This window comes from Megalops cyprinoides, chromosome 9 (assembly GCF_013368585.1).
Source record: "Megalops cyprinoides isolate fMegCyp1 chromosome 9, fMegCyp1.pri, whole genome shotgun sequence".
In the NCBI taxonomy this organism is placed as follows: domain Eukaryota; kingdom Metazoa; phylum Chordata; class Actinopteri; order Elopiformes; family Megalopidae; genus Megalops; species Megalops cyprinoides.
Genome location: NC_050591.1, coordinates 27,954,057 through 28,098,235, shown reverse-complemented (window position 1 = coordinate 28,098,235; position 144,179 = coordinate 27,954,057). Strand labels below are relative to the sequence as shown.

Genomic DNA, 144,179 nt, shown 5'->3' with positions numbered 1-144,179 from the left:
ACCACTTATGTATTTTCCTACATGTTTTAGATCTCTTCCTGCTCCAACATAGCTGATACAAACAATCAGTTTGTTATTAAGTAGCTTCAGGAGTTCATAACGAGTTGATCATTTGAATCAGCTGTTGGAGCAGGGAGAGATTTAAAACATGCAGGACAAGTGCTCCTCCAGGAGACCTTTGGGAAACACTGGATTAATCAATCAATCTGAGCAATATTTGCTTAAATGGTTGATTTTTCCATGTACAAATTGATAACATGGAAAACTCAATCTCACATGAATTGTCTCTCACTGGGAGTTACTCTCACTCTGTCTCTCTCTCTCTATCACTCTCAATCTGTCTCTCTCTGTAAAAGGGTAATGATAGTTATCTGTCCAGCATCACTACTTTCTTGGATATGGTGGGCTTATCAAAGTCTGAGGTGATTCCAGACCGAAAACAGATATACCGTGGGTGTTAAAGTGGAGTACATGACACATGCAGGGAAATTTTATACCAGCTCATTCCCACTGGTGTCATTTATTAAATTATTCACATTTACCAATAGATCTTATCTAGAGCAACTTACATAGGCTACAATTTTTTACATGTTGCCCATTTATACAGCTGGATATTTTACCGAGGCAGTTCTGGGTGAAGTACCTTGCCCAAGGGTACAACAGCAGTGTCCCAGTAGGGAATCAAACAAACAACCTTTCGGTGTTACGACTCATGCTCCTTACCACTAGGCTACACTGCCGCCCCCATTTATAAGATGTACCAAAATGGATGTGAATCTATTCACTTTTTGATATATAAAACAGTTTTTAATAAACTAAAACTACAAGCAATAAGCTACAAGCTAGATAGCTTGTAGAGAAGCTGGCTGACACTTCTCTCATAAATGAGCCAAAAAGAGCAAAGGTTAAAAGCATGGGTGTCAGTTTGTTTTAAAAAAGTGCTGGGGATAACGACGGGTTCGACGTGTTCACACCCAACTAAAGGCTTTCAAAAAAAAGTGGTGGGGACGAAATGGCCCACAACAAAAAGTGGTGGGGACGAAATGGCCCACAACAAAAAGTGGTGGGGACGAAATGGCCCACAACAAAAAGTGGTGGGGACATGTCCCCAGCGTAAATGACACCTATGGTTAAAAGGAACAATAATTTCTTCTAAAAACCTGACAAACAAAGGCAAGGACCCCACCCCACCCCACCCCCACCCCCACCCCCACCCCCACCCCACCCCCAGCCCAGCCCAGCCCAGCCAACAACAGGGACAAAATGAGCCTCACTCCTGTGCTCCAGCCACACCTGTATTTAATCAACCTCCAATTAATCAGGTGTGGCTTGTTAGCCAATAGGTTGGTTCCCATACAAATTACCAGTGTGTGCACACAATTAACAAATGACTAACATACAATTACCATTTAGTTTGTAGGGCAAGGTGGTGAAGGCTCTCCTTCACACAGCTAATGTATGTTTTAACCACAGATGGGATATGAATGCAAACAGCTGAAGACAATTGTTTGCCCTGAGACACCCTTATCTGATGTGCACTGCATGACAGATGCAAGCAGCATATCTCTTATTTGAGACTGGAAAGACACGTGTTGCTCATGTCTTGCGCTCCCCTGAATATCATCATCGCTGTAGTTCTGGTGAAGAGCAGCCTGCCACGCTGCATCCATGCCACACATAGCTCTGTCAGCTCTCAGAAAGATGGATAATGGCAGACAAACAACATATCACCCAGGCAGAAATCTGACAGTTCAGTTGTCAGCATGTAGTGTAAAACCCACTATACTTTTCACTGAGGTATGAAGTCAAAAAACTCACCAGCAGACCACCAACAGGTCAGATTAATTTTCTTGGTTTATATATGGTATGGAAAGCGTTGTGTTTACTCTATGCCACAATAGGTTTCGTAGCAGAGCTCATCTGCATCAATTTAGAGCAGCCATTGCACATGTCCACTGAAATTTCTATCATGAGGCTCAGCTGACACAAATGCTGCATTAATTCATCAATATGACAGTTACTGGATCTGTGCACTGTCTGTCCAGAACTAATGCCCAAAACTAAACAGGCTGTCGAGATTCAAGATTCAAGAACTTTATTTGTCACATGCACAGTTATAACAGCATACAACTTGCAGTGAAATGTACAACTGGTCCAACTCCGTTGATCAAGACACGACCTTTCCAGGTTATTTCACCTACACCCTCAGACCCCTTGGCTGTTACGGGAAAGTGGCTCACTATCACCTTGTACCTGAGGCAAATCTACTCATCTGTTCCAGCTGCCAACATTCCTGCGGCTGGGAATTGAGTTTTATTTATTACACACTGTAGAAATCTGACAGTTTGAGCAAAACAAGACAAACAAAATGCACCCACTCAATGAACCGGAAAGCTTTATTAATTCCATAGAAAAGACGTCTGTCTTGCTGGGTTGTGGGTATTTGTGGAAGTAAGTAAATCATGTTTGTGACCTGTTTTTAAAGTGGTATGTTTTTACCCTTGTTTTAAGTCTCAAGGCCAGGGACAGGAAGTAGTAAAGGAAAGACAAAGCTTTTCTGCCTCTGGTGTGATACTTCAAAAGGGGAAAAGTGAAGAGGAAGAGGAATAGGAGACAGAAACGTCTCCTAACCAGTCTCTCGTGTCAGATAACAGTAGAATTTCAGCATTGCTTGTGACCCTTCTCAGTTGTTCCGGTTTCGAAAGCTTTGAAGGCCATTGTTTAGGACAGATATAGAAGAGATGTAGATCAAAATAAAATGCTTTCTAGTGGTCTAAAGCTGAGAGCAGACCAAAATACATAACAGCCTACATTGTAGAGCCTGCAGGCATGGCCACTGTCGTGAATAACCTCCTTGGTGCTTGTGCGCATACACCTGCAGTTAAAGAAATGCTGTGATTCCCCTATAGTAATTTGCTTCTGGGAAGTTCTCAGTGACACAGGTTTACACTTTCCTTGACTCATCCTCCGCATTACAAATACAAATGCAAATCTTTCTTGATCTAGTCATGACATGCAGGTTCACCAAAGGAATCAGTGGGTCCTTCAGCCATGCCAGATTTGACACGCCTCCGTGAGCTGTGACATAGGGTGCCCTTTGTGCCATTGCTTGGCTTGTGTCACATAAACCATCCTGATGTTTTCAATAAATGTGCAGTGGTAAGTTGGGCTGATAAAATGGCAACAGTATGTATAACTAGTCTGTGAACCACGAGTTCTGCTCAGTAGCTGAGTGCTGTCCCCTCATCCAAAAATTACCAACACCTGGGCAAACTGACCATTTAAGTAAGGGTAGGCCACTAAACCCTTTCAAGATCCTGTTGTAGCAGGGGGTTCATGTGGTGTGGTAACACTGGCTTTGGATCTATGTGTCCATTGTTCACTTCACAGTGTGTAAGACTGTGAGCCACTGTGCCTCATTTGTATTTCACTAACACCAATTATTGGATTGCCAGAGTTGGCTCTTCATCCAAAGCTTAACTCACAGGGTGGAGTTCTGGCTAGATAAGACTGAATTGTATACAAATTGTAACAGTGTTGGAAAGGTAATAGGTTTGAATCCTAGATAAACAACGCCTTGGTATTGCAGTGTGGCAATAAATGCACCAGTTATGGAATGTGTGAGATGATAAATTGTGCATTCTGTAGCAACGCTGGTGTGTGGTATCTGTGCTAAACTAAATGATGCCGATGCTCAGATGAGGTGTGGGCAACCCCGATTCTGGAGTGATAGAAATGCTTCTCACTATTGTTCCACTCAAAGCTTTCATTAGACAATAGGATATTGTAGCAGAAGATATTAATATAGGGGACCGTGTGCTCAAAGAATTGATTTGCAGGACTGAGGCACTCCTTGGGCAGGATTGCCTGTCATTCTGGTATATTTCTTAGTCAGTCACTCTTCTTTATTTGTTTTGCTCTTCAGTGATTTACCCAAAGGATTAAACCACCCAATCAGTTGTGAGAATCTTTGCAGAAATCTTTAGACAGTCACGTCAATTGCTTTTTTTTTTTTTTTACTGTTTCCTCTGTCTTTCTTGGACTTTGTTCAATAAACAGAAACAGTTCCGTAAAACGGAAAAGGAGGGTTTTTAAGTGATATGGAGGTTAACACTCAGCGGATGTGAAAAAGATATGTTTAGCTAATGACTATGTCTGGAAAAGAGAATTAATTTAATCTGAGTATTTATAAAACATTGTTATGTGAAAGACAGTTCTCAAGTCACTCTTAAATGGGATACTGAAATTCTACTATCCTCTTATATTAATACATAAATCCAAAACAGTGGCTTCTTGCAAAACATAACAGATAGTATCATGTACTAGAAGTTACAGATAAATCCAAATAAAACTTTAGACAAGAAGGTACATGCATTTTGAGGACCAATACAGTAGTGCATTAATAAAAGCTTTTTCCAGCATGCAGTAGTGCTGTGCATTATTGCAAACATTCCTCGACTGAATGGAACCGTTCCAACATTTTACATGTACGACTGCAGCTCATTTGGAAACATGCCAAAACTGCCTGTCTGTGTGAAGATGTCAGAGATCACAGAATGCAGCTGTGGTCAGATATGCCTCTGAGGGGTGGATTGAGACATCTTTTATTATATGCATGTTATTATAGGCAGAACTGAGAAGCTGATAAAAACCCTAGTTTTTGCTTTAACTTTAAAACTTTAAAAACAGAGAAAACAGAAAATAGCACGTATACAAGCATGACAACATATTCTGTCAAAAACACTGGAGTGTGTCCAGTATTGCACTTTTTCCAACACTGTTACATTGGTTTTGTTGTTGACGTTTCAATTAGGATTGCTTGCCTTCCGTTTGAGAGCACCATCAAAAATGGGTGGGGCTCAGAAGCGAAGGTGGGTGTGGAGAAAGGGTTACCGTGGGAATGGAAATATCCCGTGTTTTGGTCCTGGATGTATTCCAGTGTAATCAGTTGGTGAAATCTGACGTTATATAATTCCGTTAATAAAAGAATCGTCACAGGTCACAGTGGTTCACAGAGCATGTTACAGCCAAACTGTGCAGGTTGCAACAAATAATCAAAAGAGAAAGAAGAGCAAATTAGTATTAAAAGGAATAAGATGTATTTCAGCTATGAAAAAATGAAAAACTGAATGATAATGAAATAAAATGAAAAACAAACAAATCCACTTTGCCTTTTGGGTAAATCTGATAAGTAAGCCACTCTAAAAACAAACTAAGACTAAGATCACAGCATTGTCAATTATAAACAACATAAGAAGGTAGCTACAGGCTACCATGACAAATATTAGACAGAGGAAATCAGTAGTGTTTGAGTTTCTGTTTCTAGATAAGGTGAAAAGGTATTAGCTTTTGACCTCTCTAACACAAATGAAAGCTTCATCAAGCTTCATCCAGCCAGACCCAAGACATGATCACTCAACTGGAGACCTGGAAAGACCTAGTCATGGAGTATAAGGTTAACCCAGGTAACATGTGAGGGCCAGGACATGATCACCCACCTGGAAAGCTGATATGACACCCAGCACAATCCAGGGTTAACCCAAAACACATGAAAGGATCTTTCAAGGTGCAATCACAATTCAGCAACTTGCCTTGTACATCATACAGCCACTAATAGAGGGGAAATTGAAATTACCAGCAAAGTTTTTAAATATTTCATTAGGAACAAAGGTTCTGATTCCATCCAACTACATTGTACATGTGCTTCGCTTTGATTTCACTTTTTCCACAGATCAGTGTTGTCACTTTGATGTAAACAGTCTTGCATAGGAAACCATTTACCAACACTTGATCAAATGTGCCTGTGACATTGCTGACCGATTCACCACACACAAAACACACAGAGGGAGAAAAAAGACAAAAACTCAAATTATTAAACAAACCCCTCTCCCTCCAGCTACCCATTAATCAGGTAGTGTCTAATCACGCAGGTGGGACGTATTAGCCAATGGCTGGTCAAACACAAACAAACACAAATAAGCTGTTTGAAATGAAGCTGATGGAATGCAGATCTGTTATTAGCAAGTTTGAATGGATGATTTAGACAAGGAATCTTACTAACATTTATACAATGTTGGGGGGGGGGGGGGGGCAACTGAAAGCAGTCCTTCACAGTGCTTTCTAAAGTTAAAGACAAACTCTGATGTTGTACAATTAAACTGCAGTTTCATGGAGTGATCCAATCTATTGACCAAGGTCAGTGATTGGGCAGCACATACCGAGTGTGTCAGTGGTGACGGTGTGCAGTTAAGGGGTTGCAGACATGAAGAGTGTGTAGACTTACAGTGAGCTCAGTGTGTCAGAATGGGATTTAAGACTTCCTGTCTCTTCTCTTCTCCTTGTGTACTGCTGTGTCTGGATCATGGATAAACACAATGTGACACCAGCCTTAAAGCATCCAGTGTTATGGTTTTCTGTCACACTAAATTATATCTTGATATGACCTGTAGCCTGCTCCTATGTGAAATAAGGCTCACTTCTGCCCCTTCAACCTTTGGTCTGTTTTTCTCACATTACTGTCCACTTTGTATCACACACTGCACATCAGTTTCAGTTCTTCCGCATCAGTGGAACTTGAGCTTTTTCTTATGTGAAAAAGTTCAGTTTTTTTTTTCTGTCATGCACATTGCACAATCATACTTCCCATTATTAGCAGCCCTTTTCAGTCTGTTGTCTTTTTATGTTTTGAGGATCATTGAGTGTTTTTCTTACATTCCATGTTCCATACTCCATTATCTTTTCCATACATTCTTTGATATAAAGTTTAAAGTAACTGCCAAATTTGTGTCACCAGCTTATGACAAAAGAGGAACTCCTGATGTTCATGGAGGTATAATGTTCTAGTGTGAGCTACCAATGTTGTATGAACTAGCTAAGAACTAGCTCGGAGCCAGAAGGGTTGTGAGAAAAAAAGGTTCCTGGCTGTAGTATTACACACAGGATAATCATACTTTTTTCAGTTTGATTTGCCCAGGCTCCAGGCCAATATACTGTATCTAAGTTTGACCAAGATGCAGTTTCCCCAGGCCAATCTGCTGTGGTAATGCCTCAGGCTCAGTTCACATATAGCTGGCCTTCAGCCAAGGGGAGTCAGTTGAAACATGGATGTATAGCTGTGTTTGACAGGGTTCAAGGAGAGGCCCAAAAAGCACAGGGCCTGGACACTGCTACTCTGTTCAAGGATGAAGGCGAGATTTGATACGGCAGTGAAGTACAGCAGATGTCCGCTGTGCAGATGGAGTGGGTGATTTGGGCTGCCCTGGTTAATCTGTCTGCATCTGTCTTTTCATAGGTCTCAATTCACAAGCCAGCCTCCCAGTTCTTCATAGAACTTAAAACACCTCACCTCATCTCTTACTCCAACTGGCCATCTTACTCAGAAGAGTCATTTTCCATCCATTTCCCTTTCCACGGTATTTAGCTAATTAATAAATTACACAGATATTAATCACAACCATTTAACTACCTCCCACATGTTTTCACTATACACCTATTGCCAGTGATTCATGTTTTGACCCTCTGTGTGTAGCCAGAGTGGTACTGATTTGAGCTGAGCCACTCAACATCATACATAGCAAAGAGAGATGAGGTTTAGATGTTTACTCGTAAAACTAAAGTTACCCTGTGTGATTTTGCATCCTGATTAAAAAAAAAAACTCTTTGTTTTAACTGTGCAGAGTTTTCCTTTCAATCCTTACTTTCTTAAAGGCTTCTACCGGTAGCATTTTGTGTGCTGGGCTGTTGAATGACAGTACATACTACAGTACATATGTATGTACTACTTTTAACTTGAATGTTTCTGACACTACATGTCTTAGCACTTAAACAAGTAATGGACTTTTTTAATTATCTAAAATATTATACCTGCATTTCTCACTAACGGAATTTAAGATATTTTTAATAAGTAAAAAATTCCCATGAGAGCTCCCATGCTTGTATGAAGTTTTGACTTTGTAAACAGACATGTTAGAAATTCTCTCCTGTGACGTTTGATGTTCATTCAATTGCTCTTTTCCATCTCTAGTCTTAGAATAAATTACTTTTCAGTTATGGGGTTCTTAGGTCTGGGTTCAGACCAGGGTCTGGGTTACATGGTATACAAAACTACACTAGGCTGATATAAATTTTATTGCTATTAAATATACATTAAAGGGATTGAAAGTTGAGTTTCAGGATATATTTAGTTGTTAGTAAGCATAGTATCAGAGCAAGAAAATATTTGATCTGATTTATATTCATCTTTTTGTTTTAATCTGTTGTTTAAAAGATCCAGATCTGTTTTACCCTGTTTGAATGATGATATTGGAACAGAACCTACTTCAAAGTACTATAGAGCTTCATACTGAGAAATTTGTATATTAAGGGCCAAAAAAAGTTTAAAAATGATTCCTGGTTGAATGTTGGCCCTTGGTACTATGAAATGAAGGTGTCCTTCAAAACACAGACAGACTGTAAAAGCAGTGAATTGTGAACTTAGTTGGTCATACTGGAGCAACCAAACATGAGCCAGGAGCTTCCATGTTATTTTATCACATACTGCGTTGACCTTGGTGTATGTGGCACCTCAGCCTTCATTCAAATTCTGTGACCCTTGAGTCCAGAGTCTGCAGCAGTAATGCTGAATGTTCATTCCACGCTGCCAATGGAAATACAGGTTCTCCTGCGCTGAGGCCACCCACTGTGTCTCACGTGCACCTAAATTTACATCCACACCACTTAGTAAACACAAACCCCCACTTTCTCACCCTCACGGTCTGACACCTCTGTGACCTTTACTCCCCTCTAATCAGGTTTACCTGGTTTTGCTTGTGTTCAGGTGTGTTTTATAAGCTTTTTGTGACAAACTTGAAGATTTGAGTGCTATCAGCACAGATTGGCTCATTGACGCGACCCAGAATTTAGTCAATATTGAGAGATAAGCAGCCATTTTGCAATGACACCTTTGTGACAAACTGGTCCTGCATTGTAATGGTGCTAGGAATGGGAGGTGAAGAAGAGGGAACTGTCATCATGTTATCAACGTCCTGTTTGTTTTCTGTTTTCTTCTTTGTCTAAAGATTAATGTGATCTTGTCAAGTAATGTTTTTCATTTTTAACTAGTAAGACAGGGAATTAGAACCATTTGTGTGTTAGTCCATTTGTGTGAGTCAGTGAAGACAAATGTCTTTCATCTCTCGGCCTCTGGAGAGAAATGTTCTGGAACTATGATGTTGTCATGTTTACAAAATTTTTGCAAATGAATCACATATGAATGAATGGGATTCTGTACATCCAGATGGTTATCTAGGGCTTGAATTCTTTAAAGACCAAGGGAAGTAATTAATAAATCTTTCAGTGTATTTGCCTGCAATGCTGTTTCATCTGAAATCAAAAAACTAGATTTACTAACCACTTTGAAACATAAAGTTCACTTTTCTTCACTTAAAGCTTGCTGCATCAAAAGTTTCTAAGTTTAGGAAACTGAATTTGATTAAAAACACAACAATATTCTGAAAATAATTTTAAAAATGAAAAATCTGCAAAAATACCATGATTTCATGTTGTTCGAGATAAATAACTGACTTGGCATGCAGCAAAACTTTTATATTGACATCTACATTGTTTCATTTTAAAAGTGGTTTCCAGGGTTCTTTGATGTTCCAAAATTTCAAAATGTTTATTGAAAAGCTAACATGTGACACATCAGTACAGTAATTATACATTCTTGGAATGTTAGTGAGTACACATCATTATCATGTTTACAGAACATTGCCAAGGGTCTGTAATATTATCTCCTCCACCCACCCATGCCCCCACAAAGAAAAAAAAAATGCTTTTGACGTAATTAAACAGCCAAGGCCAAGTTCCTTCCCTCAGAGAAAAACATGATATCAGATATATGCCACCTTCACAATCTTGGGACAGGAGAAACCAATCAGCAGTAGTCAGCACTGAGCTATAGAGATTAATGTTGCACTGCTTTTTTACACATGACTTGGTCACATGAAAAGATGCAAATTAAACAGCTGCACGCACATGTGCAAAGATGGTCTACATTCCCCACATCATGTCTTTTATCTCTGTCTCTCTAACACTAAGAAGATCTAAAAAACACTCAGATTTAAATCTTGGTTTAAATATATTCATATTTCAATAACTGCTCAACAAATGATTATACAATTTGAGATGTGATTTGAAACAGTGAAGCCATGATGTGGCTTCATACATTAGGAAAACACGAAGTTTGTGCTTACTACCCCTATCTGGGGGACTGCAAACCTGTTTTCATATGGAGTGTTGCTTGACTGCAGCGTGATAAAGTGTCCATATTATAGGTTATTATATTGTAGGTGCTAGCTACCTCATCAGTGGGCTCTGAATTTCATAATTTACCAATATACCAGTTAGATTAATTTTGCTTTCACATTTTCTACCACTGCCTGCTCATATTGAGCCTGGCATGGCTAACTAGCCCCCCAATGTGAGACTGTACCCTTGGGGGATAGATTGGGAATCAACGTTGTGTTGGTTTTATTGGAGGTGCAGAGCCTGGGAGTTGTGGGCCTTGGAGCACATTGTGCGCAGACCTCTGGTGGTGTGTGCCTCCGAGGCCAGCAGGTCCTGGAGAGGAGGGCTGTGAATCGCCGTGTTGCTTGGAAAGGGTTTACTTTGAAGCCTGCCTTATGGAAACGAACGAGTTTGGAAGCGGGTGGGAGTGTAACTGGTACAGGGCTGAACAGCCTGTCCTGGCAGGAGCTGGATAAGTAAGGAGAGCAGTCCGCGAGGCATCTGAGCAATTCCAGACTGGTATTACTGGTTCACCTTGGGCGTGATCTGTGTAAACATCAGCTACGAACACTGTGTGGCTCTGATAGTAGTTTGGAGCACGTCTGTCTGAGTCTGTGCACATGACTTCATGTATTTATGTTTCTGCTGGCATGTTTATGCGCAGAGCAGAGAGAGATGGGTGTTATCAGTCTGGTGATTTGCTTCCCTGAGCCTCAGCGTAAGTGGAGGAGGAGGACGAGGAGGAGGAGTGTGCCGTGGGGCTGTCTCTGCTGCATCTGCTCTTGGTCTTTGCTGTGTGCTAAACATCTGTCCTGACAGGTCACCCCTCAACTGCCTCCGCCCTGCCCGGGCCAGCCGCAACACGCCAACCGGTCAGCCATTAAAGTCCTTCCAGTCTCACCCATAGGCAGGTCTAGATCAGGGCTAATCCCCAGCCATAGCCATTTACAAACCGGAATATCTGCTTTTCCCTCACGCTCACAGGGTGATCTCACTTTATTTACTGTGGTGATGGAAATGTTTTTGATTCTGTGAATCCAGATGAATTAATGAGTGTGGATGTGGTGTGATTTATGCCTGTTCAATTTTCCTTGTTTGTTTGTTTGTTTTTCTTTCCCTCATTTTGTTGTGTTACTCAACATAGACTCCATCTTGAGTTGTGTAAACCAATACAGGGCAGAGAAGGAAATGACCCAGACAACTTTATTCTAAAAGGTGTCTCAAGAAGTTCCGTCCTGTGAAAGGGAGCTGGGGAATCATGTCACCGTCCATGATAGAGTGAGCAACCCTGTGCTTTAATTTTGAGTGACAAAATGAGTCACAGGTCTCACGCTTGTTGGAAAAGCCATTCAGCTCCACGCCCCTGATGCAAGCTGCAACACGCTGGACCCTTACTGATACTAAACCCCTCCCCCCACTGTCTCCCACACACAGAACTTGCTGTTCTTCTTTTCTTATTTGCACACAAACAAGACACCGGTAACCTTATTTTCAAAACTACCTCCATTTATGAAGGGGGGTGTCTTGCAGGCTGACAATATTCATAAAATAGCAGCATTTAATTTTCAATACATTTTTGTGTAAAAAAAAAAACAAAAACAAATCCCAGAGTGGAAAGGCCCAGAAACTGATTTGATTCTAATCCAGTTAGGAACTGGCTTCTTCTGGTTTGTTTTTGATTCATTTGTTTCTTTCCTTTGTCTTTGTTCTCAGACTAGCCACAATGAAGTGTCGGTCATCCTAAATTGATTCTGAGCAGTTCAAAATAGCGGCCTGCATTAGCATTGAATGCTTAAAGCTACGGCTGAGCCCATCCCAATTCCACCAGCATCAGAGATCAACTGCCCCTCACCCTGCCCTCTTTCCACCTTCACTCTACCCACACAGCCCTGCATCTGATCAACATGAAGATTACGGTTCCCCTAATCTACATCATTTCATGTATGTTTCATATAGCCATTTTGAATATACTTATTATCACTTCCAAAAAAATTTAGTCACATTTTGACATTTTGTGGTCAAGTTCTTATAAACAATCAGATAGTGTTTGACTGTAGTCTGACAGTTTACTTGAAATGTTTTGAAATTGGCTCATGTTAGGAAATCGGGGAACAGTGTTAGGTAATCCGTTTCCCCCACAGTTCGTTTATGGGAGGGGTGCCCAACAAAAACATCCTGATTCCTCGTTGCGCAACATTACAGTCAGTATCCCTACTTCCACCTTGGCCCCCTTTGGTTGTGTCAAGCATCGTAACAGACAGTGAACCCGGAGAATCTGGTCTAGACCTGACCTGGGATATACCTCAAGATAATTTCCTGTCCCCGGAGAGGCATCAAGGTTGAATCCAGACTGGTGAATACCCTTTTTTCAGGTGTAATGTTCCTGGAAATGAGTCATCTCCAGCAACCAACTACTTGAAACAGGGAGTGACATGTACACATGCAATATGGTTATGCTGGGTCACATGGTTTGTTTTACTGCACTGACACAACCCACAGATTTTTTTAATCAATAAGTCTTTTCAGCTGTCTGCAGTATACTTCAGATTGCTGCAATCTTGGAATATACTGTATATGGAGACGGCCTTGTGTGAGGAGGGTCAGTATGGATTGACACCTTGGTGAACAAGTTTTTTTCAGTGAGAACTACACAGAAATCAATCAAACCATTTTTGTTATAACACTGTGAAACCTTCTTTCTGCCTCAGATAAGTGTCAGGGATTTTATTACAGTGCAGTATCCTATGTCTGCCAAACCAAAGTTCACCTGCAACAAGTTACTGCCACCCTATATGTCCATACACGCATCCCATAGTGCACTTGGTTCTGGGGGCAGGTCCTTAGGCTGGTTATGGATTCCCGTGCCGGAAGAACAGAAATCAACACAACATAAATTGCACTGAGTTGGACGATCTGGCAGAAGCAAAAAAAAGTTGTGTGGAAATTGTGAAGCTGTGTAGAACACACCATTGATTTGAATGGAATGTAACTACACTTTTATAAACCCTGTTTGTAAAATTTCTCGTTTGTGAGGAATGCAATTAAGTGTCTTGCAGCTTTAGTGTGGTATTAGATCATTTCTCTCCCACTCCCACTGCGCTGTCTGTATCTTTTTGTGCCTACATGTTAGATAGCCTTATCTGTTATCTTTCTCGGTAATAAGACCTGATGTGTTCAGTGACGCTAGACAAATTCTGCTCCTTACGTCAAAGCACCTGCTGGGAAATCCAGCTCTACTAGTGTGCACATGTACAAAGGGATCTTCCCCACCTGCACTCCTGATCTCTAATTTGCCGTTTCCAATTTAGAGAATAGACTGTCTGGACCATCTGTGGACACAGGTGCTGAGAGAGGCCCAGTTTCCTGTTTCTGTTGTAGTTCATGCAAACCTGTCATCTCTGTCTCTTGCAATTTTTCTTAAGTTGTTATCATGTATTCATTTGTTTGCAGGTGTCTGTTATGAACCTTAAGATTAGCACAGTATCACAGTATGTGTCTAGACCTCAGGTTAAGCAGACATTAGAATAATTTTCAATGAAAGACCAGACTTGAAGACGCCTCAGGTAAATTGCACATGTGCAAAAATCTGAGCTATGCCAGATATCTGTGTCTGTTTGTAGATTTTGGAATGCCTCGGCTGCTAATGTCTGCTCTTCACCCAGAACCCAAGGCCTGGCTAGCGCAGCACTTTTACCCAGGCATAATGAACCGGCTTATTGCGTCTGGCTTGCCTTACAAATGGACCTCTATGTCCAGCCTGATGGAGTTGATAAACAGTGTATCCCCTGTGCAAAACGCAGGGTGGACCAGCACTGCCAAGGGGTGGGGTTTTTCCAGCAAGCTGATAGTACTCTCTGTGTGGACGGCTTCAGGCCACTTGCGTAATGAGGGGCCAGTAATTTACACGGCCCTGTTTTTGGTGACAGGAAAAAAGCGGGACGTATGTCTCACTGGTCTGTCCAGGCTGTCATTACCTTAATTCTCTCTTTCTCTTTCTGTCCCTTTCCCATTTGTATTCCCATAATATTTAGCTGGGTTTGGGGTTGAATCTTGACACCAAGCAACGAAAGGAGAGCAACAAACTCTCCTGTACCTGCACAAGAGCATGGTTAAATTTCCATGTCAGTCAGGTGTTTCTGAGCTATTTGCGAGGTCAAGGCAGCGATGGGGAGAAAGTTCCTGGGAGTGACACAGAAGCTTTGGTGGATTTGGGTTAGTATAGCCATGCTTTGTTTTTCGTAGCTGTTTAAAAGACAGCCTCTGAACATTCAGTGTCATCTCCTCCTGTGGATATGTATGATGTTTATTCTATTGATCTGTTTTTCAGTGACCATAAACATCCCTTAATGGTCCCTTTTAAAAGCTTTTTTGTTGTCTTCAGTCAGACACTCTGATTTTTAAAGGTATTGGGTGACTATTCCTACATTATAATCTGTTTTCCTTCTTCCTATTGTTATATGATTTTAAATTGAGGCCTTCTGTATATATTGCATTTTACTGTGATGCACTAATAAGGCCCTCTGATTCAGTCCAGTTATTCAGGTCATGTGATCTCTAGTCCACATGGAGGAATCGGAGTAGGAATAGGAACTCTCCCACACCCCTGGCTCCCCCACAAACTCACCAACTATTAGTCCTCCAATAAGCATTCAGAATTGGCGCTGACCCTGAAAGCTGTAATCAAGCCCCTGACCTGCTGTTCATGGGCTGTAATAAATTATTTGATGTTTTTAGAACATGTAGCTTCAATCCAAATGCACCTCTGCATAACATCACAGAAAAAAATGTTTTCATCAATAAAATAAAATTTGTCTTAGTTCCATTCAAAAGCAGCACTCCATAACCATTTATTTTGAGTGGTGTTTTAGCTAAGCATTTTGCCATGCGACCAGCAATATTCATTTTATGATCTGCGAGTAGTTTTAATGGAGCACTTGACTGTTCTAATGGGTCTCTGGCTGTGTTTGAATATTTACAACTGCACCCATTTTAGTAACCTGTAATGTCAGAATATTTTCATATAAATGATCATGTAAATGATCTTACCCCCCAAAAGGTGTTTCACATCAGGGGCTGGAGTAAGAGAATGCAGCTGCCATTGCTGAATGTGCAGATGCAGACTTGCAGGTTTAGGTTAGTTTTGTAGTTGTAGTTTTAATTTTAGTCTAGTTTAGCCAAGTTTCTTGACCCCTGAGTTTCTTGGATTCTACCTGTTGTGTTCCTTGAAGGTGCAGACATGCAAACACTGTCACTTTGTCTTTCATTTCTCTCAACCTGATATTACTTCCAGGATAAGAAATAGGAAGAAGGACATGTGAATTGAGAAAACAAAACCCTGTTACCACAACAGACACTGAATGATGTCAATATTGAGTTAGAGACCGAGAGAGGAAGAGAAACAATCCTTTATGTATCCTTGGGGAGAGGGTAATTTTTACTGTCAACATATTTTACTTGTGATTATTTATTTATATTTGTTTAGCATATGTCTGTGCACTGGGTGACTTGCAGTGTGTACACATTGCTATAATACATAATCCATTTTTAATGGAGCAATAGAGAGAGATGAACTGCCTTGCAAGGGCATGCTGTATAAACACTGAATGGCTTTTTTTTTTTGGACAAACATGTAATGGAACTATATCTAACTGCATCGTCATGCTCTGCATATTTAAGTGTACAAATTCAATTCAAAAATAGGATTCATGCTTCAAAAACAAACATCAAAATACTCCACTTAAGTATGAGACAAATATTGGAACATGCAGTCTCAGTCTAGCTCCACTCTCAGTGGTACAGATGAATGGAGCACAGTTGCTCAGCAGTGTGGTGGATGGTCAGCTGTTCTGTGTCTTCTCATTCCACAGCTGAGTGAGTGATGATTCTGCTGATAAGATAAGGCCGATTCTGAGAGGCCAGTCAGGTTTACGTGAGTGGCCCTTGCAAACCAAAACAATGAGCAGTGACGGCCACGCCTCAGGTACTCTCCACTGGTCCCAGTGTGTGTGTATCTCCCTGGATTCTGCAGGGCTTTTATTTTACAGCACTGGAGTACCTCTTTCTACAGTGGCAGGGGGTTGTTTTCTCTTCCAGCACATGGCAATGAATCTACATGGTCTCAGCTCAGGCTGTGTGACCGTCTCTGTGGTAAAGCATCTCACAACCCCAGCATCTCACAAGGCTCTCACCTTCATCCATCTGGCTCCAGCTCAAGATTTGATGCCTCTGGTTCATGGATCAATCAGTCCAACCAGTCATTTTCATTTGTAAGCCTCTTGATGTCATTACCATCAGGCCATTGTTAAACTACTTTCCAATATTAGCACTTGCTAAGCAATGAGTCACTGACAATTGGAGGCAAAATAGGAAGGACAGAGATGTACTCTGTACAGATTTTAGAACCACTTCCTTAGAGTTGTCCAGGAAGTAGGTGTGATAGGGGAAGTGAGCACACCAGTGACAGAACCTCTGGCATGTACACTGTGTCCCAATTCTCTCCTGATTTTCTCTTTTACGTGAGCATCTGGGTATTTCTTAGCCCAGTTCATAACTGTTTAAAAACGACTAACAGAATATTTTTTAAGGCACGGCTAACAACATCAAGGGTTCGTATGTGCTTGTGATCATTGTGACCTTTACCCCACTCTAAGAGTGAGTCACACGCACCTGATAGGAAGATAAGTCTGGCAGCCGTGTCTGGACACACTACCCGAGTGCGAGTTGTTTTGACGTTTTTCAAACCCCTGCTCCCCTTGGTTACCATCACAGAGGAGGAAAAGTTTGTGGTAGACTGCTGGCACTGAGCACTCCCTCTCCACAAAAAGTACAACGCATTACCCACAGCATTTCAGTTTCGGTGATCCATTCGGTGATTTCGGAGTCCATTCCTCTGCACAATCTGTTTTCACCAAGGGGAAATATGTGCTTCAGTGTACAGTTGGAAAACACCTCTTTTTCCCCCTAGGTACTTGACCTGTTTGCTTTATGTGTGTGGTCGTTAAGAAGACTATGACTTTTGTGATTTTACATTGGCTTGAAAAGATGCTCTTTGGCTGCAGATTCACACACAGAAATTAAATATACTGCAGTATCCTGAGAAATATGTTGTTTAGCCCAAGAAAATATTGCAAATACATCTAGAATATATTAATGCAGCACAGAAATATATTACAACATACCAAAATGAAAATATTGTACAATACTGTTGTAATGTGATACTGTCTCAGTCATGTTAAAATGCTGTAAAAAATGTGTATTGTATTTCATAGCCAAAGTGCCCGTATACTTCAATTTGCCGCTTGTTTGTTTGCATGGTAGACTGAACGTTGCATGACTGGAATTGTCATGTAGACTCTTTAAAAGCACTATGTGCAGAAGAAATCTAATCTGTGTGCCCTTGGACTGTTGCTGTTGCATATTTTGTATTTCCATTCCATCAGTATGCGTGTGTACCTGTGGTAATATACCTGACCTTCACTGTAGTATGTGATGCATAATCAAATTGTTTTATTGGGGGTGGGGGGGAGGTGGTCTTGTTACTTTTGTTTACTTGTGCCTAAGCAGTAACAATTAACAGCTAAGTATTAATTACACATAGGAATAATACGTATTAACAATACAGAAAAGCAGAACTTTGTTTCAAAAATATTGAATTGAGGGAATCAGGGGCTGCAAATTTAGTATGTACTGGAAGTCTGGTCTTTGCAGTCCCTGTAAGGCTATTAGTGTAGAGCTCATTGGGTGTCCTTCAAGTTGTAAGTTTTAAGTTGACCTGAAAAGGTGGTGAATTGTTGTTGGATATGAGTAACAGTGATGTTAGTATATATATGACGATTTCATATTTCATGTGCAATAGGACAGGTTTTCAAAAAGCTATGGTGGCAGGTTGTAAAACCAGTCTTGTGCCACAGGAAAGAGTCCTGGCATGGTCCAGGTCATCAGAATCTCAAACAAAAATTCTTAGAAGCAATAGAGTTGGTGATCTGCTTCCATTCTTATGGAGACCCTGTAGCAATACAGTATTTTTAGGATATCTGTTGATAAAGTAAATTTATGCTGCAATGTTACCATGTTCGCAAAAACAAGATGTGCAGGCCTCTTGAAAGTGAATTATGTTTGATTTATCTAGCCGGTGAACTGAACCTTTATTACAGATGAGTAAGTGGATGCTTGTTAACATTTGAAATTGGATAACTAAATGTTTAATAGACTATTAGTTTATATCCATATGCTTAGGGAATCACATCAATGTTCCTTTGTGCTCAAACAGCACAATACCTTTTAAAAAGTCCTTGTAAAATATTTTAAAGCTGCCTTGGCATGAGTCTTAAATTGTGCCTGGGTGTATTTCCTTATTGAATTATTACAGATTAGAAAAATATGTATAAAATGAGAGAAAACACTGATTTTACAGTGATTGCCATTAGCTGTATTACAGTGGTACAGCAGGGACAATGTGCTAAAAGATGCACCAATTCATGCATTGCGAGAGATGAAAGGACAACACTTGGCTTCAGTACTTGCACGTGGCTTTGTGGTGATGGCATTTCTATGTATAGCTTTTATGGTGGCTCTCATTGCACCCTTTCTCTCTTTACAGCTGTGTCTTTTGGCCTGTTACTAGGCTGTCACAGAATCCAGCATGAGTTTTTTTGTCCTTTTTTTTTGTGACAGATCATAATAATCTTCAGCATCATCTAGATAATGCTGTGAAAGAACTGCAAATTTTCTGCTGCAAATTGTGCAGCTCTGAAGAAGAGTGGAAACAAATCCCACATTTCATCTCAGACATCTTCAAAAATTGAGACATTGGAAAAGGGCAGATGATTCCTATTAATTAACTCATTGCCTCATTTCTTTAGTTTCATTTAAATTCCACAGGCTTTGCATGGATCGTTTTTATAATTTCAAAGTCCCAGAAAGCGATGCTTGAAGGTATTTTTCAAGTAAAAACAGTGCATGAGCCTCCTGCAGAGCCAACACATCAGTGTGCTCTTTCTCTGGGTTTCTTGGAATGGCCACTTTGCCCAAAGCCCCTACACAGGACATGTGAAAGGAAATAAACAAGGGGTCTTTTGCATTATAAATGCTTAACTCAGAAGTGCCTAGATCAAGTGTTTAAGGGCTGAGAGCTGCCAACATCCTTCATGTTTTACAGTTACCTTTCAATTACCAGCGGATTTATGCTCAAACATCCGGTGACTTCAAACAGTGATTTCAAAGATATACATTTAAATAATGTAAGTGCTGACGCAGAAGGGAAATCATCAGCCACTATAGCCCTGGGCCTGCCCATGCCTGGTTTAAATGAATGTTGCCCGCACAACACATGTTACCATAGCAACTGTGGCTCATCTCTCTGTCACATGAGTGAAACACATAGCAGGGCTCAGGTCCAAGCACCACATGAACTAGATGATACACCACAGGTGAGTCAGACCGCACCCCACACTGTCTGCTTGCACTGTACATGCAGAGAGATTTGTTCCAGCCTTTTTAAAAATGAAACCAAATGCATCTCATGTGTTGTCCTGCTCTGACTGCCTATTTCCATGAATGCATAGGAAGAAGGCATGATAGTAAATTACACAAACGCGGCTAGTGCAGAGAAGGAATCTCATGAATGCTGTTCAGAAAAAGGAACAAGCAATGCTGATGAAATCAAGGCATGTTTCACCATGTAGCAGATTTAGTTCCAATTAACCTGAAGGCCGCTCCCCGATGATTGAGTAATATCTCATAGGTTATTTGAGTTTATGGATTAGAGCAAAAAGATCATCAGCATGTATGCACCGCTCTATGCCTAGCTCACAGGGTATCAGGAGGGCTGTAGGGTGGGACACAGTGTCCAATCTGGGAGGATGCACCTCTATCTGGCACCAAAGGCCAAAACACTCCCTGTGGGAGTCTAGCCAACATCAGCAATATGTTGTTTACTCACTGCCTCCCCTACCAACAGGAGGGATCTGAAAAACACACAAGCCAATTCTCGTCCCTGGTTATTTAGATCTGTGAGTACGTCAGCTGTGGAGCAATGCCATTGCAGTCGTTACACCCCAATATTCTCTTTGAGGGGAAAAAGAAAGAGTTTGCTTTAGCTTCATGTAGAAATTTGCCTCCAAAAAGTTGCATAAACAACTTACCACTTTGCATGTAAAATGTCAACAGCAATGAGTCATGTGAGTGAGTTTTTTCTCCCGTGTGTGTGTGTGTGTGTGTGTGTGTTTCACTTGTGCTATACTCATTGTAACTGTGTCAGAGCCCGGATGTTACAAAGCTCAGCACACTTCACTGGTGAAGTAATACTAAAGGGCAAGTGTACAAAACAGCAACTGTTTGTACTGATAGCAGATTAACGGCTGCTTTATGCAAGAGGAAATGCAGTAAGCCTCATGTGCATATTCAGATCTCTAAAAAATGTGAATTTGGTTTGTCGAGTGAAGACTACACTATGCCTCTCTCCACATAAAAATTATTCCTCATAACCTCCTCATCAGTATCATTCCCCTTAATGAGGTACATTTTTAAATTAGGGTCATCCTTTTCTGATTGTGAAGCCATAATTAATGCAGCCAAAGCTATCCCAACATTATCTCTGGAAAAATAAAGTTTCAATGTTTCTTTGTACTAATGTTAGAATCATACATGTCTTTACATGTCTTTATTTTCTCTATGATTTTTCAGATATTGAAAAAAGTACACAATAACCCTTTTCTTCATAAAGTATATTTTAGTTCATAATGACTACTGTAATTCTTTATGATTCTGCTCATCAGTACTTTTAAGGCTGAACATTTCAAAAAATAAATGTTCTCAATTTGGTTTATGAAAATACAGTACAAAGCTGTACAAAGGTATATTGTTTTGCACTGCTTGTTATTATTTTGTCAATTAATCTGAGTGATGATGACTGAATTTTTATTTAAGAAGGGCAAATATAACAATAATAATGTTATAATTCAATATATCTATTGAATAAAATTAATATGAACCTCCACTGTATATAGCTAGTCACTCATCCACCATCCATTATGTCCAGGACAAACCCACAAAGGAACAAATACCTGATAATGCTTTCTTTAATGCTGATCATGCATAATGAATATGGAGGGTACTTAGCCCCTCATGACATACTCATGACTATGTCTGTCATGGTTTTCAAGGGTAAGTTTGAAGCACATTGCTTTCAACACTGCATGAAATTTTTGCCCGTTACATTTTGACTGCTTAAAATGACCTTTGCTTCTCACCAAAATATTACACTTGGGGTAGAGTGACAATAAAATATAGAAATGTAAAACACAAATTGCAAACAAAATCAGTGATCAGTGGAATATAGCTATACCACAAAAACAAGTAGTGTAACTGCTAGTTACTCACAACACCCTCTGCAATATTCAGAATAGCATGTCATTAGAACAAACAACAGCTGACTACTTGAACCGTTCCAGACATCAGCAAAAACTGCATTTGCAGCTTTTACACAGCCCCTCTGCACATCTGAATAATAACCTGAATAATACCCGCTCACTCATTTCAGATTCAGTATATCAACGTAACTGAACACACGCAAGATACTTTGGCTTTATTTTCAAAATAACTTAACAATGCAATATTTATGCATATTGCATGCCAGTGCATTGTACAGCATGTAATGTAAAATAAAGTGCCCATAATGCAAATGTTGAAACAAAAGGCTCCTTCCTGAGCAGCTAAGCAGTCCTCTGCTCCAGAAGGTATGTACAGTGCACAGAGCTCATTGGTAGTACTGCTTTACCACAGACCAGTGTCCAGAATAACATGAAACAACCCAATTAAAGCAGATTATAGGTTGGTCTTACATATTGAGTTTAATTGAACAGAATCATTGTCTGAAATTGACACAACCACAGGACATCAACTTACCATGGAACACAAAGAATTGAGATTCATTCACTTATACACAGTACACAAGTAGCTCCAGTGCTCCGATTTCATTCCAATAGTTTTTTTTTTGTTTGAAAGTGTATAACTGTCAAGGCACAATTGTTGTGCAAAATACAACTATATTCCACGTGGTGATGCAATATGACAGTTGTAAATCGACCACTGAAAAGAACCAGAATCCCATGCCATAGGGTCAAAAATATGATTGAAACTGCCACTTTGCAGATGAGAAGGAGCAGACAATGAAAATATGGGGTTTTTCCCTCTCCCTGTGGATGGAATATATATCCCACTGCTGCTCCTCTTACTGGTGTTTTGGGAGTCCACTCCTGCCCCCCAAACCTCGTAGAGGTTAGAAATTTCTTACACACACAACCATGGGTTATGTGACCTCTGTACTGTCTATCCAGAGCTGACCTCACACAGTGGACTCGTTGCTGAACATCTTAGTTTTTAGAGTCCTCAGGCTGTGGAAGGCGGAGCTGGTCTCGGACTGCAGGGCCTCAGAGAACTTGATGTCGTAGGAACGACTGACCTGGGATTTGCGCTTGATGGAGTTCTGGATAGTCTCAGAGGTAAAGTAGTAGACAATGGGGTCAAAGCAACAGTTGGACACGGCGATGCAGAGGGCAATGGGGTAGATTGTCCTGACCACAGACTCGGCCATGCAGCCCTTGAGGGCCTTGGTGCGGACCATGGCGTAGAACACCAGGTTGACGTTGTAGGGGATAAAGCAGAAGCAGAAGATGAGGAGGTGCACCACGATCATGCGCAGGATCTTGCCTTTGTTCATCCGGCCGCCCCGGTTGAGGGTGCGAGGGCGGCGCAGTGTCTGCAGGACCATGACAGAGCAGAATACGTTGAGCAGCAGCGGGATGAGGAAGCCTACCGTCTCGATGAAGACCACCACCTTGGAGAGGTGGGACTTCCACTGCTTGGGGGAGAAGTTCTCAAAGCAGTACTGGCGGGTGGAGTTCGCACTCCTGGGGAAGGTGGTCTCCAGCAGGAATCCCGTGGGCAGGCTTCCGGCCAGAACCAGCACCCACACGGCGCAGCACACAATCTTTGCGTTTCGTTTGGTGCGCACCATCCTGGACTGGAAGGGGTAAACGATGGCCAGGAAGCGGTCCACGCTGATGCAGGTGAGAAAGAGGATGCTGCCGTACATGTTGGTGTAGAAGAGCGAGGCGGACAGTTTGCAGAGCAGACTGCCAAAGGGCCAGTTCTCGTTGATGAAGTAGAAGACTCGTAATGGCAGTGTGAGGACGAAGAGCAGGTCCGACACCACCAGGTTCATCATGTAGGTGGTGGTTTCGTTGCGCAGTTTCAACGAGCAGGAAAAAATGTACATGGCTGCCACATTGGTGAGCAGCCCCACCACAAACACAATGCTAAATACAGTGCTGTACAGCATATACTTGAATCCATCATTCTTGGTGCACACCTCCTCCCCTTCAACAGTGGCATTGTATTCCATTGAAGTGACATTGGGCATGTACAAGGTGGTAGTATACATCTTCAGAGGAAATGAGGGGAAACTTGGGGTAGTTGTCAAATCCCAGATTTAGAGAAAAACTGCCCTGAATCCAGCATGTGTGACAATTGAATCAAGCAGCCAATGATTCCTGAAAAACCTCAGCATCTGTTATAAGGGATCCTTCACCATCAACTGCCATCAATGGTGACTTTTCTTGCAAAGTGACAAGCATGCAAAAGATTTTAATATTGCTGTCTTATGGGTCCTGAATCCTGTCAGGGGATAGTTCTGACTGGAAAACTCCTGCCCAGGAGATTGAAGGAAGGCTCTGGCTTCCTTCACCCCTCCCCCGTTCTCTGCCCTCCGCCTGGTCACCCCGCAGGACACCGGCCCAAAGGTTGAAGTAGGAACACTTTACTTACTCAGTCAGACTGATCTCTCTCCTTTTCCTGCTCCTTTTCTCTTTTTTTATAAGTGGAAGCCAACGAAAAGCAATATCTGTATCCACAGGGAGTGAAGCACAAACATACAGTTTAAATGAATTCCACTTTTGTAAGTTCTCCCCTTGAAGGCTTCTTATTTTCTGAATTTCGTTTGAATATAAAAGTTAGTTGCTTTTTGGCAATCCTCTTTGTGTTTGAAAATGATCCAGACGTCACAGCGCTGTCCTTTGATTATGAAGATTTGTGGCAAGGCAGTGTTGTGGCTCCCAATACGTTGGAACTCAAAAAGGCACTGTTTGTCAGAAGCTTGTCTTTCACTACCTCTCTCTCTCTCTCTTTCTCTCTCTCTAGCGCCGAGACAGGACGCGTGTTTCACTTCAGACCTCTTCACTTCACTGACAGCAGCGAGCGCCTCTCTACTTTACTTCAGGGTCTGTTTCCTGCCTCCCGTCTTCTCCGTCTCTCTCTCTCTCTCTCTCTCTCTGCCTCTGTCTCTGTAACGGCCTCGGGGGCATTGTACAGCTCACTCATTTAGAAAGAGAGGGGCTGCCGCAGCAGGGACTTGCTCCATTCGCTGCGGTGATATTGCATACAGTGTTGCTGAGAGACCTGGAGGGAGAAGTCCTTGCTCTGGCCCCTCCCATAACTTTTCTCTCACCCCACCCCTCTTTCTTTGTGTCTATTTTGTGTGATGGCATGTGCTCTGGAAAAGGGAGAGAAAGAGAGAGAGAGAGAGAGAGAAAGAGAGAGAAATAAAGAGAGAGAGTGAGGGAGCAGACTGAAGGTTAGGAAAAGGTGCTTTGGAGCTTTTGTTTAAAAAAGTTAATTTAACCCTTTTCTCTCCCCAAGAGACTTATCAAGACCTGGAGGTGGTTTTATGTTCAACAGCCTCTTTATCTTTGGGTCAGGGTGTGTGGCCAGCTGTGGCATTGTAATTTGTGAAAAAAAAAGCCATTTAGACCTTGAGGTTCTGTATAAAGAGCTAAAAACCCTATCAGTGACTGAGGGTGTGTATGTGTGTTTGATCTTTGTGCTGATTCTTTGTCAGACAGCAGACCCGCTCTTTGCATTGCCCTGCTAAATGGCAGAGCAACTACGCCCCTTAATGGAGACCGCCCCTTAGCAGTCTGTGAAGACATCAGGGCTTTTGTTATGAATGAGCTACACCAGAAAAGAGGAATTTCACCTAATAAACATAGTTGAAGTGCCTGACACCAGTGATGTTTGATTTTTGCTTTTGAGGACACAGTTGCGGCCTTGTATTTTTAATGGTTTCATAAATAATTGATAAACACAAATTAATCAAATATTAAGCAAGGGATTTTTGCCTTTTTGTTTTTTTTTTCATCTCACCACACAAAATATAGAGAAAAAGCAAAACTGAACCAAATAAGTTTCCAAAAAAACATAATACACAAAACTGAGTTCTAAAGTTGTTGCAACAGCTTCTTTAGCCTACAAAGGTTAGTGATAGACCGAAGTGTGGAAATTCTTTCTTATCACTAAACTGTGGATTCCTCCTTTCCTTTGTTGTTAAAAAGAGGGGAAAGATTCTGTGGATTTCTCACATGGCTGTCTGAAAGGACAGTGGGCTTACTGGAGGGAAAGCTCTACTGAGCACAAGCCACAGCCTGCATACAAGAAATGGTAGGGACTTATGACAAGTGTTTAGCCACTGAGGTCCCATCCATCTTAGAGTGCTCCTATCCTCCCCAGAAGAAAATATCATCCCTGAGTAATGGCTGTCCAGAGATTTTTCTGTTTGTGTACCCTTTCCACTCCATCTTTTTCTCTGCATTGCCATTACTGAAAAAACATGGTCATCCGGAAATGAAGTTACAGGCGTGGCCCCTTACTTTTTTGTCTCGGTGGCATCTTCCGTGTGGTGGATGTGTTTCAGGCTCTTGCAGACTCTTGGTTTTCTAGATTTCTAAAATTGGCAAAAATCAAATTGAGCAAATTAAACAAAGTGAACCATAGGTATAGCAGAATAAAAACGAAACAGAATAAAAGCATAGCTGCTCACATTTAGTGAGATTAGGGATTCAGTTTTGGGAGGAACTGGCTTGAAAGGGCTACTCAGAGGCCAGCGAAACAGAGGCAACATTTTTCAGTGAAACAAGACACTCTTCTGATTAAACAAACAATATGTGCTCCATACTTCTTGTGCCTCTGTTAAACTGCTACATGTGAATTCTGTCCAGTTTTACAATAGCAGGGCGAATGCCTGGGGCAAAGTGAGATCTTTTTTTGCAACAAACCTTCAGCTTACCTGGTTATTTGAACATTACTCAAGTAGTGGATTTTGTCAGAACAATCATAGGAGGTTGAGGCTGAAGAATTCTGAATTAGATGAAATAAATCATGCAAGGTCACATTGATAATGAAATGTATTGAATTTGTAATTATATGTTATATATATATATATATATGTGTGTGTGTGTGTGTGTGTGTATTTGTATGTATGCATTCACAAATGCATACACTTCACAAACCGCTACACTGAACGGTCTCATACAAGTGCACAGCCTGTAAACCCAAACATTCAGTTGGAATCCCAAGATTGTTAAACCTTTCCACAATGCCAGGAAACTGCAAAAACACCCAAGGCCAAGACAGACAGACTAACACGGAACAGGATAAAAATGTGCTTTACACTGATTGTCAAAAATCATTGCCTATGTGTATATTACATACAATCTTTTTTTTTTTGTATCCCTATATGTTAATGGAGACCAAGAGACTTTAGCATTTAGTGTTTAGAAATGTTTCTTGACATTGTCAGCGTTTCATCCAAAAAAAAAAAACTTGCAGAAAAAGGGGAACTACTATGCATTGAGCAACCTTTGTTATTATGACAGGCATAGCAACATCTCATATCTGGCTATGGATGTCATGTTTGTCTGACCTGATACTGTTCTTTACACGCCAAGCATAGACAAGACAAAAACATTGTCAAACCTGTTCTGAATTTGCCTGCTCTGCATTCTGGCTCTGATAGAACAGGTTGTCTTGTGTCAGGGAAAAGAGGTATCAACAGTACCATGTGTAAAGTTAGGTCCGCTTTGTTTATTTGGAATCCAGCATAACAAGTGCTTAGCTGCTTTTGTTCATTTGCTTTTTCCCTTTTGATCCATAAGTGTGGATGGATGGCACATGCAGATAAGAGATGCCAGTTTTACTCACAGAGAAATGTATTATTGTAGCTGTGAAAGACTTACGTATTGCACACCTTTAGGTTCATTACTGTTTATTCACCCAGAGCAATTGCAGGTGGCTGAAAAAGGTGTTAGTCATGTCTTGTAGCTAATCACAAACTGTTGTTCAGCATCTCCCTTATGTTCTTAGAAAGGCAGTTGATGGTCTGTAAATTCTTGAGACCCCTTCAGAAAGGCAATGGGGGGTGGGGGGGGTAATCTAACTCCACACATGAGAGCATGTTTGCATAACTGAAATTCCTGAACAGTTTATTAGCCCACATGTTGCATGTAGTTGGGACGGTGTGCGAACAAGAGCAGCTTCGTCTGTACAATGTGGAAGACAACGACAAGGGAAATGATTTTTTTGGTGTTAGTTACATGTGCACTTTGTGAGCTTTCTTTCAATATCCAAATACAAATTAATTGTTTCTGCACATGTGACATGTCATGTGTGTTTGGTTAGTCAGGGCCTAATAGTACAGGTCTACCCAATCAGATGGCAGTGTAGCATAATGGTTAGGAAACTGGTCTTACTTAAAGGTTAGAGGTTGGAACTTTGAGCTTGGTTAGTGATAGAGCACCTTTGAGCACACTACTTCACCAGAAGGTCTGCCTCATTAAATAATAGTCTATGAAGGATTTCAAGCTATCTGTGAAATATTTTGTGCCTGTCTGTGCCCTTGGTGTACAGTTTACTCAGTTCTGATTCCAAAATCAGAAAGCCATTAAGATTCATTGTGTCAAACCTGCTTCCCCTTCCATCTCATTCCACTTCAAGGAAATTACCAACACACGATCACACAAGTGTAGGCATAGTTACTTGGGTATAGCTCCATTTCTGTGGTTTTCGTTCACGTGCAGCGGTATAAGATTCGTGACATGCTCATGCTCAGTCAGCCATCCCTCTTTAGCCCCTTCCACACTTGATTTGATGCTAATCCCATTTATGCCAGCAGTCTTTTGGGTCAGTTTCTTGTTTCCACATTGGTCTTGCACAGTAGGGAGAGGATTCCAGTGCCGATGAAAAGAGTGAATTATATGCTCACATGCTCCATGGTTGTAAACAAAGGCACAAGGCTTTGTTTTCTTCAATCATGGCTGATGTAAAGTGTCATGACTGTCACAAGATAGAAGGGACAGGACCACTGGAATGTTAAGGGCAGGAATGTCAATGTCCAGGGTCAGCGGCCATGTTCATGTTCAACAATAACACCTCTGCAGCCATTACAGTAGGTACGTTAAGTTAAGCTCAAGACAGACAACGACCTGTGCAACCATGCATCATCATTCCTGTGCAATATTGATTGGCTGCATTGAGATATCTTAAGCGCCGCCTCTTTTGGCATCCGAAAGTACCCTACAGACAACTGCATATTGCCATACCCAGATCAGGACATGTGCTGTAAATGGCAGATCCAGGGTAATGGCATTAGAGCTTACTGTCCACATGTCAACCTTGTGTTGAATAACTGCCATAATGCAACACAGAGTACCTGAGCACAAAGACATTTGAACAGAAGCTGCCCCAATCAATTTGGGACAATGCTATATCAGACAATAATCTGTATTTGTGATTCTGTATGGTCTCACTCAACATTGGAGCATCTTTGGCCAAGTTAAGGTTTTATTTAAGGGTCAAGTTGTTTTTAAAGCATGCTGCAGGTAAAGAGGGGTCATACCTCTGCTCAGACGGGTGGTTAACAACTATGTCATCAATAGCCATTGGTAGGCTGAAACAGTTTCATAAGCATGGGAACAAAAGTGCTCTAAAGCTAGCTATAGCCGACTGTGCATGTCAAGAGCACTTACTTGTCTCATCCAGAACTGTTGCTTTTAAGAAATGATGTGAAGTCATAGGCAAATCTATTAATCTACTAATATTTTTATGTGTATAGGAAACCACTCAGTTTGCTATACAGGTTTGGCTGTGCATCAACAGAGTGAAAGGCAGAAAGTTTGCGCATACTGTAGTACTGCAGTGTGACACACTTCTCAGAATAACTCCTTACCACTGTACTACTAAACCCACATAATGAGAATGGGTTTTTCCCCCATGTTAAAAATAGCATAAGATGAAACTGTAAAAACACAGTAAAGCCACAGTTGGGTCTAATGTGTTCTTGCATGATGTTACACAGAGAGGATGCTGCAGATTCAGGGGACCCGTCACATTGTCTTGCATGGGAGTAGTATTTACTGATGACTTATGGCCTGCACAACCCTACAGGCACAGTCCTTTTTCTCCATGTGTTATACTCAACTTTACACAACATAATACTGTCATGCTTGCAAATGATACTACATAGCCACATAGTGCAGGCATTTGTTGAAACAACTATGTGATGGACTGACCATACTACTCACCCAACATTATCAGAGCATCTCTGAAAGGTCTAAATCACCTCTCCCAGAGAGAAACCTGCACTCTGGTAATATAAATACCACACAGTGTACACTGCTACCACTACAGACAGAGATATCGAACAACACTTGTTGCTTGAGCTTTTTTGTTTAATTGGAGTAAAAAGTACCCCTCCAAACTGTGAACTGGTGGTCACTTCGGTCAGATTTCTGAATGCAATTATCAAAGCTTATGTGTTGCAACTCATTAGTGCTTCTGATGGTGGTCTTTCTAAGCTCCACAGCCTGCACTCATGTACACTGTAACCTATTGTACAGTAGCTGTTCATATTTATTTTTATATACCTCATTTATTCCATCCTTTTCCATGTATGCATCCTGAACTACTGTTGTTTGTTTTATCAATATTGTTGTTTGGTATTTGTTGTTGTCACCTTGACACTGTATGAAAGCACTATGAGAGACACTGGAACCGGAGTCAATTTCTTTGTATGCGTAAAAGCTTACTTGGCCAATAAAGTCTGATTCTGAATCTTATATTGATTTCTATCCCCTCGGCTTTGCACTGAAAACTGTGTTAAGCTTAGGTCATGTAGCAGATGTGGTGAAACTATCTTGCTGTGCAACCTGTGACAAAATATTCTATTGGAGCTGTTACTTTCACATCCTGTGATGCTCACTGATTTTATCTTTGTTGCAATGCCCTGTAAGTGCTGCACAACATACACCTTGAACTGGTCTCCTTTGAATGATGTTCAAAGATTGTACTGGTAGCCACAAAATCTCATTTGCTCAGAGCTTTATGCATTATCTTATTAATATGCAAAATGGGCACAAGAAGTTCATAGCAATCCTGTCCCATAACCATAAGGTCAGTATGTCATTTCTTGATATCCAAGTGGTCCCACCAGACATGTTATGGAATAAAAAGAATTTCTGAGTTTTTTTTTTTGTGAGGATCCTGTGAGTATTATTTGGGATGTAAGTGTCAGCTGAGTTTTGGTTATGCTTAAGCTCAGATAGAATGCAGAGTTCTGCAGTGCAGTGTGTACTGCCAGTGCTCACAGAATGCATGGAATTTGAATCTTAGAGTCAAAGTTCATGTTTCCTTGCCTCTTATCGCCTTTCTTAACTTAGGTGGCATGTTTTAAATAGTTATCAAATGCCCAAGAGCACAAACACTTAAATCCTCCTCTTCTCAAGAATGAGGACACAGAGCAGTTACCCTTACTGGTGGATAATGCCAGTTATCTCTCACTGTAAGGTGCTTGGCCGTCATCAAATTAGTAGGCACTATATAAATGCAAGAGATGATGGTGTTGATGATGATGATGATGATGAATATGAGGAAGTTTGGTTCTTGCAGTGGCTCCAGACTAAGGAGTGGTGTTTAGAAGGTGTGTTATGGTGTTTCATGAATCACGCAGGAAGTGCCAGCTGCCAGGAAGCGGGGATCAGTTTCGCAACCCCACTCCTTTTTTTGCCAACAGAATCATCTGAGACTGCATTTACATAGTACCCTCTGCTTCCACTGCCTAATTTTTCTTGGCCCTCTTTACATCTCATACATTTTCTTTTCCTGCAAGTTTGTCTGTGTGCTTGATGACTGGCATGGATTGTGTAATGTGTAAGACTCTATGCTGTTCGATACAGTGGAATAATGAGCAATGATGTATTATTGAATTATTTTACAGAGAACAGTTTGGAACATTGCATAATTAAGTATGCAAATATGATCAATACTTATAATATGTCAACTTATACTTCATAAAGATCAACTTATGCTTCATAATGAAATGACAAAATGAGAACTGCCAGTCTGGCAGTTTTGACAAACAATTCTTTATTTCTTTACATTAAGGGATATTTTAGTGTTTTTTTTTTTTACATACATACAAAATGGTACATTTAAGCCACTGCAGGATGGTTTTGGTTTGTTTGTTTGGCTTTGCCCCTCAGTCCAAACTGAAAATGAAAATCAGTCCATTAACAACAGGATGGTTTGTAACAGAATTTTGATCAGCAAAGCCAGTGATATGATTCTGCAGAGTTTTTTCTTCTGCTCCCTGTGAAACCGGTCAGAGAAAGATAATCCTTTAGAGCCACTTTAATGCATGAATCTATACCCTTCCAGCACACTTCCTACCCCTCCCCCGTCTCACTCTGCCTACTTCCAAGATCCTCTTATTGCCTGTTTACAAATCAAAAGTTCCTGGTGCACCTCTCTTTGTCAGGGTGAAAGCCCCATTACACTCGCCTGACCCCATGTTGATTCAGATTCTCTTGTTAATTTGCCAAGTTTTACAAGTGTACACACACACAGAGGAACCTGTGTGTCTGGAAACAAACAACTACATCCTGTTAGCAGGCAAAATAAAAGCCATCCATTGTGTTTAAGGGACCTGTGCTTCGTACAAGATTTCTCATATGTTTGAAGCTCCTTCTGTCTTCACGGATTGTGATATAGTTCATTATACCTGTAGGTAATCTTGTCAGACTCTCGAAATTCTTTCTGCTGGCACTCAGTAGAACAAAGGGTGTGTCACCAAATTGTTGTGCATGTCTGATCGGTTGATCCACATCTGATTTGTTGTTTCACCCTGAGATTTTATGATGGTACTTTGCACTGTGATCTCCTGTTCCTGATACAATCTGTTTGGCTTTCAGTTTCTGTTGAATGGTAGTTTGCTTCTACTGATATAGCTCCAGGTCTCTAAAATGGGAATGTGACAGAGTAACTGTAAAGTGTAAATTAAACGGCAGTTTTTACATTTCCTGATGAAATGCTGACATTTTTTTTTTGCATCCAGCCAATACTGGGTGAGATCAGCACTAAAAGTAGCTGTAACTATGTACTTATTTGAAAAACAAATGATTCATTTTGATAGGTTTCAAGGCAGTAAATGTTCATGCTATCATCATTTTAGTAGACACAGTTGGCTTTAATTTATTTAGCTGTACAGTTAAATTGAAACATACAGCACGGCCAATCCCTGAATTGCTAACAAACTACTAAGTCCAGTTTGTTGTCAGGGGAAGCACATAAAATTCAAGGAGGCGAGTCATTAGGGGGCTACTGGAGGAGGAATCCAGCAGCTCTCAGGGCCAAAGCATGGGACAGCTGACAAAGCACAGTCTCTCCCTTCAGATCCATCCAGGGAGGTATGGACTCTGACAGAGTTCAGTCTGGCCATTTAGTAAACCCAAATGCAATTAATCAAAAGAACTTGATTAAAAACGGTAGACACACCAATAAGACAGCATTGAAACCCAACTGAAAGCCATTAATCTTTCACTTAGTGACCCGTGACCCTCGAGCGGATTTGTTGAACTGTACAAAAGTTCACGTGCATCTACATCAAGTAATTTCTATTGCAAACATGTTCACTATCGTATGTGCTATGTTATCTTTCAAAATACAAATTACCTCAAGCCTAAAAGATAGCCCATTTGTAATGTTATTAAGCAGTTAATTCAACAGCTCTCAGCAGATATGAGCTTATGCTGAGTAAAACAGTCCAGGAGTACAGGCAAGTTGAATCCTTTTACTTCAGGGTGACAAGTTGCCTTTTCAAGCACTGGTGCACCTGAAATTATTTTGTCATTTTTTTATTTCATTGTTGTTTATGATCAGGTTTTTCCTTTTCCATTACTAAGGGTCAGGCTTATGTGGTGAACTGGACTGATTGCCATCAGTGGAACTAGTCACAAGAATACACTGACATTAAAGGAAGAGGGCAGAATGTTTCAGTTTGCTTGTGTGTGTGTTGTTGCATCTTTGCTGACATGGCAGAGCTCTCCTTATATCAGAGCTCACTCCCTCCTCTCCCATGATCTTAGAGAGGCCCTTCACCTACCTGTTTTTATAGAGGAGGACTTTCCTGTATTAGCATATTATCTGACAAATTTACATGTCTCAAGAAGAAGAAACATGCATATATGTTTCAACCAGAAGTCATGTTTCCTCTTTTGAATTTGAATCTGCTTAGCCATTTTCATCAGAAAAGTAACCACAGCATGTTTTTTTATTTTCTTGGCTGGATTTCTCAGTGTATATGTTTTGTTTACTGACATAGTAAGTATGACAAAACAATGAATCATACTCTGCCAGGATAGGGGATTAGCTCTGCAGCATGTTGCTAATGCTGTCTGTATTTCAACAAACCAAACTGAAATTGCAGTGGGAGATTGTGTGCAAAAGCTTGCTTCCCTTTGCTTTTTGCATGAGCCATGGGCCCTGTAACATAAGTATGCACAGCTGTTCTTGAACAGATAGACAGATTGCAGATGCACATGTTAGGAAACTGCATACTTTAATGTATGCACTGTGAACCCAGCATGCTCTATATTGAAACTTCTATTCCTGCCATTGTTGAAGCTACAAGTGTTCTGATTTGCTGCCTTGCTGTGAACATTCTTGATGGGGCGTGGTCTAAAATAGAACATCTCATAATCAACTAAGGAATGGATACAGCACCGGATCCTCCTGTTACGAACAGGAACCTTCATGACAGAGAACGGAAGGAACACTGTCTGAATATCTAGTCATAACAGAACGCCAATGGCAGCAGTCTCAGTAGGACAGACCTGCAGGGAAGCTGGTTTGCAGACAAAAGTGAAATGATAAAGTGAGTCAGACCGAAACCAGTCTTCAGCTCTGCTCTATAGTCAGATTTTTGGGGTATGCAGATACATGTCACAGCTATTTGCACTGTTGGTGATTTACCTAAGCTTATGAGATGTTTAGGTATGATAACACATATTAAATGTGTCACACATATAAGGCACAATATTCAAATTACATTGACATACTGTGACATTACAGACTGTGAAATGGGCAGTTGTGTGTGTGTGTATGTGTGTGTCTAATTAAACACAGTAAAACTCCAAGCAGGTGATACACAACAAACTGAATATGCAGCATCACCTACAGAGCCTCTTGTTTTTTTTAATTTAAGTCTAAACCACACAGTACAGATTTAGCTTTGACTTAGTCTCGGTAATAATGCTTATGAGTTTGCTAGACATTTGCTAGTAGACACAACACATTATTCGTGATGCACTGGAATTCTGCACTTTAAAACCTCTGAGCACGCTAGTACGAAAATGACAAGTTTGATAACATTTGAGGTAATGATTGAGGTGATGTCACATGCCAAGATTCGAAACTCATGAGATCAGTCAACCCCTGAACAACCGATTCCATAGCCGCTTACTTGCACAGTGTGAGGGATAAATTAACTGCACACTCACATTTTCCTATGACGTTCTCATGCTCTAGGCTTAAGTGATAAGCAACTGTGATTTTATTTTAGGTCATAGGAACTGAGATCCAACCCCTTTATGCCCAATATTACAGATACTTGCCCCTAGAGTGGCCCAGGAGCTCAATGTCTCTCTCCCTCATGCCTGTCTTGACTGAAATAAAGATAACGACCCCTTGCCATCATTGTGTTCAGATTTCATGTATGTCTTACCGGTACTTCAGGTTCCTAATGTATCTAATGGAGTTCATTGAAATGCAAACAGTCATTATTACTCATAATTCACTATTACAGGATAGTTGTACAAGTTGAAACAAGCAACTCTTTGCCATCCTTCTGCAGGCTAGAGTACATTACATTGCAAGCATTTAGCAGACATTCTTACCCATGTTACCCATTTATACAGCTGGATATTTACTGAGGAAATTCTGGGTTACTTACCTTGCCCAAGGGTACAACAGCAGTGCCCATCAATAAGGAACTGAAGTAGCAACCTTTCAGTTATGAGTCCTGCTCCTTACCTGGCTGCCACACTGCCGCATCTACATCTAGAGTACCTACATTGTAGCATGATGTGCTTCCTGCTATTGGCTCACCTCAAGGCTGACAGTGGAATACAAGTTGCTAAGAGATTGTCAACTGGAGCAGCTACTGCCCTGTCCACAGGTGCTGCTTAGATAAATGCAAAGCTGATGCCATTGTGGTACCACAGAGGAACTAATGTTTCTATGGCTGAAGCTGTCGCCACGGCTGCTAATTTGGGCCTGAACTGAGGAACATTTACCCTTGTTTCAATACCAGAGTGATGGCCTACATAGTTAAGGGCCTAATAACACCAACTATGAGGTGAGGATACAGCCTGTCTGTCTTTGACTGGGGTTTGGTCAGAGGTGTGTACTACAATATAACTGGGTGCTGTGTGGTTGAATTTGCACTTGATTTCTCCTTCTCGTTTTCTCCTCCTCTTGTTGTCTTATCTCCTAACCATGCAGATGTGAAAGTGCATGTGGCCCTGGGATGGCTGGTGAAACCGCTTAACATACATGTATGTATGACCTGGTTTTCTCATAGAGGGTGAAGGCTAACATCCTGCAGTATGTTTGCCACTCCATGGTGAGACACTGCCCTCTAGAGGCCCCAGCTTACACTGCATATGCTGTTCTTACTGTGTTGGCTCATTCATTCCCTTCTCAATCACACTCCAATCACACAAAAGTAATGTTAACAGATACCTTTTTATTGACAAATGTTCTAAGATTAGTGGTACCAGACATCACCAGTGTTGGCTCAAAATAAACAAGAGCTTTGAATCATTACTGCTCTGTTGGAATTAGGGCTATTTGACACATCCATCATTTAAGAAATTTCTGTGACTACACTGAGCAAATATATCAAGCAGCTCCTGGTATAATGGCAGGGGTGGATTTAACTGAAATACAAACTGCCATTATCACCCATAATTTACTGTCACATGGTGATTTAAATGGATCATTTTCCTCAAAAGGACAACTAACTTACACAACAACTGAAAGCTATCCAACTTAATACTTATGATTCAAAGAATGTCCTTTAGTCCATTTGTCATACACCTTCATGAGGAGCCCATGGGTTTTACTTTCTGAAACTGATTGATGTAAATCTAAAATTCTCACTGCTGTTACAATATCTTTCAGTATTTGTGTTTCCAAAAAATCATCTCTAAGGTAAAGACCAGTCCCATAATGTGTGAAATGCACCTCTTTGTTATGTAATCTAAAGTTGTTTTTACGCTGAGATGAGAAATGAATCAAACTTATTTACCTAAAACTGGGTTATTCCACACAAAAGTATACTGAGAAGGAGAAAAGCTTTGTCATAGCATTTTTCACATTCACCAGAAAGTGAGGAACATGCTTTATCTTGTCTACACCTTGTATGTGGGCTTTTTTGGCCACAATCCCAAATATTTATGAGAAGTACTTTCAAGACATCTTTTCCAAATCTCCAGCCAACCCCTGGGGTGCAACAATGTGTATCCCACTGAAGAATGGTTACATGTCATCCTGTGTCATGACCCCACATCACGAGAGTGGGAGGTTCACTTACGCCTTTACAGTGTAGAGCACTGTCAAAGGTTGACACAGTAATATATCAAGTGTGGGTTAATTCAACAGCTTTGTGTAAAATGAGAAGCTACCATCACAAATATTCTGCCAACCAGATGTGAAAAACAGCTGGGGTGACTTCCTCGGACTTCCTCAGGTATGCCTTTAAGGCACATCTTCTTACATAGCTAGCATGAAACCCATTAGGAAATGTGGGTGAGTGTAACGATAAGTGCAAGTTGATTTTGCAACTTCAGGAGGCCTAGCTGTCCCTCCCTTTCCTAGCCATACATCCTGGTCATGTCCTGTCTGTTCTGGTGCCAAAGAAGTAGAAGAAGCTTCCCACAGTGGCCAGGACAGCTATATACCGTAGGAGCTATATTCACCTCTTCAGATTGCACTCTGGCTCCCACAACCAAGCATGATTCACCTGATTTGTTTGCTTTTACTGTAGGGTATTCTGTAGCCTTACTGTTGACTATGATTTAATGCACTTATGTGTGTACACACTAGTTTTCATTGCACTGGGGCCCAGAATAGCATCTGCTAAATAACAAAATGTAAATGCAATCCATTTCATAAAAATACTACAAAAATTAGCAACCAAGACCTGATTGGATCCCAGAAGGGCCTGTTTTGCTGATTGAAAAGGCGATTTCTAGTACATATAAATACACATGTACTTTGTACTTGTATGTAGCTTCATGTGTAAAGGAGCATTATGAAATTTATAATTATTGTGTTACCTGTCTTTTGACCTACTTTACAGCATATCTAACAGAAAGGCCACATTGATGCAAACCTTGCCAAAAAGGTTTTATGATCTTAGAGTAACAAGGATATATTAGATGTATACACACATACATCATACATACACGTTTAACAGACCCGTTCATTTCATAGACCCAAATCATTCATGAATATTCTTGAGGCCAGGTCTTTTTATATATATTTTTTAATTTATTTAATATTTTGAACATATTTTTGTCAAATGTATGTATACAAGCCTTGTGTATGTCACAAGCCCTGCTGCCTATCCACTGACATTATACTGGGTGTTCATGGATCGCTCACCATAGATAGCTGTAGAACACTTACTTGGTGCTCATGTTGGAAGTATTATCATTACTGTTTGATTCAGACAAATAGTCCCTTTAGGCTGCAGGTTTTTATCACATCTCAGAAAGAACTAGAGCTCCTTACTCTGGACCTGGACATTTTTCAGTGGTAACTGCAATATATCAGCAAAGGAAGGATCTCACTGGCAATATACAGATGGACCTATACTATACAACTGCAGTTGTGCTGCAAAGGAAGGGGTGAAGCTCCCCACTGAGAAAATATTGACGATTGGGCCTGTAAGTCAGTACTCTCAAACTGTGCATAAATGGTAAAGCTTTTCAAAATACCAGCGTTACTACTAAGCTTATCGTCCAGGGGTATCGGGTTTGTCATAGAGGGAGTTAACAATGTGCAACACCCTCAAAAAAGACGGACAAGAAATATAAGTCAGGAAATTACGTAGTCATACTTGATTGTATTGACGTATAGGTGCATGGCTGATGACAGGTTTGCCATTAGTGTTGTCATACACAGATAATGATAATTCATGCATATTTGCCGATATCCTGCAATAACCCTGTGACCTGTTCTAAAGAACAACAAGCTACATGCATGGAAAGTTAATCATCAACACTGAAAGGTCTGCATCACCAGCCAGTAAACATCACTTCGGATCATTATTCCGTGTCAATATGGTCTGTCTAGACCATCTCTAAACAGTTATGCTTTTAGAGACAAACCACAAAGTGGAGGAGCTCTCTATAAATTTTGTCTAAAATACAAAAAGACATAAAAACATAGTAACAGTACAATATATGCTGGGACACAGGGCTCTATGGAAACCACATATTAGTGGAAAATCCCTTTGACCTTTTCAAATATATTCTGTAAATATCCATTTAACAAAACATACAATATATAAACGCTTATAGACACATTATTCAAGGGTCGGATTAAACAGTCAGTCAAATGTCAGTAAAAAAAAAAAAAAAACACCTCTAAATGGATACTTCTCTTTTATGCCCACCATCAAACACTGACTCATAAACAATACTATATTTTGTTATTAAAATGCGTTTCTTTCTTTTCATGAATTTAAAGTCTCTAAATTCTAGAAGCTAGTCTTTTCTGGAAGGATTCAATGAAATGCGTTCCTACTTGAAAATCCTATCGTATCTCATGGCCGCCATTAACTACGTGCCGCCCTCTTAGTATTCATTGAAAATTTATCCCCTTTTTCCTGTTCTACCTACACAAGATTGGAATGTCTCCCATGATCCCAGTAATTGCCATCAAAGAAATGTTCATTATCTCATCTGTGGAGATATATTATTGTTCCATTATCAAGCCCCACGTTTCCTGAATGTGCCCACAGTACCCAGAGCAGTACATTTTGCATTTGGTGCTTTTGTTTACTTTCTTTATCAAAAGGAAGCTCCGGCTTTGTTTCTCACATAATCAGGTGACCCTAATGCCCCCTTTTAGTGATGAATTAACTTCATTCTAGCTGTCTTTCTCCTATGCTTGAGATAATACCTCATCTATGCTCTCATTGTGTGTGTGTGTGTGGCAGGGGGTAGGGCTGGAAGTCTACTAATAGGCTGAGATTTATGTCTCACTGTTTCCCCTGTTAGGAGACAGCTAAACTGAGATCAGTCTTTAAGGAACCTTGGCCTTACTCTGATGAGCTTGGTGCTGGCCCTCCACTCTGTCTCTCCTATCCGTCCATGCCTATTCCCCTTTCTCCCTCCATCTCTCTGCATCCTAGCTGCTCAGTTTTTGAAGGCTCCATAACGGCTGGCTTTGCTGATGAAGTTCTTGAGCAGGTCGTGGTCCATCTCCGCAAAGGCCTGAGTCTGGGTCACGGCTGTCAGGTGGTTGACGCAGAACTTGAAGCAGAACTCCTCCAGGTCCTACAAATGAAGATGGCGGGTCGGTCAGCACTTTCCCTGTCGAGCGATAATGAACAGTGTAGTCACACTGCCAGCAGGCATTGCCACAAGGGAAACAATGTAGTCACACTGCCTGCAGGCACTGCCACAAGTAAAACACAAGTGAAAAGTGGGAACTTCCCAGGATTGGAGCAGTGCAGTGTCTTGGTGTGGCACCATTCCAGGGACAGCAGTACTGACATCAAACAGACACAGGCAACCAGCCTGAATGAGTTCATAATGGATCAATACCAAAAAGGCTAGTCTTATGGCCTCTGAAGACACTGACGTTGAAGGGGCACTTAAATACTAACAAGTTAAATAATCCTTTTCATGAGACTCAGCTGTGTTGAAATGGACAGATCAAAAGCCTACGGTCACCGCCATTGCCTGGAATGGTAGTTTACAGTAGCTAGTGTTTGGAGAAAAAAACAGAACGGATAGTTCATGAAAATGCAGGGGAGTTTGGCCTGTTTTTTTTTTTTCCAGAGACTGTGTATAAGGTGTGTGTGGGCGGGGCTTGCCTACCCGAGCCTCGTACTTGACGGCTGCTGAGAGCAGGGTAATGGCGTTCTCCTCCGAGATGCCCCGCTTGATGGCCTCCTGGCACAGCCGCTTCAGACGAGTCTCTCGGTAGAAAGTGGCCAGGTCCAGGAGCCCTGGCGACAGAGAGGGCAATACGTGACAAAGACAAATGAGTGACAGTTGTTTCGAGATGTATTATATTCTGATGATGGCTGTACCAGCACTCACAATCATGAAAAGATTCAAGACCTGAACACCAAAGAAAACTCTTGGTTGGTCATCCGATTAGCTCATCGCTGCATGTTTTGTTTGCAATGTCAGCACACCATGTTGCAGATGTTTTACATTGTTTTCAATGCTGGTTAAAGGTTGTAAGCTCTCAGAGAGATGATTGTTCTTTAATCAATCAATAAACCCAGATTACAGGAAATGGATCCGAAGGAGAACTGGACAGCTGCCTGCACACATATGCTTCAGTACACAAAGCCAGCAAGGATGGATTCATACAGGAAACCACTGTAATACTAGATGTGCTCAACGTGAGCTTAATGTTTTAAACACCAGGGCGACAAACGCACTGTACAATTTATAGTCGCTGAGGCAGCCTTTGCACAACTGAAGCTGACTTCCTGGTTACTGGGCTAGTGTTAACAAAAGCCAGAGATTTTTTTTTCAGTGTTGGGATTGGAGTGACAGCCCTGGACCTACCGATAGCATCCTCCGGTTGCAGGTTGATGGTGTCAGTATACAGGTATTCCAGGAAAGCACGGTACACCAGGTAAGAGAACTGGTGGATCTCAATGGACTCCTCATCAGTCTCATTCAGCAGGGCCCGGAAATGCTCACACCTGTAACACACATGCATTGACTGGCAACTGGATTGTGTTCCAGTGAACAATCCTTGGGGGGTTAATATACATGAAAGATACTGGCTACATGCAATCTTTGTTTCATGCTAACTTGACTAATAAACTTTTCTGTTACAAAAACATCACATTTGGCTTTGTTTTAAAACATGCAAACGAATGTATCCACATTGTGTATGCAATTCATGTGTCATAGAGGTAACCTGTAAATTTTCCATTTGGTCATTAAATTAGAATCTTGACTGGCACTAATTACGTCCAGCAACTATTAAAAGTTAAAGGTTTTTTGCCTCCAGCCAGTCGGCCAGCTGTTCAAGAATTAGATCTCCTTCATAGGAAAGGGAACTCCTAATCTAGTCTCCGTGCTCAGATTCAATCTACTCTCAATTTCAATTGCATAATGGTTTGAGGGGGTCACAGTTTTTCTTTCAGCCAGGAAACCATCTGTTCAAGGATTAGATTTACATCACAGGAGAAGGGGCAATGACTCAAAACCCAGCCTTTGCTCTCACATTCCACGTTTACATACACTAACTTCAATCACACATTGATGTGGGGGTGGTCCCTTCCCTACCTGATTTTCAGCAGGGCCTTGTGAACATGAATACACTTCCCATCCACCAGGAACTTCAGGTCAGAGATCTCTGGGCTGTCAAACTCCTTTTTCAGGGACTGTGCCACGGTCAAGTAATCATCCCCATCTGACAGACAGAGGACAGCATCCCAAAGAGTTCAAAGAGTAGGCCCTGGAGCCCGTTTACATTCTACTGACATTATATAACGAAGAGATCATTTGAGCGGGGCTATTATATGAGTTCTCGGAAGCCTGTCTGTTCTCTACCTAGCCACCTCCACTTTTGACATTCATGAAACAAATAAACAAGTAAATGGATCAATTCTTCTCTAGCTATTTACATCAGTAACGTGTTCTGTTGTGTATGATGAGCTCTCGATGGCCTGGTTAGTGACTATTGTTGTGTTTAAGAAATCTTGCAGGATCCAGAAAACCTAGTGACAGTCTCTGTAAAATGCACCTCTCCACGACAAAGTTTAAAGTGAAACTGCATCCCTTCCTTACCAGGCATTCTCTCTTTCTATTCCTGAATACAGGTGATATGCACATGTGTACGCAGATCCCCACCCCGCTCCTACCCACAGTAAGGAGGTGCCAGGTGACAGCGGGCGTGGCGAAGCAGGCAAAGACGTCGTCGGTGCTGGCAAAGTGCGTGAGGTGGGGGGTGGCCACCGCCTGGCCTCGGCACTGACCCCACATCAGCACCTGGCCGCTCTGGGTCTTGGCTGCAGACGTGTGGCTGGTATGACAGGCAGCTACCTCCACCAATCTAATGAAGTCATGGGTAGAGAAGGAAATGGAAGGAACGAGGAACGCAGAAAATATGGTATGAATATCTTTATCAGTGTTCTCAAAATACATTGTCAGTAATGCAGACCTGTTACATACATTACACATGTAGAGTGTGGTGAGCGGAAAGTTAATGACATTCATGAAATCCTCTGCAGTCATGTGTAAAGCAGCCACAACTGTAAATTACCCCAGTCTCTGAACCCCTAGACCTACCCAGCATTACAGGGTGCTCACAAGGTATATGAGGTATGAAAACAGAAAGCAGTTTGAAAGAAGTTTGAAAAAGCATGCTCAATCAGAGACAAACAGAAGATAAAAAAAGAGTATTTGCAGAGTTTCCACTCACCAAGCTGTATCAAAACAACCCACGACACTCCCTTTTGTGTAACTACATTTTAAAGCCTTTTTTTTTTAATTTGCCATATTAAAATGTGACCACTGACACATTTCAGCACCAAATGCCTTCATCAGGGTGTGGTTCCCAAAGCATAACAGACAGATTTTATAAGACATTTGAGTCACTTTCCTTGTTAAACAACCCCATATGTCAGAGTCCTGTGGGCTGTACACTCAATGACCCTCAGTGTAAGCGAAGCGAGACATGCCTGCTAATTCTGATTGGCCAGGCAATCTCCCAGGGGAGCCTGTGCAGAGCCTCACCTCTCCTTGTCCATGCTAACGAGAACAGGCACCGCTTGGTTGCTCTTGTTGCCTGTGCCCAGCTGTCCGTAAGAGTTGGCACCCCATGCATAGAGGAATCCCTCATCCGTGAGGGCAAGCGTGTGCGCGTACCCGCAGGCGATCTGTGGAACCACAACAACAATGCTCAGTTTTAAATGTCACACATGATCGCAGCTGGGGCACCCTGTTTTTTTAATGTTAGGAACTGTAGCCATTTCCTACAAACATTGAAGTACAGTTTAAAAAGGCTTTATTACATCATCACTGACACGGTATCCTATGAGTAATGAGACTGCAGACTGAGTTTTTCACAGGGACAGAGGGCTATCGTTCTTATCGTAGGTGCACCCTCACCTGCACAATGTTGATGCCCTGTAGGGCGGCGATACGACAAGGGGTTTGCTGGTTCCCATTGTTTCCCAAGCCCAGCTGACCATTGCAATTGTAGCCCCAGCCGTATGTCTGAAAGAACGCAAGAGGAATTTGAGGTTAGTCATGTTACAAAATCAGTTTTTGGTATCCATATTCCAATTCCATGAAAGCCTCAGGGCACTTCAAGATTAATTAAATCATCTCACAAGCTACATAGTCTTCCGTTTTCTTAAACAGTGTATATTTTCATAGTCATTAAATGAAAAATAATCTATAGAGTAAATGTTTAGCTTTCATTTTTTCTCCTGTTTTCAGGAGCACATAGTTGGTCATTTGCTAAAGTAATACTGACATTAGAGAAGGATAATACACAGACCTAAGCCTTGAGTGGTCAGTGCTTTAGGCAGAGACATCATTTGTGAAATGGATCTGATAAGCATCTCTCATTTTAAACGGCCTCTCCTCTCTAATTCCCCTTTGCCATGAGCACTTTTATAGTTATTCCTCAAAGCTGATCAGTTCTGCCTAAATACAGCACACCACACTGAAATGCTCACTGCTCTGAATATCCCATCTAGCATGGAAAAGCCAGCTGTTTTGGTCACACATATGCACATTATTATAGTCTGTAACAGTCAACAACAAATATGACATTACATTATTTGTTTTGCAGACACCCTAACCCAGAGATGTACTGTATTGTTTATATTTTTAATATTACGCATTTACACAGCTAGATATTCCTCCTGATGCACTTTGGGTTAAGAAGTGTCTTTAATGGGCAGCGGGACTACTTACCTCCCCATTGTCCAGCACAGCCATGGAGCAGAGCTGGCCACAGGCGATGTTCACCACCACCTTGTTCTGCAGGCAGCTGCTGACCCGGCGAGGGGTGGGCTGGTTGGCGGTGGAGCCAGAGCCCACCTGGCCCGAGTTGTTGTACCCCCATGCATACACCTGCACAGGTACAGATGGGCCATCAGTGAGGTGTCCAGACACAGGGCCATCAGCAAGGGGATTCACTTACACAGCTTCTAAACCAGAGGTCACCTAACTGATCGTTTATGGCTGTCACGCTTGTTGAATTGTGTGATTATACCAGAATCTCACAGAGCTACTGATATTGGGGTGGGTCCATGGCCTGGTCCATGAACACTGCTAGGTATAAACCGCCAAGCAACATGACAAAAATCAGTCAGCTGGGCAATTGCACTGCTGGGTAGAAGCTGCACTGCAACACGAAAGTCATGTTATTCCTATCAGTCGCACCAGACAAATGAATAATTTCCAGCTCCCGGTGTTTTCAGGAGCCGAGGTGCGTACCTCCCCCTCGGTGGTGCGGGCGATGGTGTGATGGGACCCACAGGCCACCTCTGTCACCTTCTTGTTCAGCAGGTTGGTGGACACTTGAGCCGGGGTCAGGCCGTGGTTGGTGGTGCCATTGCCCAGCTGGCTGTAGCCATTGTGCCCCCATGCATACACCTCTCCATCTAGATAGGACAGAAGACAGAGGTGGGGGTGGGGGTGGGGAGGAGGCCGATAAGCCGCTTTTATTGGGAAGGGGAATGCCAGCCTCCCAGTGCTGGGCCTCCTTCCAGTGAACGCTTTAATAACAAACATAAGATTGTGTTTCCACTGTTTAAACACCTGGTACTTCCCAGATGGGCTGTGACTTTCAGGAATCCAACATTTGCAAATGACTTTTCCAGTGAAACTGATTGCAGGGAAAAGAAACTAATATTCAAAAAGGTGGTAATCCTGGAAATTATGGTGACTGTGTCTTTGTACCGACATTTGGCATCTGCCATCAATGTTTAATGCAGTAGAAATGGATAAGGTTAGTTTCCTGCTGCAGTTAAGAGGGAGAAAACAGGATTCCAGTGGGAAACCACACATGTCAATAAGAGAAAAAAAACATACCTTCCAAACAGCTTGACTGAAAGGGCAAAATATATTTAATTCACTGCCAAAATGCAAATGAAAAATATAGCCTGTTTGGTGCTTTGGTTGTAATTTGCATCACATTGACTCTCTGGTTAATAGTTAACAATTAGATAACTGTGAAAGCATTTGCTTCCAGCAACTCTCTCAGATCAAACAAGTCAGAGACTTGTTCCCTCAAAGCCTGAACAAGCTATGGACAAAACAATAAATCAGCAGATACAATAATGAGAACTGACAGGAGCAAGGATGGAAAGAAAGGATGAAATTCTACAAAAAGACGACATAGTACAGTATATAGATACTGTGATGTTGATACTGATATTTTCAACCAACACCATAAAAACACCATGACTCTCTACAAACTATGCTTCAATAAAAAAGGCTAATAAAAGTTAGGTGATCCTGCGTAACTCTCCTCGGTTATTATTTGTGCATGTGAGCCCCGGGGGACTCTCACCTGCTGTGGCGATGACCACGTGCGGCCCCGTGCCGTAGCTGAGAGACACAATCTTCTTCCCACAGAGCACGTCTACCCTGCGGGGCTCGATGGTGCTCTGCACGTCCCCCAGCCCCAGACAGCCGCTGCAGTTTGTTCCCAGGGCGAAGACCTGCCACAAAGACGAGAGCACGTAGCAGCCGCCATCAGTCCCTGCATGTTTTCAGACCACCGGTCACACTGTACGTAAATCACATGACACAGCCAGATCCTCTTCCCGACAGTGCTTTTCAGGTTAGCTCTGTCGACACGCTGCAGCTGCACATCCAACAGATCAGATGTGTAGATTAGTTGTGAACCCTAACCCACTTGCTGAAAGTGAAAGTGCAGACGGTGTGGATCGGTGGTTCTCCACTGGGGCAGAACCGAGTGCCATCTGATCAATGAAACTGATACCATAGGGGCCAGGCTGTTTTATACAAAAATTGAGATGGTATTTGTATTGTAATCTGGATTTGGTTCCAGCATAGTGTGAAGAAAATGGCCAAGCTTTTGTGTGTGAACTGCTTTACATCTGTTCAAATGTTTTGTATTAAACTATAGCCCTTTGGGAAGGTAATAGTTGTGTTTCCAGGAGCCCTGTGTTTCTGCTCCACAGAGACAAACAAATGGATAAGTGTGTGGACATAACACTCCAGGAAGGGGCGCTCTCTTGTGGATAACACAAGGCTTGGTCTGGAATTACAGGCCTAATTATAGCTTCACTCTATCTGCTTAGCTGTGTGTCTGGAACTTTCCGTCCCTCTGTGTGGCACATGCCTCCCAGCTTCCAGTCCCACTCCCAAACGCCACAGCACACGGTGTCTGTCTGTCTGTCTGTCCATCTGGAGCCTAATTCACTCAAAAATCAATGAATAAGTCTGTAGCAATCTTTAAGACAACTGCGCTTTCACTGTAAGCCATTTTTTAATACAGTAAAGATGTTTGTACACCTGTCCTTAGTGCAACATGGTAAACCATCTAAGTACACTACAAAATTCCTAAAAAAAGCTCCTGCCAGGTGTGAGCTTGATGGCACGTTGTTTCTGGTAAGCTCTGTAACTTACCCCATTACATTTGAGATCATATGCAAAGAACCCCTCCCACCCATGTCCACCCTCAATCTGCTATCCATGCAACCACTTTGCATTGCATCACTCCCTCCTTTACTCCAGTTCATCCCTTGCAATCCTTCTCGCTGAGCGATACCTCATCGTTGACGGTGACGTAGATGGCTTCATTCCCCGCGCTGCCAAACACACATGCCTGGCGAATCAGGCGCAGTTCCTCCGGGGGCAAGAGGGCAAATACTGGCCACTTTCCCACATCTAGCATGCTCCCAGCTGCAGGTGAAAGAGAAGGCACTTTAATTTGCCCAGCTACCCCCTGCAGGAGAAATCACCTGCCTTGGTCTTTTAGCAGAAGGTACAGCTACAAGGTTCCAAAACATCACCACTAGCAGAAGAGAGCAATTCTGTTAAAACCATAAGCCCTTGGGTTTGGTGGTTAAAAGACTTGGAGCAGAAACCATGCCTGTGAGGGATATCAGGCCTAATCCCATGCCTCTTTTTAGGACTTTCAAAAGATGTGACTTCTTTGGCTGAATTCATCTAACAGAAGCAGAGGTTACAAACTAGACCAAGTCTGCATATCAGTCTGTGCAGACTACTTTTCAAATTTCACGTCACAAAATTCTCCTCTCCATGAGGCAAGTCTCCCAATTTCCAATTTCCCAGTGAGTGAATATGTTAGTGCACTGCGATGGCCAGAGGAGAGTGATGGGTGGTTTCATTTCAAAGAAAAGTGATCAGCGGTCCAGTGGTCAGTGAAAAATCTTTCATTTTTGCCAGAGGATCCTTGCTGTTACACGCTCATCTGTTTATGAATATCCTGCCCTTTTAATTTGTGGACTGTGTGATTTTAGACACTTGGCTGGCCTTGCAAATGTTAATTCAAATATGAGTGACATTTATATTGATTGTGGTGACTTACTTAATGCTTTATTAATGACTTCATGGGGTATGTGGGGTTGACTACTACCACTACCACTACTATCACTACTATAACTACTACTAATGACAGACTTAATGTAAAAATGACCTGCATTCCAGTGATCTGGTCCACTGTGATTCACAATGTGATTAGACCAGGTTATTTATAAATGTTATCTTGTAGGGGTGGCAGTGTAACGTAATGGTAAGGAGAAGGGCTCATAACCAAGAGGCTGCTGGTTCAATTCCCTGACAGGGCACTACTGCTATACCCTTGGGCAAGGTACTACAATACCTCAGCGAATATCTAGCTGTATGAATGGATAACACGTAAAAATTGTAACCTATGTAAGTCGCTCTGGATAAGATTGTCTGCTAAATGACAATAATATAATGCTTAATAAAGTTTATGCCACTGTGTGCCTCTGAGATGACTCTTCCTTGCAATCACACGTAATAGTGTAATGACTTGCAAATTCCCTCTTACAGACTCATTTTGGGATTTGATGGCATGGCCACATGTCTTCTATTTTGTGACATCCTTAGTTCTCAAGAAGTGATGGTACAGCATGATAATGTGAAATTCCCTTATTGTGGCTCCTTGATTCATTTTCTTCTAAGCTATCATGGGTCTTTCCTATTCTGACATTAATCACCCCTACAAAAGACATTCACAGAATTAGCCACTTAGCCACAATTAGACAATACACGTGTATTAAAACACAGCTACAGCTAAAAAAAAACACCGTTAAACAAAACATAAAACGACCGATAATAATGATGATTATTATTAACAGTAGCTGTCGTAGAAGTAGTTATGCCGGTCTTACGAAAAATAAGTTATTTGTTGTATGCTTGTTCACACTGCAAAACTCGATTATCTGAACCAGCGTTTCTCAAACCTCTCCTGGAGGACCACTTGTCCTGCATGTTTTAGATCTCTCCCTGCTCCAGCACAGCTGATTCAAATTATCAGTTCGTTATGAACTCATGAAACTGCTTAATAACAAACTGATCATTTAAATCAGGTTTGTTGGAGCAGAGAGAGATCTAAAACATGCAGGACAAGGGGTACTCCAGGAGAGGTTTGAGAAACTCTGATCTAAACTGTTACACCCATAACGCTAATTTATGTGTTATAGCGTTTTCAAGTGAACAGTGTTATCCAAGCTTTATTCGATAGTCTAGACGGGACAGGGAGGGTAGGGCATTTGTTATCGACATCCGCTTAACTATTTATCATTATTATCCATCGCTCTCGGTGACATTTCACTTAGTAACCGATTGCAATTGCATCTTAATCCTTTTCGGTACATAAAATAGCGTTAATTTAGTGCAGCATCAGTGCGGATAGCATCATAGTCTACTCGTCAGTCCATCAGCCCTGTGGTTTATACTTTTTAAAATCTATAATGATCGCTAGTCTCTAAGAACTTACTTGCTACAGGGCAAAATGGCTAGCTATCTTCCAGCAATCCTCCACGAAGAATGCTGGGATGGAAACTGTGACGGAGACACTCTTCTTTAGTGTTAATGTAACAAGTCGCATCACAAACAGTGAAATTACAACCCTGCGTTAGCAAACTGGAAACGGGTTACGCAGAGTTCATGGTAAATGTATAAACACAAATAATATTGAAAAAATTACCAAGTATAGCTTGGATTCCTAGTCGTCAACGAAGCTCTTTCTCTTTCCCCGGCATTGACAATACTTCCCGTTGTTTGTGTGGCATTGTTTACTCAAAAATATAACGAAACGACATTTCTGACGCCCGCGCATCGGCTGTTATTACAGCACAAAAATATAAATATCAGCCTTATGCCTTTTCATTTACGCCTGAGGATTTCCTGACTGTCCAGGCACCACAGAAGATCGTCGAGTTCATGGATTCGGCGAGAAGATAATCCTATCCTCTTCTTCGCTCTGTTAAGCCTGTGATAGTGGTCAGCAAAGATTGTAGTGGCCAAAGTGAATCAGATGAGTGGCACTTTCTGCAGAGCTGCCTGATATGACTGATATACGAATGAAAACCAAATAAATCCTGGATTATAAAAGTAATAAGTACATAAAAAACTGGATTAAGTTTTTCTTGCCTATTCATTTTTTTTCCTTTGTGCGTGATGCTTCTTTCAAATGGCACACTGTAACACTGAACACTGTAACAAAGTGAGAATATTTGCATAATAATTTTACCCAAATAAAGAAAATTACCCTACAGACATTTCAAAGTTAACAAGGGGTACATTTGCTATATTTCTCATTACCCTGGTGGGATAAAACATGCATTTCACACATAATTCAAACTCAAGTTTTGTTCGGATAAGATAGTAACTTTAAAGGAATTCTATCCTTTAAAGTTAAGGCTTCCAAAATATGAATGTTACTTTGTTGCTCTAGATGCCTCTAAATTTGTTGAAAATAATGTGTTTGGCTGTGATTCTGCCAAAGGCCTCATGCAGTTGCTCTTCCGCAGGTATTGTGCATAGAACCTTGAAGAGGAATGCACTGCAAAGGAGTAATTGTGCAGATAAAATCAGAACAGCCATATGTAAACAAATCATTTACATACTTGCTGTTATATGTGTCTGCTAACAGTATGTAGGAACTCTGACATTTTCAGCACTTCTCCTTCTTGACATTCATGCAACTGTAGCACGTTATCCAAGATGCTCCAGTGTTCTGTTTACATTCTCTCCAATCTTATTGGGGCACCCATGTTGATCCAAAGGTTCTGGACCTCTGCTGCTTTATTAAAATGGATCTTTTCACATTGATTACAGAGGCTGCAAAGCATACAAGGGATAATGTGTACTAAGAAATGAAAGAGATAATAGTTTGTAGTATGTATTTTCATACTTTAGGTACTTTACCCGTGATGTGTGTGTGTGTGTGTGTGTGTGCACGCACACGCGTGTGTATTTATGTTTCCCTGAGAAACAGGTATAAAGGGATCTGTGTCTGGACATGCTCTGATCTTCATCTGTCATCACCTGAGCCTTTTGGAAAAGGGATTTCACAAACATACCCATTTACTGGAAAGGTTCTGTTTCCTGTATGACACTGATCCCTCTGTATAAAATCAGACAAAATTGCGCAGATTACATCAGATATAGATTCACATCAGATGGCATGCAGAAACAAAAAACCTGTATAAAGCAAAAGGAGATTGTTTATACTGATACTAGAAAAGGCAAACACTTCCACTCCAGCAGATGTACTCAGGCATGTAGTTTTTTTTGTAGGTTTTGTTTTTGGTTAATCATGTCACTTTGATTATCCAATAACTAAGTTATCTTCTATGATTAATAAGCAAGACATTTTAAGTAAGGATAACCCATTTGCAGTTGCTTCCTTTTTAACTGTGTTCACTGCTGTTCACATGATATCATTTTATGCATTTATGAATTTGTGCAACAGGAGAATACAGTTGTTTGTGGGCTTTCCCCAATGTTTCCTTCCCCTGCTCCCCCATTCTGATTTATAAATACAAAATGTCAAATCTCCTGAGGAAGCCTTCAGCAGCGGGAGCAATCTGAATGAAAAAGGGCAGTATTTTAGGGCTACCCAACCAGTGCGCAGCCACACCTTGGAGGTTGTAGTAGAGGGGTTGAGTCTATACTCACCTTACATCTCTCTTCCTCTCCTTCAGACATATTTCAGCAACCTGCTGCTGTGAGAAACAGCTTACTGGCACCACATACCCACTCACAGCTGGGAAGCCCTGTGGATTGTGTAACAGCTGCTGCCGAAACTTTTCCACTGAAGTGATCAGAAAGAAACCCAAGGGTTGATGTTCTCCCGAATATGTGAGGAAAAGGGGTAGGTAATTTTAATGAAATGCATCCTGGACCGAGTGTGTTATGTCTATTGCTCCACTTCTATTTACTATTGTGCCATTTAAACACAGGGCACAGCGTGACCAGAGCAAGTGAAGTGCAGGTGCCAGGAGGATGAGTTGTTACCACTACTGCTATTACTACTGCTACTACTACTATTTTTATTAATATTACTGCTACTACTAAGACTATATAGTACTGTGTATTTTCATTTTAGTCATCTTAGCCAACCTTTTGATTTTTAAATTTTAGTTTCATTTGTTGGGTTTATGCATAAGTTGAGCAATGGAGGATTTTAACATAAAAATGGATGTAGTATCAAACTTAAAAATCAGGATATCTGGGAAACCAGTCTGACATTACTATATTGTTTAAGTAGTTAAGCTTAACAAAAACCTCAATGCTAACATCTTTTCTGGTTTCATAACCAAAAAAAAAATAGCAGCAGACAAATCAAAATTAAATAGATGAAAGATCTCATATGATAAGTTTTAAAGTTCATCTCATAGAATTAATAGTTTTTATAAGACTGCAAATCACTAGGGTGTATAATTATTCTGTAATATTGATGTCCTAAAACAGTTATTGGTTTTGCACCTACAGTAGCACTGCTCCTGATGTTGTGTATATTTGTTAAAACAGCTCTCTTTCCATTCAATTTCTCTTTCTGTCCCTTCTACATTTGCTCTAAGTGCTCTGTAAGCCTTCATTATGGAGACATTCAGAGATCATATCATTGCAGGGGCTGCCATTGTATGCTGCAGACAGCCCTTAATACCAACTGCAGGCTTATTGTTTGGGTTGAGATTTAGATCAATGGCCACAATAAGAATGCAGAACTAAAACATGGTTTAGAGAAGTAAGACAGACAATGTTATTTATTCTGAATATGTTTTTAGCCTCATAACAGTCAGGACTATTCTCACAGTGGAGTTCAGATTAGTCTTCCCTTTTCTGTGTGCTTTTCTCTCTACCCCCATTCCTCTCTCTGACATTTCCATTACCTCTCCACTCACCTTACTTACCCTCTTGTTTTTCCCAAACAGGAGTTAAAATGAATTCTTCCTTGTGGGGACAAGACTCAGAAAATGTTACCGGCAACTGCTCCATCGATGGCTTCAAACGCAGCGTCTACCCAGCCACCTACCTGCTCACCTTCACTCTGGGTCTGATGGGCGGTGCCGTCTCCCTGTGCTCCTTCGTCAGCCTTATCAGGACGAAGGGGCGCTTAACCGCAGTCAACCTATACATGCTCAACCTCCTGGTGTCGGATCTCATGCTGGTGTGTTCCCTCCCTTTCCGCGCCGCCTACTATCTGATGGGCTCCAATTGGATTTTCGGAGATGTCACCTGCCGGGTGATATCCTTCGTCTTCTACATCAACATGTACAGCAGCATCTACTTCTTGATGGTGCTAAGCGTGATGCGCTACCTGGCCATCACCCACCCATACAAGTATGTGCAGCTCCAGAGTAGCCGGAGCTCCTGGGTCGTTTGCCTGCTGGTTTGGGTCGTGGTGTCCCTAGCGTCCACCCCTCTGCTGGGCGCTGGGAGTGTCCAAGATAGAGGCCACACCAGGTGTTTAGATCTGGCCAAAAAGAATGTGGACACTATTGTCAAAATGAACTACGCCTCCGTTTTCCTGGGCTTCGTCCTGCCCTTTGCGGTGATCTCCTTCTGCTATGTCTTTGTGGTGCACAGCTTGCTCAAGCCCAGAGAGGTGCGGGGGCCCAAGAGGCCCTGCTACAGGAAGTCCTGCGCCCTGGTGGTCATTGTCCTTGCCATCTTCTTCATCTGTTTCCTGCCCTACCATGTGGTCCGTATCCTCTTCCTCCATGCGGAGTGGCAGCTAACCAGGAATGTTTATGCGAGTTCATGCCACTACATAGAAGGTCTGCACAAAGCTGCCGTCGTCACGCTCTGCCTGGCCGTTGCAAATAGCTGCTTGGACCCCCTCCTTTTCTTCTTTGCTGGGGAGAACTTTTGGAAGTTCTGCAACAGAAAGGGTAAACTTGTACCTAAAAGCAGAAATGTGCTCAGAAAGATGGTGAACATGCCCAACACTGAACTGCAGGAACTAAAAGCCTAAAAGAGGTCGATATGCTCAGGAAATGCTGATGAAATTTTGAGGGGAAGACAAACAGTGCTCATTTGTAATGGCTTATAAAATAACCATTGACAGCATGAGGAATATGAGGCAAATAGACTGTCTTCTGTAGCAAGGATGCAGATATGAGTGCAGTATAGATGAAAACGTACTTACCTTGTCATCTTGCACCTCGGTGGCAATCTAGGAATCAAAGAAAATCAAGCTTGCAATGCACAAGTACACTGAAACCTACGCTATGGACAGGCTATAAGGATTGTTTCACAATTTATTAATATTGCCACTTAGCATTATCCTAGCTTTGCCTCTGTCAAAGCCTAAAGAGAAACACAACAGCAGTGGAAAACCTTAAGAGATTATTTTGTCTGAAGACCACTGGCACTGTCTGTGTATACTAGTTTAAGAACATGTCTATGGTAAAGGCCATAAAATGTATGTCTCTATGTACAGAATAGCTGCCTCCAGAGAATTCTGAACATGTTGGTGCATGTAGCTAACACTACTATTTTTAAATTAATAAAACATGATTAATTTGTCTTTTTAAAAAATGGCCTCATACATTATGCCACAGCAAGCATTATGACTGCACATATCATATCCTTCTACTGCTTTCAGTTATGTAAAGAAATTTAGTGCACATCTTGTACTACTTCTCCATCATATTTAATTTAAATGTATCTTCAAGTTCCACTTTTGTCATTTCCAGGGTCTGCATATCCACATTGCCCAAAATAAAAACTTTCTTTGTATTCCAATTTAAAAAGAGAAGCAAACAAAGAGAGAACTGAAAAATTATGTAGAAAGAAAACACATATTGTTCACTTGAATTCAGTTGATACTTAGTGCTCATGGTTTCCTTTTTACTCACTTTATGAGTATGTATAAAACTGTGATCCTTTCACAGTCTTTCGCATGCTTTATATTTTTGAGAATCAGCACAGTGAACTTGTTTACCAGTGTTGTCTATGCTGAGGATGATGTTGTTACACTCCCATGGATTAAACTGTTAATGGCAAGCAAAGTGACCAAATAGAATTGACCTAATAAGGGCTATAGCTGACCTTTGACATTCAGAACATTGTTGTATTTTACAGAACACCATCCTTTTTTGTATGACCTGTGCATGTTGCATTAATAAATAATCTCAGATTAACACACAATGCATGTTCTTTTCCTTAAAACAAACAAAAGCCTCAAAACCGTATGAACTTGTATGTTTGCCTTCAGTTTTTCATGTGATGAGGAAATATAGCAAACACTCTTGACATTTAAGCACAATCATATATGCACCATATGAGACATGCACAAATGGAAAACATATCGAATGAAGACACTGTAATAAAGCAGTCTTATTACTGTACACAGTATAAGAATCTAGCCAGCACACAGCATCGATAAACATGGTACCAAAGCATAAGACAAGGTGGGCAAGGTGGTATGACAAGGTTTTAATAGTCCCTGCAGTTTGAAGAAAAAATAGGTGCACAAAGGTGCCTCAGAACAGGAGGAGACTGCATATCTAAATTACCAGAATGTGTTCCTACAGGACCAAAGTATTGCGGTAAACATTCTTGCATAACGAACATTTGACACTACTTTTACGAAACATAAAACTAGCATTCCTCTCCGCATAAACTACACATATCAAACACTGATGCTGCGTATAAATTAGTCATAAAAAGAGATGTGATAATTGTCTCCTGTTCAGTATATTCTACTGGCATGAGTTTGGAATAGAGATTTACTTTTCTCCTTAAATTCACTGCAACAGGTTACTTCACCATGATGCGAGTCATCCCAGTACTATGCGAGCCTTCATTAACAGAAACAGTGGTTTACCTGAAAATGCATTGTGCTACTGCCGGGATAGGTCTCGACCAACGTGGGAAATGCACATGTTCTTCAGAGAACCATTGTGATGTGTTATTAGAGAGGAGTCGTCTAACAGCAGATAAGCCTCTAGGGACTTCAGTCAAAAACAAAGAAACAAGCTATCCACTTTTAGTTTATCCATCTCATTACATTACATTATATTCATATTCATTCACATGGTCTTACCCAGAACGACATCCAGAACAAAATAGGCTAATAGAAGTGTATTCAAGTTATCCAAGCTCTGCAGGTTTAAATGACTAATCGGGCATTGCAGTAGGCTAATTGCATCCGATTCCATCATCGATTTATATCTTATTACTTAATGTATTATTTTAATACTTGAATCAATAAACGATACCTTCCGTAGTTTCAGTTAGTTGAGACGTGATTGGTCGTCTAAGGACACGTCCCGTTCCGAAAAATGATAATTGTGCAAATCATCCACTAAGTGTCGCCAATGCCCACATCAATTTCATCTTACGGAACAACTAAGTGGACTTGCTGTCATTCCCACCGTCTTTTTGAAGTCATGAGTAAAGTTTTACTCGGCGCATTAATTGCATTCTCTGAGGTATGTGAATGTTGAACTTATGCTGAACTCACGTTCTGACGGTATTATCGATAAGTAGAACACTTTGCACTGAAATGAGCACAAAACAGTCGAGAAAGCCGCTTGTTTTGGAAATAGAAGAAATCTCAAATCGTCAAATGCTTCTAATTGCTTAATAGCGCTCGCCACCTATATTGGTCTTAGCTAACGAGCTAGCCTAATATACGTAGCCTACATAACCTGTCGGATTCAGGGGCAAGACATTCTTCCAAAGTAAAATTCTGTGTGCAATCTTATTACCACCTCTTACCACCCTTGTTACTTTCGACTACGCATAAGTACTGTTCTGCTGTCATTTCCCATGGAATGTTAGGCAAATGTATACCTGCAATTCTGAAACGATTACATTCGTCTGTTTCATCGCAGACGTGTTACGGTACACGTTACGAAATCAGTAAGCACGCGTTGATTTGGGATTCAGCATTTACGCATGCGCACCGGGCTTTGTGTACATTCTTGGACGGAAGATGATGGCGGATTTCCATATTGTTAAAGGGACCAGCACCTGTATGTGGGCAACGCGGGTTTGGGAGAAACTAGTAAGAGCCGCTGGCAATATTGCAATTTTCAAAGACGACGTCGTGTGTACATAAGATAATATGGCTTGCGACGGCAGTGACTGCGTACTTTAATAGAAGCATGTATAGCTAACCTGTCGCACATGAAAGCGTTGCATTTTGGAAAGTTAAAAATGTTGCCAGTGCAGAGCCAGGCTGATCCACCGTGCAACTGAAGGTGATTTCTTTTCAGAAATTTTATCTAGCTAGCCAGCTAGCTAGGTGCACATTCTAGGAGGAAAGCACAGAATACATCGAATCAGCTGCAACCGTGGTGAGTTGCCGTCTCGTCAGTTAGCTTGGTAGCTGTGTAGCAAGCAAACTGCATGGGCACGTAAGGCATTAGCTAGCTAGGTAAATGACTTTACCTATGTTCTTAATCATATGCAGCATGGTAGGAGCTACCAGGCTAAATCGATTCCCTGCCTGTGGCTTATTTTCATAGCGATGCCCTTATTTCATAACAGGCCTTGCTGTAAAGCGTTAAAGTAGCTATTCAATTAGCTACTTAACGTTGGCTAGGTAACGTTACCAATATTTATTGCTTTCCGAGTAGTGTTAGTCAGCTGCAACTCGTTAACAAGTGACTTCAACATACCAGTGTTTCTCACGTTATGTTAACTAGTCTGAGTCTGCATTAGCCAGCTAACACTACCTCTTACAAAACACAATTTCGCTAGCTATCTCGTGTATTCACCTATCTAACTAGAATTAACTAGGCAACCGGCTGCCTGGACACCTTATCAGTTGTATCGGTCTAGGACTCTAAGTAATACCACCTAGCCAACACGTTTATATCAACTCATGTCGACAATGACGGTTCAGGGTCCTCTTAATGAGCAGCTAGTTACTTAACTTGCTAGCCACCAAGCTTCTTTTGATCATACATGTGTTTTGCTTGTAAGGTAATGTTTGTTAGCAACCTAATGGCTGGGTTTGTTAGTTAATATAGCTTGGCAACTAAGTGGGATTAAAAATAACGGTGCCATAAAATAATTAATATTTGAGTAGCTGTCGAAAGCGAACTAAAAGATATCAAAAAACGTTACTATATGTGCAGCGAAAGCACACGCGATTAATGGAAATGGGATTCAAATGTTTTCCATTTATACTGTTTGTTTTGCATGAGTTTTTTTTAAGGATACTTAGGTAATTCAGTTTTGTCACATTTTGTCTAGTCAGACCTGACGCATTGCTCGCCTGACAATGACATAATGCAAAATCAGTAAGGCTAGCTACTTTCTCACAGTGTTGGGGAAAAACGATTTGATTACGTGTCTGGTTATGTTAGCTATGCTACCAATACCAGGTCAAAGAATCGTACACATGGTAGCATGTACTTGATTATGCTTAAACTCTAAAAATAGTCTAATATGGAAATGGTACGTGGTGCGACAGAATACGTAGCTAGGCTACATAGACTACTCTGAATCCACGACAACTTGCAGTTAATAAAATAAAGAGTACATTTCTACATTGTCATTCTTGATGCGAAATTATACACAATCTATAGGTGCATTCCTTGAGAACATAATTTTACATATCTTTTCCCACCATTGCCAATTTAGGATTTCTGGCACCTATAGTGGATTGTCCACATGACAGTCACTTACGAGAAACTCCTAACCAGGGAGTTAATATTGAACCCGTACATTTATGCCAAAGTTTCAGCAAAGTGTAAATAAGTAAGGCTTCTATCGACTTTTGAAATAGATAACAAAATCTGCTTGTCAGTATTGTACTTGTGTAAAATTCTTGTTAAAACGGCCACCCAGATTCTTCTTTGACTCATCACGCGAACGCAAGGTGTTCACAAGAAAATAATTGTGAAAAGAATAAGGATTTATTAAATGTGTGTGTTCTTCGCCTATTTACTTTGTCTTTTATTTTAATTGCAAATGTGTATAAGGTCTTGTACTATGGCAGCAGATGACTCACAACTGTTGACTACTGTCACTGGAACCACATATAGTCTTTACAGTGCTCTGGGTGCTTTTTTTTTCGCACAACTGACTGCATGTGCACTTTTTGTGGCTATTGTATTCTACTATTTGAGAAACAAAATCTGTTCAGTGTTAAGGCCCAGCTTTCAGTAAACAAGGGCATTGAAACCCATCTTTCATGACAAAATATTGTCTGTTCCTTTATTTTTGTATATGTTGTCTTTAAATTTAGAAAAACTGAATGTTATATATATGTCTGGGAAACATGGCTGTTTGTCTTGGAGAACACATGGCTCAGAACAGTGATTTGTTGATCACTTGGAGTTGGCTGTTTTTCCTTTCCTTCAAAGTTTCCCATCCTTATGCGGCACAGCCTGTGAACATGATTGAAGCAAGTACAGTTCGGGCTTGATTTTACATTCTGGTGTGTACCTGGGGAATTTGTGGATATATAGAAGACTAGTGTACCTTGAAGGCCTGTTGGACCATGTAGGCGTACATATTACGTTCTCTTGTGCTTTTCTTAATCTAAATTAATTTCACACTTAATTGTAATTTCTACGCTTTTCATTCTTGTCTTAATGGTGCTGCTAGGTAAGTGCAGAGTCTTCGGATCTGGATCAGTGTGCAACAGATTAAAATGAATGTTGTTATGAAAAAAAGTCAGTAGAATTGATGTTTGATATTAAAGCGTAAATATCGATTTCCCTTCAGTTTTGTGTTTCTGTTTTTACTTTGTTTGAATCTAAAATGTGTTTAGTTCATCTTCATTTATTTAGTACTTAATCCTACTAAGGATTTAGTATCCAGCACAGGAAGATGCCTTTCCTTGGTGAAATGCTGCTACTTTGGGAATAATGTCTACCTTGTGGCTTTCTGTTGACAATGCGGTGCACTTGAGAGCCAGCAGTGCATATTAGAATAGAGAAGTAGAAGTAGCAAGGCATAACAAGACAAAACAAGTAACAAGGCACATTTGCATTTGAAAAAACATAGGCATACGTTTTATTTTTAAAGCTCGATTTGCTTGGCTTACTCAGGTCAGCTTGCAATGTTTATGATCATTAGGCTCCCATGTTCTGTAATTTATACAGTTCAGTTTTTTTTTTTCTTTTTCTTTTTAATGGAGCCATTGTGCTAATGACCATTTCCCTATTCTGCATTTAAATGTGCAAACACCTGGATGAGAAAGCTATGTTTGTGCAGTGTTTGTTATGATTAGTCATGTGCACACAGTGATTTGCAATGCTTGTTGGCAGGACTGCGTGTAATGGCTGTAGACTCCCTAACTCTCTGTGGCTGTGCAGCATTGGATGCTGCCTGGACTGCTGCCAGCTCCAGATCAAATTTTCATCTGAGTTTCCCTGTCTGCATGAGTGAGATTAGTATAGTCTGCACTCATTCACCTTTAGTAAAGGATTGGACTCTGGCTGGAATCAGGGTGATACCCAGCAGGTGGAAATTTTCCAAATGCTTTGGCAGTGCTGATGGCTGTTAAGGTCCCAAGAGGATATGATCAAATGGAAAAGAAGCCCCCCATCAAATTCGTACCCTTAAATTACTATTTTCAGATCCTTCGTTTTAGAATTCAAGCCCTCAACTACTAATCTGGTTTCTGGGTTGTCATAGCTCTTGTCCTTAGATTAGTAATTTGTGCCCTCAATTTAATTATTTGTGTCTTTATTTATAGTCATTCAGGGTTTGTTAAGGGTTCAGTCAGGGTTTCACTTGGGAATTAAAGGGTATTCAAGGAAATTATGTAATTGAAGCTTCAATTTATCTTTCTGAGGGCACCAATTTGCATTAAATTTAGAATTAAAAATAATCATTTGAGGACAGAAACAACTGTTATTTGAAACAACTGTATTTGTGTATGTTATTTTTATATTAGCTGTGTCCTCTCAGGGGCCAAATGTGTATTAAAGACTGTATCATTTTCAAAGTCTTCACAATGAATATGCCTAAATTCAAATAGCTAGTTTACTGTTGGAGCTGTTCACGTGGCACACGTCCACATCAGTTTCCAACTAGCAGTGGTAGGCCTACATCTAAGCAAGGCCGAATCACTTTGCAGGGTTCAGTGTGGCTAAAGCATTCTTGGAAGGAGATGGTCCAGAGAATTAATGGGAGGAGGTTAAGCAAAGGAGGCAAAAGTTTGATTTCAGCCAGAAAAAATAAGGCAATTCCTTTTTTGGAAGCATATTATATCACGCTTTCAGTGTAGGCTCTGTCCCTTTGATTTATGTTAGCCAGCATGTATGTCAAACACTGTTGACAAGGAGGGCTGCTGTTCTGTTTCATTCCATTTTTATTGTATTTTTTGCATGAATATAGAATTACGAAGTAGTCTGATTATGTAGTCTGATTGTTTGGTGTGGTTCCTTGTAAGCCTCACCTTTGTATTCTCATGTATGTGTTATTTTAACTTCATATTTTGGGCATGCCAATAAATATACTAAACTAAACTGAGGGTGGTGTTGTGGTAGATGATTACTAGTAGAAGATAACTCATTGTATTTTGAATAGGATTTACCATTTTAGCTTTGGTATCTCTGATGCACTAATACTTTAATTTAGAAAATGAAATGACTATAGAGACAATTGCATTCTTTCATCATCCATGCTTCTACCATGTCATTGTGACTGCATAGTTACATTTCACTGAGGTGACAGTATAATCTTTAGTGATATGGAATACTGTGGCCAAAATGGTTATCACCCAGCTGGCACGATAGAGTTTGGGCATACTGTATGTGATCCAACTGAATGAGAGACACCACAAAGCCTCTTCAGTCTGAAATAAGAACTTCTGGGCAGTGTGGAATTGTGGATAATCGCATCTGGAACTTGAAACATGTCTGGACCCTGAGGATAAGAGGTCCTACTGTTCAGTTGAACACTGCTGCTATGGTTTAGAGCAAGACTGTCTACCTCAGGTCACCTCAGTGAAAAAGCCTCCTAGCTCTGTGCAGGTACATGAGTTCCATTATTTGCATTTCACCTCAGTTAAGTGTCATTCATGAATAGATATATGACAGAATTTACACTTTCACATGTACCTTCAGCTCCATCAATGTTGGAGTCAGTTTGAATGAGGAGGGTATGCAAATCAGAGATAAACCCCGTGTTGACAGAGTGCAGTGGAGCGCCAGCATGTCAATGTTATAGAGAGCACCTGTCTGTACAAATACAGGAAGGTAGGCTGTGCATGTTATCAGTATCCTTAACCATAATAAATGAATAAATAAGTAAATAAATATAGTAAATTAATAAATGCTTTAGGCTTTGCTAAGGCTTATCGTGTTATGAGAAAGCGAGCTGTAGCAAGACCCCTTACTCATTGTAAGGACTGACATTTCTTCTCTACCTCTGCTTCTGTAGTGTCCTTCTGTTTAACCCTGAGACAAGCTTTTTCACTTTCGTGTTTCAGAAAGTACAGCTGGGTTGTGCCAAGTTGTTAGGAATGTGTGTGCGCACATGTGCGTGTGTGCGCACATGTGCGTGTGCGCACGTGTGTGTGTGTGTGTGCACGTGTGTGTGTGTGTGCGTGCGCGTGCGTGCTCGCGTGTGCATATGTATGTATGACACCTCATTGTGTGAGTGTTCGCCAGCTTACTATTGCGCTCATGTCCTTTATTAACTGACATGAAAACTTAAGATATGTTGATTTTTATGGCTCTGCTCATTTGTATGCAAATACCCCTTATCTCAGTGTCTGATTGTTTTCTGTTTTTCTCTGATCTCTGATGCAGACCCAAAGCCAGGTGGCCAGTCATGGTCCGGGGTTTCTCTCTGTTCTCTGTATCTGTTCTCTCCGTTTCTGTCAGTGTGCAGTTGGTACCGATGAGTACATCGTCGTGGGATGAGTAACTAATGACTAGAAGCGTCTTACAGGGGATCGTGGGAAAGCTGACAGCTGTGGGGTGAGTGAGGGCAGAACACAGGAGCAGGAGGGGTATTGCAGGGCCACTAGACAAAAGGTCATTTTGCAGCCTTTCAGATTGGATTTGTGTAATTATGAAGATCCACTGACTCATCAACCCTCTTGTTTTTAGTGATACTCACTGTCATGGTTGTGGACTAGAAATTGTGCGGAAGTGTCCAGCGAGTGACTTTTTCTTCATTTTTGGAAATTTGTTGACATATTATGAATATCAAATTTTTAAATATTATGAATACCATCATCTTTTTTAAGGAACACAGGTTAGCAGTGCACTGGCAGGTGGGTGGTTGAAGTTGTAAAGTGTGAATTTGTTAGTAAGACACCCTCATCCAAGGTGATTTCTGTAGCTATTATTTTACATGTTGGTTGTTAAGTCACATTTTTGAGCTAGCTTGTAAATTGTCATGAGAAGAGAGAGGCAGTTATGTGGTTGGTCATTGATTGGTTGCATTAGTTTGCAGATGGATAAAGGTATATATGATTGCCTGAACTTAATAATGGGGTGTGGTTAAGCAGGTTCAGCTGTAGTACAGGTGGAACACTCTGTTTGGCAAGCTAGGTACTGATGAAAGTCAACACTTCATAATGACTTACTAGGGCATGTGGTATAAAGCAGCATCATGACAGAAATCAAACTAGGCAGGGTGATGGCTGAACAGGGCGAAGCTGAGCCACTGAGGAACTCTTGTGCGAACTTAACATGGCTGGTTATTCTTGAGGCTGTTTTTGTCATTTATAGCAGATGAACAGAACTGTGAAAGCATTCTGTCATATCTCAATCTGAATACTTGTATGGGCGGCAGTGTAGCCTAGTGGTTAAAGAGCAGGACTTGTAACTGAAAGGTTTCTGGTTCAGTTCCTCATGGGGCACTGCTGCTGTACCCTTGGGCAAGGTACTTAACCCACAATTACCTCGGTAAATATCCAGCTGTATAAATGGATAACATTGTAAAAGCCTGTAATTCTAAGTTGCCCTGGCTAAGAGTGTCTGCTAAATGCGAATAATAGTAATGTTTTTTACATATTACAGCACAGACCATTGGGAATTTCAGATTGCATCCGGTATCACTTGCATCATTTGATGGAACTGAATAAGTGTGGTAAATGTAGCAAGTGAAGAAATTACATAATATTTTTTTTAGTGCTTCTAAGGTCACAAAATCATAGTTTGGATCTTATTTACAACCCCCTGACCCCCCTGGGTACATAAACAGAGATGACTTATAAAGTGAATGTGGAATGAGTTTTAGAAGCTGCTCATTTTGGTATGATGAAATGTCTGTTCTCAACTCTTTGATTTTCCAGAGCTGGGGGAAGACACTTTTGCAGCAACTCGAAATGCTAAGATCCTTTTAAGTGTCTTTAAAGTGAACTTCCAGAGTTTATTTTGTAGGTCAGTTGTGACTTCTAGAAAATTTAAGTGGATTTTGAGCTCCATTCAGTGATAAAATTCTCTCAAACATCAGCCTATAATGATGTGTAGCACAGACCTTCAAACGTAGTTGTCTGGCCATTTATTCATTTTATCTCTGTCAACATGATTTTCCCTAAAAATGATTGGGGAGATATAGGTGAGAATTATACTTTGTCAGATTACTTTGCTGTTGTTATATAGTTTGAATAAAACATTTTTGAATATCATGAGAAATAATAAGTTGAGGGATTTCAACAGAATCATGCTCAAGAGTGACTGTTAGATATTGAGACACTTCTGGCTGTCTGGTCACCAACGGAACAACTGGTGGTGTTTCTAATGAAAGCCATCTTTTTGTTAGCTTCATGCGAGTTGAAATAGGATGTGGGCTTGAATTCCCCTTTTTGGTCCATGTGTGAATGAAACTTGTTTGAGCTTTCTGAATGAAGTTAAGACCACAGTTTTCAATATGGGCACTTGTTATTTTGATTTAAGAGGACCCATGTCAGGTTTGCACAATAATGCGGTATTCCAATGTGATAAAATATTTAGTATTCAAACTGGAATTTAATGCATTTTGTCTATGTGGGTGCAGTGTGAACACTACCAATAACTTATGTCAAATATAAAATGGGCAGGTAGTATTAGAATTCCGGATTTGTAGGTTTAGTTCTGGGAAGGTCAGGCCTCACAACTGAAATGAAGACCTGTTGTTCTTGGTGCTGTCTTCAGCACCGGCAGTCTCTCCTTCAGCCATTACTCTGGTCAGCAGTTAAATAGATGTTAGCTGTAATTTGAGGATAATGACACACGGTCCTCTGAGTTTCCCTCACAGTTTGCCTAGCTCTAAATTACTTAGCCTTGTTGACTTAACATTGGACTCTCATCCACTCTAATAACTTTCTCTCTTTTGCTCTTTCATGGTCTCTAAGTCCCTAAGTGAGACACTGAGACTCGTTCTGTACCAGGATGGGTTGCAGTGGTGAAGGAGCAGTGAAGGGGCGGGGGGGGGGGGGGGGGGCGGAGGGGGGAGTGTGTTCATTTGCAGGCTGGGGCAACACAGAGTTGCCAGAAGGAAAAGGAGCAGTTAACATAGCTCTCCTTCTTCTGTTGTCTGTCTGTGCAGTTGGACTGTTGCATTGCGAGTGAGAAGAAGGGGAAAGAACCATCTTAATGTGGAGATCCCTGTGAACAACAGAGATAGTATCTTCATATCTAATCTTCAGGCACTGCACACTTAAAATATGCAGGTGTGTGTCACCAAAGCCTCTCAGAACCTAACATGAGCAATTTGTTGCCAGTGGACTTTGATGGTCATTTTTATTTCAGACTGGCCCCAGCACATACAGTGAGTCAGCCTATTTAATGACAGACACCCTGCTTCATGCTGGGCTGCATGGGATGTCTTCATGTTTGACATGTAGCCCCTGAAGATGAAGGGCAGGAAAAAGAGAGCTCCCTGCCGTTGTGTCACCGGCATTAAAGAGAGATGGAGAGGTGGAGGCGATTGTGCTCCCTGTCTGGGTGACTGGAGCGTGACCTTTGGTAAAGTAGAGGAGTGTGTGGGGAGAAGCTCTCTAGTTGAGCAGACCTCATTTTCTCTGTGGACTGTGCTTTTGAGCTTCCACTCATTAACTGCTTAAAGACCTGGTATCAGAAACCGCTGCTGGAGACAATCACAAGACATTTTTGAGCCATTATTTTTGTAGTAAAAACTCTGGTTACCAGTATCCTGCAAAATAAGACAAGTGGCATAGAAAATAAGCAGTTTTGGCTTTCTCTCGGCGGCATCATGGCACACAGTACTATAAAGAAAGTGAACAATTTGACCCGCAGCAGGTATGACAGTTGAAAGGGAGAATCAGCTGGCTGGGAAAGGGCCACTGTCAGCTGGTGTTACAGAGTGTTTAATTCACTTGGCACAGAGGAGGAGTATGATCTTAACCACTGCATGATAGAGCAAGCAGTACGGCTAAGGAATAGCAAACTAATGAGCGGCTCTTGTATGTGCAGGAATGGAATTTAAAAACAGATTCTGATGATCCTGAGCTTCAGTTAATCCAGTCACAATCTCATTTGGTCATTATTTCATTATTCCCGAGTTTGCTAGATGTGCTTATCCTGGGTGACATATCTTATTTGGCTTATCTTACATATCTTACTTATTGAATAATGCGCTTTTGTACACCTGAATGTTTAAGGAATACATTCAGATTAAGTGGAGTGCAGGGATATAAAAACGCTTCACTCAGGATTTGAACCTTTAGCCGTCTGGTCACAAGTCCAGGTGCGTCATCATCAGGTGTCCTTCACAATAAGTGAAGTTATGAACCCCCTCAACCCCCTATGAGTTAATTTTTCTCCTTGCAAATGCATTCTCACTCTCCCCTGTTGTAGCATTACAGTGCCATTTCAAATGAAAGTCCTGCTTGTTGTAAGTCATTTGGTAAACCCATCATTTCAAGAGGTGACGTTTAAAACATTAAAAATCTTTTTGCATGGTGAACAGAAGTCTTGCGTTATATTAGTGCCATATTTGGTCTTTGAATTGTTACTGTTATTAGCTCTCTCTGACTAAGGATGCTATTGACTGAGCAACTACTTCATATGCTTTGTTGTGCTGATAGGGAGAACATTTGTCATGCTGATGTAGAAATCATTTAATCAGCTAAGAACCTGATGCCTGCTCTCATGATAGCATTTGGCAGTAACAATGACAAAAGCATTGACCATACGGAGGAGGAGAAGGCGGTGGAGCATTATCATTGTGACATTTTGCAGCGTTGGTTATTACAATTGAAACGGTCTTTTCCAGGAACACTAAGAGCAGGCTCATAGCAGTAATTTTTGTAATTCCAATGGTCATCATCGTAGTAATGATGATGATGACGATGACGATGATGATTTTGTGCCCTTTCGTAGGAGCCCAGAGTGCTTACTCGCTGGTGTGAATGAGGGCGTCATGGCAGACCACACCCCTTCTCTGGAGTCCAGCCAGCTGCTCAGCCCCGATCTCCCACTCATGACATCTCCTCCTCCCCCCAGCATGGTGAACGGAGATGGTCCGCAGCAGGTAACATGGGAACTCAACCTCCTCTGGCTGTCTAGCTGTCTGTCTTTCTGTCTGTCTGGCTGGCTGGATTGCTATGCCACCCGCAGTTGTCACACCCCAGAGGCAGATTATTTAATTACTTCATGGGGTTCTCCTGGTAAATGTTACATGTGTGAATGTGTAACCTGACATTAAAGACATATTATGTGATCAGAGTGTAGAATAAAGGTGAAGTGCTTTGCTGCCCTTCCTCTGGAATAATGATATACTGTAATAGTTCTAGGAAATAAATCTGAACACGGTATAATGGGAGAGAAATTTCTTTCTTTGTCATTATGTTGCTCTTTCAATATCAACTGTCATATCTTTGCCCTTCTTGGTCACAGTGCTGGCTTGATTTTGGATTGTTAGACCCTTTTGTTCCTTTTGGTATGGAGCTTCTCACTAAATCCATGCTGTTGTCTTTGGAATGAGAGTCTGAGATTGGGAATAAAACGCCATCTAGTGTGCAACATTTGTAAGTGCAGGTCGGATTCGGACTCCTCTCTCAGTGTCCTGGCTCTGTCCTGCTGATGCCATTTATCTGCGCGCAGAAGCACTGTGCCCGTGTTTACATGTGTGCATTTCTTGAAAGGATGAGCCTGGCTTCATTTTACAGAACAGTCAGGTAGGCTGTTCAGATAGCTTTGAGGCTGTAGCAAATGTTGAGCAGGGAGGAACATATCATGCTTCTTCTCAGATGCAGTGACTGGTGAGTTATGGTTCCATGGCGCTACAAAGGGATATCCGCAACAAGAATAAAGGGCATGATTTGTACAAAATTTTGTATGATAATCTAAGAACACACAGAATCCTTTTATCTTTTTTTCTTGTCCCATTGAAAGGCAGCATGTTAAATCTTAAAAAAGTGTGAAAACTTCCACAAATATCACAAAATCTCTCTGATACCAGGACCTTAGGAAAAAAAAAACATCTGTCTGGAGTTCAGTTGTGCTACAGAATATTCAGATTTCAGAGCATTTAATTCAGCCACCATTATTGGGTGGATTTGTGTAAATTATTCATATTGCACAAATGTGCATCATAAAATAAGCATTGCATTTCCAATTCTCCTGGCTCTTACACTACAGGAAGCTGAATGAATTAACGCGAATCTAAAATGTTTATAAAGAGGCCTTTGTAGGCTATTAGCTGGTGGAACGTCACACTGGGGACAACACTTTATTGCTGCTTCATGAGTGCCTTACCTTGTTTCTCCTTATAGGTTGTGTTAGTTAAGAGAAAAAGGGAACAAAAATAGGACTTAAATTTGGCAATGATTTCAATTTATTGCTTTAGCTGCTGCTAATATCTAATGCTGGCATGTCCATGCAGATGCAAACTCAGTATCATTTTGAAATAGCTTTTTTGTGGATTGTTGAACATATGTAAAACAAGTGACAAATAAATGTACATTATGACAGATCTAAATGAGTTTCACTTGCAATGTGGAGCTCTTCATGTCATATAACAGGGTGAAATTTTTACTGACATAACTGTAAAATGTTCAGCCATGGTAAGCTAAAACCTATCTCCAGAATGTGCATATCACAAGTATACAGCACGCATTTCTCTTTTATTAAAAATTTCCATTTCAAAATTGATCTACTGTTGATTTACCGTTTCCTTACCTCATCTCTTTGAGTCAGTTAGCTAACAATGGGCAAAGCCAACATAGCTGGAAGATGCATTCCATGTGGTTATTATGCAGAGAACAATAATGAGAGCAATAATCATTGTCCATTATCAACCTAATCACAGGTAGTGAGAGTAAACAAGCATTGTGATAATTATAATTATTCTGGCATGCAGGCTAGGTGAGAAAATGTGATTTAAAAAATGCTTTTTTGAAGGCCTTGTCATAGGCACTGCAGAAATGTGAAGACTGGTATAACTGGAAATGATTCCTGTAGTGATACATTTGTATATGTGTATAATTTGTAATATATGATGAAATATTACTCATGTTTGCATACTTGCATTCTGTGAAAAAAAGTAAAGAGGTGTATTGAACACATGAGTTCACATAGAGGATCTGAGGGGTAGGGAGTGGAGGTGCCAACATACAAATGTGTGAAATTATAATATTTATACTTACACTTGTAATTCTCAATAATATGAATTATAGTTCTAAAAATTATTGGCGAGGGGTGGTCATGGGTTGTATAGCCAGTTTGTGACATATCTTTCTCCAAGAGTCAAAGAGTCTTCCTTTGTGTAGTCCTTTGGGTTAGAATGAAGTTGTGCATAATAATGCAGAGCTGAAAGAATGTTTGGTATGGCCTGGGATGTGGTGTGGAGTGTATAAAGCAGCAACCTCTTCACCCTGTCTCCCTATCCTATACAGGGGTGATAAGGTAAACAGAGGCTATCGATAAGCTTTGTCTTCATTTCCCCTATTACCTCATTTCCTCTCAGTGTCTAAGTGACAGTGAGTGGCCGTGACAAGGCTCTGTGTTTGTACTGTCTCTCTTTCGGCCATCAGGTTGAAATGCATTTGCTGTCACTGTGACTGATGCTGAGAGAGACAGAGAGAGAGGAGGGGGGGGGGGGGGGGGGGGGGAGACATTGATGAGAAGAGACAGAGAGATGGACGGAAAGAGAGAACCCCTCGGAAGAGTAAGATGGGGATGGCAGTAGACTGTTCTCTTGACTTGAAGTTTGCAGGTTCAAATCCCAGCTTGAGCATTATAGCCCATAGTTCGCTAAAATGCCTTTTTAGCTACCATGACCTTTTAGTCACTTTTCATCTGCAAGTTGCTTGCATTACTTCAACAGAGCACCTGTCCACCAATGAGAGCCCACTCAGCTGTAGTATGCTGCACAACTTGAAGTGTGAAAAAATCACCATTGGCTGTGCGCGAATGTATTGGCAGATTGCATTCATCTCACGTCAGTGCTCTGAATGCAGTAGCTGTCACTGTAAGATGACTCTAATATACAATTAGCCATTCCAAAAGTTAAAGGGGACAAGACAAAAATTCATAAAATAAAAATGAACCCTCAAGGACACAACTCTTTTGCACATCAAACTACATCATATTTAAATTCATTAAGATATTCATATTTAAATAAACATACTTAAAATGTTTGGTTGGACTTATCAGGCAAGCACTAAGCAACAGATCTTTTACAGGGGACTGACAAATGATACATTCAACCAATCGCTTATTCTGAATTTAATTATTTTGGAGAACAACCAGACTTAAGTGCCTTGTTAAAGATGGAATTGATAGTATTCACTGGTGTGGAAAAAAATGAATGAGCTAGACACTATAAATGGTTTGGTTTGAGCTTAGCGCAATTACCTCATTAACACCTGAAGCAGCCGCTCGAGTCGGGAGTGCCACACCTTGCCCTTCCCAAGGGGAGGGTTGAGAAAGAGCAAGAGGAACGTAAATCACAGACACAGCCTGGAGTTTAACAAGCGAATCTCACATCAGTTACAGGCTGTTAAAGGCAGAAGGTGAGCATGTCAATGGGAAATAAAAGTGATAAAAAAGCATGAAACATTCCCGGGTCCTTTTGTGATGGGGTTTTGCGATGGATTCTACGGCAGGGCTCACCTTTCCTCCTTGCAGCATGTACTGTTTAAGTACTTGATTTTGGTTGTTAGGGGATTAATTATCTTTTTTCAGTGTCTGCACACAAAGGAAAGGGGATTATAAATACAAAGCGTTCCCTGATTCATTAGGATCCCAAAGGGAGAAGGTCATCCCAGCCTGTTAGTAAAGCAGAAATAGATGTTCTTTCACTCCAGGCCTCGAGTGTTTCATGCGGCAGCTACGCTAAGCTGAAGGAGGACTATAATCACCCTCTGCTGGTTGGAAACAGGGGCAGCCTTGAGGTTAATGATAATTTTGCTCTGCATGTGTGCGCTGCTGTATCCATATGCCAATTTGTGCATCAGCCTCCGTGTGTGCTTTGTGTGAAGTTGGGAGTTAATAATCCTAATTGGTTTGTGGTAGTGGCGGTTAGGGGGTGGGGTGGCGGAATGTGGATGTGCTGGATGGAATGAATTTGTATTCCAGAAGGACATGCTGGCACAGCACATTCGAGTACACATATTTTGTGTGTTTTAGTAAGAGTGCGTGCATGTGTGTGTGTGCGCGCACGTGTGTGTGTCTGTATGTGTGTGTGTGTGCGCGCACGTGTGTGTGTCTTTATGTGTGTGTGTGTGTGCGTGTGTGCGTGTGTGTGTGCGCATGTGTGTCTGTGTGCGTGCATGTGTGTGTGTACGCTTGTGTGCTTTTGTGTCTGTTTGTCTGAGCCTGTGCCCTTGTGCATGACGGTAGGTGTGTGAATATTGTGGCAGCTGGGTACGTGCGAGCACTGGGAGGTCCAGAGGGGGCAGTGTGGAGCGCTCTGGAGCTGACAGAGGGCTTCCCTGCTGCTGCAGGGGGGTTTGTTTCGTCCCCAACCTCAATGCGGAGAGACAAGCCAGTCTGTTCCAGGTTCTCCTGTTTTTTTCCGTCTATGGAAAGTGCAGTGCTCTGTTAGCGCTCACTCCGTTAGCTGTGTGCCAGGTGAAGCTTAGAGCCAGGTGAAACACTGACCTTGTTTAGAGACAAGCAGGCTGCGAACATCGCTGACCGTCATTGTGAGCTGAAGTGGGACACTGTGTGATTCACCTTTTCCATTCGTTTAGAGTGTTCAGCACTGGCCTGTTTGTCCAGCTGAGCTGGAAGCAGATGAATCAGTCTGTTGTTTATCAATGCTCTACCTATTAGCCCAGGTGCCCAGCTGTTTTCCCTCCGCGCTAGAACATGTTTTTCCCCTATTCTTATTTGCAGCGATCTTTCGAAAGGTATGACGCATGCCCTTCCGTGCTTTTGTTTATTTGCTTTGTTCATGCTTTCCTTGCAGGGCAATAGCATGTGGTTTGAAATAAAGACTTCTACTGTGTATGTGCATTTTATGTGTGCACCCATCTAAATGTAGAGGCTTTGTTTTAGCCCCAGCTGGCATGTGAAGGAGACTGTATGGTAAAGGCCTTCACAGTCACGTGAGTGAATTTACATTTACATTTATTCATTTGGCAGATGCTTTTATCCAAAGCGACTTACAAGTGAGGCAGAGTACAACACACGCAGAAGCGACATAAGGAGTCAGTAAATCCTAATATTCTAATATATCTTAAATCCAGTATGAACTGTGCCCCAGAGAGGGAAGAGAATGCAGGAAGGATGTGAGGGGCCAGTAGAATTGAGGAGCTGTGAATCATGTTAGGTGCTGAAAGCACACTTTGTGGCATCTGTGATACACAAGCAGGCGAATGGCCGTCAATGCACTTCCCTTCGATCGAGTCCCTGTGTAGAACCCAGTCCTGCGAGGAGGGTGGCTTCTGCTCCACTTACCTACCATGTGATGAGTTGTTCCTGAGATGCCAAAGACACACCCTGGCAGAGTCCAGATGGGTGCCGTCAGTCTGAGGGTGTGTAAGGCTTAACGCTGTGCGGAGTCACTGCCACCGTTGTAACCGTGACAGCAGCTGTGCAGACTGACATCTTAAAAGATCGTATTTAACACATTAACCCCCCCCCCCCCCCCCCCCCCCCCCGCCTTACTACTCTGCTCTGCTTCTCTTTGTTTTCTCTGTTGAACTTGCAGGGTTGCCATAGCAATGTGCCATCATACTGTGGGTGTGGGTTAAAGGAAAGGACAAGGATTATCCCATAAAGTGTTCCTGGTTACCTTTTATATGATAATATTGGCATTCGTATTTTCGCTAATATTGATTTGAATTGCTGCTGCCGTTACTGTCATCAGTATGACCACCAGCCATTAGTTTTTTCTCTATTGTGTTGTCCCTTATTCCCTTGTACTAAAATGCACCACCCCCTCCCAGCTCCCTAATCCAAGTTGATGTGGTTGAGTCCTCCTATTCTTTTTCCAGCATTTTCTAGCTTTTTCTGGGCCGCCTGATAAAAAATAAGACAAAAATTAGAAGGACTCTCAGTCTTGTACACAGCCCTGACATATTCTCTGACTTTGACTGATGCACTTGCCCAATCTTTATTGAGAAGACAGGGGGAGGGGAGCTCTGGTTTGTCTGGCGGTGCTGTTGATTTCATTGTCTCCTCTCTCCCTCCCTCCGCTGTCACCTGTTGATGGACTGTTTGTTTGCGGGCTCCAGGGCAGCTTCTCGGCGGTGTGCTGGAAGTGAGTGGCATTCGAGAGGGACAGGCATGGGCACCGAAACATGTCCGTAAGGCACGGCAAATGACCACGCCAGCTCCGAGAGGACGACAAGAGGAAGGAGGGGAGAGCGCGGTTGTTCGCTCGGCCAGTCGCATTGATCAGAGCCGTGCCCCGTGGTGGCTGTCAATGCTCACTGCTGTGCCCGTGCGAGACGCCTGTCACGAGAGACCCTCTGCCTGCAGATCGCGGCACGCACGCCAGCGCACGCAAGCTGACGTGCGCCGGTGTCACTGCGTCTGTATGCGTGTGTGTGTGTGTGTGTGTGTGTGTGTGTGTGTGTGTGTTTCAGCCAACGCTTTGTTTGGGTAGATTTATATACAGCGTATGTCGCGATGGATGTGTAAACTGCAGTTGATTTGATTAAGCAGAAAGTGGGAGGGAGGGGAAGAAAAACAGTATAATATAGAAGGGAGTGATTGTGCTGTACTGGAAGCCAGCATCGCGTTGAGCAGATGGCAACTGCTGCACAAGTGACAGGTCACGCCATGGAGACATTTTGTGTTTGTGTGTTCATGTCTGCTGCGTAGATGACAGGAGTGCTAACCACATCTTGTAAATAAATTAGAAGTGCCAGGAGAGAGTTTTTTTTTTTCTGTAGAGGAAGTGCAGGTTTTTGTTCGCCGCTTTGGCTTTTGACGCGATTTCCCCTGGCAGCATCTGAAGGGACGGCCAGCAGGGACTTTAAAGCCGCCGCTGTCGTTTGCGTGCTCTCGTCGTCACCATCGCGGTCAGCGCATTAGCACGGTTCCTTTTCCGCCGGCAGCCGGCCGCTTTCCGACGTCATGGGCGTCCCATTTCCTGGCCGTCCGGGGCGGCTGCGCCCCGTCAGTGCAGAATAAACAATTAAGAGGAACAAATTTGGAGAAACCTGATCCCTGAGTCACCGGCAGCCTGGCTCCCGGGCGGCAGGGAAATGTCAGCCTCAACAGCCGTGAGCACATTGTGGCGAGCTGATCTCCGGGGTAATAAAGCGGGCCCGGGCCACAGAAACAGCAGCAGCAGAAGCTAGCAGCTTTCTGCTAATCGCCTGCTCATATTCATCACCGGCCGAGTTGCCGGGCATCAGGCTGGCCATCTGGGGGCCCTGCCACGTGGCACTTTCAGGTGTGGTGTAGGATTTAGAGATTGCAGATGGAGGGGAAGTCTTCGCTTTTTGTAAGATCTATGTGAGAAGCAGCAGCACTCGATGGAGCACATATTTCCATGACTCTGAACAGCTATCATGTTACTGACAGATCATTACATTACATTACATTACATTATTATCATTTAGCAGACAGTCTTATCCAGAGCGACTGACATAGAGGTTACAATGTTTACGTGTTATCCATTCGTAAGGCAGGATATTTAGTGAGCCAAATGTGGGTTAAGTACTTTGCTCAGGGGTATAGCAGCAGTGCCCCAGGGGGGAATTGAACCAGCAACCTTTTGGTTATGAGCCCTGCTCCTTCCCACTATGCTACACTGCCAGCTGATCAAACCGTCTTTTCCTTGTTCCCAAATTTCATCTAAATCCATTTATTACTCTACCAGTAATCCTAAGTAGACATGACCTCTTGACTTTATTTTATCCCAATACACTACATTTTAAAGCATCATAAACATTTTTTAATACTTAGTAAGTTGATTTCCTGGTTATCGTTTCCGCAATGTTTAATACTACACACATGTAATATCGTGTCTTCTTTATGCAGTTCAGCATGTCAAGTTTGCCTTATTGTTGACAATGCTGAAAGCTGAGTAATGGGGAATGTTATGGGCATTTATAGATTCATTTTTATAAATAGAATGTGTCTGTACATTATTGTGTACACTGTGGGAAATTGAAATCTGACCTTTGGTTCGGATTGGTTGTAAAGAGATTTCCTGTAGTCATTGTTTATGACTTAGTGATGTTTTGGTGTTGGTCAAAACATGACTTTGATCTGACTGCAATGAAGGTTTTATTACAGAACTCTGACATAGCAGCAGCAGTAATGTTAGAGTGAGAATTTTCATCTCACTAAAGCATCAAGGGGCATGTTTTTTGCTTGTAGAAATGCTCAAGGAGAAACATATCTGACCAGTATAATAAGCAGCAGGTGCTAATATTTAAACTTCAATCAATTACACCTGCTGAAACCAGATTAGCTCTCCACATTAGAAAACATGTAGCCAGCCTGGTAACATAGCTTTCACCCCAGGAAGACTCACCTGACATTAAGGTGTCAGCTAAGGAGAATACTTACAATAAATGAACAAAGAAGCAGCTCCTGCTCTAGGGAGCTCTTTTTATACTTGCTCGCTATAGAAACTAGCACCATGAGAGCACATTTTACCATGAGTGCATAAGAGTACAAAATACTGAATCTTTAGACTCTTTCAGCATGGATTTGGGGAGAGGGAGAACTGTTGAATGTGGCCTCAAGTGTTCCACAACGGTTTAGCTATTCTCCCCCATCCCTTGGAATCGCTCCTTGTCCGAATGAGTTGGGCTGTGGAATCACCGTTGCTGTAGTGACAGGAAGGTGTCGGGCAGAAGCCTCTATCTGTCCTGCGCGTTAGAGGAGGGCGGTCAGTGTGTATTTATTGCTCTGATTGTCACTGCAGTCTGGAATGCTGGAATTCTGGCCGAGAGGTTGCTGTAAGTGGCTGATACGGCAGACAGCTGCCATACAAGCTCGAGCCGTCGACGTCAGAACTTTCTGAAGCTGCGAACCTCTTCGCCTTTCCCCCTCCCCTCCTTCAGCACTTAGCAAAAGCCCACAGCGCCGTCCTCGAGCAGTGTCACCCTTCTCTGTGCCATTGTTTTTTGTTTCCTTCTCCTTTGCCTTGAGCTGCGTGTGGGTTGGCGGTCACGCACGCAAACAGACATAGCATCGCTCAAGGCAGCGGTCAACACCCTGACCAGAGCAGCTATTGAACTCCAGTCACCTCTTCTCCTCTAGTATTGATCGAGGTATTAATAGAACACACACGGGGGTGTCAGCCCATGAATGGGATGGACAGAGAGAGAAAGAGAGTGAGGGAGGGAGCACCGCATAGCTGTGCACGTCAGCTGTGAAAGTGGGGAGAACCACTCGCAGCTGAGAAAAAAAAAAAAAAAAAAAAACTGAAGTGCAGATCAAAACAAAGGAGGCTCCCATACACTGGGAGCCTGATACCTCCTCTGTTTCTCTGTCTCTCTCTTCCGATTGCTCCGAACCTCATAGCTGTGAGGTTAGTCAAGAGAAGACGCACACATACACACACACACACACTCTCTCTCGCTCACAGAGAGTCACGCACAGGCAAGAAAGAAAGCGGGGGAGAAAAAAAAAATCCAGAAACGCTCTTCTCTCATGAGGAAAGGGTGATGGCTGGCTTTCTCTAGTCACCTGTCGTCCCTCTCCTCCTCACATCTCCCCCTTCCTCCATCCTGCGGAGACCAACTGCCAGCGATTAACTGTCCACCCCTGGCTGCCGACGCGGACATCGCTGTGGCTTATTTGTTGAAGGGGTTGCCGTGGAGACTGTGGCGGTGGCAGGGAGGCTGAGCTGAAGCCGGAGGCGAAGGCAGGAGAGGGAGCCGCCTGCAGCCGAGAGCGCCACTGCACCAAGCTGGAGGAGCCGGCGGACCCGCAGCTCCTCTGCCCTCGCCCCGTGGAAGTACCCCGGCCAAATCGGCCCCCCGTCCTCCTACATCCCCCCACCCGCGGCTTCTAGGCGCTCCGGGTTCCAGCCTCGGGACGGGCCCGGATGAGCCTGCCTCGCGGGTCGGGTCCCTGCGCCCCTCAGGCTTCGGGTGAAGCCAGAAAGGGTCGGTGATGGGTGTCGGGGTCACCCCCCTTGGCAAGCACATAACTGGCATCGTCTGAATGAGAGAGAGGGAGAGCGATGCGGGCGACAGTAAGTGACGACAAGGTCTTTCTCGTTCAACCGTACTGCTGTTTGTGCTATTGTTAATGTGACAGATGGCGAGGGGGGGGGGGGTCTCCTGGTGTTTTTAGGATTGAGGCTAGCAGTTGTGAAGTTCAGGTACAAAAGGTCAAGGCACAGAAGACAGTACTGAGAGAAAAGGCTTGAACAACGAAAGAGGTGGCTGTAGGCAATACAGAGAGGGTGCAAGGCGTGAGCAAGCCAAACAAAAGGAGTACGGGCAAATGCATTTACGCACACGCACACACACACACACAAGCACTCTGACACGCTCTCACACTCACATTCACACTTGTACTCGCACACCCCAGAGAGGAGCATCTTGACTTTAATTCAGTGAAACCACCCTCTGCCGCCCCCCCCTCCTCCCCCTCTACATTCTCTCTGGTTGTCTCACACACTCACACACATACGCTGCTTGTGTGAGCGCGTGCGCGCGTGGCATCTCATGAATGGAAGTCAGCGCGGAAGGGGAGACGCTGGCGGCTGAGCTGGGAGGGAGCCGCGGCTGCAGCCCAATGCTGTGGGAGCTGAGATACTACAGCGCCGAGGTAAGCCGAGGCGCACGCCGCCACGCCGGCCGCAGCGCGGCACCCGCTCCTGATCACCGCGACAAAAGAAGACAAACACCCACCGCAGACTAATACCGACGAGCCGCTCTCTCCGAGTAGCAAACGCTCTGTCTGTCTGGCACCGGGTTGAATCAATGCACTCTCTAGAGAATGATGTGGAAGATACGGAAGTGTTGAAAAGCTGTTTTTTTTGGGGTTTTTTTAAGATGTGAGCACTGTGATCAGAGCAGGAGTAGTGTCTGTTTTATTCACTTGCTACTTACTTGTAAGGCACCATCAGGCTATATTGTGTGCTCTGTGTTTGTCTGTTGTGTGTTGTTCCTAACACAGGGCATCCAGCCATGTGTGGCTTTATTCTTTATTCTTAGCTGTGATTATTGAGAAAGCATTGTAAGTGGCTTTGATGCGTCTCCTGTTCTCATAGTCATTTTAGTGCTTTGCAAAGAACGTGTTCATCTGTATGCCCAGAGTGGTCAGAGTTTTTAAGCTAAAACTGGACAAGGTACATTAAGTGTTCTGTGGGATGGCAGCTTCACCCAGACTCCTGCTGCCCTGCCTGCCAGCACCATGCTGTATTAGGGCACAGCACTGTGCCCAAAAAGCATAATTGGATTTAGCCCAGGCAGCGAGGCCAGGGGCTCTAATTAGGGCTCAGTGTGGTTGATGCAGGCCGAAATCTGCTTACCAGGAGGTTAATGCAGAGATGATAAAGAGCTAATAGATTCAGAGAGCAGTGTGCTTTAAGGCTCAGGGCGGGCAAGTGGGGCTTCTCTTTTGGGGACATTGTGCGTGACTAGGTGGTCGTGAGGGGTGGGAGAGTAACGTCTTGGCTTTGCTAATCTTCTTTTGTTTTTACCTTAAGCAGTTGAGGGGTTGGGGTGTAATAGGATTACGCGCAGCTCAGCTGAAAATTTCTCCCATGTGGTTTGTGTGCTGTGAATTTTGGATATGAAGAACTGAAGGAACTGAAATTCCTTACCTGTTCTGTCTCAGTGGTAATGATGGGTACTTGTTATAGCACCAGTCTAGACCTGTGGTTTGTGTGTCGCCAAGAGTAGTGCACAGCTGTGATGTTGAGTTGCAGTCCCTGCTGGAGTTGGTAGTGATGTTTTTGCTGTGTTGCACAAATGACTCTTATTATATTCAGTTCTTGTGCATTTCTGGAAGTGCTTTTGGGGCATCACCAGGTAACTGCAGTTCTTCATTGCTTAGTTTTCCCCATGGCTATGACTGCTCCCCCCTTAAGTGAAAGGATTTCATAAGGTGGATTTGTGGGTTGAGGCAGCTGGCTTGGTCCATAAACGTGAGGTTATGGACTGTCCTTAAATGGGATGTGAATTTGAATTATCCTCACTGGCAGGATAACTAGTTGTGATGGTATATGTACAAGGAGGTGTGTTTCTGCCCAGGATTTAGCTGTGTACCTTTTTTATCTGTATGTGTTCCTGTCTGGGGTTCAAAGGGTACATACCTTTAAGAAATGTGTCCCTGCTTTGCTGGCCTACTGTGAGGTGGATTCGAGTCCCACTCCAGACCTTTGTTTCTCTCTCCCTTTCTCTCTCTCTCTCTCTCACTGTGTCTTTGTGTCTTCTCAAGCTTTGGGCTTGTGAACAATAGCATAGAGCCACTCCATTGAGGATGGAGACAGGGGAGTCCTGTCACTGATGAGATGAGAGAGAATAAATGATACCCTTTTGCCGCTGACACAGCCGAGACATGCAGGAACTTACCCTGGCCAGACTGACAACACTTGCGTGGCTTTCCATTTCAGTACCTAGCAAACTACCTGACATAAAATAGCTGCCATTAGCTACATGTCATATGCACTTTCGAAGTATAGACTGTCTCTGTTTTATGGCAGTTTGGTTTATGACAATCTGTATTTATAACATATATAAATGGCTGCCATTAAACTGCAGTTGTGTTTTCTACACAAGAGTGGTACCCAAGGAATTTGTTGCGCTGGGCATGAGAGGGGGGCTGGGGAGTGATAACAAGAAAGGGCAAGAGAGGAAACCAGAGCACAAGAAAATGAGTCAAAGTCTGAAGGCAACATTTTCTGCCCTTTGTTTTAGTTTGCTGTGTTTTCGCTCTCTTGAGGGGAGCTAAAGACGATGTATTTATTGCATCCTTTGTTGTGTGTGTGTACGCTGCCTGCCTCGCCCTAAGAATAAATGCTGCTCTGAAAGCCAGGTTTTGCTGTTCTCTGTCCTGTCATTCCAGAGCCCTCATGCGGTGTGTGTCACAATACCAAATGTTATTCTGTATCCCCCTCTCCCATACATTGTGTGTAAGGGAGAGTAAGCTTGTGACAGTTCAGTTTTTGATGAGGTTTCCAGGAATCTATTGTGTCTTAAAAGTGGATAAGTGGATGTGTTCTATGATGAATGTAAAATTATTGTTTAAATAGTCTTGGAACATTGGAAAAATACAAACCAGGTCGGATGACAGAATACAGTGCAAAATGGGAGAAACTGTTCCTGGACCAGTGAGCATGGTATCTTGAGTACAGATCAAAGGGAGATGTGATAATGTTATATAATGCCTTTGTCAGACTACATTTAGAGTTCTGTGTCTGGGCACCACACTAAAAGTGAGTATTCATGTGAATCTGTTTTCTGCCTGTTTTCAATGAAAAAAAAAAAGCTCTGTGTGTTAAATCTGTCACTTTTGATTGATCAACATGCCTCATTCTTGTCTCTGCAGGTAATCTTGGTGCAGGTAAACCCAGGTGAAGCCTTCACAATTCGACGAGAGGATGGTCAGTTCCAGTGTATCACAGGTAAGGTCTCCATTTTTGCCTCCCTCTGAAATCTTTTGAGTTACACCCATTTATTGTGCATTAATGACCAAAATATAACCAAATACTAATATGCAGGTGTGTTGTGCCGATTACAGTTTCTGCATTTTGTCACAATTTATAGAAATCTTTTCAGTATGCAGTGAAACCTGGAATTCATGGCGTTCATCTGAATCAGAGGAGTTCAAGACAGTCTGTCACTTGACGTGAGAGATTTTGCTTGGCTGTGTTGATTGAAGCTGACAGATAATTCATAATGTAATCCAATGTAATGTAATCCAGATGTTCACAGTAGTTGCTGCACGTTGGCAATATAATCACCATAGATAGGGGGTGTTTGCTGTGTTTCTCCATTGTTTGAATAAGATGTATTACATGCATATTTTTCCTCTGATTATTTTGTCATTTACTGTGGCTCTTTTGTTTGTGAAAACACAAGGTTTTGATAACATAGCAGCTTTCTTGTATTAGTCATTAGACTTTCCGTAGACAGGGGATGGCATACGGAACAGCTGAGATTGGACGAATTACAGTTGTTGGATGCTCTTCATAACCTCTATGTAAAGTATTATTGTTCAGTGAAATGTCATTCAAACTGTTGTCATCTACACTACATTTTGTACCTCACCATAGGAGGGTGAGCAGTGATTTGATTAAAGAAAAGAAATGATATCTGTCATCTGTTTAGGCGGGCAGCTTTTCATGGATAAATTGAATTGCTCTAGTGGGCAGTGAATGAAGTCTAAGCTAGGCTTTTGTTTTGAGTGTACTGTGCGTATACTTTCTTTGCTAAAAGGCATCAAAACAAGTCATATGGGTCTGGCTACATTAGGTTTACATTTTCTATTATGGTGGTCTGGTTTTGGGGGAATTTGGGATGCTGTTTTAACGTGGTCCACTGTGGAAGTATGTAGTTTCAAGCTACATAAAGTGCAGTGATATAGAGAGGGTTACCATTTCATTTGCGCTAGAATTAGATGTGCCGCAGATACACTGTGAAAAGGAAGTACATGAAAGTGTTTGATATGAAGGTGATATTGACTAAGTAATGAAAACAGTCATTCAGCTAACAGTGTATGATTGATGATGGTATAAACTGAAAGTGAACCTTTCTCAAAAAGCTTCCATTTAATTTAATCTCAGACTGCATATTTGATCAAATGTTCTGACAAGTTCTTAAAAACTGTCTGAAGTGTCCAATGTCTAAATAGGTATAAATATCAGGGTCAGTGTGTATATTATAGGAAGTTATGCCTTCTTGTTAAAGTAAATATTCTTGTAATTAAACTTTTATTTAAAGATTTTCTTGGTACTTTTTATAGCAGGACAGGGTAGGGTCAGTTAAAATAGTAGTGCAGAGAGGGGAGAATGTCACCCATGCCTTGTCATATCATGTGAGCGGCAAGGTGCACATTCTTGGGTGCGTAGCTTTCAGGAAACCTCTGCCTGATGTCGCCAGACTCGTGGTTGGAGCTTCCAAGAACTCTCCTGGATGGCGAGACCTGGGCATTCTTCCCCTTCATGTCAAGAGTTTGGGGTCCTTTGGATGCCACTGATGTCCCTCCATCAGCTGAGCAAACTAAAAAAGGCAGGAATGTGCCTGCCGTGACCGTGTCTCTATCAGAGCAGGAAAAGCGATCTGAGAGGAACACGCGGACAAGTGTGAGTGCGACTAACTGGCTTGTCACAGAGCACACTTGTCTGTCAGTGATGCAGATGGAGGGATGACTCACTGCAAGCGCTGCAGAGATGGAAGGAGCCTTCTTTTTTTTTCCTCCACTCGACCCTTAACCTTGCATCGTGCCAGGGGCAATGAAGTGCATGGCATAGATCAGACAGAGCTCCCACGGTCTCCTTTTGCCATTCATTTTATCAGATTTATTTATGCATGTATTCATTCGTGTATTTTTAGAAACAGGAAGTGCGTAGCCACCGCATAAAATGTGCTTGACTTCATGACAGGCTGTTTATTATGAAGAGGCCATCTCAGGGGGGGGAAAAAAGAGCTTCGATTTGAGACATCTAACAAAAGGGGAGTAGAGAGGGGCTGTAGTGGGTACCGTAATCACAATGGCAATTATGTGACCTGTCACACGCGCTGTCTCCCCGGAATGGCACCCTTTATCCCGGGAATGAAGTGTTCTTTTCCTCTCGGCTTAGACAGTGACACAACTGCGCCGGTCGCCCTCGGAGATGAGCCGGTCAAGGCATACGACCCACTGCGCGTGTCTCCTCACCTCCAGCAGGGGGTGCTCTGGGACAGCCCGGGGCGGGTGTTGTGGCAGGTGCTGACACAGACACATCCCCCCCCCGATGACTCCCCTATGCAGCTGAGTCACTGATAGGATGATTTTAACAGTATTTCTCTCTCTGACTCAATCTGATTAGCAGTGACTCACGTCACATTATGTGATTCACTTCTCCACTTTGGAGGTGAGTGGTGCCCTGGGAGACCTTGTACGACGTTTTCTTGCCATCATAGTCACCGGTGATTGGCTGCGTTTCTGATAACTCTTACTGACGACATGGACTCTGATGAAATGGTGATGCAGGGGCTTGAGGGGAAAGAGGCATAGTAAAGAGAGGTGATCTGATAAATTGCAGGGGGCGAGTCTGTGTGCGCATACATGCGTGTATGTGCCTGTGTGTGGAGGTGTGATGTGGTACGCAGGTATTTTTGTGAATGAGAACAGGTATGGTTTGTAGCTACTAGGCAGTGGGCATTGCACTGAAATGCACTGTTAGTGTTACAAGGCGTGACAGTGTGCAAGTGAATAGAGGGGACAACCTTTGGCCTGCAGAGACTTAAGCAACTGACAGCAAGGTTCAAAGGGTTTCCTACTCGTCAGTAAAGACTTATATGCCCATTATATGCCCAATGGTTTGACTGGTTAAGAGGTACAAACAAATATGCATCAGAGTCAGGGAGGCTATGAACATGGATGAGATGAGACAATGAGACTAGCTGCACATAGGGAGACGTTGCCTTTGTTAGCCATAAGCTTATGGAACACTATAAATCAAAGGAACAAACAAAAATGAGTATATGAAGAAAAAAAGACCAGCTGCAGTCAGTTTTATTTCTTGTCAGGTCTATGCCGTGTGAAAGGTCTTCTCTCGTTCCTTTTTAAAATAATTGCTTATATCTTTCCTTTGTGACTGAGCCATAAACAACAACCAGAAAACCTCCCTGAAGACAGCCTGTGAGTGGGCACCCTGGACACCGACGCAGAGCCTCTGGACTTCAGAGCTGACAGCGCGGGTGTTATCATGGGGGTGGGGTGGGGGGGGGGGGGGGGGGGGGGGGGGCAGGGTGCAGGGGCTGCTGGTGTGATTGGTGTTCCAGCAGTCAGGCCATAGCTGACCGAGAGATGCACACCCGTGGCGTCAGGCACGCCTTGTGCTCTTAGCTCAGATATCACCTACAGAGGCGAGAAACATCCTACAGCAACACGAAGCACAGCAGCATCACAGATCTGACAGGGACAGCTGGGAGAACCCGTCAAACTGCCTCTACTGTTTGAAATTTTCGACGCGAGCAGCCGCGGCGCTCAAACAAGGAGTCACACTTGCGCACATGTGCAGTATAGGCAGATCCCGTAGTCGGTCACACCCACCAGGTATAGATGCGTGGAGAAGAATATAGAAGAATAAGTGGGAATTCACATTCTTAGTCGCTCTCTGATGAGAGGGGGGGTACAGAGGGCGAGTGAGGGGTGGTGCAGCAGCCATTAAAATGGAATGGGGATATTCTGCAACAGCAAGTGGAATTATCTTTCGTTAAATCATCCTCCAGCTATGATGTTGCCATTGTATAACGGCAGCCGCTGATGGACTCTGTGTTGCTGGTGACTCAGAGGGAGGGTGGTGCGGAGAGAAAGGTGCGAGTACCAGATCAGACAGCAGGAAGACGAAACAACGATCTTCAAGTTGCCGGTAGCAGGTCGAAACGGTTCAGAAATGTGAGAGAGATTCTCCCAGCCTCGATGTGTCAGAAGAAAAGACTTTTACGCTAATATATTATCATCATTATGTAACAATGTGCTTTCCTATCTCTGGTTTGCTGATTAAACCCCGAAACCTACCCTTTGGCTCATCTTCAGGGTCACTTAGCAGCCAGTGCGGTCAAACAGACGCGGTGCATTGCTGAAGGTATAATGCGCTGATGGAATGTTACGCCTTTAGCAAGTTACCACCCTGCAGTCATTTTTTTTTAAGAAGTCAAAGAAATAGGGCTGTGATTTGGAAAAAAAAAAAAAAAAACTGCCGCACTGAATCAGAGATTCACGCTGGTTTTAGTAATAGTTTAGGTTTGTAATTTGCAGTGAGTGGACGGGTCAGTACTTTCAGGTTTCACGGAAGGAAGCGTGATTCCGTAGGGGTCTTGAATTGACTCCCTCTATAATTAACCTCTGCCGGAGTCTCACTCACCATGCCAACACCCACAAACCCCCACCCTCATCCGTACATACTTCCTTACTAACAACAGGGCAGCAATTCATTCATCTCAATAATTAATACGTGGCTGACTCCAGTAACTCGGTGCCTCACACGGTGCTCTGACTGAAACTCCAGATGACATTTCCCTGCCAGCGTTCACACACTCTCAGGCTCTCTGGGCACAAGCAAGGACAGGCACAACTAAGATCTTCTCTTCTTCCTGGTTTATCAATTTATTGTTTGCTCTTAAACCAGTGTGCGCCTTGAAAATGGGTAAATCATACAAAAAGTCAATATCATGCTGTGGCGTAGTATGCTCCAGCACTATAGAAGATGCAGTCCACACGACCAGTCTCATTGTGTTCTGCTAATCAAGGCTAGCCGATTTGCCCTCCTTTCTTAATTGCTGGACATGTCTACTGTTAAAGAAAAAAAATAAGTAACACAATTTAAAAGAGAAAGCGTACAGTGCTGTCTTAGTTTTGTGTTTATGAAGCACCACTCCTTTTTATTCTGCCTGGCTTTACTTAATCCTGTAGTTTTTCATTCTGCATCTGATTTGCAGAGTTAACACAGCAGCTGCAGACAGCCTTGCTGAGAGATTTGTGATGCTTATGCTGACTGTAGAAGGGGAAATTAATAAGGGCAAAGGTCGTGAGGAAGGAAGGGACGACACCTCACTGGGCTATTTATAAGATCAATCAAATTATTATTAGTTTCGGAAGCTGCATCTTCAGCCGTTCGGGTAAGTGCAATGAAGCGGAATCCTTGAGTCATCACTCTGTACACCCAGCCAGAGGGGAAGAAAAAAAACAGGAGACATTTAGAGCGTTTCCGCCTATCTTCGTTCACATGGGATGATTTTTTGGCTGTTTGCTTGGGCTATTTTGAGAGCGCTGTAGCCTTGTTTCAGCTGTTTCAGCACACTCAGCTCTTTCCTCTGCTATTATCTTTGTACATCACTTTAAGTCTCTTGCCTTTGCCACATTGAGGCATACACTGTAGGGTCTGTTGGCCTTTCAAAGTTTGTTTTATTGGCATGCCATGTTAAAAAAGTATTGCCAAATCATTTAGCCTAACATAAAATTTTCATGAACAAAACATGCTCAAAATGTACTTCCTTTTCCACTGGGGCAATCTGAAGAACATTGTTTCCCCAATGGGAAGAGGGAGATGCTTCCCTCCTCTTTTTTACCCTTTGAGATTTTTTTGGGTTTATTTTATATTGTTAATATTTTTTCCTGTGGCTTTAAGTGACAGTGTCCATTTCTGACAGTGTTGCTCTGTGTGACAAGCTCTTCTGTTGCTGATGGCAGAGCAAGGTCAGCTGCGTAGAGCACTTACGGGTCCTGCAGAATGAGGCTGGGGGTTCCATGTTTGTTTGATCCTGGCCTTCTTCTCTCTCATGCCTCTGGCATTACCCCCCACCCCTTAAAAAAACTGCTGCTCATGTAGCCCCCTGTGTCCGTAGTGAGGATGTGGGGAGGTCTAAGTGTGGTCTGGAAGTGGCCTCTGCACACATGGCCTGGATGTCGATCTCTTTGAGCTTATTTATTGTTGATCAGATTGAGGAAACAAAGAGGATAAAAAGGCATACAGGATCTTAAAATGTGTGATTAACCCCACTTGGTCTCCTGTTCTAACCCTTTTCACGGTAATTGACAGCCTCCTAGTTGAATTTGCCGTGACCTTTGACCCATCCCCATCCCTCAGCTGACTCACCCATTATCCGTCACATCCTTAAGTCGGGTTGTTGGAGGACAGGCTTTGTAATGGGGGATTGAGCCTGGGCTGGATGGGGCGTTTATCAGCTTGTGTGCAGGGTCGCGGGCAGGAGCAGGGGGGCGTTCACTTTGTTCCCTGACGAGGGACTGTTTGTTTGTGGCTATTCTGGGTGCAGCTTGACTCGACTCCAGCTGTTAAGTAATAGCGGCTTCTCCCTGTTTGTGTACGCTTGCTTGTTCTGGAAGGCCGCTGCTCCGGCCGGCCACGTCAGCGTAGCTCTCGCTGCAGTCGGTTCACGGGGATGTGGCCTTTTGTGTCTGATCGCAGTGTTCATGCGTCAGTCTGATGATGTCAGAGTGTGGGTGTTTTCTACCCCCCCCCACCTCATCCATGGTTTATCTTGTGTGCAGGATGAATCTAAAATGCAGACACTGCCACCCTTTCGATCTCTTTCTCTCTCTCTCTCTCTCTCTCTCTCTCTCTCTCTCTTTCTCTCTCGCTCTCTCTCTCTCTAAGGAACTGTTGAATATCAAGGCATGTGTGATTCATCATTTCTCACATTAGCCTGATGCTAACATCACAGGTCTGGTGCTCATCTTTGGAGACACACCCAATGTGCAGTGCAGGGGAAGGAAAGAGGGGGGTTGTGTCTCACTATTATGGAGCATCACTCCATGCATCACCACAGGGATGTCAGTAAAAATCATAATTAAAGGTATACTTTAAATGCCTGCTGATAATCATTTCTAAGATGAATTCAGTCCCATCAATGAAACCTATTCCACTGAGTTACCCATGTGGTACTGTAACTGGTATAGAGCGTCCATGTCTTCTGTTTTTTTGAACATATGAATGAGATTCTCTGCTATGTTACGCTCTACAGTATATGTGTGGTAAAATGCTATCTGTAAAAAAAATCTTACAATATACAGAAAAATATTGTAGTCCTATAATGGTAAAATGCAGCTCTTGCCATCAAGAGTGGAGTTTCCTTTCTCCAAAGAGATGGTAACATTTAAAAAGATAGGAGAATATAGTTCATCTGGCCAGGGAGGTAAATGAATAATTGGAGTGATGCAAGATGGCTTCTACTCATATGTGGAAAAAACCTCAGAAGTCATGGCTGCACCTGTTACCAGGAAAGTGAAAAACGCACTTGTGCCTCACTTGAATATTACTGTAATCCTTAAGGACCCGCCTGCTGCTGAGCATGAATAAACCACGTAGACATTGTCTGGGAGTCCATGTATGTGATTAATGCCAATTACCTTTCCTTCGGGCTGAAGACAATCCAACAAAAACCTGCTATCACCAGTACCAAAGGGCTTTGGAAAGTGGAGTGGCTGTCGTCATCAGGGGAAATATTACTCTCCTTGGTTTCTGTTTTCCTGGAATATTTTTCCTTGTCACGGTTGTCTCTCACTGGGGATGCATGGGGTTTTTAACCTTTTCCCACCTCCCTAGATTATAGTGCTTTAAAGCGGACTTTACTAATAATGAACCCCCATAGACTCATTTGAGCTCAACAGTGCAATGTTACCACAGCTGGTTCATGTCTTATTTCAACAGTTTGTCACCATAAGTGCATAGCTCGTGGTGACAGAATTGTCTGTTTAGTTTTATTGTCATAGTTTTTCAACCTATCATTGACTTTATTTAGTTTTTCATTTAAATTGAAATTAATTTGGTCTTCTCATATTTGTTCTTTCAATTTCAAGAACTTTATTTGTCTCTGTGGTTTTTTCCATTCCCCATCTTATATACTTCTTTCTTTACTTCTGTTGCTCTCTCATCATCTTGTAGATCTGTAGATCTGGTCCTATGAGCTGCACTGTCCAAAGCTATACTTGTGTTTTGCTTAAGGGAAGGATGTGTTTCAGGCTTTCAGCAGTTTGTGCTAACATCCTGAATATCTTTGTTTCTCACTTCACTTGGAACAGAATACTAGAATGCAGAATGATAGAATGCCATGATCTCGCAGTCTATTCCTGGGGCCACTTTCAACATTTTCTGTGGAATGTCAACAAAATATAGTCCTGTTTACCCTGGGTTTCCAGTTCACCTGTCCACATTTAATATAGAAATTGTTTGTGTTTCAGGAATGATCAGATGTTTGAATACATGCACTAATAAACAACTAAAAACAGAAAATCTGAGAAGCAGACCCCAAACTCTTTATAAATTCAATACAAATACAGCTTTAATGTTCCCCTGTTTCACAGCGGCATAGTGTTCTTGAGTTTTTTTTTTTTTCTGCCATGGCACGCAGAGAAGCTCAGTCTTCTGGGTGTTCACAGTGCTGAGCTGTACAAACAGACTACCTGCGTGTCTGTTCCCTGCTGGGTGGAGTCATGAGTTTTGACCCACCTACTGCAGTGTGTGTGTCTGTGAGCGTATGTGTGGGCGTACAAGTTTCCCCATGGACACCTGCTCTGTGAACTGCCTGCATTTTTTCAATTATTCCTAACTGTCCTCTGGTCCACACGCACCATGAGCGGTAAGACTGCTGTTGAAATAAGCGGACGGTGTGTTTATTTATCAACTCTGTTTCTGGGCTTGTTTGCTGCGTCTGACGCAGGCGAAGCTGAAAGCTTGCATTTCTCCCAGACCTGCTTGTCTTGGCTCTCCACAGTGCTGCATGTGGAAGAATTTGAAAGCGAAAGTGCCAGCTCGACAGAGTAGCCGCGGTGTCAGGCTGTCAGGATTAGCAGCCTGCACAGTACAGCCCTTCATCTTGCACAGGGTTTCTGACCCCCCGTCACCAGCTTTGTCCTTTTACTTACCTTTTCAACAGTTTTTAGAAAAAAATCCCTTTGTGGTGGCACTTGCAGACGACGGGTTTGTCACCGGCGTTTCTTGCTGTTCTTACTGTTACTCTTTGATGCGGTATTTGCATAATGTCCTGTGGCTCCCTGCGGTTGTGACATTCCACCACCTCAAACATCACACTTTCCTGTGTGAATCACAAAGAGAGGCATTCAGAAACAAGTGCCACCCCATATGCAGTCTCCCCTTAATATTACATTTCAGTCATTTTAAGAGTCCTGCAAAACTGCTGTAACCTCAAAGTAGGCCATAAACAGCATATGAGACATTAGACTCCAGTTTAAGAGTGCCGCTCCCTTTATATTCTGTGTCGCTTAAATGGTGGTGCCTTTAAGTGGGTTCTTGTAGTCACTGTAATTGTATTTTCATTTGGCCCTGTAATAGCTGTAAGTGATGATTATACAATGGTAATTCCTCCTGCTGTTATAGGTCCTGCTCAGGTTCCCATGATGTCCCCAAATGGTTCAGTGCCTCCAATATATGTGCCTCCTGGATACGTTTCACAGGTAATGCCCACCTCTGCATTTCTGTCTACATTTATTCATTTGGCAGAAGCTGTTATCCAGAACCAATTACAAACAGTGCTTGTCACACACACACACACACACACACACACACACACACGTGTATATTACTTGTCCACATGTGTGCACACACAAAATCATATTCTGTCTCACGCGCACATTTCTCAGGCAGACACACACCCTCGCTGACAGACATGCATGCATCCTATCCACGCACACACAAACACACATACTCTCACACCTACAGCCCTCTCACTCACTCTCTCTGTCTCAGATCATTGAGGAGAATGGAGTGCGGCGTGTCCTGGTCTTACCTCAGCCGGAGTACCATCCAGGGGGTCACTCCCCGCTGCACGGCCCTCCCCCGCCACCCCCCCACGCCCACCTGCCGGCCTTCATCCCCCACCCGGCCATGATCCCTCCCCCGCCCCACCCCATGTACTCGGGCGTGGCAGGCGGGGCGGTGGACATGGGCTCCCAGTACATCCCCCAGTACCACGCCGCTCACCTCTTCTCAGAGCAAGGTGAGTGCACCCGCTGCATTTCACAAACGTCCTCTGGAGATTTTTAATGTGATAAAAGCAGTTCTGTAGCACATTTCAACCGCCGGTGATATTTTCAGAGCTGGCTGAACTATTCAGTTTGATCAATAGGGATAAAGTGTTAGCTCTTTCCTTCTGGTTGTCTGTAGTTGGATACTAAGTCAAACGCGAATGATCTGCACTTCGGTATGGTTTTTATTCTTTTGTCCCATGCTTTTATACTCTGTTCTACTTCAAGCTCCGCCCCTAACACCTGATATGTCTAGTATTTGATACTTATTATACCTGTAGTATTGTGATGTATTTTGGATTCTCTGTTGTAGGGACTCTTGTATCGTAGTATACTTAGCTTCTGTTAGATTGCACAAATTAACTTGTGGTAGCGCTCCAATTTCGTTATGCTCACACTCACCGTTCTGGGAGTGTTGTTAGCCTGGTCTGACGCTGTTGCTTGTTAAATTGAGTGGATACACTTATGTTCTATTGGGCTGGAAGTCGGTCTGCATAAGAGCCTCTGCTAAGTGCATGTAATGTACTGTAATGTAAGCGTGGAATATATCTCCACTGCTGCTTGTATTATGGGGTGTATTGTGAAAGTGTTTGTGTGTGTGTGTGCTCTGCTAGTTTCCACAGACTCCCATTCGCCGCACGGGCGACAGCAGCTGGTTCACAGGGACGAAAGGGCTAGTAAAACCTACGAGCGCTTGCAGAAGAAGCTGAAGGAGCGGCAGGGGGGAGGGGGCGGGGGCGGCCCGGCGAAAGACAGGCCAAACAGCCCCCCTCCCTCGCCGCAGAAGAACCACTGCAGCCCCACCACGGTGGATGTTCACAACGGTGTGGGGGGCAAGGGCGAACACGAACAGTGGCAGGCCAGCGCCGCGGGGGCGGGGAAGGACAAACAGGCGGGCAAGACGAAAGGAAGCCCGTACATAGAGACAGAACCGGAAGGTATGGATTTAACGCCAGTAGTGGCAGCATCTGGTGAAAATTTATATCGCAGTGCCCGATTTGAGTGTTGTGTCACACACAAGTGCATTAAACAGCATTTTTATTGGCTCATTAGAATTTATGGATTATGTTCATTCTCTATTCTCTGCTCTTCGGAGCTGGTTGTAGCCTGTGAGAGTGGCAAGTACTTAAAGGGAAGTCTCATTAGCAGCAGCGACTACCTGGAGTCAGAAGGCCCGATTACATAAGCTGCTGCTTGGCTGACTTTGCCTGGCCCAGCATGTTTTGCAGTATGAAAGGGCTTCGCCATAGCTTCACTGCTGTTTTATTCTTAGCAGACATGGTATGTCAGAACATTAACAGCCAGCTGCTCATGGAAAGCATTTAATTTTGCACCCACACCGAGCTTGTTCATTCTGTCATCCTTTTCTTGCTAAATTCTCTTTTTAGACCAAATGAATTTGCAATACTTGACACTTGAATCCTCAGCTGTCCTTTTTTTCTTTTTTTATTTCATAGAACTGGATGAAGAATCCAAGGCCCTCCAGTCACTGCTTTCTACTCTCAGCAAGCCAGTAGTGAGTGCATCTTTAGTCTTTCAAAACATGTTTTGTTTTAGAAACTTTAAACCCTGAGAGTCTTGACATTCAAAACAGCCTGGGAAAAATCATTTACCAGAGGTTTGCGCTCCTTTATCCTCTTGTTAGAGGTGTTATTTTTCCCCTCGAATTCATTCATTATGTGTCGGCAGCGGTTTCAGCCAGACTCCAGCCTGTCTCTGAGGGGGCTGTTATCCTCTGTTGTGTATTTCCCTTAACCAAAACTGAGGAAATAACGTGTTTCCTCAATTCCACAGGAGACTCATTAGCCATTGGTTTAGGCAGTACGAAATCTATTGTTTATTAAAGTGCCAATTGCCTATGGTGTGCTGGCACCCTTTTGTGTTCCTCTGCCTTTCATTATTTTCCACTGTTGTCAGTATTCTGCCAGTTTCTTAAAATACCCATAAAACCAAGGCCCTTTGTTTGATTTTGACAGAACCTGGCAGGATTACGGCGGGGTATGAGACATGTGTTTTCAGCCAGAGTTGGAACACACAGATCACATGGCATAACTGCCATGTTGGATTTGATGCAGTTTTTGTGTGATTTCTTGAAACAATGCACGAGTCTTCAGTGTGAAATACAGTCTTGAAGAACATTGTTTTTGTAATCACCTCTCTCTAGACTTCAGGTCTACACATTTTTCAGAAATCACTTGGCTAGGCAGCATCTTTCTGGGACTGTTTTTCTTACTGGCATGCAACGTCTGGATGGTCGTTTTAAAAAACATAATCTATCAGTGTCTGCATTAAACAACAGTATCCAACACTGTAAGAAAATAAATTTACAACTGTAGCACTTTAGGTCTACACTTACCCATCCTTCCTTTTTACCAGAGAAATATACCTGCAGGACTAAAAGCTTTGTGTCAGTGTCAAATTCATGTTGAGTTTCCTTGTAGTGTAATGCCCTCTATTGGCAAAGGTCCCAACTGCACATAGTTGCACATAGTAATTCAATAGGGAATTTAGAAGTAAAGGGCATTTTTATGATAATTGATGTTGAGATGGAAGAAAAACTGTTCTGATTTTCTGTCAGTGATGCCACTGAAATTTGACTGATAAATACCTAACCAGATGCGCCCATGGCAAGGAAAATTCAGAAAACAGCAGAGCTGCACTTGCTCCTTGTGTGAGGAGTGTGATCTCCTTCTCGGCATACCCTATACTGTCTGAATATGATATTGGCTGGGATAATTATAGTAATCTCCTGATTGTTGTCTAGGTGACAGACATTCAGGCGCGGACAGCCCTGCTGACATGGACTGCCCCAGAAGCACCGAAGAGCGAGGACGGCAGCATGGAGGACCACGGGAGCTCCCTCCAGACTCTCAGCTATGAGATCACGGTGTCCTCCAGTGGCAAGGACGGGAAGTACAAGACTGTGTACAGGTGAGTCCAGGCCACTGCACAGGGAGGTTATGAGGTGAATTAGAGAAAAGTGCATCTGGATGATGTGGGAGGGAAGTAACAAGTCAGGAACAAGGGAGGTACCTTCTGGTGCTCTTCGGGTTGATTAGTGATGTGTTTTCTGATTCGTTATTGTTCTGTTCTTGTCGTCACTTTGATTAGCGGTGAAGAAGTCAGCGCAACAATAGAGGACCTTAGACCAGCAACAGACTATCATGCAAGGTGTGTTCATCTTCTTTGTGCTGTTTGTATCCCGTTGTTGCTCTTGCCTACTTGTTTACTTACATATTCTAATTTCATATGTTTTTATTCAATACAATTTTATACAGAAACCCGAATGCAGAATGGCAGTGAATCAGCTGTATGCAATAAATGAACATAATTGTACGTAAATGAGTCATTGTTGAGTCATTCCATGTCGTAAACTTGGAAAGAGTACTTTCACACTCTGATACCTGCCAAACAGTTAGTTTGTATTTTACAAGTCAGTCACTTTTACAAGACAAGTCACTCCATGTGAAATCAACATGAATTGATATAACCCTTTCCATTTGTCCAGAAAGGTGGCATAAAGACACTTCCTATTAGGCACAGGAACACACTTTGGCGAAGTGTCACATAGTTGTTGAGATCAGACTGATTAAGTTCAGAAATTCTGTTGGTACAGATGCAATCATAATGTCAGTTTCAGCCTCATTTTGTGTGCCAAGAATATTGATATTAGCATTTCAAAAATACCATTTCTGATTTTGCTCATGTGCCCTTATTTGTTACATTCATTTGTCAAAAGCCAAATTGCAGGTGAAGCTGTGTCTGAGTGGCGCATGGTGGGAAATGGTGGTTTGGTTGTGTTACGGAGGCTTATCATGACACATCTAATTGCTTTTCTTTCTCCTGACCAGGGTCCAGGCCGTGTGTAACTGTTTACAGGGGAGTCCCTCTGAGGCTGTAAGCTTCACCACTCTTAGCTGTGAACCAGACACCCCCAGCCCTCCACGGAAAACCAGCGGGACCAAGAGCACCCTCGTGCTGCAGTGGAAGGTGCTGGCTCATCCCTGTCTCCTTAGTTTGGATAGAGTTGCCGAATTTTAATGGGAGTTTTGTGATTATTTTATCTTGTATTGTGTACTAGTATTCTCTGACATGCATGCAGAGCCTGTTTCTCAGCTGTGCAAAATGTTGTTTTCAAATTTTTCTTGATGGCAGGAATATCAACACCTAGATTAATCATGATAACATATTTCCCCCCTTCACAGGCTCCTTGTGATAATGGTTCCAAAATCCAAAACTATGTTCTACAGTGGGATGAGGTACCGTCAAATCCTCTTTCTTTTGTAATTCTACAGTCAGTTTAAACCACATGCATAGCAAGCCCTAGGCACAGCCAGGAATTGAAACCCAGCTTTTCACCAATGCAAATATGAATCCATATTTGCCTTTGGGTTATTTAGTTGCAGTGCTTTAAACTAAAGCCTGAAGGGAGATGACTTCAAAGCTGTGTGTGAACTAAAGATTGCTTGTGCGCAGGGCAAAGGAACAGGAGAGTTTGAGCAGTGTTACTATGGACCTCAGAAGCAGTATCGAGTGACAAAGCTTTCACCAGCTTCAAGATACTCCTTCCGCCTTGCAGCCAAAAACGACATGGGCATAAGGTACAAGTCTGAAATTATATGCTGTTGCATAGTTTCGGACAGGAATTGAAACTGAAGCCCTTTATCCTGCCCTCTCTCATCCCTTCCTCCTTCTCTCCTCCGGTTCCTCCCATCTCACAGCGGCTTCAGTGAAGCCATTGACCTGTACACCTCAGGCAGTGTGCCTGCACCCCCTCCCAGCCCGGAGCTGGTAAAGGCAGGGGTCACATGGCTGTGTCTGCGCTGGCAGCGACCGACCAGCTCTCCCGGCGACGACGAGATCTCCTACGTGCTGGATATGGAGGAGGAGGGCTCGGTGAGGAAGCGCTCCCATAGTGCCCTGCTCATGTGGTGCATCTTTTTTAATAGCACCTACCACATACGCACACTGTCCCATAGAGGCCTGCCACATTAGGACACTGTCCCATTGAGGTCTGCCACATTAGGACATTGTCCCATAGAGGCCTGCCACATCAGGACATTGTCCCATAGAGGCCTGCCACATTAGGACACTGCTCCATTGACTCCTGTACGTGTCCCTTTGACACCTACTTCAGACCATCTAGCCTATATTTGTACACTTGTAATAGTTGTGCCTGCTTTGGCACACATTAGCACATCTTTTGCACATCTTCAGAGTGTTTATTCTTTAATAATATGACCACTGGAGGGAGGGACACTTACTGGAGATCCACAGTTCCACATCCAAACTTTTGGTCCTACTGATACAAACTAGAATTTGATCGCATCAATCTCCAGTTGCCCAGTTCTCGCATTTTACTGTGTGCATACTGCCTGGATCTTGCCATTTTATCCACTTGGGAATACATGCTCATTTCTTATGGTCTCTCTCACCATGCATTTAGGGATATGGGTTCCAGCCAAGATACGATGGTGATGAAGTCTCCTGCACAATCAGAAACCTTCACCGGAGTACAAAGTACAAGTTCAGGGTAAGAGAGCGCCATTCGGTGCTTCTGTCTTCTTTCCAGAGGCTGGCAGCACTTTGATCTCTGCATACCTGGAGCTGGCTTAAATTGAGGCTGCTTCTCAGTATTGGAGAGGCTCTAGAGAGGAGGGCAGCCATCTCTATGACTCATGCCTTCGCCCCAGCTAATATCATTAGCGGTCTTTGCATTTTGGCTGCACTCCAGTCAGGGGACAGAGGAGATGAGTGTGATAGCATGTCCGGCTTTTTCAGAAACAGCGTACGATAAGATCAGTGGCGAATTAGGTCAAATTAAGCGTGTTGAAAATGATACACCCCGTCTTTGAAGCGTTTTTATTTCGGATCTCATGTTTCATTTCACATCCGTTTCTCTAAGACTACACCTGCAGCTCCGAGCCCTCCACCAGGGTGCAGTGACCATGACAATTGCATTTTTCTCCCCATTGCTCATGAGTCCCTGCGAACCTCAGACAGACGTGCTCGCAGCGTTTGTAAGCGTTGAATTGTCCTTCAGCCGGCGCAAGCGGAACGTCATCGTTGCTAGGGAGAGCAGGCGCAGAGAGAGAATCACCGCTTATGTGTGGCAGAGTGAGTGGGTCAGATTATGATGTGAAGAGGGGGGGGAGGCCATTAATCTTGGTGTACCCCCCCCTTGTGTCCAGCAAATGAAAAGCACCTCAGGTGCTGGTCCTCTCACGTCATATCCTGTGACGTCATCACAGCGTATTAGCTCGGCACTCCATGGAGTTTTTCAGGTGCTCAGCTGACAATCATGCTCACTGATTATTTTTCCCCCTCACAATTGATCTTATTACATCCCTGCTGGGGGAACTGTGCTCACAGTATTTACATGTGGTAGCACTCATGGGTATGTTGGCTGTAATGTACCTCTCCCCCTAGGTGTCAGCATACAACGCTGAGGGAAAAAGCGGTCCCAGCCAGGTCGCAGAGTTCACTACCTGTCCTGACAGACCCAGCAGCCCCTGCCGACCTGCTGTTAGGGGAAAGGTGCACCCCAACAGCTTCAGGATGTCCTGGGGTGAGTAGTGGGCCCTGGGAAAGGCATGTGTCCGGGGGGAGAATATTTAGGAAGGGTAATACAGGTGGATCATGAGAAGGGCTCGCATAAAGACTCTCACGCACACAGCCGTGAATGCACACAGTGCCTCACACGCACTGTTCGAAACGCTCTGTCTCGCATACATCCTCTCTCTGTCTCTCATTTGAGAGATCCTCATCGAGATTCAGGGTGTTTTGGTTTTCAAGGGCACTGATCTTTGTGGTTTTTGACGGGAGCCCACCGGTCTTGTTGTGTTCTTTTATCTAGAGCCCCCTAACGATGACGGCGGGTCAGAAGTTACAGAATACATCGTTGAGATATCGGAAGGAACAACTGGTATGTTCCCATCAAAGCAAACTTCCGCTACATACAAAACCATATAAATGACTTTGGTCCTTCTCCAGTGTATGGATGTTGTATCTGTGCATGCTGTATTCTTCAGGTGCCTCATGGGAGCAGATGTATCGTGGCTCAGCCATGGAGTACATGTGCGATGGACTGGCGCCTGGCTCCTGCTACCAGGCTAGAGTTTACTGCATCAATGAAGGAGGGCAGAGCCCCGTGAGTCTAACACCAGTAATGCTAGTAACATGCGGCACACATGCAGGATTAACACACTTTGAAGACACTGAACTATACACACTAGAGTATTAACATTTAGTTGTATTTAGCACTGGTATAGTGAGGAAGGATTTGTGTACTTTTTACTTGACTTGGCTATGGAAATCACTGGAACCATAATTAAGAGTTGGACTGATGTACCTATAAAACATCAGTAATAGGGAAATACCAGTAGTTACTAATATCACTGCATTATCAGCTAATATCAAGGGCAGCCATTGTAAAGACCTTTTGTTCTGGTACTGCATGTTCTTGTCTGAACCTGCTGCAGTAATGTGAGGGGAGAAACCTGCACACTTGCAGGTGTGTGCTGCTGCTGGCTGTGGGTTGGAGAGGAAAAGGAAATGGCAGGATTGCACCCTGTAGATCTAATGAGACTTTTATGGCTCTAATGAATTCCAGTCTTGCAGCATGTGGCAGAGGACGCTTACGATAATCCAAATGAATTCCACAGACGCTCCTCACCAGCAGCCCTGTCCGCTCTTATTTTATTCATTTGCCTTCGGGCTCGACAGGTGACTCATTAGGCAATCTACCTCTTTGTGCTCCAAAGTGTGAGACATTGATTATTCCTTTCCTGAATGGAGCCAGGGAGCGAATGTACATTGGACAGGAGGTCACAGGTGCATTCAGTGAGGAATTCTGAGCAGAGTTTTTATAAAGGGTTTTTATGCTTGACAATGACTACGTGGTGACCAGACCCCGTTGTCCCGGAACACTTACATTTCTTAGTCGCTGCTCGCAACACATTTGTACGGCAGGACTGATTTATACAGGGCCAAACTGGGGGTAGAGCAGCTTCTCACAAAAACACTTAAAGGAAACACAGTTTGGTACTCTGCGTGTTGGCAGCTGACTCAGATGATCTCAGGGGTACCTTCCTCTAGATTTTCAATAGCAGCAGTTCCGCTCGGTTTTCCTTCAGTAGGTGACACTTCCTCTCGTGTCTCATGCCTGGATTTCCCTATCCTAACTGAAGCGTAACTCTGTTGTAGCTGTCAGACATGCTGCAGGTTCAGACGCCCCCGGTGCCCCCCGGTCCCTGCCTGCCCCCCAGGCTGGTCGGCAAGCCGAAAGCACGAGAGGTGCAGCTACGCTGGGGTAAGTCCTGCACCAGACGGCACCTCTGTGCACACGTGTGTCTGTTAGTGCCAGCGTGTGTGCGTGTGTCTGTGAGTGCCAGCGTGTGTGCGTGTGTCTGTTAGTGCCAGCGTGTGTGCGTGTGTCTGTGAGTGCCAGCGTGTGTCTGTATGTGCCAGTGTGTGTGCGTGTGTCTGTGAGTGCCAGCGTGTGTGCGTGTGTCTGTGAGTGCCAGCGTGTGTGCGTGTGTCTGTGAGTGCCAGCGTGTGTGCGTGTGTCTGTCAGTGCCAGCGTGTGTCTGTATGTGCCAGTGTGTGTGCGTGTGTCTGTGAGTGCCAGCGTGTGTGCGTGTGTCTGTGAGTGCCAGCGTGTGTGCGTGTGTCTGTGAGTGCGAGCATGTACATGTGTGCGCATTTGTTTGCGCGCCTCTCTCTGTGTACATGTGCGGGTGGATTTGCTCGTGTGTACGTGTGCCTATGCCTGTGTGTGTTTGTGTGCATGTGCACTGTCTTCTTCTTCCCTCCTTACTTTCCCGTGCCACTGTGGTGTCTGCAGGATTGTGCTGTCTGAAAGAAAGTGCACAGTCGGGAATGAAAGGTGAGTCCTCCTCCTCTGTGTCTCTCAGGGCCTCCCCAGGTGGACGGAGGCAGGCCTGTGTCCTGCTATAGCTTGGAGGTGTGTGAGGTGCAGGCACAGGAACACAGGGAGGTGTACCAGGGCCCGGAGCTGGACTGTACCGTCACCAGCCTGCTGCCTGGGAGAACCTACAGCTTCCGCTTGAGGGCAGCCAACAAGGCCGGGGTGAGAGCCAGCAGGCCCTAATGTGGTGCCGTGGGTGTAATGGTCATATTGGGATTGTAGTCCCTCGATCGCTGTTGTTTCCATATACAAGCACTTTACAATTGGCCACAAGATGTATTTTTAAACAGCGCTGTATGATCTAAGATGTCTGGGGATCTGTGTGTTGCGGTCTGACAGTTTGGGCCCTTCTCTGAGAGCTGTGAGGTGACGACAGGCCCCGGGGCTCCAGAACCATGCAAGGCCCCTCACGTTGTTTGCAAGTCCCCCACCTGTGCGCTAATCAGCTGGGAGGTGAGGTATCAACTGTGCTTTAAGTATGCACTGTGCGAGATCGAGTGGTTTTGTGAGCTGCATCAAACTGCAAATATCATTCAAAAAAAAAAAAAAAAAAAACTTGGTACAGATTACAGACCTCAAAATTCAAGTCAACTGATCTTTAAAAATGGATTATGTTTCTAAACCAGGCCAACATTTCATGAAGCATTAATTTTATGCCCTGAGCAAAAAAGATATTTTTGACTTTTTAGATTGTCAAACTGATCTTTTACAGCCAGCAAATCCATTTAGGTTAATGCACAAGAAACTTTATTTGCTATCATAATGCGGCTTAGTGCTGTATGCGGATGTAGTTTCCTGGGCTTCTGGAGCAGTGACACGGTCACCTGGTTACTCCCCTACAGTGCCCGCCCTGTAACGGTGCTCAGGTGTCAGAGTTCCGTGTGGAGTGGGGCGCTGCCGAGGGAAACATGCAGGTGTGCTATTCTGGGATTGGACTGAGTCACGAGATGAAGGGTCTGAACCCGGCCACCATCTACTTCTGCCGGATACAGGTGAGCGTCACTGGAGTGGACTTTGGCCACTAATAGCTGGCGATTACAAAATTTCCCCATCATTATTATGGCTGCTGACGTTGTTTTAGTCACTGTGTTGCTAGTCACCCCCAAGAGTCGTTTTTAAATTTCTTTCAAATGAATAAATAAGTAAGCGGCACCATTTATGCACCTGTGCTGTGTAACCATTTCTATACCTCCACCCTGTGGTCGACACTGGTTAGTGCAATCCCTGTCATTATGTGGTGTTTCACAATGAGGTGGCAGTGGTCAGTGGGTGCCCAGTACAGTAACAGCAGTGTGTCTCCCTCCTGCAGGCCGTGAACGTTGCTGGCGCGGGCCCCTTCAGCGAGGTGACGCTGTGTCAGACCCCCTGCTCCGTGCCGGCAGCCGTCAGCAGCGTCCAGGCCCTGAGGGAAGAGGAGTGGGGTGACGAGACTGCCAAAGACAGAGAGGAAGGGTGCGAGCCGGCCCCCTCTCGGCAGTGCCCCTCGTCCTGCCTGGGCCTGCGCTGGGAGCCCCCCTGTGACCACGGGGCGGAGATCACGTCCTACCTTATAGACCTCGGAGAGCGCCAGCCCATCGCAGTGGGACCTGTCACCAGATACATCATCCAGCATCTGCAGCCTGACACCAGCTACAGGTGCCATTTCCACAGGTCTTAAGATAGCCAGAACAAAACAGCAACAGCAACAGCGGGGAGGGGTCCACAACACAGCAACTATGGTAGTCCAGCTACAGAGAAATGCTTATAACACAACAGCTACTGGACTGGCATGCCCATATTGTAATAGTAATAGATTTGATGCCCATTACAGCTCAGCTACATGCGCAAGGAGGTCACAAGAGTTATGGTAACAGCTGTGCTTCAGACACGCAGTACCACAAGGGTGTAACTTGTGTTGTTCTTTACGGTTCACTGAGCAGAGGAGACAGCTGATGTCTGTGCTAATGTTCAACAAAATCCTTCTGCATGTTGCACATCTGAATTTAGCCCCCATTTTTGTTTCTAGTTGAAAGGCATTTTAGAAGTGATACTGGCAATATTATTGTAGCTCCCTCACCTTTTGTGGGCAAACTTTTCTCCCCTTACCCTCACCTGTGAGCAGGATACGAATCCAGGCCTTGAACAGCCTGGGTGCGGGCCCCTTCAGTCACACCCTCAAGCTGAAGACCAAACCCCTGCCCCCCGAGCCGCCCCGCCTGGAGTGCACCGCCTTCAGCCACCAGACCCTCAGGCTGAAATGGGGTGAAGGCTCCGCCAAGGCCGCCCCCTCGGACTCCTTCCAGTACCACCTCCAGATGGAGGACAAGAATGGGAGGTAAGAGAGAATTGGAATTGGTTTGTTTTAATGAGGGGGCGGCAGTGTCGCATAGTGGTAAGGAGCAGGACTAATAACCGAAAGGTTGCCGGTTCGATTCCCCACTGGGGCACTGCTGTTGTACTTTTGGGCAAGGTACTTAACCCAGAATTGCCTCAGTAGATATCCAGCTGTATAAATAGATAACATGTACAAATTGGAACCTATGTAAGTAGTTAGGGATAAGAGCGTCTGCTAAATGCCAATAATGTAATGTAATGAGCTTTTAATGGCCATCTTAAGGACACGTTAATGAAAGTAGCAAGAAAAGTCAGTCTGAAAGGGAAAGGCTGTAAGGCGAGCAGAGCTGTGTTGAGTTGATGTGCAGGTTAGCTGTGTGCTTATGTGTCAGGATTAGATTCAGCTGCCTCATTGAAGAGAAGAGTTTTTAAATCCTCCCGGTCCAAGAGCGGGCCTTATTTGTGGACGGACATGAAAGAAGTGTGTTACGGCAGACGGAGTTTCGGAAGCGTAATTCATCTTTCTGTGTCTCCCATCCCCTGTTCTCTTTGTGCGAGTAGATTTATCTCCTTGTACAGAGGACCGTGCCACACTCACAAAGTCCAGAGGCTGATGGAGTCTACCTCTTACACGTTCCGCATCCAGGCCTTTAACGAAGCGGGCGAAGGGCCCTTCTCCCGTGTTTACACGTTCACCACTCCCCGCTCTCCCCCGGCTCCTCTCAAAGGTACGGGTCTCTCCTCTCTTTCCCCCTCATCACTGCCTCTCAAGGCTGCAGAAGAGGAGGATTGTTCTTCACCCATACCTACCCCTCATCCCTGAGCCTCAATTAAGTGCTGTAAGTGTTTAGACCTTCCAGAGCTGCCTGCTTTGAAAGTGTTAAGTGACATGGAAGAGGGCAGATTGCACTTTAAGGACTTTTCCAGCTTTCTTTTTATCTGGGCTACTGTCTGTTAGTACAGTGTTTCTCAAACCTCTCCTGGAGTACCCCTTGTCCTGCATGTTTTAGATCTCTCTCTGCTCCAACACAGCTGATTCAAATGATCAGTTTGTTATTAAGCAGCTTCAGGAGTTCATAACGAGTTGATCATTTGAATCAGCTGTGTTGGAGCAGAGAGAGATCTAAAACATGCAGGACAAGGGGTACTCCAGGAGAGGTTTGAGAAACACTGTGTTAGTAGACTGGAATCTACACAGTCTGAAGTGTAACATATTTAAATTACAATGATAAAAGTAATTCTCTCATTCGCACCAGAACGTGTTGCTTGTATATTTATGCATGTAATTATTTGTAAATGTTTTTTCACTTGAAGATTAATAAATGCAGCTAACAGATATTAACTTACATTTACATTAAATAAACAAATACATTACAGCAGTACCATGATTAATATATTTAAAACCTTATGAAAAGTTTTAAAACTAATCATAATTATCATCCATATTTGTGTTTTAATGGATTAAAACCTCAGTTGCAATAGGTTATGGTATTCTTTCTTTGCTGACTATCACCCCTTGACCCTCTAGCTCCCCGAATTGAGCGACTAGATGACCACACCTGTGAGGTGAGCTGGGAGGCTTTGCCACCAATGAAGGGGGATCCCATTGTCTACACTCTGCAGTGCATGATGGGAAACTCAGAGTTCAAACAGGTACCTTTCACCGTTTCTTCCACTCTCCACAAAGTCAAGGTTATCCTCCTACTATTGCTTTAATGCTGTTGGAAAGAGCCATTGATATGATAGTGGCAGTAGTGAGTGTTAGCTAATGTCTTCATGTTCAACAAACTTTTACTGTATGACATAATTTGTAGGTCTGGAATACCATGTGACTTCTTAACTGATAACCCCTAAAACGTATGATTCCATTAATGATTCTAGAATTGCCATGAGGTATTTTCAGAAATGGAAGGTAGGCTTGAAAATTGTTTGTTGAAAATCAAATAAAGATTTTTATGCTCTGTGACAAAACAGTTGTTCTCAGATGAATATGTTTTACAGGCAATTCTGGCCCCAAGAATTGAAACCCCCCCCCCCCTTTCTAAGAGTGTCAAATTGGATTGTCAGCCGGGGAGTGGCCGCATCATAAATTAAACGCAGTAAAGGCAGTTTCGTTTGCATTCATAATACTTCGTTATTGCCCTGGAGCTTTTTTCTGGGTGTGATATTATAAGCCTGTTATGGATTCAGTAAACCTGCCGCAACGGACAAAATATTTACACCAGAGCTAAAAGATTCAGCAAGGGCGGGTGGTCTGATGCAATGCCAACTGCCTCATGTGAAAGCTGACAGGAGAGGTGATGGTGATGGTGGTGGTGGTGGTGTTTTGCTATAAGTATTCTCAATTGGAGAAATCGAGTGGGGTACAAAGTGGGGCAACTGAAGGGGGAAAAGTAAATTGTTTATATTTGGTCAGTCTAGAATAAAAACATGAATGAACCAAAATAATATTCCAAGTAGAGTCACTATAAATAACCCCATGTATGTATAATAGCAAAAATCTGCATGTAACATTAGAGCAAAAAGTAAATAATGGCTCTGCATGTGAGTTTGTAGAGAGAGACACTTATTGCTCTTGATATAGTTATGCAGATACTCTGCCATTTTGCTCCCTGTCACACAGTGATGCAACAATGACCTCACTTTCACTCCCTATCCACTGCACCCTTTTACTCAAGGTGGCTCAGTACTTTGGTGGGTCACCTACCAAGAAAGCCAGGTTGCTAAGGAAATGAATTACCAGTGCAGAGCAGTGTTCTACAGGTGAAATACAGCATGACGATACATCTTGTTTGTAATCAAGGACGTTCCATCTGTGGTGTGAGTTTTAAAGCCGAGGCCCTGATAAATGGTGTTAAAGATCCTATGGCACAGGTTACAAAGTGAATGGAGTGATAACCCCACTGTCTTTTACATAGTCCAAAAACACAGACTCCCCACACTTAATATGTTGAGGAAAACCCAGCGATATAATCTGTCCTTATTTTATTTAATATAAGGTTAATAGCTTACCCTTTCCTTTGAGAATCATTTGCATTGAGACGGGGGCAGGGAGTAATATTTTTACCCCTGGTTTATGTTGCCTTTCCCCTATCTCTCCTCTGTCAGCTTCATCCATTACCCAAAGGTCATAGATCCGTGAGGGATACCAGGTGTGTTGAGTCCCAGACTCGCCGCCCCCCTCCCGCGCTTTGTCCTCAGCATTTTTATTGAGGTCTAATGTGGAGTAATGGCGAAAGCGGGAGTGTTTTGTTACACGCGGCGACTGTAATCTCCCTCGATGCGGGGCCTAAATTGAATGAGGTAGTCCAAATGTATGGCTCCCATTTTTGCATGCGCTTTAACTCGGCCGTCGCTCGATTGAATTAGAGCAGATTGTCTCCTAGCAATGGAGCCCCTCTCCAGCAACGCCCAGGTGTGCGCTGGGAATAAATTGTCCCCCTGGGGCTCCTGTGAACAAGGCAGACAGGGCCTGGAGTTTAATTTGTGTGTGTTGTGTATGAATGCATTAAATTAGATGGGAGGGGAAAAGGCCCATGTTTGAGCGCATATGGATGAAACATCGTCGTTTATCATCAGGTCTTACCCAGGTGTGCACTGAGTACCAAGGAGGGAGGTTCGTATGTGTGGCGAACATCTGCAGGACACACCCAACTGCACTAACCCAGGAGGGTTGGTTCTGTCCAACAGGTTCTGTGGAACCTGGTTACCACCTCTGTCCTATTTAGTCACAGTTCTCTCTTTGTTTTGTTGTCTTACAAATGGCATTTGCTCATGTCAGCTGCTGCCAAACTCATAATGTTGTATAAGAAGCAATAAATGAGTAACACTTGCTAAAACTCATTGTTCGCAGTAGAAGTGTGTATGGAGCATTTGATTACTGGGGTTCCCCACAGACTGGCCAGTTAAATGTGCATTGGCACATTGGTCACTGTATTAAAGTTCTGAGATTTCATTGACTTTGTAGATAGCTGTAGATTTTATTAAATGTGAAATTTTAATCTAAATGATTTAGATTAGATTTACTAAATGTGAAGTTTTATGTGTAATTATATTTATATATTTTTCCTTTTTTGAGATAGGGTCTTTGGTTTATTGAAGAGACAGCATACGGTGTGTCAGCCCTACAAATGGCTGCAAACCATTGTTCACAGGGTTTTCTCTCTGTATGCTGTGGCCTTGAGTGTGGCAACTTAACAGAGAGGTGTATCCATCAAGTAACATGAATCCTTCGATAATAGTATTATAATACCACTTTCATTGGTTTCTCAGAGAAAATAGACTGCCACAAACTTCCCACTCTGTGGCTTTGGACCATCTCCTATGGCAGTAACCGCTAAGTGATTTACTGCACATCCGAGTGCAGATTCCATCTGGTCCCCTCTCTCCCAGCACGGCAACAGGTCGGTATTCTGTTGTTAATCCAAACTCGTCCGGCCGCCAGCGACAGTCTGGCTGGATTTTATTTTCTCAGCCGCACCTCAGCGCGGGAGTCCGCCTCATTTCAGTCGGAGGATGAGCTTCGCTGTCATGGCTGCGTCCTACTGCATCTTACTACGTCTGAGGCAGTACCGGGCCGCTCTGAGCGCGCTCAGTCCTGATGCGCCGCCGCCGGCCCACAGAGACCGTAGCCCCGTTAATCACAGCTTGAGACGCCGAGCGTCACGCCAGCGGGTGGGACCGACCTGTAATTAACTGCCGGGATGGTTGGCCATCCTGCCATCCCCAGGTAGCGGATCGCTGCGGTCCGTGTGGAAAAACACTGCAGCTGTCCAACGGGCCTGACAGTCGACTCGCTGCGTGGACCGGCCCAGCGTGACTTGGCTCCCGTAACGTAAGCCAGAGTAAGGGGGGGGGGGGGGGGCACAGGGAAGCAGTTGGGGTGAGCCACGGGAGTAAATATAGCACAGAGGCATAGCTCTCACCGATGACGCGCTGTTTTCCCTGGACCCGTTCCTGTGTAACTGCACTGGAATGCCATCTATCAGGTAAAAGTAAAACCTCATCTACAGAGTTGTACAGGGCTGTTTGAGCTGGTCCCCAGTGCTTCAGAGACGAAAGAGAGTGAGAGAATGTTTTTCTCACAGAAAGGCTGAACTCCTTTGTTTATTTTCATATGATATTGCATTATGATGCATTTAGATTGTGTTACTATGCAGAGGCTATGTAAAGATGAGCATTAAAAGAACCATTGATGTTTCTGTTTTGTGTCAATTCAATCAATAGCATTTTATTTGATGACAGATTCTTGCAGGAAATGTCACTACGTCCTGCATGGAGTGATTATCATAAAAGCAGTACAGCTAAGTTCAAACAGCTAAAATCTGAGAGGAGGCAACAGAAATGAAATCACCTGGAGTGATTACAGTAGAAGCAATGAGGAGTGTACTGTCCCTAATGTCTTAATGGCGACCTCACATGTGTAGTAAGGCATTGAGAGAGGCTCTTAAGAAGATGTAAAAACCCCCCAAAAAACAGCAAAAATATTTTCCCTCTGTCCCCTCATAGCAATTATTCTCGTGAGAATAAAACTTTGAGAATCTAACTTTTTTAACCCACTACCACCCCCACTCCTCAGAGGAATATCATTGCTCAATACAGTCGCATTTTCCTTAATAACAGTGTCTCTAGCACTGGATCGGTTGTGCTCCCAGTGCCTGCACTCAGAGAGTGCTCTGCTCCCCACCCCTCTCCCCGCCATCTTTCCGAATCACAGCTATGCAGTTGACTGTATGTGCTCACAAATAAATACATTCTCAGAAATGTAGATAAATTAGAATGTAACTGGAGAAAAAATGAGGCTGCAACAGAATCTCGGGAAGCACAGTGTTACTGGCTACCAAGAGCTGCATCAGAAACAGCAGGCATAGGTTCTTTGCATAGATCCTGAGGAATGCAGGTGCAGAAGTGGCGTTCCGATGATATTTGGAATGGGGACCAGCAGAAGAGCTGAAAGAATGAGCACACGTCGCCATGTATCAAGGCTGAGTGTGAGCACACGGTAGTTCTACAGTGTCGGAATTCAGCTCTCACTGAATTGGTGAAATGAAGGAACCTCAGCAGCTGAACTGTCGCCTTGCATAAAAGTACATGTCATATGGAGGAGAATAAAGCTGAAGATGAGAAGTGGAATTGTTGCGATTCTCAGCTGAAAGAGATATTTTTAATGTTGTGCAGCTTTTTTTGATTAAATTTTTTTTCCAGGACTGATCTTAACCTCTCTCCCTCTTTTTCTGTCTCTTCCCTTTGACACCCTCCCTCCTTGCCCTCGTCCGCACCCTCCGCCTCTGTGTTTACCAAACAGGTCTACAAGGGTTCGGCCACGTCTTTCCAGGTCCCCGGGCTGCAGCCCAGCTGCGAGTACCGTTTCAGAGTGTGTGCCATCCGGCAGTGCCAAACACCCCCGGACCTGACCGGCCCCTACAGCGCCAGCGTCACGCTGTCGTCCCAGCGCAGCGAGGTGGGGGCCGGCGTCGGTGGCGCGGCCCCCCGGGGGGGTGTGGCCGAGGCGGGGCGGGCCAAGCGCAGCCTGACCGACGAGCAGTGCGCTGCCCTCATCCTGGTGCTGTTCGCCATCATCTCCATCCTCATCGCCTTCGTCATCCAGTACTTCGTCATCAAATGAGCCCTCCACGCAGCCACAGCGGTTCCTTTTTCATTTGAAATTCCTGTTCTGTTGCCATTTTCCACCACACATGGTTCATCAGGCTAATGGTGTGAAGGTGTGAGAAAAGTAAGGAAGCAGGAACAGTAAGAAACACCACCTTCTATGAGGACTTTGGTCTGTAGATCCTGCCTGCCCAAAAGCCATTCTCACCCCCCCGGCCCATCCCACACACTCGCTCCTCTTTCATTGTAATCCTGCCTCCTCTCCTTAGTGCCACCTCTCTGCTTTTTTCTCTATCTGTCTTTCTCCCTTAGCCTACTTATCTCTTTATATCCCAGTCTGCGGTTTCATTCTCTCTTCTCTCCCAGCATGTTGCCATGTGTTACAAGCTTGGACTCTTCACCATGGCAGAGATTGCACTATGAACCGTTTCATTACTCTTCCACATTGTGGAGAGACTGCTTTCCTCTGTACTGATTATCAGTAGTTCGCTGAAAAGGAATTTCCTTTCTTTAAAAAAAGACTGAAAGTGACAAAACAAAAGTTCAGGATATCTCTATATTTACACACACAAAATATGTACACATAATACTACAGAGGGTTTTGTCAACGACATAAATGTATGAATTTAGCCTTCATCACATTTGGAACACTGAACAGTCCACTAACTGACAGAGCTCTACATATGTTTTATTTCTGTTCCAAACAAGAGATCAAAACGGTGACGCTTTGGTTTGGAGTTTTTTTTTTTTTTTTTTTTTTTTTTTTTTATAACTCATAAGAGATATTCTTAAGAGGTTTGGCTCTGGGATCTATAGTTCCAGTGGTGTGGTTTTTGGGAACGGTTGTGCTACCCCAAGTGTCCAGGGACGCAGGTGTGTCGCCCAGGGGTGTGGGAGACATCGTCAGGGCCAGGAGGACAGAGAGGGTGCCCTTTGGAGGTGAGAGTAGGGGGCAGAAAGAAACAAAACATCTTTGTAATATTCATTCAGCACTTTCCCACCTTCTACCAGCTCTAAATGTGACAGGATGCAAAAACAACTGAAGGAAAACATTTAAGTATATTTTTGTATAGTAAGACTCATGGACCTGTTCCACCAAGGCATTTTGGTGGGAAACTCGCTGAGGGATAGGTAATAAATGGAACTAAATTAAAACACCGAAAATAGCTGTAGCTTATTTTAACTATCATGTAGCTTCTTTGGTCCAGAATATCATGTTCAGCACAAAATAAAATGTATGCTTACAGAAGTCTCCCTTTGATTCGCTAACTTTGCACCTTATTGAGAAATGAGTGAATGCATGTAGTTCACGTGATACGTTCGATAGAGCATTGTCAGGTCATGCAAGCCCTAGTTGTGTGTTGTGAGTTTTTTAAGATTGTACCACCACCAAATCTTGTCTGTTGGGAAAGGAATACTTTGTCCTAAAAAAGTAAAAAATGTTGCTTCAAAGCTTAATAATTCAAAAGAATTAATAAGCAAATCTTTCTTTACCCTTTTATGTTTTCAGTTTTTAGTTGTTAGAAAACATCCAGTTTTGTTTGGTTCCTTTCTTTTAGCAATAATTTTCTGTTTTGTTTGATCATGTATTAATTTGAGTAGAACACTTAGTTTATTGATATGAATCTTTTACACTTAGAAATCAATATTCATTTCCTGTTTTATTTGAGTTTCATTTTTTGATCATGTGTAAAATCTATCTATATATTTTTTTTTACAGTATGGAAATAATTTAAGTTGATTCTGTCCAGAGGAAATGAAGCAGAGAATAAAAGCTCATAAAACATCAGAGGCAAGCAAGGGTTACCATTCTCTGAAATGTCTTTACTGTACATGTACTTCCTGTAAATTCAGATATTGCGTCCTTTTTCCAGTGTGAAGTCTTCGTCATGGATTGCAAACAGCCAGCAATCAGTTTACCAGTCTGGCAGTAGGGTTTAGTGTTGTGTTTGGCTGTGGACAGATTTGTTTATTGCTATTGCAACAGTTTAAAAATGCAGGTACCTTGTACTGTAAGATGTCTTGATGAGAAAAGAGAAAAAAAAAAAAAAAACGAGAAGAGGATTAAAACATTTTTTTGGTCTATCTGATATTCTGCTAATGGCTTCTCTTTGTCATAGTAAACTCAAATTCCTATTTTTGATAGTGATTATATGTAATTGCAACTTGTGCCATTTGAATCTCCCACTATAGTAGTTCACTGCTGTGTGTTGGGAAGAGAAACAGAGAAACAAAGCTAAAAAATATATAAAAATAAAATACACAAAAGAGACCATATTTATGTAATTTTAATGTTTGCAGTTACCTCATACACTTTACATTCCAAAAATCAAAACTTGTTATAAATTCTACCAAACATATCACTTTAAAACTGTACATTGTAAGACTTCGTAATGAAAAAAATGTATAATCTCATAAAGATGTATCTAAAGTGTAACTCTATAGCCATGATATCTGCTGAAGGATCCATGCACAATAAAAGATCTATAATTCTTATATGCATGTTGTGTCTTGATTGTCTCTTGTCTCTTGTAGTCATGATGGGAATAATGAAGAAAAAATGTAAATTATGGGAAAATTATGGATAAATCACAAAATAATTTTAATTTTAATAATCCTCATTTTGTTTTTTTTTTAACATTCCTTTCAATTTTTTTCTGGTCTGGTTTTTCCTTCTCTCAAATATATTCTGTATACTGATATTGATGATATTGAGTGGTATATTTGACTTCAGGGCTTTTGTTTGTTCTGGTGTTTATAGCCTTTAGTAACTCTAGTAATTCTTCATTCACCCTCAAACTTCTATCTTCTAAACTTGTATCCTCAATCCATGGGTTACCAGTCAAGACCTTTTTAGGTCAAATGATCCACAGCTCAGTATTTAGGGTTAAAATCACTGTAGGGTTAAAATCATACTGGCAGGTGTCAGAAACACTGATTCTCTGAATGTAACTTTTATTTGCACTCAATGAGATACCATGTAGATAAAGCATGGATTAGTTGTCTTTAAACTAAGATATTACTACACTGCTAGACAATGCCACAAATCTAGAAGTGATTTTCTTGTATTTATTGCCAGCCAACTATTTGCAAGCTGTAAAACATGAAAATAAATTGGTATGGAATGTGAAGTAGTGTGGATGCCACAGACTTGTCACATAGTGTTCCCTCACAGAGAAACAAAGGATATATTTGGGTCATTCTGCTCATCTCTCTCCTGAATTTAATTGGTCTTTATATTAATTTTTTTTTTTCAATTCTGAATTTGGAACGCAGTATGGAAGAGCTTTTTACAGCTGGCAGTAGGCAGTATTTTGTGTTCGGCTGAACTATTCCTGCACCCCACTCCAGGCGTTTCCTGTGGAACTTCTCTATCAATGACAATTGCGGCAGGGGAGTGGGTGGGGGGTGGGGTCACAGAGAAAAGCTTTAAAATCTTAAACCATACATCTTACAGTATAGGGTTTCTGATCCTCTCCCTGTGGATCTGAACTGAGGAATGTGCCGCTTCTAACCAAAGAGATGTGTCTTGCATGAATAAGGACACCAGAGGCAGCACCCCTCATATCCTGAACATAATTTCTCTGTCTGACTCCCTCACCGGTTGGTGGGGATGGATTGGTATTCCATATACAGCATGCTTGTATGGTTTTACTCCAAGTGACATGTAAGCCACATTTCCATTGTCCTGCTTTTGCTGTAGGTCAGCTATATCTGAGGTGAGCCAGAGGAGCTTTCCCAGCAGACTGAGCCAGTCTGGCAGCATGTCTGCTAAGTCTACTCAAACAGAAGTAAGCGTGTTTATATTGTGTGAAATGCTGTATCCAGAAAATTCTTTTTCAATTCTTACTTGTAGCTAGTTATGGTAGGTAGAACATTCAAATCAACAATTCATGCTTGGAAAACTAATATTACACAGTTCTATTTCAGATCAGCGCGCAATCAGCATTACTCGCAACAATCTTTTTATTGTTGTTTCTCAAAAATAGGAATATCTAAAGCAGAACAATCCACATTTCATTCTGAATCATAAGTTGGCAACCTGCCTGTATGTAAATGATCGCACCCAATTCCTTACAAACAAACATGATACAGGTGGGGGTAAGCAGTAAAGAGCTTTTAGGGTTGAGCTGTAACTCTAAACTCTGAAGGTGCTCTGCTTTCAGTACTTGCTATCAGCTGACATGCAAACTGCTGCAACAGACATACATGCAACTGAGGCAAGTCAGTGGAAACGAGGCTGTAAAAGTTCAAAGGATGACAGTATGGCTAAGAAACTGGCCTTGCTTTCAAAGCCTGTTGGTTTGTTTCCCAGGGCTTGTACCATCGGGCAAGGTGTTTAATCTGAATGTCATCAGTGAATATCCAGCTCTGTAAATGGATAACATGTTTTTAAAAAGGTAGCCTCATACACTACTCTGGATAAGTGTATCTGCTGAGCAGATGTAATTTAATAATGTAAAAGTGGACCATTTCAGTAAAGCCAATCTTTTCACAGTGTTTATTTTAATCAATCTACTGCCTTAATGTTATAACCCAACTGAGCAACACACATCTTGGAGAAGGAAAGACAACTGCTAAGATGAGAAGGAAAAAATGAGACTGGGTTGTGTATGACAACGGCCATCCATCAGCGAGGCAAAATCTCTTCCTCTTACTTGAACTGTCTGTGCTGAACTCAACTGACTTGGACCCCATTGTGAAATCGTTTTTTTTCTTTAACCCCTCTCACCTGACAAATTCATCTCTGCTGTCATTACACTTTACACAGAGACCGTCCTTCCTTAAAACCGAAATCCGGAAAGTGCTGAAGGGAGCAAAGGGCCTCATGACAGAGTGCTTACACAGAAAATATAGACTCACTCTTAAAACACGTCTGCCATCAACTACTGTACTGTGCTTTTCCTGTGTGTTAGAGATCGGGATTCTAAATGGGCTTCAGCACCTAGCCTACTATTTTCAGAGAAGTTAACAAAAAAGAGAAGGCAATCTTTCAACTGTCTGTAGCTCTGAGAGGTAATGCATTATAAGCTGATGATGCACCACCAACCCAAGAAACATTCTGAAAAGGAGGAAAATAAAATAGGCCCCTTTTGACATATTTGCATTATATAATTACAAATATAATGCACTGTATGAGGCTTCTTCAGTGGCCTTCACAGCACTAAACCTTCTAAAGAACTTTCCTTGTATAGGGTGGAGATGCTTATAAAAGAGGAAGAATCGAATTTGATTTGTAAGTGTCTCTTAATATGTTTGTCAGGAATGGCATTGTAATGAGAGAGCTTATTGTTTTGCCAGTGGCACTGTCTTAACTGGGTTTTCAGAGCAGGTTACGATCATTGGCGTAAGCAGGGGAAAACACAATTCTCTCTACACCATGTCCCCAGGGCTCTGCATAGCCTCTTGTGGGTTTCATATCATTGTTATGCTAATAAAACTCCAATCTTCTGTCTTTTCATCCCTTTGATTCATCTCTCAGATATTAGTGTGCCAGAGTGATAGCTCCTCCCAGATGACCGTCCACCAGCTCAAGCCTGAATTTTACAAATCAGACATTACAATTGCCCCGGTTGCTCCCCAACCAGGACATTTTCAACTTGCCCCTGGCCAACCTTCCAGACATCACCATCCAGCCCCTCCAGATCACTCAGAATGAGTGATCCACACCTACCCCCATCCCACCTTTCCCTTTCTCTGGCTACCGATAGTAGCCAGCAGCTGCCTCAGAGTTCTGGAACACCTAACACACCTGTCTGTGTCCTGTGCTCTTCTGCCTCTGGCCATTCCCCTCTCCCTTCAGCGGCCCAATGGCAGGAATGCACTCATTCTGGGGTCTGAAGAAGATGTGGGCTGCGATCAGAAACTACTGGAGGAGAAAGACGCGAGCACGCAAAGAATAGAGAATCACTCAGGTAGCAAACAGCAGGCAGGGAAGCAGACTTCCCTGTTTACCTCTCCATGCATCCAATTTGTATTCAGATTGTATTGTGTAGGCTTCTTCTCATTGTGCACTGCACACTTGTATACTCATGATCTCTCCTGTGAATTGCCCTTGATTAAGGTGTCTGCTAATGAATAATTAATAACTGTTACAATTGCAGTAATTAATTGAATGAGGTGCACTTGGGTAAGTGCATGAGTGGGGTTGAGGAGGAGTACAGAGGAGATGTACTGAAAACCTGAAAACAGGTTCTTCTTCCAAAAGAGCTCTGACACGAGTAAACAGAATCTATCTTCACCCACAAATAAAGAGGACCTTTCCTGATCCTATAATGACGTCAGCCGCAAGCCGGGAGTGGCAGAAGTACACAGACACACACAGACACGGTCCCTGTCTGCGCGTCCAGACACCGTCAAACAAATGTAGCATCACAGAATCCCACAGCCGCAAGATGACAGGCATAGCTAGGCAGGCATGAACCAACAAAAGCCAGGCATGAATTGTGCATTATCATTATGTGGGGCAATGTACTTTTTGTATATGAATGGTCAGCCTGAGGTGCCAAAATGCTGTTGTTACTTTCCTCAGTGTTGTTAGTCTTAAAACCAGTTTTGACTTGTTTGGGGTCTGGGTATCTATCAGTAAACTGAATCCATGCCATACTGTTAACTGGAAACAAATTGGCTGATAATAGTGGGTCATAACTGCTTCGTTTTGTACCAGCTGTCAGCCTACTCAATTCCCTTTCCTCTTGTTTTCAGTCTTCTAATGCGTTTAGCCAATGTCCACGACAAAACATCTGGCAAGCGTACAATGCCCTATCCTTGCGTATTTACTCAATCATTTTTCATTGTGTTCACATGTTTGTGGATGTTTGGGAAATGTTTAGTGAGCTTCGCCGTTAATGACCTGTCTTTGACTGTGAGAGGTTTAGTCTCTGTGGTTTTGCCCATGCCTGCGGTGAAAGGAGGCAGTGGAGCGCAGGAGAAAAGGACAGTGTAAACAGAAGGGGCGCTTTTTTCAGAATACACCCTTTCAAACCCCCTCCTAGCACAGAACAGGCAGCACAGCAAACAGACCTGGTCTCAACAGTTATTTTATTTTGTATTGTTTTTTTTCCCTCAAAACATTTGATGGGCATTTTTTGTCTTTTTAATGTGTATTTAATTTAACTCCATCAGCATATTGTTTTGTTTTCTTGAGACTGAGTTTTGGCCATTAAAATCCCAGCAGATATAGGGTATTAAATTATTCAGCATAATCTAGAGAAAAGTCCAGAAAAGAGGGATGTACCCTGAGTTCTGTAATGTTAACACTTGTTAACATTTGACCAGTCAAGTATATCAAGTGTCGTCTTGAAAGCATTATGAGTAAAATACATTCTGAAAACCATCGTTTGACAAGACATCTGAAATACCAGTTGCATTTTCGATTGGGAGAAAAGGATTATAATACAGTAAAAATCTGATAACTATGCAATATTGAGCTTTAGTTACTTAAATGTCTCCCAAATTGGGTCAATGGATCCTTACACAGAGATAAAGACCAAACCAACACTCAAACACTCAAAGTGATATCAGAACTGTGAAGTGCTGCCAGAATGTGCATCTAGGTACTAAGGAAATAACGCCCCATTCTGTGTGATCTATTTGTAGAGCAAATGGTGCATAAAACTGATTCTCCAAAGACCACATTCGGTGGAATTGGGGGGGGGGGGGTCGGCAAGAGACTCCCCCTCCTCCTCCTCCTCCTCTTTCTTCTCCCTCCCACTCTCCCTCTTCCTATCCCTCCTCCATCTCTCACTATTTGATTAAGAATCAGATGAGTGGATGAACTGAGAGGGGAGCACAGCAGACAGCCTTTGCTCCTCGCAGCGTCTCTCAAACACCCCTGGGGCGTTGTTTATCCGTTCGGTCCCGCGACAGACACCCTCTGCCTCTTGAGCTACGGGGACCGGCTTTCAGAACTCTGTTTACTTTAGTTTTTCCATCTGCGCGGACCACAGCAGGACAGCAGGTTGGGGGGAGAGGAGGCTGAGCAGGGAAAGGGATCAGGAGAAAATGAGGGGAGAGGAGAGAGCTGGATCGACAAGCTGAACAGCCTGTAAATGCGTGCAATACTTCCTCAAAATAAAGAAAGAGGGTTGAGGTATGACTTCCTACATCCTTCCTCCCGTGACTGGGAATAAGTTATCATTCTGTCTACAGGTGCTTATTTTGTAAAAAAGGAAGAACCAGTGCAGGCATCATTGAAGATTTGGAGACAACTTGTACCATCCGGATCCCGTGCCCATCTCAGTGGCACACCCCTAAACTGAAAACTGGCTGAGCTTCGTCTGCGAGTGGCAGAGACCATGGAGGAGCCCCATCTGGAGGACCAGCACCACTACGGTGGCTCCCTGTTCCCCAAATCCACGCTCATCCCCGTGACCATCGTCTGCCTCCTGCTGTTCCTGGTGGGGGTGACCGGCAACACCATGACCATCCTGATCATCCAGCGCTTCAAGGACATGAAGACCACCACCAACCTCTACCTGTCCAGCATGGCCGTGTCTGACCTGGTCATCTTCCTCAGCCTGCCCTTCGACCTGTACCGCCTCTGGAAGTACGTGCCCTGGGTGTTCGGGGAGCTGGTGTGCCGGCTCTCGCACTACATCAACGAGGGCTGCACCTATGCCACCATCCTGCACATCACCGCCCTCAGCATGGAGCGCTACCTGGCCATCTGCTTCCCACTCAAGGCCAAGGTGGTGGTGACCAAGCGGCGGGTCAAGTATGTCATCCTGGCACTGTGGGCATTCGCACTGCTCTCCGCGGCCCCCATGCTCGTCCTGGTCGGGGTGGAGTACGAAAACGACACGCACCCGGACTACAACACGCGGCAGTGCAAGCACACCAGCTACGCCGTCTCCTCCGGCCTCCTGCACACCATGATCTGGGTCTCCACCGCCTACTTCTTCTGCCCCATGTTCTGCCTCGTCTTCCTCTACGGCTCCATCGGACGCAAGCTGTGGAAGAGCAAGAACGACCTGCAGGGACCCAACACCATGGGGAGGGAGAGGTCCAACAAGCAGACCGTCAAAATCCTGGGTTAGTGAGAAAACTCCCTCTGTTCGCAAATGATCTGCTCATTTGACTGTTGTTTCGTGATGAGTGTTCCTGTAATGGTGCTTGACATTTCACTTGACTAAGCGCTCACGCCCGTTCATCTGAAGTGCGCACATGTCTAGATTCCACGTCCCAAATTAGATGTTTCGGTTAATTAAATGTGTTTACTTTGCATCCTCTCTCTGCACTTGAGCTGTAATTAGTAGATGGAACGCTGATTGAATAGTGATCACTTAGTCTCTGAACGTTAAGTTCTGTGCTTCTGAGTCACATAAGCACACGGATGAAAACAAAGAACAACAACCAGGAGACAGGGGGGAAGGATGTAATATAGCTGTATTACCACAGAAAAGAACAAGCACTTTTCCCTTATGTTCATTTGAGGAGTTCCCTGCCATTCCTCACTCATTGCCAGAGCCACTGTGCTGTCTGCTTTATGTTGTATGAAATTCTTTATATTACATGACATGTCCGGTGCTTTTATGGGAATGAGCTGCAGATAAATTAATACTGTGCGATTCATCTTAATCCAGTTGCTAGAAATAATTCACTTACTATAAACACACTGCCAAATTATGTTTCTGTAATAACGCTCTGTAAGGAGAATTGCAAGACACAAATATTTTAAGTTAATTAATGTATCACATAATAGAACCCTTTTTATGCATTAGAGTTTGATCAACTTACACCATTCCTGACATCAGGCTCACAAATCATGAATGTATGGCTTTTATGATTGACATGCTGATAGATCTTTGGTCCCTGTGTGTTTCAGAATTAAGAAATATTCCCCCTGTGCCATGCAAAAGCCTTGCTCGACTGCAGTCTGTAAATATTTGATCCGGATTATCTTCTCTGACATTAATAAGAGTCATTTGTGTGGTGCACAGAACAAGGGCTAACACTGTCAGGCTCAGCGCATAGTGTATCTACATTTGTTGGAGCCCAAATTAAATTGTCATCTGAGACACCCATAAATCAGGCTTAATGGGAATTGCCATGCTCCCCCGTTCCCATGCTTTGTGTCTTACTTTAGCGCTCCTGCATGGATGATGTGAAAACTGTGGAAATCATCCCTCACCATGAAGAGCCCCAGAGATCTCACAGTCTGGCAGTGAAACCACAGTATGATTCCGCAAAAGTCATATTCGCATTGTTAAGCTCACAACCCTTGAGAATCACTGGATTCCCTGTTCATCCTTCAGGACTGCGTGTTCCATTCTTCCAGTAGGGACGATGGGAATGTCTCCTCTTCCAGCTTTAACTCTTCCTGTGGACATGGCTCTTTTCTCCTCTTCTCATTGACCCCCTTCCTCTCCGACCCCCCACTTAACTCTTCCTCATCACCTTCCTCTTCCTCCCCTCTCCGCAGCGGTGGTAGTGCTCGCCTTCGCCATCTGCTGGCTGCCCTTCCACATCGGCCGGAACCTCTTCACCCACGTGGACGACTACTTCACGGCCAAGCTGAGCCAGAACTTCAATGTGGCCTCCATGGTGCTCTTCTACCTGAGCGCCTCCATCAACCCCGTGCTCTACAACCTCATGTCACGCAAGTACCGGGCCGCCGCCCGCCGGCTCTTCTTTGGCCGCCACCGGCACCACCCCACCAGCCGGAGGCAGATGTCCACGAGGGACGACATTGCCACCTGCGACGAGACCCTGACAGGGGTTTAGGGTGTGGAGCGCTCGTTCGCTAAGACCTTCACAGGAGGGTGGGGAGGGAGAATCAGACAAGGGGTGTATTACGATGCAGAGCCCTTCCGTGATAGAGTAGAAGAGGAATGGCGGACGGCACGTGCGTACTGTGAAGGAGGAGGAGCAGGATGGAGCTGGGATGAAAAGACAATGGCCCATTACCAAGATCTCCAATCAGGCTGTAGATGTTGAGGAGGGTAAGATTAAGAAAATGAGTGGAAATGAAAAGAAATGTTATATATCGATCAGAAATAGCCACCATGATGTGCATACGCATGCGCATTCCCAATCGCAGTGAGCCATACGGACAGACAGAGACACTGTTAAAATGTACAGTAAAGATGTGGTCTTTTCACGCTCTTGGTTGTGCAGTTGTTCACGTCAGAAGATGCTGATTCTCAAGGTGAACAAACTGGGAATATCAAGAAAGTTCCAGTCGTCCAGGCTTGGGACACCCAGAAAGGGCTGACTACCTAAATGTGATATAGAGAGTTGGTGGAAAGATATCAGCAATATTAGACCCTGACAACTCAACCTCTGAGCACAAACAATTTTCCCTCCTAAAGTATGCACATATAATTAATAGGATAGTTTGGGGTAAGTTTGTGTCCAGATGTAATTAAGTAGAAGAGAGAAGATTTTGATGCATTTGAACAAATACATGATTTTCAGCCAAGATGAACTAAGACAACGATTAAGAGAATGTTATCTTCATGGACACGCACAGTGTAACATCTACAATGGTTTGTCAGGAAATGCTGTGGTCAACAGAGATGAAGTCCTCACTTCATCGAGAACATGATATACACTTGGGGGCCAGGTAGCAGGATGAGCCGTGGTCTTCTTTAAGTAACAGTGCTGTGAAAATACGTGTATAAATGTTCAGTGATTGAAATTACACTCAGACAGTATTTCTAATCTAAGGATGCAACGTGTTTTAAGAGTCTGCTTTCAGGAATGCCAGTGAAAAGAGACTAACTGTATGTCAAGCGTTGTAAAAAGGGGCAGCAGTGTGTTTTAGTGTTAAGGATCAGGATTTGTAATCAAAAGGTTGCTAGATCAATATCCAGGTGGGGCACTGCTATTGCACCTTCGGGCAAGAAGCTCTGAATAGCCTCAGTAAGTATCCTGATATATAAATGGGTCACATAAAAATGTAAGCTATGTAAGTAACCCTGGATAAGAGTATCTGCTAAGCAAATGTAATGTTGTAACACACAGAGTGTTGTACTCATTTTCATGTGAGCCAATGCACTGTCTTAGTATAAATCTGAATGATCTTAGTTGTCTGCTTAAATGGCAGCATGTTTAATAACATGTCATCTTTAATTGTTACTAATAGTATCTGCAGCACATAGGAATTAATGGGCCGTAGTTTGTGGTTTCCAGAGATCTTCAATACCGATCATCAACCCGATAGTCTCTTTGTTTCAAATGACATTGGTCTTCAGAGTGAAAACTTTATTGTGTGCAGCACAGTGGATAATTTCTGCATTAAAAGTCTGCTTTCTCTAGAGAATTCATGTTTCAGAGTGCTCATCCTTTGTACACCGTTGATCAAAACCAACCTGGTGATACCACATAAATATGAAAACAGTGCACAATCATGCACCTACTTCTTAAATGTATCACGTCTTCTTTCTCAGCCTCGTAAATTAGATCCCCAGGCCTCTGACCTGGGGGCTGCATGTGTTCTGCGGTTGTAATCTAGGATCACTATTGCATTACGTACTGTCTGATTAAGACCAGCATGCCCCCTTCCCATCTCACCATATGCAAAGTAATAGCTGCTTTCTCATTGCATTTAGAAAAAAGGGGTCACCGCTGTCAGTAGCAACAGTGTCTAGTCCATTATTTTCATCCCCTACTCTGCCCTAATCTCTGATCAGATACATCAGGCTATTATTTCTCCTAAAAGCGAGTTTCTGGGGTCCTCTGTAAGAGGGCCCTCCTCTCATCACTGGGATCCGAGGTCTTGTCCTCCAGCTAGAGAGAGACTGATCAGTAGAACAAGGGAATTCACTTTGGCACACTCCTCTCATCTTCGGTGCAGCTCATTAGAGAGCAGTGATTTCACAGCTCAGACTTAACTTTCACAGTTAAGCCCGCAAGTTTCTGCCACAAGTCTCAATAGTCTTAGATCTGAGCTTCCTGAGCACTTCCACTGACACTCAAACCACAATGTCCTTCAACACAAGCTACCCCTTGTAACATTGCCTTTTCCATCTGGATTTGGAAGGGTTAAACGACTTTAGCATTGAACTACAAAGCATTTAGGGCTACCGGTCCACATAACGCCCTATCTCATTGGTGCATGTTTTTTTAAATTAATTTCCTGTCATCACTGTATATGAGGAGGCTCCTTCTGAGTAACCACACACGCTCCAGGGTAGGTCTCTATGACCAAAACATTAACAATTGTCTAATAAATCTGGCGCGCAAGGGTACCAAAAACAAACAGCAGCCAGATTAGTGCGTCTTTTTGGTAATATAGAGGCAGCTCAAAAGCAATGACTCCCTGTCTGTGAGCTCAGACCAGGCCCTCTGTGTCTCCTCGTGTCTCGCCATGTCCCCCGCCACTCACTCTCACACAGTGAGAGGTGATGACGCTGTGCTTGTGTTGGCCCAGCTCCAGAGAGGAGAACAGCAGGAGAGGGAGAAAGACAGTTTTCAGCACCCCCTTTCTGCAAGATGGATAAGGCTGGCCCACTTTCACTGGTTTATTGTGCGTTTGTCTTTTTTTTTTCCAGTTGGTTGAGATTTGAATTATATAGATCTGGACATTCAAGTCTCAGATGTTCCAAAAACATACATTTGTCTCATAAATCTAATTAAAAGGGCATTTTGCTTTACTTGGATGTGAAAGATAAATTGACTGTGGAAGATGAGCAATTCAACACTATTTTAGAGCGAGAACTGCATGTGCCCTTTGTACTGTGTGACTGCAAACCATGTGATTGTCTAGATTTACCACACATTACAGGCATTTGACAAAGTGAAAGAGCTGGGTTGAAAAGAATGACACTCATAAATGGATGTTTGCTGTCTGAAGATTTTGAAAACATTGTACATTTTTACAGTGGTGCCGTGTGTGAGTTTGTGTGAACAGAAGTGAAAATGTATTTTGATATCGAACAATCAATGCTCAAAATAGGTAATGATTGATGTTCATTATGTAAGTTGGATAGCTAAATATTTATAGCTGTACCACTGAAAGAATGGAGATGTAAATACGTGTTTCACTTTCAGTCCCCTGAGTGGACCATTTTAGTGCCCTTTTCTTGGATCAGGTGAATTAATGGTTTTGGCTTGTGGTCTATCTATGTTATGAATTCAGCTACAGCTCATTATACTTAGAAGCTGGTTTGGCTAATAGATGTCTGTATTAGTGCAAAACATGTTTGATTAATTTTAGAAATTAAGGATGAGGAGTTATCAATAATTCAGTTTTTTTATTTCTAATTGATGGTTCTGTCTGGACTGGCTTTGCTCCTAATAAACTGAAACTGAATTATATGAATGTCTTTGCTGATTGATGAAGTTGTGTTTGAAACCCCACATGTTGCACCCCTGTGAGGCAGGATTTTGCTGGTGAGTTCTTTTGTTCACTGCCGTATGACGACCTTGATTTATCTCTGTTTATTTGAAATAAGTAATTGTAAAATACCAGACTGGAACAGTACTGTCCAAACACACACACACAATGTTCAGACCAAAACTGGAACGAATCATTGATCACATCAGATATGACATTTCCAGTTCATTTGTAGCCACTAACACTAAGATCATAGACTGTTTGGAGTTGAGGAAGATGTTGTCGCATAGTGAGGAGGATTAATAACATGGAACAGGATAAGTTCAGAATTATTCCCTTCTTATATAGTTGCTTCTATTAAACGTTAATAATGTCAGCGTTGTTTCAACACTCCTATTCTGAGCACTGAAGGTACAATATTCTGTTAGGTGTTACCACTCCCTGCAAAGATTACAAGTAGCCCTGTTTGTCATGGTAAGACCTGATCTGAACCCTTGGGTGATGTTTGCTCTGAATACTGATGGAGAGATTCTAGCTTGTAAGGAAGAAGAGAGGTCCTTCTCAGTGGTGTCTGTCTCATGAACTGTCAGGGTGTCTCATATAGTAGATTTTATCTTTAGTGTAACATTCCAAGCCAACACCACACTGAACAGTGACAGCATCAGAGAGCCAGCACTCTCCCTGTGCGTGACTAGTCCATCTGTAAGCACGACCTATTAAAACATAAACATTGTGATATACACAGTATATGTTTTATCATGGGTTTATATTACAGACAGTATTATCTGCTGTGTGTTGTATTAATTAAGGTCTGATTCACTTAAAGTTTGCTTAGAAGTCTGGCTGCCATCACAGACCATATTGTCAGTTTTATTAAATACATTGTCAACGCACAAATACCACAAAATAATTCAAGTCACATTTCTTCTCTCACCTAAATATCTATGACTATTGATGTGAAGATGCAATCTTCACCATGAAATTTTCTCTGCTGTTTTTATTTGTTCTATGAATGTGTATTTGTTTGTGTTCAGTGCCCTTAGTTTTTAACAACACAGACCTTGCAATAGAGAAGCACTTTGTCATCAGATTCACCTTTCAGTTCGAAACTATGAGAATGTATGCATATGTGAATGTGTGTGAAGAGCTTAAAGGCATTAGAGAACTCGTTACTTGCTTAATTGATCGGCCACACCTACGAGGTCATGTGTGTGTAAAAGAAGGATTATGTGAAGTAGGAGAAAAGAGTAAAGACAGAACTAAGGAGGGTTGTAATTCACTCCTCCTTGGGGTTTTTACATTTGTTCTTGTTCTCTTAACCATTTTATCCCTTTTGCATATGTCTGTTTTCCCAGTTTTAACACGTCTTTATTTAGGATAAATTATCTTAGACATCTCCATTCCTGTGTTTTTAAGAAGACAATCTTTCGTAACACTTATAATAAGCATTTGATTTATATATATATATATATATATATATATATATATATAAGAAACCTAAAGGACCTACAAAGGAACCGCCACTGTGGTGTGTTTGTGGGTACGTTTGAACATGAGAGAGAGGAAGAAGAGAGGAATGGTTTCTTTCATTTTCTTATTAACATGAAAAACAGTGATTTAACACTGAACGTGCCATCAGTGCCTGCAGTGTACCATTTCACACTTCATTTGGATTTGGGAGTAGTAAAAGTGAAGGCCTTTTTTGGTCCTCTATGGTGCACAGTAACATCTTTTATTTAATTCTTATTTTTTGCCATAAGGGGGAGCTACAGTCTAAGGCACAGCTTCTACTCTCAGCTCTGCAGTGAAGTAATCTAATTGCTCAGCTTTAGGAGGAGAGTAATATTTCTGCAATGAGTGCCATTCCATTTTAAATCTGATTCCTCATCTTCCATGTTCTGGATTTTTGACTTTGTAGAGGAGTGTCCATTCTGTTCAGCTGCTTCCTTTTCAGAAAATAAGTGCTAGTATGCTATTTCCCAAATGAGCAACAAGACGTTGCTTTTTTGTGGCACTCCCAAAGTTGATTTCCTGTTTCTTGTGCTTACACCCACCTCCTTGGGTCTGAGTGCCCTCTGCTCTCAGTCAAGAGGAAGCAGGATTGACATAGTGTTCAAAGACGAGTGGTTTCCTGGTGCTAACACGGTACCTTTGTCTCAGAGTCCAGCTCGTAAATGGTCTTCCTCATTTTCTCTAGGATTTCCCATAAACCTTTGCTTCATCCTCCCATTCTTTGTAGCAGTTTGCTACTGTTGGCATCCAGTCTCCCACCCTCTAACCCTAAGCAATCTCAAGCAGGATGTGATAAAGCTGTATATAAATAACTCTGAAAGATGGAGAAGGACATTTCAGCCAACAATGTGCACGGCTAGTAGCTTATCTAGTCATGTCTGCTGTATGTCACTCAGTTACTATTTTTTTAAATGATTTAGTAGACAAATCAATATTTTACAGAAACACTGATCTTATGTTGTTATTTTCAAACACAGACAGAATGGAACTGATTTTTTGCTATATGTTTCTGTTAATGAAATGAAACGGAAAATAGCAATGCAAATACGCTATATGGTAAATGTACAAAAATCTCTCTAAATCTAGCTAGTGGTAAGCAGCTCACTGTCTGAACCTTTGATAGTGCTTGTATACACAGGCTAGTGTATAATGGGAATTACAGAGCTATACTCTGCCCCGCCCTCTCTAATGCACACCGTGTATTGCGAGAGGTTTTTGTTTCTCCCACTCACACTGGGAACTGCATGGACAGCTGGACGTCCTCAGATCTCAGCAGCTGGTGAGACATTCTAGCTCCCTTTTGCTCAAAAAAGAAACTGAGCAGCAAGAAGACCTAAGTATCTATAATCTCTTAGTATTACTCTGGCCCTTCCAAAGGTCAGAGAGCATATCCATTGCATCCACCACTCACTGAACTCTGTGGATGGCTACTGTCTTCCTACAGTACCTCCCCCACTCAGTAAAGGGGAGACACTGGATTTTATACAGTAGTCTTACAAGACCATGCAGTAAAGAGACACGGCAAAAGCTGACATCCTTAGAAAACATAATGATATAGGCCACTTACTTCACTGAGTACAGATGCAATGTTCCAAATAATGTGACCCAACATATCCTCAGTTCCATTTTGTAACTTGGCCAAGTGATTTTTCATTAAATCTGTAGACTGTAAGGATGTACTTTACTAGAGAGTAGCCTATTCAAGATAACCAACAAATGCAGACTAAATAAGTGACGTAATTTGGTGGAATTATGTCCAAACAGAGTGCATGGTTGCATCCCCTCAGAGAAGCTCAGCAAAGAGATATCTTGAAGAAATATGAAGTGTAATTTTGTGTTTTGATTGTCAATTTGATCATCTTGCGTCAGATGCGTGTTTGGCAGGCTGAAGAATTTGGGAAATAGCATGACTGTCACAAGTTTTCTGAAGACGTCTTCTCTTGCCAATCAATTATTTAATTAATTGTCTCTTATACCAAAATCTACAATCCCCATGTTTAACACTAAAGATGCAGCATCTTAAAAGTTAATTCCACCTAAACCAGGATGTTATGAGTCCATTACCAGCCTTAATTTTTCCTGTTTCTCTGGAAATTCAGCTGGTGCTGCCCGGGGAGATCGTGTGCTATCCCGTAAAATAACGATGCCTCTAATTCTCCTTTGGTGGCTCTCGTGAAATGATTATGACAAATGAAACGAAACCTTCTGCCTGTCACAACGTCTTCCTGTGGCTAGCTGGCTGGCTACATTCTAGCAGATGCTGCTAGCATTGGGGAGAATTGTGTGTGAGAGTCTAAATATAAACTGAGACCACCCATTTCAGATGGGAACGCTCAGAATCTATTCTTTCTGCCTGTGTCTTTCTGAGTGTGGAAGTAGTCGATGTCAGCAGCAGAAAGAGAATATAAGCAAAAGTTTGACAGCCCCCTAAATAAAGCCTGGTGAAATCGCAGGGGATAAAACAGCAGACGGAACGAGGATGGAGGTAAACAGCATTCAAGTGCGTTTAATAAAGTGGATGGATGTTCAAACGAATTCAGTGATCACGTATAGCCTACCAAAGCACAGCGTGCGCAGCGGTAGGCTGTAACTTCTGGATGCTTACAAGATGTAAAGTTATGTTCAGTCTGTAAAATTGTAAAATGGTATAGGCAGCTACATTTAAGATTGTGTGGCAACACGTCCATTTAAAGTCTTGTGTTTTTTAATTCTGCTGCAGTAATCTTATGCTTTGTTCATTCTTCATGTTGCCATGCATCCGACGACACTTTTCTTGGTGTCCTACAAGAAGTTTAGATAAAACGAGCTGGGTTTCTGTTATTATACCAAAACATTTATTCAGTTGTTCAAACAAGACCTTTAAGTGGATAGAGGATTATCAGAGAGTAAATGCACTTTTACCGTGTGTAAAATGTCCATTTCGGGTATTACTTCACATTTGTATAGGAGTAAAATGAAATCAGAAGAAAGCAGTAGCTCTCACATGATTCAGGAAAAGTCACAGTCGAACTGAACAATCGCTGTATTTCCCCCGTATATATGTATATATGCTCCACTTATCTGTTGTTTCCAGGCTTGATACAGATGCTTTGTTCTTCTTAAACTCTTCAACAGTGCAGTTAGGCAAGATAGAGCTGTCAGTCATTGTTAAATAGGTGTTAAGCAACAGGCTGTTATCACACATTTTAGCACATTTTTAAACAGGATATAACAGGGAATTGCAAGACCATCCTTCCATCACGTAATGCACTGTTAATGGAAACCATGCATGAGGGTAGTCACCTCAGTGGGGTAAGGAGAGGCAGTTTGTGCCTGGAGATTTGTTTTAAAAAGGATATTTTGTGCTCCTGAGTGGCTCAGTCAGTTAAGAACCCTGTGGCCTTGGGTCCAAGCTCAGCCATGGCATTAACCTGCTGTGGTAGCCAGGGTGGGTATGTTGGCAGAGTCTTCTTGATTTGTTGCTTTTACACACCCTGCAACTTTTGGGTATCTGAGCTCCTCAGCTGATTTCAAGTAGATGCATCTATTCTCTGTTTGACATCTGCTGCTCTGATTTTCTGTCACATTTATGGTTTGAAAAATGTTGTTGTATTTTACACAGCATAGTCATACCTACTTTTGCTTGAACTTCCCAGGTTTCAGGACAGCCTGCAGCACCATCACATAAACTTGCAGGGGAAGCACCTCTGGCTCACTTCCGATATAGCTAATGTAGAGTTCATGGAGTTCAGTGGAAATGCAGTTCATCAAGAGATTACAGTAAATCCTGCTACAGTTAATGTCACAATAAAACAGTAGTAATAGCAATACTAATAACACATAGGTAACATTAACACCTTCTTGACTTTGCGTCTATGAAGAAACTCCGACCACTTACTTATAGGATCGGTTTGTGCCAGAAGATTAAAGCCATTTAGGGCATTTTAAAGTGGGAATATTTAATGACAGACAAGCTGCTGAAAGCCTTTGAAAAAGGAGGAAAAAACATCCAGTAAAGTTAGTGGAGCTTTTAGCCGTACACCGCTGTGCTGACAGATTGTGTTCAGTCATGGTGGGTGTGTGTGGTTGGTTTCTGGAGGGTCGGAAAAAGGAACATATGGAGGGAACTTCAGTTATATGAAATGCAAAAAGTATATATATATTATAAAAAAACATCACAGCTGTTTCTGTCATTACACTTTCCACTATTTATTACCTGTGTTGCTTACATAAGCATCTATCCATTCTAACTGTAATGTTACTGTTGATTACTGAAGAGAACAAGTAGTGTAGAGTCACTGAATTCATGATTACTGTGTTCAAATTACATCTGAAGGTGGCACAAATATTCTTGCCAAGCCATTCAGTGTAGGGTATAGCATTGTTTCCACTGCAAACTTCATTGGGAGCAGCAAACCTGATATCAGGGAGCAGCTTTAAGCAGGCAAAAGCAGTGCTTTCAATAATATGATTTTCAAATTCAAGTGGGTACTGGGTTACAGTAGTTAGCTTTCCAAAACAGCTTCATTGAGCAAAGCTTAAAACTAAGTGCAACTATCCTACTCTCTGATGGAACATTTATTGGATAAATATTCACAGTGGTTAATTGTGTAATGAAACTAAATCATTCATTGTATGTTGTCTCAAGCATACTGAGGCCTCAGAACTGATCTGTCCTCTGTTGTACTGTCATAATGGATATCATTGTTCATTCTTTAAATCAGATTAAAACCTATTCCCATGAATCTGTCTGATAGCAAGCTAGCTAATTACTCTGGTGGTGCCTGCAAAAATTAATTGTGTAGACTCCAGCCATCCTACATCTCTCCAGAAGTGAAAGTTTGTCTTTGATGTATGCCAGGGACATAAAAACCCCAACGATGGTTTTTGATTCCAGGATTTATGGTCCTTTGCGAGTAATCCTTTGGATTGTTATCTGTGGTTGTTAGAGTGTGATTAACACTGGGTACATTACTGATCAGGGGATTACCTGAATGACTGACCATCCCAATTATAACAGAGTCAGGTGGTAGTTGGCGCCATTGCCTGATAGTCATAAATACCCATACAGGGAAAGGCAGTGTGGAATTGTCATGGTCAGCAGCCTAGAAACAGTTGTCAGCAAGTTTTAGTTTGTGTTAACTTTCAGACAGGGAATATTTTTGCACGTACTGAAACCACTTTTGTTTTTTTAAGATTTGCACACTCTTGAAAAAGTGCACTGAAGCAACATTTTGTGGGGGTTTTGATTAAACTCAATCTCAAAGATTAGCCTGTGTATTTGGAAAGAGAGCAGCAAGTCGGGGAACGCTAGGTGGGTGTTGAAGCAGTGCAGCTGTGGATTGGGACATAGTTATGTTTTTAGCCGTCTCTGCTGTGGACTGGCAACTTGTCCAGAACTTGTACTTATATCCTAGCTCCATCACCACAGCAATATTGTAATGAGCCGTTTGTATTGGGCGAATTGGAATTCCGTACATAGAACATATGTGGGACAACAGGTTGGGTTAAAATCCTGACATATTTTTGACCATTACTAAAACAATGCAACTGTCTTGGCAAAATGGAATAGATATCACTTTGTCATCATGGTGTGCAAGTGCTGATGACTGAAGTGTGATTTTAAGGTAAGTGATTGAGTGGTGTCTCTTCAAAGGCCCTTCACACTGACTATGGTGTGCAACATGCCAGGCCTCCTGGCTATGTGATTCCATCATGTCCTGAATGCCAGTTATGTGTGTCTTCTGCCAGGCAGGGCCAGGCCTGCCCTAGCCCCACTCTGACAGCTGCAGGGTCAGGCTAGTGTCTCAGTCAGCGACAGAAGACAGGAAGAAGAAGAAGAAAGAGAAAAGAATTGACTGAAATGAGAGAAATATGGGGAAATGGGGGCTTCTCGGCGAACATTAAAACTACCATATCATATTGTGGTTAATGCAACATTAAAATAAATACTGTTGAGCAGTTTCTACAAGTGATTGAACAAACTGTGAATAAGAGTACGACAAATGATAGCAGAAAGATATAGGCATTAAAAAGGACCACAGATATCTAGGTGCCACCAAAATATACTGTAGAAATATGTAAAAAAAAAAAACAGAAAATATTAAAAAAAAACAAGCATGAGAATAATTGATGGCAATAGCAGAAACAAAATAAGATTATAACGAGACAATAGGATAATAAAATGATAACTGAATGACATATGGCCAACAGAATTTCAAATTAAATGAAATGATTACATCAATCCAATGATAGCATAACAAACAGAATCATAGCAAAATCCAAAAATAGCTAGAAAGAACCTAACAAAAGGGAAGTAAGTAGAATCTTAGCAAGGCATTATTGCCATGGAAACAAAGAGATAGTTTCATTTCTTCAGCACTGGGGGAATAAGTTCAACCAGTATATTCAGGTTGAACTCTCTGGCGTCATTTCTTGCAGGTTGCAAAATTGATCTAGATCTCTGTTACTATAGATAAATCCCCTGTGAAGCAGTACGGTGCAAGTAGGCAGCAAACCTCCCGTCCCCCCTGAGCAAGCCAGCAACCCTGCAGTTTCCCGCTCCATTGCAGAATGCAGCACTCAGTTTAACCCTCCCTGACCCCCCTCCACTGGTCGGCAGCTGATCAAGAGTCCAGATTCCTTTAATCCCAGTAATGGCTCAGCCGTCTTGTCCAGAAGAGCAGCAGTTGACATTGAGCATATACATGGAGATCTGTGACAGCTAACATGTGTCAGCTGAAAGGCGTACAGGGGCTGGTCCTTGGTTTCTGGCATCCTTGGAGGCTGCTGCAGACAGTAGGGAAGAAAAAAGAAAGGAGCAAGAAGAAGAAAGGAAATTTGATTGAGCATTACTTGATCTTCAATTTCTGTACTGGTTCTTTCTGATGAGTATCGGAGCTGGAGGTGTCAGGTGCTATGTTGCTAGGAGCACATTTGCAGGGCGCTCTGACCGAGGAGGGACAATACATGTTGCTCTGGAGGGCTCGGTCAGAGTTCCTTTTCTGATTCTCTTCTCACACACAAAGCAGTGACAGCAGGTCTCATAATAGATTTTGCCGGGGCACCTTCTCCAGTATTGTACTTGATGCATATGACAATATGTCTAATGTGCATATCTGTGCTGCAAGCCCTTCACAGGAAGGGCATGATCCTATGAGCCATTCAGGCTCTGACAAGACTTCTGTAGATGGAACCAGCAGTATATCCGATGGTAATGCAAGGCTAAGGTCCTGGACAGAGGTTTTTCGTCATGTCATCCTGCTGCTCTTCCTACCATGCATACCTTCCATGCAGGGGTTTGCATCTCAGTGCAAATGGAGTCACGCACCCTTTTTCGCTCGGTAATTTCAGTCAAAGGCTGACAAAGAACAGCTTTGTGAGGTTGTCTCAGGGCCCACATGGTCCCTGGTGGGGTCATCACAAGGTCTTTATGGACAGACATGGATGGCAAGTAGCTCCTAAAGCTTTCTTGAAGTTCCTTTACCGAAAGGACATTACCAGAATATTTTACGGGTAATGGCTAAATAGGATTTTCAACGCTCATTAGAATGTTACGGTATATGAGGAGAGGGGGGTGGAGTCAGCTGAAATGATGTAAACAGTGTGTATACTGAAACACAGAATTCTTTGTTTGGTCCTCATTAAAAAACAGACCCCGCTGTAATTGAATAATTCCTAATAGTAACTGGGTTTCATCAAATGTTTTCATTTTTTCATTATCTTTATTTGTTTGTGAGTTATTCTGACGCAGCGCTGCATCATCTTTTTCCATTATTTTATCATTACTGGAAACTGATCCCATACACTGTCCTATACATTTTTTCTATGAACTGTACTCACAGACCCTATAGACTAATTTCTATATAGAGAGCTCTTAGACGTCTGGTTACTTAACTGATTTGTCTTCACAGAAGCAGGGAGATCCAAAATTTGAGTGTGTGCGGTAATCATCATACTCTCATGGATAATGGACATGCAGCTGTGTAGATAAGTTAGGCTAGAGGTGATATCCATCGTCATGTGGGAATACACCTGTGCCCCTGCTCTACAAATCTGTGTCATGTGGATTTTACTTTCGTAAATAGACACAAGTACTGTATTTCAGATGCCTTTGTGAGACTTTAAATTTTGCTGCATGTGTGTATGTTTGTTTCAGTGTATTTCTTCTGGTTATTTGTCTCTTTATCTATCTTTATTTATGTGTATCATTTTATGCATGCATCCACATGTTTTTAAAATGGGAATTTGCACATTAGTCTGTTTTATTATGTTGAATTACATTGGAGGAGAGATGTGATCTGCCACAGTCTTTCTGACATGCTTCTTTTGGTTTCTGCAGTAATTAGGAACAGGGAGACTAGGGGATGTGAAACAATGTCCATTCTTGTTGTCTTATAATTATAGAGGATTGGACGAGCAGTAATATGCTGATCTCATTGGTCACCTTTCTATTTATGTCGATGTTTCAGGATAGGATTATGCGCTGCAATTGATTGAAAGGTCAGTGGGATGGGATAGCTGTCTCCCTTAATGTCTGCCCATTGGGACCACAGAGAGCCAAGAGCTCTGGACTGTCATGATAGCTTCAATGCAGCTCGGTCTATAGTTCCTCATCTGTCATGGAGTTCACTGCCTCAGTTTTCCTCTCTTCTCTGGATTGCTGAGTTATCTGTTATTAAAAAAGATGATGTTCAAATTTCAGTTTTATTTTGTGTGTGTGTGTGTGTGTGGTGGGGGAGATTCTTTATTCTTGTTCCTTGTTGCTACCATAAACTGTATCCAGCTGGCAAAACTGGATGTTTAATATGAAACAAAAATCCAGTTCCTTGTGAACCATTGTGAACTCCATTGTGAACACCAGTTTGTCAGAACATGAACAGAAGTTTGTTTTTCTGAGACAGGAAGGAGACTAACAGTGATGAGTAACCCAGAGTGTGGGGGTGGGGGGGGGGGGGGGGGGACAAGGGATTGGGATTTATTACAATTAAGAAAAAACAGCAGAGGAAAGGATATTATGTGGATTTGGTACAGTGGCTTTGCAAAAGTAAATATAATAACAGAACCATCCAGCCCATGGTTACTAATTATGGGTGGAGGGAGTTATATGAGTTAAGTCATTCTGAGAGGTAAAGAGAGAGAAAAAATAAACAAGTAATTAAAGAAATTAGGTGGAATGTGGATGTCTGTGAGCTGGCTTACTGTAGGAGATATCAGCATTTCTATGGCCTGGAACACAGTTGATCCTGTCAGACAGACATGAGGAAAGGGGAGTGTAGTCTGCTTCATAAAGTTTATGCACAGAGAGAATGAATAAATGGGGAGAATGAGTGCTGTGTGACTATTGGCAACTGGGGTTTTTCACCCCAAGGCCTGAGGGAGAGAAAGGAGGCTACAGTCTAATCCCTTCACACGTATTCATGCCTATCTTAGGATGAACAGAACATGGCATTGGAACAGCCTGCAGTACTGTTTCTATTAGACAAAGTAAACATATTTCTGCAATGGAGAAGCAGACCACATGACCCCACTGTCACACACAGCACCAGGGCTGCTGCATCCCTGCCAAAACGGGACCATTACTGTCTGGAATGGGCACCTGCAGTTAGAATGGACAAGGCTGGCATTATGGGTTTAAAGAACAATCTGTACTTACAAATATTGTATACTGTTGTATAGTACTGTACATGTAGAGCTGTGTATAGAAGAACTGTACTTGCATTACCACTTAGAGTCCGGATAGCCTAAAGATCAGAGGTAAAGTGGAAAGCCTAAACTGGGGAAACAGAGAGAAGGACTCAGGGAAAGTAGCAACTATAGGGTGAGACAGCTATTCAGGGCAAGGATAGCAACAGAAAGTGAGATAAAAAATGTGGGGGAAAAAAATTAGAAAAAAACGTGGCAAAGACAGATCCCTGATGCCAGCAGCCACTGTGTGATGCTGAGCAACTGCTCAGCGGAAGCCCCCTGCACCCATTCATCCAGGCAATGCCCTGCAGCCGTGCTGTGTAGATGTGGCTAAGTATGTATGCACATTCAGTGATCTTTAACTCACTCAGGGTGCTTCATCGTACTCCCCATGTCCATTACAGCTGCTCATCCACATACTGTAAATGTCAGTGTATCTACACAGAAGATGGGCACCATCTGTAGAAAATAAAGCTCCCTGTATGGTTGGGAGCACAGCCCTCTAGCTTTCTTTTGTCAACATCAGTTTTTTCTCTGAATAAGAGCAAGGATTTTTGCTCAAAAAAGTCTTGTCAGAATTGTGAGATAATTTTTTTTAGCTATGAAGAATCACCTCATGTCCATACTGAATTGTGTAAGGTGTCAAAATATTTAACTTATTGCTATCCTGCTAGTTTTATTGTTGGTTTAATTTATTGAGTATTCAGTAGTTGTATATTCTTAACAGGGCTCAGAACTGTGCCTAAATTAGTAATTTGGAGTATTGCAGAGAGACAGAGATAGAATCCCTACTCAGTCTCTACCAAACTATTCTGAATTAGCCACAGTAATAATGGAATCAGTGTACATTTCCCATTTGTTCTCATTAAAACTAAACTTCAGATGAGCCCATGAATAGACGGTCATGTGGGGAAATGAAGCATTGGAACGTTTTAAAAACCCACTGGTTCCATGGCTAACCCTTCTCCAAGGATAGCTAACACTCCACACAAAGTGAATGTTCCTTGACAGAATGAAGGGTTGTTCTTTAAAGTTGCACCTGCTTTTACCTTTGCTTGTGGAGCAGCAGCATGGTGTTTGCAAGGCCTAAGAAAATATTGCACAGAGGCTGTTTTGTTTGGTTTACATAATGGAAGGTCTCTGGGAAAATATCAGCGATAAACAGGGACACGATTGGCTAACACATAAAGGAGAAACCAATTAATCTGTGATCTCAATGTCAATCTCAAGCTGTTATAACCCCTCTTAGAGAGTGGGAGAGAGGGAGAGTTCTGTCTGTTCTCAAGCACATTGTCTGACCTGTGTATTTCAGAAGAATTCTCCAGTCAACCCCTCTGTTGCTGAGCTGACAGGCAAGTTCAAAGGTTACAACATGTCCACGCCTACAGGAATCGAAGAGGTGGGGTTGATATTCCCTTACAGACCTCCTACTTTTCTCCCCCCCCTTCCTACTACCTCTTATTTCACGTAGTTTGTGCTGGAGTCCATTTGCTGAGGTAAATACAGTAAATACTTTTGTTATAGGGTTGTTAAAGAAGAAAATATTGCTGGCATTTCAAGATAACATTATGTTGTGTAAGGAATACGCTGTACCTCACAGCATAGACTAACAGTCCTGCAAAGCCAGGGGGTGAAAATTAATAGATAATATATTTGTAAATAATCCTGTCATCCATTGCTGAACAATTATTACCATCAGATTTGTCCTGAGTCTGTATCAGTGTAGAGTGGTTATTTCCCTTTCCCTTGTGTGTAGTTTGTACACATGCATGCACTTTTTATACCACTGTATTGGATGTGCTTGATGTACTGAATCTTTGTAAAATCAAACTGCATAAATATGGTGTTAATGTGCTGACAGTGACTGACACCGCATTGATACTAACAGTAGAACACATTGCCAGAGCAGTGAGTGTTTGCCAGAATCGCTGATCTCAATGCTGTGACTGCGTGTTGGAATCAAGAGTGAATGCAATCAATGAATGTCAGCATGGTGTCAGCTTCAGTGCAGTCACTGTGTCCAGAGTGTCAGTGTGGTGGCTGAATAAGACCCCAAGTCTGTGCCTCCATTTCAGAAGATACCTGTCAGGAGACGCCCTCCGTGCTCCCTGCAGCTGCACAGCAAGAGGGCAGAGGGACACAATGAAGAGGAGGTGAGACCAGCTGTCACAGGCAAAGGGCCCTTACTTAAGGACATTGACTGATTTATGCTTGTGTGACTCTTTACCAGCATACCATACAGCTGCAATAGAGGGTTCAAGCTTAAATTTCCACTCACAGTCCATCCCTTGAAACAGTATTCCACACAGACATACATCAGTTGATGTCCAGTTCGTACATAATAGTATCTGTCTCTTACTCTGAAGTTGCACTGTATCTTCACAGAATTGATCATCAGTATATCATCAATGGTATTTATCACTAAGACATTGTTACATCGTGATAGCATGTCTCACATTTGTAGAGAGATTAAAATTCACTTGGTTTCCAGTGCAATACAACCTCTACTCTTCTGGTTCTAAGAGGTTCTGGTGAGGTTCACAATTCTCTGAATGTTCTGTTTTTTATTCATGTTTGTCTTAAGCATCTCTGTTTTCACCACAGAAACCTGCCACTGTTTCTCCACATCCTCCAAAAGTCAAGATGAGGAGCTCTCCCCTCATCGAGAAACTACAGGTAACAGTGAGTCAGAGCTGATTAAGCAGTGTGCAAAGAGAGGTATAGTTCATACTACAGAAGTTGCTAATTTTTGAACATACATTCTGTTTAACTGTGAAAAGTTTTTTTTTCAAACATTACTGACTACTGTCAGGATGAATTTGGATGAACTACTGCTCATTTGAGGAAACAATGTAGCATATTTCCTATTCAATACAGTGAATCATAAGTGAATTTGGTTCATAACGTTTCTAGAGCTATGCTGCCACCTAGTGAAAAGAAGCAGTGGATACACAAATAGCTCCTTTCATGAGGCAACGAAGAGAAGGGGAGAGGTCTATCCCTGAGCACCTTCAGGATTGGCTCAGGTTAATGAGCTAATAAGCTAGTAGAGCTGCTATTCAGTGGCAAAGAGCTGAGTCGCCAGTCTCAGCGGACACGGGCAGCCACAATGGGGCAAAAGGGCTGGCGTTTCTCTCTCTTCTTCCTCTCTCCAGTGCAGGTAGGGACTGTCCGTTTCCTCCCAAAATCGCCCCCTAACTTGGCATGGGTGAGGGGGTAATCTTTTTATTTTATTTCTGTAAGATTATGTTCGTTCTGAGTCCTTCTGTGTCATGCAGGCTGGGATCACAGCAGGGGGATGATTATGGCGTTGCCGTTTTTAAATTTGAGGAGACGTGTTAAGCAGGCCACTAATCTCCGCTATCAGGTGATTCATGTGTACTTGCTTAGCTGCCTGTAAGTTCTTGTTTTGAGATCTTGCTGTGGTCTTGGTCATGGTTTGTTTAAAATTAGAAAGTTGACATTGAACAATGTACTTTGGGATTGAGTGTCTCTGTGTCCCTTTGAAAAATCTAACTGTAATACCTGCTCTTCTGTGTTCTGCGTCTTTCTGGAAAAAGAAACTGGACAGACAACATTAAAATGTATATTATCTTGTATTGTAGTTTGACATAAATGTACTGCCTTGTGTGATGTCAACAAAGTAGAGCTGTCAGAATATATGAAGAGCTGTATGAAAATATGAAAGTGAAATTGTTTATTATAAAGTTTGTACAGTCACACATTGTACTCACGTAACACTTTCTGGGCTTTTGGTGACTGATGTTGGGTCTCCCTTTGTCTCTGCCCAGGCCAATCTCACATTAGCCCCCACGGCCCTGCTACCTCCACCCAAGAGTCCAGAGGTGAAGCTGCACCCCCCGCCTCTCTCCCCTGACCATGGTCTGAGTCCCCCTAACCATACCCTGAGCCCCTGCAGCCCTGCCTCAAGTAGCCCCAGTCCCACCTTGAGCCCTTCACAGCACACTGATGAGGAGGCCCCAGTCAGCTTTGAGAACCCCCCTGAGGGCACTGTTCTGCCCAGCTTCAACAAGGTAAGGTAGGCAGTTAGTCACCAGTGCACCCATGGGTGAACTAACACAGGTCTTAGCTGTCCTGAATACTGTAATTTAATAACAGTACAAGAGGGGAAAAGTGAGGAGATGTTGTTGTAAGTCTAGTGGTTAGTTAATTGTAAATTACATAAATTGTACATTATATTGTTAGTATACATTGTAATTTACATTTACATTTACATTTATTTATTTAGCAGACGCTTTTATCCAAAGCAACGTATAAAAGTGCATATAGTAAGAATAGTGACAGTACGGGGACAGGATGTGTACAGTTCCACAATGAGACAGTAGTTCTCAGCTGAGAGCAAGATCTGTTTGAGGACACAGTACTATCTGATTTGTACAACTACAGCGTATAGGGCAGCTAATACAATACACCTTCAAACTTCAAACAGCAAACTTCAACAACTTCAAACAGCGTAATGAGTGTCAGAGTAAAGGCGGCGACAAGAAACAATTCAAAAAGCACACAGCAATTTACAACAGCACTGATTGGGGGGGGGGCAGCAATTGTGTGCTGGGTCAGTCCAGGTAGAGTCTGAAGAGGTGTGTCTTCAGACCCTGTCTGAAGGAATGGGGTGATGGAGCTGTCCGTAGCAGGACAGGGAGTTCGTTCCACCACTGGGGAGCGATGTAGGTGAAACGCATTTATAATAACATCTTTTCAGAGCCATGTATGTACTTAGTTGTACGTCATATTGATGTGCTTGGTTCCATACAAAAAAATCTTCCATTTGAAAATTAGATGACCAGATTTTTTCCATTATTGTCAAAATTATGAAATGAACATGTAAAGAATCAAGCTAAAGAATGAAAACAGAACAGAGACTGCTGTAGACTTCACTGCAATATCAAATGCAGGAATAATCAAAACCTCTTTCATTCAAAAACTTTAATTCAGTCCACTAATGTTATCTATTCAGAACAGAGGGATTGTTGTCCTTCATTTGTTCATAAAACATGATCCCATTTATTTGTGCATTGGGGAGGGACATATTTTGAGGCTTGAAGAGACAGAATCAGAGAAGGATCATGACCGGTATACCCTGCAGTATCAGGAAGGACAACACAGACTCCTACTTGTGCCAAGGCCCAGCTCTCTGTGTCAGCTGTGACGTCATGTTGATGCAGTAGGAACATTTTCAGACACATTCTCAGTGAGTGTCTTGCGCCCAGTCCCTCAGCACTCAGGAGGGTAGAGCCTATTGCATATTCCATAATCTCCTTAACCTACTTATCCCTCACACTCTACTTAAAGCGCCACTCAAGTCTCTGTTACTCTGCATGGTGTCTGCTCCTTCTGGCACCTTGCCTTTGAAACCACTGAACATTACATGATTGGCTGAACATTTATTCATCTGCAAATGTAATATTGTGCCACAGATCTGTCAAGTCTTCAGTCTGAGGAATCATCTCACTGTGAATGTGCAGATAGTAAAGGGTTTCAGCACCAATGGGCAATTGTTGCTAGGTGCTTTCTAACTCAGTTATGGTGTTTTCCATACCACCCCTACTTGACCCATGCCAGTCTCTTCTAAGCAATGCCCCAGGATTGATTTCAGTCGCATGACTTGGTGATTTCTTCCCTGCAAGTTTAAAAATCCATTAGTCTTCCCGAACCAGCCAAAGGACCTACCCAAAAAACTGCCTGCCACTATGAATTTCTGGTATTGGAACAATATGACATTTGTAGCAATTGTAAACAAATTGTTGTATGCAAACTTCTGTTTGAGAGCCTTGTAAGGCCATCTCTTTACACAAAAAAACAGAAGTTGGTTCAGATGAGCATTGCTCTTTCAGAAAGGCATTTCATCATTACTTTACTTGAGCACTCTCACATCCCCCTCTTGACAGAAGATGAAGAATCAAGTAAACAAGTCTACGTTTTGACCCATAAATACTTAAATACTTACCCATAAATACTCCTTTTTGTCATGTTGAGTGATGTCAGGAACCATACTTTCAGTTGCATTATAGTTTCCAAGAACAGTAAGCATTAGGAAACAAAATCAAAACACATTTATGAAGTATGAATCTTTTTCATACTTCTGTAGACATTTTATATATGCCATTTGGAGTCTGTATTTTTAAACTACTTTTGGCCTTGATTAAGACTTCATCACTCATATTAAGGGTCTGGAGTTCATGTGAAACAAGCCTCAGAAGGGTACAGACATCTCCATGAACATTAGAGCTAAGCCAGATATAGAGTGGGACAGTCTAACAACAGGAGCTATGAGGCTGCATTCAGTGTACTGACTGTGTATCCGGCCATATGTGTGTACATACAGGGTCGAGCACGTCTATCTATCAAGCGCCGGCTGCCCACACGACAGCACAGGAAGTCGGGTGGTAAAGAGCCAGGGGCCGAAGGAGGGAGGGCCTCCCCATGTCCATCGGATTTCCAGCATCACAGTGGGGGAGAGGAGGAAGGATCCAAGATGGACCACAAGGAGTCAGAGAGGGGTCAAGGAAGCTCCTCCTCCCTTCCTGAGGCTAAGAGGCAGGCTGAAAAGAGAGACAGTAGAGGGGACAGCACTGGGACAGGACCACCAGATGAAGCTCGAAGAAGTGCATCTGATGACACAGAAGAACAAGTGGCCACTACAGAAGAAATAAAGCCACTTGGAAGTGGTTCTACTGTTGAACTACAGAGGGAGGGGGAGGGGGAGGGGATACAAGTGAAGCCACACCCAGACGACACAACAGATGACAGGAATAGAGCTAGCTGGAAGGAGGAGGAGGAGATACAGTCCCAGGAAGAGGAGGGAGGGGAAAAGAAAGGGATCACCAGAGAGAAGGTAATGAATTGAACTCGGTAATCCTCCTTAATCTGAAGGTTTAGTATTATCATGGTTCAAGAGAAGAGCACCTCACTGCCTTCATATTATTGAGCTTTATGTTTGTCTTTATTATACAAAATCATTATATAAAAAAAAGGTGTTCAGAAAGGAATGAATTCTTCAAACATTTACCAGATTGTCCCTCAAAAGTAGATGGATAATCACATAAACAGTTTTGTTAGTTTCACATCTCTCAGATATCTATATTCTTTCTCAAATAACGTATCAGATTATTCAATTTATAGTTATTTGTTACTTATATATGTTTGTTCTCCCCAATATCTAAACTTGCTTTAAATATTATTTACTAAATTCTTGGTCTCTCTTGGTTTCCCATAACAGGACAAACCCCCAAGAACTGGAGACTGAAGAGGATCGTTTGGTGCTGCACAAAGAAACCAAAGACCTGTGTCATCACTGAGCCATTTTCACTTGCTCACTGCTTTGTACATGAGCCAAAACAGAAATGGGGTTATCATTTGGCTCTTGGCTGTAGATGGTCAACATGGCTGGACTCTCATTTGCTTGATATAGTTAATGAAATTGGAGTGCTTATTTCCCCATTTTCAGGAGGCAATGGAACTTAACAGAAGGTTTGCACCTGAAATTCTTTCACAGAATCACTGTATAACTTTGTCAGAATAAGGTGGTAATGGAACAGTAATGGAATTTCATTGCATATTAATGTTATGTTACCCTTATGCCAATGTTGTTCATTTAGTCATTAAAAAGTATACTTTGTGAGAGAATTAGACAGAAAGTAGGGCTGTCAACGTTAACACGTTAACGCTCGTTCGCGATTAATCGCGAAACTGTAACGCTTTAATGTTTTAACGCAAATTAATCATATTATCAAGTTTGACTGCAACTCCCTTCCGTAGTTCCAGTGCGGATAGTTACCTGGCTGAATTACTGAAAGGCGTGGTAAACGCAGATGTGTTGAACGGCAGATTTCGTTTTTACGGAGGGAAGTTGCGGTCAAACTTGATAATATGATTAATTATGCGTTAAAACATTAACGCGTTAAAGTTAACGCGTACGAGCGTTAACGCGTTAACGTTGACAGCCCTAATAGAAAGCCATATCAGACCACAGACCCAGAACTCAGCCTTATAATAGGATGTGTTCTGAAAGCCACTGCAAAACTGATATGAGCCTATAATTGCAGCACATGGATTTTTGGACATGTCTCCATGTGATCTCATGTGATTACGGCATCTAATTGGGGATATCTTGCACAGCAACACAAGAGAGAGGTAGGTTTTCTGAGCGACCTTGCTTTCATCATTGGATACCATGTATTGCAATGGGTTATTATTGTATGCAGACAAGATTGCAACATCATCATTTTTCCTCAAGGGGGCAGTGGTGCCTCATTATAGATGAAGGGGTTTGTAATAGTATCAGAAGGTAATATCAGAAGTTTCATGCGGCCTTATAACGTAAGCAGGCAGCTTAGCTTCTCTCACTGTTTAGTGCAAGTCTGCTTGTATATTCTTTAGTCATTTAGATAATACAAAAGTGCTTGACTTTTTTTGCATCACTGATGTGTAAGTATAAAAAAAAGATTTACCTCAGAGATTTTACTGAGGTCAAACAAAATAGAAGAAATGTCTATTTGCAGTGGATTTGCATCAGAGTTTTAAATTCTACAAAGTTCTATACCGCATATCAAGACATCAAATATTTTAAAGAACCATTTAATTTGCCTATTTTATCAATTAAGCAGCAATTTCACAAAAAGTTATGAAGGCTGTAATGGTATAAATAAACTGTTTTGAAATGTTATTATAAAATTTGACTGTTACTTAAGGTTATGCATATATCTAAATGATCACTTTTAAGGATCAAAGCGTGGATTGGAAATCAAGGAGAGTATTACTATCTGAATGGCCTTATAAGTGGTGACCAGTCAATCCCTCTGTACTTTGATATGCAGTTTCCACAGCTTTCCACAGGAGGTCAGCAGTGACTCTGGAACTGGCCATCTACTAGGTTCAGTGGTTGAATAAAGACAATATGGACTGTTTTTTTTTTTTTTATGAGTTATCCAATTCTGAACAACAGGGTGCATCTTGGGATTACATATGTGAACAACTGTATTATTGCAGTATTCAACTGTTTTACCCAGTTTGGGCTGTTCTGGTGATCTGTCAAGAGTTGGAACAAGCCAGATATTAGTTTGCTTGGACCACGCTTCCATAATTGGCACCATCTTCTTGTAGTAGATTTTATGAATGACATGAATTATATTTTATGAAGTGTTTCAGAGGTCAAGGATGAATCTACGGGTTCTCGGAAAGCTTAGGAAAAAAGGGGGGTATGCTCTTCTATACTTGAAAGAAAAACTAAAACTACATCTTTTGGAGTCAGCAGTTGTGTGTGGTCAGTTATAATCAAAAGCAAAGCAGAGTCCTTCACAAAGGGCTGACATCCCGTTTTGTGTAATGGAGGCTGAGAGTAAAAAACATCCTAACAAACCCGCCAAAATGACCTTCATGAGACAGTTTATGATTTATTTATAAGCATTTTTAACAATCGCCAGTCTTAGCTTCTCGGTCCTGCTTGAGTACTTCAAATATGTTGTTTGGAACTCATAATGGTGATATGCTGTGATTTTGTGTATTACAACATGCTTTTATTTGGTCTATTCAGATTTGCACCACTGCTTAATTAACTGTGGTTTTTCGAAATAATAGTGACCACTGCATTCTGACAGAGTAACCTCTGTTACTGCTTAATGGGTCCCTGCTCCAGGACTACCAGGTTTAAAGAAGCCAAGACATACACTATTTGAAGAAATAGGGGTGATGGTTGATGTCAA

The 144,179-nt window shown here is 42.7% G+C and overlaps 6 protein-coding genes across 16 annotated transcripts; 4 read left to right on the top strand and 2 right to left on the bottom strand.

Moving 5' to 3' along the window:
• Positions 1 to 21,334: 21,334 nt before the first annotated feature.
• On the bottom strand, positions 21,335 to 24,689 carry lpar6a (lysophosphatidic acid receptor 6a). Its single transcript, XM_036535997.1, has one exon. It carries the CDS (start codon positions 23,705 to 23,707, stop codon positions 22,610 to 22,612), a length of 1,098 nt encoding a protein of 365 aa, XP_036391890.1. The 5' UTR covers positions 23,708 to 24,689; the 3' UTR covers positions 21,335 to 22,609.
• A 13,389-nt stretch (positions 24,690 to 38,078) lies between these two features.
• Positions 38,079 to 51,295, bottom strand: rcbtb2 (regulator of chromosome condensation (RCC1) and BTB (POZ) domain containing protein 2). Of its 2 annotated transcripts, none has more exons than XM_036536370.1 (12): positions 51,260 to 51,295; positions 47,452 to 47,585; positions 46,225 to 46,375; positions 45,147 to 45,313; positions 44,622 to 44,780; positions 43,806 to 43,913; positions 43,431 to 43,573; positions 42,557 to 42,747; positions 41,979 to 42,105; positions 41,247 to 41,386; positions 40,542 to 40,672; positions 38,079 to 39,995 (listed from the first exon to the last, which is right to left on the bottom strand). In XM_036536370.1, exons 1-12 carry the CDS (start codon positions 51,261 to 51,263, stop codon positions 39,855 to 39,857), a joined length of 1,596 nt encoding a protein of 531 aa, XP_036392263.1. In that variant the 5' UTR covers positions 51,264 to 51,295; the 3' UTR covers positions 38,079 to 39,854. The 2 variants fall into 2 exon arrangements, with proteins under 2 accessions (XP_036392263.1, XP_036392264.1); XM_036536371.1 differs by lacking the exon at positions 51,260 to 51,295 and adding an exon at positions 49,882 to 50,151.
• Positions 51,296 to 51,930: 635 nt separating this feature from the next.
• Positions 51,931 to 54,159, top strand: cysltr2b (cysteinyl leukotriene receptor 2b). The gene is made up of 2 exons (XM_036537691.1): positions 51,931 to 52,053; positions 53,117 to 54,159. Exon 2 carries the CDS (start codon positions 53,125 to 53,127, stop codon positions 54,157 to 54,159), a length of 1,035 nt encoding a protein of 344 aa, XP_036393584.1. The 5' UTR covers positions 51,931 to 52,053; positions 53,117 to 53,124.
• A 2,957-nt stretch (positions 54,160 to 57,116) lies between these two features.
• On the top strand, positions 57,117 to 109,750 carry LOC118782891 (fibronectin type-III domain-containing protein 3a-like). 9 transcript variants are annotated; one of them, XM_036536508.1, is made up of 27 exons: positions 57,117 to 57,201; positions 57,413 to 57,493; positions 67,442 to 67,592; positions 80,987 to 81,062; positions 90,501 to 90,577; positions 90,870 to 91,119; positions 91,762 to 92,085; positions 92,605 to 92,663; positions 93,912 to 94,078; positions 94,259 to 94,318; positions 94,999 to 95,137; positions 95,353 to 95,406; positions 95,624 to 95,748; positions 95,869 to 96,043; positions 96,594 to 96,680; positions 97,577 to 97,715; positions 98,004 to 98,072; positions 98,179 to 98,297; positions 99,353 to 99,458; positions 100,063 to 100,238; positions 100,416 to 100,529; positions 100,919 to 101,068; positions 101,386 to 101,711; positions 102,178 to 102,390; positions 102,951 to 103,117; positions 103,918 to 104,042; positions 108,694 to 109,750. In XM_036536508.1, the coding sequence occupies exons 3-27, from the start codon at positions 67,482 to 67,484 to the stop codon at positions 109,012 to 109,014; spliced, it is 3,729 nt and encodes a 1,242-aa protein (XP_036392401.1). In that variant the 5' UTR covers positions 57,117 to 57,201; positions 57,413 to 57,493; positions 67,442 to 67,481; the 3' UTR covers positions 109,015 to 109,750. The 9 variants fall into 9 exon arrangements, with proteins under 9 accessions (XP_036392401.1, XP_036392400.1, XP_036392403.1 ...); XM_036536507.1 differs by lacking the exon at positions 57,413 to 57,493; XM_036536510.1 differs by lacking the exons at positions 57,117 to 57,201; positions 57,413 to 57,493 and adding an exon at positions 57,214 to 57,397.
• Positions 109,751 to 117,073: 7,323 nt separating this feature from the next.
• On the top strand, positions 117,074 to 120,791 carry mlnr (motilin receptor). The gene is made up of 2 exons (XM_036536881.1): positions 117,074 to 118,031; positions 119,422 to 120,791. Exons 1-2 carry the CDS (start codon positions 117,296 to 117,298, stop codon positions 119,721 to 119,723), a joined length of 1,038 nt encoding a protein of 345 aa, XP_036392774.1. The 5' UTR covers positions 117,074 to 117,295; the 3' UTR covers positions 119,724 to 120,791.
• A 6,348-nt stretch (positions 120,792 to 127,139) lies between these two features.
• On the top strand, positions 127,140 to 141,847 carry zgc:153184 (uncharacterized protein LOC751652 homolog). Of its 2 annotated transcripts, none has more exons than XM_036535924.1 (7): positions 127,140 to 127,276; positions 135,770 to 135,856; positions 136,536 to 136,610; positions 137,062 to 137,133; positions 138,249 to 138,491; positions 140,804 to 141,313; positions 141,698 to 141,847. In XM_036535924.1, the coding sequence occupies exons 1-7, from the start codon at positions 127,271 to 127,273 to the stop codon at positions 141,722 to 141,724; spliced, it is 1,020 nt and encodes a 339-aa protein (XP_036391817.1). In that variant the 5' UTR covers positions 127,140 to 127,270; the 3' UTR covers positions 141,725 to 141,847. The 2 variants fall into 2 exon arrangements, with proteins under 2 accessions (XP_036391817.1, XP_036391816.1); XM_036535923.1 differs by having other exon boundaries at positions 136,533 to 136,610.
• Positions 141,848 to 144,179: the final 2,332 nt, after the last annotated feature.

Coding starts and splice junctions, on each gene's coding strand:
- lpar6a (XM_036535997.1), bottom strand. CDS start 23,707: ATGTATACTACCACCTTGTACATGCCCAATGTCACTTCAATGGAATAC.
- rcbtb2 (XM_036536370.1), bottom strand. Junction 42,748..43,430: donor GTTAGCATGGACAAGGAGAG/GTGAGGCTCTGC, acceptor TGACTTCATTAG/ATTGGTGGAGGTAGCTGCCT. Junction 40,673..41,246: donor GCAACCGGAGGATGCTATCG/GTAGGTCCAGGG, acceptor CTCTGTCGCCAG/GGCTCCTGGACCTGGCCACT.
- cysltr2b (XM_036537691.1), top strand. CDS start 53,125: ATGAATTCTTCCTTGTGGGGACAAGACTCAGAAAATGTTACCGGCAAC.
- LOC118782891 (XM_036536506.1), top strand. CDS start 63,334: ATGAATACCATCATCTTTTTTAAGGAACACAG. Junction 91,120..91,761: donor TCACCTCTTCTCAGAGCAAG/GTGAGTGCACCC, acceptor GTGCTCTGCTAG/TTTCCACAGACTCCCATTCG. Junction 101,069..101,385: donor TCTACTTCTGCCGGATACAG/GTGAGCGTCACT, acceptor TCCCTCCTGCAG/GCCGTGAACGTTGCTGGCGC.
- mlnr (XM_036536881.1), top strand. CDS start 117,296: ATGGAGGAGCCCCATCTGGAGGACCAGCACCACTACGGTGGCTCCCTG. Junction 118,032..119,421: donor GCAGACCGTCAAAATCCTGG/GTTAGTGAGAAA, acceptor CCCTCTCCGCAG/CGGTGGTAGTGCTCGCCTTC.
- zgc:153184 (XM_036535923.1), top strand. Junction 136,611..137,061: donor AGGGACACAATGAAGAGGAG/GTGAGACCAGCT, acceptor TTTTCACCACAG/AAACCTGCCACTGTTTCTCC. Junction 138,492..140,803: donor TTCTGCCCAGCTTCAACAAG/GTAAGGTAGGCA, acceptor GTGTACATACAG/GGTCGAGCACGTCTATCTAT.